Below are 143,032 nucleotides of genomic sequence, written 5' to 3' on the forward strand. Positions count from 1 at the left end.
AGGAAGGGTGGATCTGGAGGTGGTGGGTGGGTGGGGGTTACAGAGGTTACAGCAGATTGGCTGGTTTGCCGGCTTTTGCCAAGGAAAAAGCCTGTTTCCTAGAAATGGAGAGACAAACGCACAAAACACTCGTACAAACAAACACATGGGCAGCTCTCCTTGCCTAAACAAAGTGCACACTGTAAAGGGCCCACCCGCATTTTGGTTACAGTGTAATGTACACACACACACACACACACACACACACACACACACACACACACACACACACACACACACACACACACACACACACACACACACACACACACACACACACACACACACACTCACACACACATTTTCATTCTTTATTTGAGTCCACCAATCACATTACAACAGACAGGATTCAAATATTTCCAGAAATGAGATAGGACAGTGTTCAAGGGTATAAAAAACATCTCCTGCGCCACACTGCCAGGCTGCCTGTCACCGCTGATATGGAGCAGAACTTTGACACACACACACACACACAACCACACACGCACGCACGCGCACACACACACACACACACACACACACACACACACACACACACACACACACACACACACACACACACACACACACACACACACACACACACACACACACACACACACACACACACACACACACACACACACACACACACACACACAAGTTTTCACGAACAGAATGATACACAGATTTGACAAACTGCTGTGTTAAGAGGGAACTTTCCCCTGCTTGACTCTTTGACCATGTCGCGTTTCCTGCGCTCCTCTTTCCAGCCAGTCCAACAGAACTCCACACACACACACGGTAAAAATAAACCCTTTTCGAGGGCCAGTCAGCACTCGGCTGGAGCTCGCTCTGAAAACACAGGGTGCCCACATTGCCTGTTAGAAAGCACCGTTTCTATTTGTGGAGATGTGCGCGTTGGGTAACAGTCAGGCTCCAGCGGTGGGAACGGCGGCCTCAGAATGCAGGCAAAGCATTGTGGGAAAAGGGATCTTTGGGGGGTTGCGGGGTCTAACTGTTGCACCTTTGAGCACTTATTCCTAATTACTCCGTTTGTGCTCGACATTGCTAATGGTTGGCAGACGTGACACACATGTGGAGACGCAGCGCGGAGGCTGAGATGATGGAGTGGTACATGGGGACACACTACGCACCAATATCCTGCCCGCTCAAGCTCCTGAGCAAGAAAAACAGATGGAAATGAGCACCAGCACACTCCAGCAGACATGTAAATATACGTACACACACACACACACACACACACACACACACACACACACACACACACAGATGTGCACAGGTTCAGGGACGTGAACACAAAGGCACAAAGGCTTTAAGGAAAACAAACACAGACGGTAGGATTTTTTGGTAGCGTCCACACTCTCTTTAACACGCATGGATAGGCTGTCACATTCAACACACACTCAAACACACGCGCACACACACTTACATGCATGCAGGCCAAGTATGTCCTCATCGCCAGCATGCGTAGATAAGTATATGTGTGTGCGAGTGTGTCCTCTCCGGATCGACCACAATGCACAGCTGGCAAGGAGAGAGAGACCCGAGTGTGTCAGTGTGGTCAGGTCAGGGGCCCCGTCTCTCTGCACTCTCTCCGCCGTTTCCAAGTTCTCTGCTCTGCCTTTTTCTTCCTCCTGTCCTCCCTTGTTTTTGACATTGCCTTCCTCTTCTCTTGGTCACATTTTGGCATGTTTGTCCGTCTGTCTGCCCGGTTTGTCCAGACACTGGCCCTTCCCAGGTTTTCTCCCAATGCAACTATACAAACACATGCAGATGGAAAATTTAAGAGAAAGAAAAAGAGAGACAAAGATAATAAGAGAAGACTTCCTAGAACTGCAGAGACACTTGCACTTAGAAATGTGGAGACACATGCACTTTGGACAAACCTACACCCAAAAACGCAGATATTTTTCATTCGGTCTGCACTTGCAAAGTTGTTGCAGTTGTAGCCAGCTTAGTTCACACGCATCACAAACATCAACAATCCACTCTCTGCTGGACATGTCTCTCGTGTGAGTGTTGACCACATTACAAATGCTCAAACAAAACACTCACTGTGTCCTACCAAACACAGAAGACCACAAACAACCGAAAACCAACTTATCTAAATACAGTCATGGGTCAGGACAAAACGGCTTCAACAACAAAGACTTGGGGGTGTCGCTAGGAGACAAAACACAAACCCAATCCCCTGGAATATCAGTGGAAAGTCCATATTCATTCTTCTCAAGAAAACAGATCAGAGTGCGTTTAGATGAACAATAGCCCCGAAGAAAATTCTGTTTATATTTTATGGATCGGGCATAATCACTCTGGAATCTTTTGTTGCCTTTGCAGACAAAAGGCCCCCCCACAGTCATGCCTGGATGTGATTTATTCTTTAAACCTTTTTTTAAAACTTTATTGACATGACAGAGAATACTAATCAGATCAAATGTATTCAGCACCGCCAGCGGCAGTGGGAGTACGCAAAGGTCACATAAAAAACTGGTTCAATTCATCTGTCAATTTAGATTTTCGTGAGAGCGTTGGGTGTGACTGTAGCCAATAGTTACTTGCAACGGGACAGGACCAGGACACAAGCAACTGACATGACCTCTGAGTACACTATGTGTTTTGTTCCATTACTGAAAATAATCTGTTTTTTTACGGGGGTTTTCAAATTAAACCAGCTAAACAGTTTGCGGCACAAGTGATTATTGAAACCGAATATTGATATAATCATGAGAGTTCTTTTTTATAGTGGGGATTTGGTAATAAATCATTTGCCTCTTTGTAATGTAGACGTGTGCATGTGTGTACAGGCAAGCGCATGAACATGTGTGATAAAATGCTACTCTGTCTTGCATGCGTTCACATTTAATGGGCGGGTGAACGGCCTGCAGCACCTTTGCAGGCAAAGCAAACACACCTGAGCACATTCAGCTGGATGATAACAATCTTCCATTAAAGCCCTATTGACTCTTTTTCCTTTCAAGAGCCCAGAAACGTGTGATGAGGAGATCCCTGGATCAAACATAATTAGCTTGGACATTTGGTTCAAAGCTGCATGAAAGCCGCTTAAAGATTCTGACTGTCAGTGGTGTGCACTATTAGAATGATTTATTCACATCCAAGCACGTTTCTGGACTTGCCAAAAATGTCCCACATGGAAACAAAGTGTCTTCTGCAACAATTAGGGTAGATGTCACCCCTATTAGATACACACAATGACTAAATGATTTGCAGAAAGCCAATACGAGCGGGCCTACCAACTGCATCCCCTTACTGATTTTTGGCATTATGGCAAAAGAAGGAAACGTGTTAGAAATGCAGATCCGAAAGAAAGAAAAAAACTAAAAAAAAAATTGTTCTTTCCAACGTTTTGGCTGGTGTTGCCCCACGCATTCTACAAAAACAGTGCCATCAAACCCATCACCAAGACTTGTCATGACAACCAAGGTTTTGTTTCTCCCCTGATGTCGAGTGTGCCCTGCAGCTTGTTTACTGCTGGGAAGACATTCAATCTCTAATCAAATCAAATGAAAACAAGTGAAGCCAAATCTGGCTCATCCTTGTGGTTCGGCCATGGTGCTCTATACCTTTAGGGTATTTGTTTTACCTAATGAAGGATGAACATCTAAGATGTGTTGAATGTCTTTTCAAAATCCCGAAAGGCCATGAAGGACAGCCGCAGAGCCACAAGAGGGAAATTCAGAGAATCCATAATGACACATAGCTGGTGGTGATACTGGTTTTTCTCTGATGGCCCTGACTCATCTCGGCAGTGACAGCACTCCGGGCTGCTTATTCAGAAACCATAGAGAAGAAGAACACTGCAGTCATAACACACACTCAGAGCCAGTACAATCACAAATATGTTTAAGCGAAGTGAATAGTATCCCACAGGAAGCAAGGCTTTCCTCAGTGGTTGTAGTCACTGATTAATGAAGTAGGACATCTGCACAACAACCCAACTGCAGAGAAGTACAGAACTGATGACAGCTAAAGGAAGACACTGTCCAGATATTCATAATACAACTATCCTATTCAGCATTTGTGGTAAAAACAACAACAAAAATAATAGTTTGTCATTTGGAGAAATAAGCTTATTTGCATTATTGGCAAGACTTAGATCCTCCTTGTTTATTAAAAGGGGAGCCTTTTAAGAAACAATAAACTGCAATGAGAAGATTGATGCCACTCTCTTGTAGGGGAGAACGGGGTAAATTGTCACACGGGTTGGTTGTCACAATCGTTATATCTCGGAACCAGAAGGCGCTGTCTGTGAAAATTTGGTATGTAAATATCCACAATTGGGGTCAGAGGTCACCTACATAGTCTTCCTTGGAGTTAGACTGCTAAATTTGAGGTGAGAGGACTGTTTGTGTTTTTCATGTCAAATTGAAAATATTTAGCTCCTCAGTATTTTTCTTCTAGGCTTTTATACAATGGGTTTATAACAAAACACTTGTTACCCATAAAAAGTGTGAAGGGTAAACTATAGTTTAGATTGTGGTTAGCAAGCTAATTAGTTGTCAGATGGTTGTTGGCCTTGATGCTAGCAAGAAATTCAAGTTGGGGTTGGTCGTCAAATTTTTTGGGGGGTTGGTTGTCACATGTTATCCAAAGGCTGCAGCCAGAAAAGGAACACAATAACGAAATAAATTGTCAAGCTGTGTCCTCACTGACACCCCAGAGAAGGAGAGAATAGAGCAGGAAAAGGCAGCTAGCATGCAAAAGAAAAAAGGGCAACAAAATCAAAACAACCCAGTGCATCCCAAACTAGACCAGCTGCCAAGGCTACAGTAAGTTATGTAGGCCTATTTGTCAACTTGACAATGCAATTACACGTTCAAATTTAGTTCTGCTTTCTCGTCTTCTTTTTAAGATTATTCCCATTAAGATAACATTGTGACAAACAACCCCATAGTGTGTGACAACCGACCCCTTGATGGGGTTGGTTGTCACAATGTGTAAGGGTGTCTTTGACAATTAATTTCTTCTTTATTACAATAAGATAGAAAAAGTGAGGGGTACACATTTCAAGCCATCACCTTAAGCTTCAATTTAATGTAGGAATGACTATTGAAAGATGTTTAGGTGATGAGCAATTCTCACTAGAGTAAAAAGTGTGCCTACTTACCCCGTTCTCCCCTATGTACAAAACATATGAAACTAATGATAGTTAGCTTTGCTTAGCCTAGCATTAAGACAGGAAGCAGGGAAAAATAGCTAGCTTGGCACTTTTCAAATGTGACAAAATCAGCTTACATTAAAATCTGCTTCCATCAAAGTAAAGTTCACTGTATGTTATACTGTGTTATGAGGTTCAAAAACTTTGTTGTTGCCTTTTGACAGAGCCATAGCCCTTTATTGTACAAGCAGTATTTGATCAAAATATATCTTTAATAAAATATATTTAGTATTTCAGGACAAACCAGATAGTGTCAGGGCAGATGTAAATTCAGTGAAATGTCCTAAATGAATAACTAAAAAAAAACGAGTTAAGGGTAAGCATAATAAAGAGTTAGACACATGTTCATGTGATCCCTGCGACAACAAAAAAAACCTGCTGAAATGTCCCAGCCGAGCCGTACAAGCATACAAGGACTAAATGCTGAATGTAATATTGCTTATTCTAATGACGAGCTTCTGCTAAATGCATAAAACCTAAAACTGCAAATAAACCTTAATCTCTTCACATCCTTGAGTGAATCTTTAGTTTTAAGAGCCAAAATGGCACTTAGGTGAAGTCATCAAGAAGGATCATAGGGTGATAATCCTAGAGTGAAAATCACTGTTTGTTAATGAGGCCAGCGTACACTTAATACGCATGTTGGCTGGCCTGAGGGCCTTCAGCAATAGGCCAATGTGACCCAGTTTCAATCAACAGCTGACCTACTTCTTCTGCTTGACCTGCTGTAACGTGGTAAGGACGGCTGAGGGCTAAGCCCCCCGTCGCAGTGCGCTTTGTTCATTGTTTTTTTTTCTGTCCAAAGAAGTGATTAGAAGTTAATGCCAATAAGTCAGAAAAGGTTAAAATAAACACTTCAGAGGGACCACAGCAGTGACTGTGTTAATATTTATGTGAAGCCAACACATACACTGAAAGAGATAAGCAAGCTGCCTTTTCATCTCAGTGAATATGGGTTATCTCCACATTTATGGCAAAAATGTCAATCAAGAATATGTAAAATTTCATGATATGGACAGGATTGGCAAGAAGAGGTTTATATTAACCTTCAATTATGAGTATTTTACACTGATGCTTTTGTTTAAGAAAAATAACTCTATGTGCCTATCTTTAGCTAATCTATTTCGTAAAAGAGATTTTTACGTGACTTTGTTCCAGGAAATGTACTCTGCTTGACAGGGGATCAAGTTACAAAGAATAATTTATATGATTTTGTGCTAGGTTTGATGTTGAGAGAAACAAATGAGTGGACCAATAGTATGGAACACTTAATTTGAAAATTATTCAACACAAAAAAAAAACAACTATTAATCAACCTCAAAACTTTTTGCTACTTTTAAGTACCCACTGATTACCATAGCGTGAAATTCCCCTCAATCTCTTTGGTAATTTTTAAATTTAAAACTTTTCTCCTTTATTGTATGTCAAGTGTAGCTTTCTGTTTATTTCTGATTCTTAGGTGTTTTATGTGTAACCATGTCCACATACCTCCTTCATTGGTCTTTGTGGAAAAAAAGGTAAAACACATATAAAAAATTACTTTTGTTTTACATTTCCTTAAAGAAAACAGCTGCCTCATTAACCTACTACTACAAAACCTTGCTCAAGGGCACATTAGCAGCAGTAACGGAAATCAAAGTGAGTAGTTTTTATCGTTTTTCATTCTTCCCCACTAAGATTTTTTCCCCCCCAGCAGGACCCGAATTGAAACCAGCTATCCTCCAGTCGTAATCACACCCACTCCCTACAGAAAAATGAAGTAAACCTGCATGTAAAACAGCTACGGAAAGTTTGACATATTAGAGTTGATTTTTAAACTTTTTTCAGATCTGCGTGATGAATGACACGTTGTTTATACTTCTCTGCAACCCATGCTGTTAGTGTTTTAGTCAGCATGTCAGGTCCTGCTGAGTTTTACACAACATCTGGGTTCAGTTATGCAGAAATGCACGTATATCGAAAACTTTAAGTTTGATAGACAGCCGCTGGAAACCACTCCTTGCTGTGCATTGTCTGCATAACTGACAGGCAACTGAAAGTGTCTGGGCCAGGACATAACCGCCGCAGAGGTGGATATCTGGAGCCCACTGTGTGCGGCACTCTGCAGGCCTGTGTATTAACCGCAGAGTCATAAATCAGCCATGACACTACTGTTGCTGATGATGAGGTTATTGGTTTCAGCTGTTTTAGGAAGTACCAGAAGTATTAATTACCTCTAGAAGTGGCGTGATCGCTTACAGAGACATTTGTGTCAGTAAAAAACAACAATGGCCATGGCATGAAATAACATAAGAAAAACAAAAAAATTAAAAATTGAAGAGTAAATCAATTGTGCTTGAGCTTTAGAGCAACAGCCATGGGAAAAGTCTCAGGCTGTAATGGTATGGTTCTCTGACGATACGCAAACATCTGTGTGGGTCTAAGAAATGAAGGGCGTAATGCAGAGGAGCTGACACTTACAGCTCCCAAAGGAGAAAACAGAAACATTAGAGGAACGGTTTCACATTTTGGGAAATACACCTATTTGTTCTTGTGGCAAGAGTTAGATTAGAAAATTGATACCTCTCTATAGGTGCAAAGCCACAGCCAACTCTGAAGCTGGTTAGCTTAGCTAAGCGTAAAGAAAGGAAACAGAGTTTTGTACATAATCTGTACAAAACCAAAACACAACAATGAGTTCAGCTTTAAGGCCTCTTTTAGGCCTTTCACACCGCCGCAAAATCGGCGCTAGTTCTGGGCTAGTTCGGAGCTAGAGACAGTATTTTGGTTTCACACCGCCAGAGAGCCTGCTCCGGGCTGTAAAAACCGGTTCAACTCAAACACCAGGATTGAGCAGGGTTTGAGATAAGAACTGCTTGCGCCAGCGGCTGGGGGAGGGATTATCCTGACCAACCAGACCAACACAAACCTCATGCCCACCATATTTAAAAACACCGCTACTACGAGACGTAAACATAACATAATTACCGAACGTAGCGATCAAATTGACCGGCGAGAATACGCTGTATGGGTCCTGTTTGGTTAGGAAAGCAAAGCGAGAGCCAACACGTGTAAAAATAAGACGTATTCGCCGCTGTTGTTGTGCTTAAAGCTAGCGGTAGCTTTAGTGTTAGCCACAAGAGCAGCGGCGTCGGGCGACGTACACACACGTTTACAGTGACGTCATGACGTTGCTCTCTTGCAAGCTCCATGGCTGTCTCCGGTCGATGTGAAACCAACCGGTTCATAACTGGGATAAGGCTGTAACCAGTTTTGAACTGACCCCAGCACCAGGCTGGAACTGGCTCATGGTTCTTTTTGGTATGAAAGGCCTATTTGAGGTGCATTTTGTTACTTTTAGACACAAACAGGCAAGGCATTTGATAGTTTTAAGTCAGCTAAGCTAACTGGCCTCTGGTTGTAGCTTCATGTATTTACGGCATACAGTGGTATCATTTGTCTCATTTGGGCAAGAAAGCGAATAAGCGCATTTCCTAAACATATATTACTTTAATGTTTTCAACAGAGAGAGGAGAGCTTCAACATCTACTATTACACTGTTCCATTGCTGCACTGGTACATTTAACCTTGTGATCCTTATCTGTGCGGGTGTGTGTATATCTATGGTGTATATACATATTAAGTGCAGTGGCGTTTGTGTTGCCTATTTGTATGTCTCTAAATACATGACATGAATGAGTGTGTGACACGGTGACTTTCCTGGGTAGTGTGTGTTGTTGTTGTGCGTGCTGCTAAAGAGTTTATGTTATTCCGTCCCTCCTCTCTCCCTCGTTTACTGGCTATTCTGGGAAAATCCAAATTACAGTCTTTCAGCGTGTGGTCGGCTTGTGTGGCTCCAAATTTGTACTTAACCTACCACTCCTGCTCTGTCCCTCTCTCTCTCCGCCTCCCTCAACCTCTGCCACTATAGCCTACCTCCCTTTGCTCAAATGACATTAATGTTTTTGTTTCTACGCTCTGCATTCTTCATGATTTTATTTAAATATATACTTTGAATGAAATGTATTTGTTCAATATGATTCGATACAAATCCAAGTAACGCGCACAGTATCAAACTTGCCATAGTGACATTTTGAAGTCAAAGAACCCATGAGTTCTTCCAAGCTCCTCTATGTCTTTTTCTCTTTTTCTCTCACACTCCATCTCTTCTTTTTTCCTCTCCTCCCTCCACATCTCTTCTTTTCACATGGTGTTGTTTTGTCCCAGTGCCTGTTGCTGTGTGGATGGAAGTCCTGAACACATCCACGTCTCCTCCAAAAACTTATCCTCCCTGCGGCTTTACTCGCCGCTCACAGTTTCAGCGCTTCCTGTCTCCCCCTCCAGCCTGCCTGTAATTACCGTTGTAACCTATGGATCTGCAACCCCCCTTTTCATTCACAAAACGGCTATTTTTATCGAAGTCTGAACGACAGAGATCTTTAGAAAAAAAATTCTGATGATGTTTAGATGTTTATTGGTGTAAGGATTTATGCACATGCTCATTTAGTGGGTCTCTTTGCTAAGATAATTACTCAGCTCTATTCCTGATACCCATTAAATCTATTCTGGCCCGCAGAATGACCCTGCCTCCAACACACCAGATTGTGAGAAATCTGACATACGTGTATAGTCGCTGGCTAAAAGGTGCATTCAGCGATTCTCGAGAACGCCTGTTGTCAAAATAATTTTTTGTCAAAATCAGTGAATAATTCGATCCGCTACATGTCTGTACTCTGTGATTGCTGGAAAAAACAATCCAGTGTTAATACATACACAGCCTAGGCTCTGTAAACGGGCAAGTTGCTAAATACAGGGGGGCCCCCTTTGTTTACATACCAGTTTACAGAGCCTAGGATGTGTTTTAACGCAGTTATTTTTTCCAGTGTACTCACAGTACGAACAGGTAGCGGATCGTGTGGAGATACAGTATATACTGTATTTGACAAAAAGTGATTTTTGAAATCAAGCGTTTGCTGACTCCACTTTTAAAATGAAAATGAATGTAATAGGGGACACCCTGAGCTCAGTTGGTAGGGCGTGCCCCCCCGTGGGCCTCGGCCAGCAGCGGACCCGGGTTCGATTCCAGCCCGCGGTCGATCTCTGCATGTCACTCCCCTCTCTGCCCCATTTCAACTCTGTCTCTACACTATCAATAAAGCATAAAAATGCCCAAAAAATATCTTAGAATTTAAAAAAAAAAATTAATCTAATGATATAACTCTGCAGATACTGCATGAAATGGCACATTGCTTTGGCACACTTATTTGCCCCTCAGCGGCTTTTTGCAGTGCTTTGTAATCTTCTCTGAATATTTTTAACGTTCTAGTAGGTTTATTTTTTATTTTGACCATGACATACCAGGCTGCTTTAAGCTCCCACTGCTGAGGATGTGCAAAGCAATTTATTGGTTTTCTTTCACAGATGTGGTTAACATTGAAGCTTTATGAAGGCCAAATGAGAGTGCTTGAGTTGTCGAACTGAGTCACCAGCTTTCTTTACAACAGTATCTAGAGAGGCATCCTCACTTCATGTGTTGACACAGGGCCGGCTTGCTCTCAGAGGACTCTTCCACTATCCTACATTTTTACATAAAGGCTGTGTTTATAGAGCCAGACACATGAATTAATGCATGATGCTTCAGTTCAAGCCATTGCACTATGAAATGAAACATTCTGGACAGGCTCAACACAGATTATGTTATAATGACCACCTCCGCTGCAATGCGTCACGTCACGAGGCATTATCCCAAAATAGCACACTGAATCTGTTTGACACATTCTCATCGTCTAAGCGACTATTTTTAGATTATTACTTTTTCTGGGCAGATTAATGGACTTTACTCGGCAGAAGGATCTCGACGGGTGAACGATCTCATTAAATCTCAGGGGGTAAAATATGTTTTAATGTGTTCTCTCGGCTCAAGCCTGTTATTTCCTGTCTCTTGCTTTTTAGTGCGACAGAGTGAAAGGCGAGCGGTTCATTAACCATCTGAAGTGACCATATGCCTCATTCTTTCCTTGTCCTTCTATGGCCCCGTGACCCTGATCCATGTCTTCCTGCGGTACTTGGCTACTGTTTACTAAATTCTGCTTCTCTTTTGGTGCATTTTTCCCTGTGTGCACTTGTGTAGCAAGCTGGCGAAAAAGAACGCATGACCATGACCACCACGATGAGTGCTCACCACTCACCCCTTCTAATCCTGTGGAGGGGAAAAGGGGAGAGGCTGCCTCAAGGCCGGGCCCTGCTGCTCTGACCCAACACTGTGTGACATTCTCAGCAGCATCCTCTCCGGCTCTTCGTGACAGCGACAGCGGTCACTTTTTTTTTTTGCCTTTCGCTTCCTTCTCCTTGTCTGTTTCCTTCCCCGCTTTTCCGAGCAAAACAAAAACGGGGCATGTTTGGTTGGTTCAGTCGCATGGTTACACACGATAAATAAATAAATCTGCATAATTACGTAAGCGTTGTTTTGCTGAACTGCCGCCAAAGAGTGTTGTGAGTTAAGCGCCGATGTTGGCTCTTATTAAAGCTGAAGCTCTACTCAAAGTTCAGGGGGAAAAAAATGGAAAAGCAAATGGAAAAACATTCAGGGTCATGTGATCGTGTGATTTGACATGCTGGAAAGGACTGCAGGAGCTTCTGTCCGCCTGATGGCTTATCTCAGATCAGAACACATGAGGAGCCAGTGAGAGCAGCAGGGAAAACCTTTCCGCTTTTCATCCACCTTGAGATACCCAACCCCAATCCAGTTATACAGTACCTTTGTTCTTGCTTTTAACTCTGATGGTGTTTTCAGTGCAGATTCTAAAAAACTTTCCCCAGTCTTGCTCACCCTCCCAGAACACTCTCTTCCACCAGATCCCTTTCTTTCTTGCTTTTAACCCTCTCTGCTTCTCCTTGCATTTCGTCAGCCCATCTCCTTTGCCTTTCCACACTTCCATCACTGCCTTTCTCCCCATTTCCCTCCTTGTTCCCCTGCCTCAGTTTTGTGAAAGGGGGCTTTATCAGCCAGCCTGAATGGTGCAGGTCCACTGGAAATACAGACAATGGGCCCATCATCATAGGGAAGCAGAGCCCATGAAAGACGAACAAAGGACCTCTGCCCAAGAGGGGCCCCACTCTGCACCTCACACCACCGCAGCAACAGCCACCACTGGCTCTGCAGGCAGTGTGTGTGTGTGTGTGTGTGTGTGTGTGTGTGTGTGTGTGTGTGTGTGTGTGTGTGTGTGTGTGTGTGTGTGTGTGTGTGTGTGTGTGTGTGTGTGTGTGGGTGTGTGCTAGGGAAAGAAACTTGTGTGTTCTTGCCTGTATAAGTGGGCAGGTGCTACTGCTGCCCTTTGGGATTTCTGCATTACGAATTCTCTCCCCCCCCCCCCGCCCTCTAAAAATGGCATGGCTTTCAGCTATCATTCTTAAACAGGCTACATTCTCCTTCTGGCATTACACATCCATGATTGTCTACATCTATCTTTCTGCATGGCCTCCTGTGCAACCTTGCCACAGTGCATCATGCGCTTGTGTTAGCGATTCACCCGAGGAGGGTTTAGTGGGGACATGGCTTGCTGTCCTTATAGCTGTAACATGACAATACATGCACAAATCATGAATATGCATGCTCACTTGCAATTTCCTCAGGGGATCGGGGGATTTTACAAAATAAACATGTTTGTGCAAGAAAAGCTGTTTTTGCGAGCGGAGCACAAGACAAGTCCTGGCTGTTGAACAGGTTTTCCTACAGAAAGTAAGTGGACATGACGGATTAGACAAAGAGCTCATCTGTTCCTCTATTTGTCATAGCTGTTGACAAAGAGCTGTACTCCCATGTGCTAATTAACTTTTGGAAACAAACAGGGTCTGAGTTTGATCATTCAATTCTTAAGTCTAAGTTATGCTAATGCAGAATCTAATCTTCCCGAGGTCCATGAGCATACACAAACAATTTCAGAATAAGTTGACATAAACTGTAAAAAAAGAGAGAGCAATGTAAAATATAGCAAAAGTGTTAAGAGATTAACAAAAAAAAGATTGATCAGGTGTAGCCTAAGAGTCTGCAGCCTTGTGAGTGAAGCCGTACATAAGCACAACAGAGCTTTGAGCTAAATGATAATGTGTATGATGGATGGATTTTTGTCTGCCACTCCAAAGTCAAAAATGAACTTTTCTATTAGATTTTCAAGCCAACAAAGACAAATTGATATTGATTCAATTATTACAAGCACTGAACAAGCAAGAACACATCTACATTTCCATGACAACCAAGGAAAGTTGGTCAATGGATGAAAAAGGAAGATCTGGTAAGTAGGCCTTGAGCTGTGGCTGTTACAACTTTGGGAATAGATAATTGAACCTTTGTAGCATGTCAATGGTACTCCGTACACAAACAAATGAATCACTGAAAACTCTAGCTGAACCCAGTAAACTGAATCATCACTGAATCAGCAGCTGAGGAAAATTACAAGATGGCAAAATTCACAAAAACAATCATAGGTGGTTGACGTACTAAAGCAGGGCGTAAGTGGGCTAAGTTTTCTAACGGACCGATTATACTGGACAGTTTAAATCAGACAAAATAATTCAGACAGTTGATGGACCAGAATAGAAGGGAGTTCATTTTGTCCGTGTGAATGTGAAGCGGGGAATGCAGCACTAATCTAGCAGCTCCGATTTCAATTAAATGCTGTTAACTGAAGATACTATCACTGTACTATCGCGTGGATGTTATCTGTCCGAACCTCTTACATGATTTCATCCTGTGCACAAATTACATTATGAAAGAATGTGTGTCATTGAAGCAGGACATGTAATATTGGTGCAGCTTTGAACTCCAGGTAGGTACATTATACCCGTTTGGATTTCTCTGAGCTGTGGACCTGAGTCATTTTATTACGAATATATCACATAACTAATGCTGCTGCTACTATGGGTAGAGATTATTGTTTCTGGTCTGTTGATATTGTGTAATAGTATTTAATAGTTGAGGGGAATTAAAGTCATGTTCCTCTCATTTGACCCGAATAGGATGAGCTCTACTCATACATTAAAACACTCATTAATGTCCATTATGTCAGTAAAGACCTCGTATGGCCTGTTGTGAATTACACCCCATCAACCACAGGTTAAGAGTGTCACTCTTGGCCTCTCTACGTCCTCAAAATAGAGGAGTTTTGCACTGTATCCATTAGTTTATCGTTTCCGGGTTTCTGAATGTTAATTGGAGTCTGGCAGTTGTGGTGGGTCCCACAACTTGGTCCCCACTTGGACCAAGGGTCTTTCTATTTCTGAAGGCAGACAGGATACTGTGGGCATATTATGCCGCCCACAGAACAGGACACATGCAATCGACCTCTGACCTTGGGCCATTTTCGAATCATTATATTCTACTAGCTTAAGAGCAGGGGCTAATCCTTGCTGCGTTTACCACACAACTGGCACAGCAGCTGGATGGTCTGTTTACAGCCTCTCCTGGACCTCTAGGTATGCTGATACATATGGATGCTATCTGGGATGATGTGGCCTCATTTGGATTTCCACCAATGGGCTTCAATGAGGCTTTAGTGGATGTACAGTAAGCTATGTTTATCTCAAGATATAAAGGGGTCAGCCCAGTGTGGCGCTCCGAATAATCCCATTGCTATTGGGAAAATTCACCATTCTAGTGAAAAATCATTTGAGTGAAGGATTAATCAGAGTGTTCATGTTGGGCAGTGGGGTAGTAGGTGCTATGAGGCTTTGATGGACCTTCGTTGCTACTAATGGATTGGTGATCTCCCTACAGCAGTCTGTCTGGAGCAGCAGGGTAAATACATGTGAGGCAAAGGGGCAAAGGAAGATTAATTCATGTGTGCATGGGAAGTAGGTGGTGCTTGGTAATGTTCTTGCAGGTCATGGGACACATCATATATGTTAGCTTACTTCATGTTGGACTCTTCCATTACCTATAAGGTCAACAACAAAGATATATTTTCTAGTGAGTCAAAATCAAAACATCTAAATCATTTGTTAAAGTTCATCTAAATAAAGGGAATACTTTGCATTCGACATTTTGGGACAGTACAGTTTTTGCTTTCTTGCTGAAAGTTGGATTGGTAAACCAGTTAGCTTAGCTTACTTTTAAAACATGGGGGAACAGTTATAACTGTTAGCATGACACAAGCTCACACAAATACACTGAGCCACAGCATCTGAACTCAAGCAACCAAAACAAGTCTCCCTCTTGCTGAAGTGTCTTTCTTCAAGACCTTAAACGGGGAATGCTGATTTGTTGCCAAACCTGTAGTCTTAATGCCTTCAAAATGAACTTGTGAGGGTGTTTTTTTGACATTTGAAGTCAAGTTCACATTTTTCTTGGCACTTAAGTGGTTCAAGTCATGAAAATAGCTGTAGGGGAATTTCTCTTGTAAATGATTTGGTGTTCTTTGCTCTTTATCATCAGGTTTAGAAACGGCAAATACAGTAGGTAGATACGATCAAAAAGGAGGGTTAGAACAATTGAAAAACAACTTCCATTAAAATCTGATGAAATAATGAATTTGGTGCCATCAGGAAATTTCCACTTACGAAATAGTAAATACCACGACAGTGAGTGGTTCAAAGGTAATTACGTCTTTGCATTATTACAATAAACACTGCCTGACTAAAGGCATCATCTGTTCCCTCTGTGGGCGGGAGCAAAAGTATGACAATTTCCCCTCTAAACCTCTGAAAGACAAATAATCCATGACGGAGTACAATGCAAGCGGGATATTTGTTATGTAAAGCTTATGTACCACTACCAACGGTGACCCCAATTAAGTGAACTTTATATAATACGAATAAGCCTAATAACTAGTAGAAAAAATATTAGCAGAAAAGCCAGTATTCCTTTTTATTCTGTTTCACTGACGTGTATTTAACTGAGCAGGGATTGTGTAACTGCTCTAGTGGGACAGGTGAACCATGCAACCATGTTCTGACTTGTTTTCACTCTGTTGAAGAAGTACTTCCTTGAGCATGTATTCACAAGCACACACACACACAGACACACACACACACAGACACACACACACACACACACACACACACACACACACACACACACACACACACACACACACACACACACACACACACACACACACACACACACACACACACACACACACACACACACACACACACACACACACACACACACACACACACACACACACACACACACCCAGCTCACCCAAGCGAGCCACCACTGACACATCTCAAACATAATTTTTGTTTTTTACTCATCTTTCATCTACATCATTTCATCTTTCCATATCCATTTATAGATTTAATGCAGTACAAAATGCTACAGATGTGTCTGTAAGTTTTATCTCTATTAAACCCACTCAGTGAAATCAGTGGTATTTCATAACACATCCTGATAGCCTAAGACGGCTTAGCCCCATACATGTCTGGGCAGAGGTCATAACCCTTGTATAGGCTAGTTGATTACAGATAAAGATATTTTAACCACTCTCTCTCTCACATCTATGTTTTTTCATCAACAAACTGCTATCAAACTGGTGTTAATAGGGTGTAGTTGAGGATAGCAGCATTAGCAGTACAGGGATAAATCGAGGCTGTTCCTGGAAGTCATCAGTGTTTGTCAGTACTGACACTCGAGATCATTCCGGGACCTCGATGTCACAGTGGGAGTGAGCAATTCGGCCTGGATCATTTAAGAGGAAATGAAGTAGGAAGCCCCGTGCTTTCTGTTAACAATCTCTTTTATTTAAATAGCACAGAAATGTAAGAGATAAGAAATGAAAATAATTATCCTCGTTCATGAAAGTGATTTTTTTTTTTTGTGATTAAAAAAGTTGGATCCATAGAAGTTGCAAGCCAGATATTTCTAAAACTGCAAAGTAGCGTTTTAATATCAATTCATCTCTGAAATGATTTCGGAGATCATAGCTTTTCGGCATTGAAGTTAGTAATGCATTCAGATTCTCTCACAATGGCTGCTGGTGGAACAAGTGAAAGTGGTGATGAAAAGAAATTGTTCCAAAATCTTAATTGTCTTCAGTCAAAAGGGAAAGAAAAAATAACATAAGCATAAGCACGCACATCCTTTGAGACAGGAAACAAAGGCGTGTAAGGGAAGTGTTGCCTTCATTTTGACCACTTATGTAAGATACAGGCTGTTAATCATCGTCCTGCGAGGTCTAATTGGTCTTATTATATAAAGGTGTCAGACTTAATTTGACACATTTGACATGTTGATGTTATTGAACAAGACATTTCCACTGAGAAATGGTTCACAGTAACATTATTCCCCCATGAGCTATGATGTACATTTCTCCATTACTCTATTGTCGCCTCCACTTCAGCAATTGCATTTACATTTTCTTTTGGGAGGGTATTCAGTCAAAATGCTATGGAAAACCAGACCCATATCTAGAACGATAGAGGGTCTGGCCACGATCAATAGACCTTCCCAACTCAAGGGGCGGCACCTACACGTGCATTTCAAATACCACTGCACGCAATTGGATAGCACTACAACCAATCAGAGCAATGAACAAGGTGACGTAGGCTGACGTAGGCCCCATTCGTTTAGCGAACAGCAGGATTAAATGTTAAATTAAACTTTTGCCAGGGTTGGTCGGCAAAACAGAACATTCCTCTTACTTGCTCATGAAAGATTTAAGTGCTGTCTTCCAAATCTTTAACTGTCGAGGCCGAAGTCGTCTCAAACTCAAACAACGTATCAGCAGCCACCTTTGTTTATTATCACGGCTTTGGCGGCGCATGCACAGCACATATCAGATATATCCGATATAACCAATTGAAACGTAGCTCAGGATTTTCTGACATAATCCCTGCGTTCCGAATCGCATATACTTTCTACTATTTAGTATGATAGAAAAAAGATTTAGGATGACCGGATGTCTACTACATCCGGCCGAGATTTTTAGTGTTGAAAACAGCATCCTATTTGGGCGATTCTGACCCATAATCCAGTGTGCACCTGAAGTGATGTCACATCAACGGAGAATCCATATGAAAACAAACGGGGATGCGACGGATATAAAATGGATATAAAAGCAAGAGGCAAGATCAAGGTGCAATGTTAGGATGAAATAAATAAGTAAAAGTATGTCCCAATTGTAGTATACTGCATCCTAACGAGATTATTTTTATCGTCAGATGTAGTATGTAGAAAAAAGATAGAAAAAAGACAGAGTATGCGATTCGGAACGTAGGGATTTAATGAGCTTCAATGGAGAGTGTCCAGACCAACAGGCGCAGCAAATTTTATTTGCTAGCGGCAGGTCTGGATTTCCAGGCTATCAAAATGCTGCATTGATGACAAAAATCTGATATTTGTATCAATGCTCCATGATAAGGATTGATTTGAATACAGACCATTTTAGTGGTTAGTAATGCAGATATGACACTTAATCATGCTTTGACCTCTGTCGCTGCAGAGAACAAGAGCCAGGCTGGGATATAGCTTCCGTTTGGTTTGAATCATTACCATCCTGCTGGTTTTACTGATAAGCTGTCTGATCCGTGTGTGGAGTGTTTAATGTGCCAGAGAGGACTTTTCTATTAATGTTTAATATGGTGTGGTTTGTGGTATGAATACACCATAAACTAAATAAACAGGTAAAACTGCAAGGAAATTGTAAACCTATCAAAGACTGTAAAAAGTGTGTCCAAAAATAAACATATTTGCTTTAAAATGGTAATAATCTCATTTCTTTAATACTAAAGTATCCTATGTCTACCTGTAAGTGAAAATGACTTTTTGGATTGATGGATATACAAAGAATCCTGCAGTTCTGCATAGTTTTAAGAGTGTTTTAGCTTATTATTCAGTTATTTTGGACCCACAACTAAGTTTTTTGTCTCTCTCTTAACGCTCTGATAGTATCATTGTCAGTAGCTATTTGCAAAAAAATGTATTGTCGGTCAATAGTAAATCAGCAAAGTATTCCTTTATTGTCAATTTTAGATGTGTAGAAAAGCAACTGCTATTAGCAACTGCTATACATTCCATCAGACTGTTGAATAAACAGTAGGCCCCCCAGCCCGCCAAACCCAACCCATTACTCCAGGCTTCAACCTATTGAAGCCTTCTCCCTACCCACAGCTTTTAAGAATGTATTTATTCTCGTACATGATACTGACTATTTATTGTTGAAGTATGTCTTGTTTGTATGTGCATGACCACAAATGAAGTTCCCTCACGGGAAAAATAAAGTTCTTTGAATTGAATTGAATTTGTATAAACTTTACAAGTCGAAAATATGTCAGCACTGTGTTCATAGCACTTGTGCTTGGCGTTAGCAGTAAAACACAAAAGTCAATTCTAAATGATAGGGTTAAGAATGAATCTCTATGCTCAAATATATACTGTCCATGCAGTGTATTTGAAAGAGGATTAATATAGATTAATGTGACCTGCCTGACATTAATAACCTTTATGTGTCTCTATATTTTACATGCATCGGTGGAAACATTTTCAGTCACAGTGTTGACATGCACTCCAGTAACAAGATTATTAACCCTTCAAGGGTTGAGGGGAGAAATGTGTCTGAACAGCCTCCCAGACTGCAGACTGGTCGGCTGTAGCTTTGCCTCTGCTCACAAATGAAATTACATTTAAAATGGATAGCTGCAGGAGGGATTAGCAGCCTGCAGGGCGACAATCCCACCTACATAAACTCTGACTGGATAAACATTAAACATTTGTCATTATGGATGTGGCATTCAATACACCGGCCCCTTTCTATCTTCTTTAGCTTGTTAAATGTCCTGCTGAAAGAACAAGTTGGAGTTGATCCAACTCTCAAAAGCATAAATCAGTGGGATATCAGTTGAGGAGTTAGTTTTGAAGGGAGTGATACACGTTTGCGTTGATTTTATTGGTTAATTGTTTTATAAAAGCCTCCTGGTACAGCCTCCTGGTTCGGAGCGGTTTTACCCATATGAAACATACCACATGTGCCACAGTTTTACATGCAGTGTTTAAAATAAAAGTAGTTCTTCATTTTCAGTCCCAGCCTCCCTCCTCACTGCAACTCACACATGTAAAAGCAGGGATTTGATTGGGCACAGGTGCGGCTTGTAAAAGACTGGACCTCTGCTGGCTTCCAACCAACTGTCATTCTGCGTGACGGAAAAAACATTTATTTCTAAATAGCGCATGCAACACAGTCCCTGAACATTGCAAACACTATGTTGCCATTCCAAAAAACTGTTTTACCTACAGTAAAACAAACCTTTTCCTCCTACTCTTGCAGGTTTTAGCAGTGAGATGCCACTGTGTTCTTTCAGCATGTCTGTGTTAACATCTCATCTATCACTGTGCCCATTAACACTGCGGAGCCTGCTCTTGTTACGTGGCGCTCACACAAATCTTATGGGCTGTGAACGGATATTTGGCTTGGGCTTCAAAGATTATTTGTGCTGCAGAACAAGAAATAGTTTTCGGTTGAAGTCAATGCATAGCTGTCAATGAAACGCGCTGAAAAACACTGACACCCCTTCAACACAAAATTGATTGCAACATTCTGAATGTTTTCATGAAATGGATTTCCATTTTTTTGAGCGTGTATTTTTTAAGATGCTCAACATGTCAATCGAAGTTTGCATCAAAGGCTGTAAAAGAATTGGGGAAAACCGGAACTGTTTGTCAATTTGTCATTTTGGGAAAAAGTTCCCCCAGATGTGAGTCAAGTTACCTTGTGACATCTCATGCAGTCAGTTGAAGTAAGACGATCTGACACACACTCACACAAGGTACGAAATACAGTTATGAAGAGCAACACGCTACCTTTAAATGAAATGCCCCTTCATATCAGGGATTCATCGTCAGGCTGAGGAGTTTACCAGCCAAGATGTCTAAAATTGGTGATGACAAAACAAATGTGTCATTCACCCAAAATCCCCCTTTAAACACTTATTTCACATAATCTTTTTTTAAATTGAATTCATGTCTGTACACTTGTAAAGCATTATGTTTGTATGGGACGTCATGTTTTTTTTCTTCTTGTTGTTTTTACCTTGCTAGGTCATCCCACAGCCCGATGGTCCCACAGCCCGATGGTCCTGCATTGGCGATTAGGTTCAGGCATCACAGCTGGGTGCTTAGGGTAAAGTTAGAATAAGAGTGACACACACACACACACACACACACACACACACACACACACACACACACTATTCCTATTATATAGTTAGATTACTTATAAATGTGGGAACATATGGCCATGGGAACATATACCTGTGGGAAAATAGACATGCTACCATTCTGTACATCAATTTGGCCCAGAATTAAGGATCTCAACAATTTTTGTGTTGAGTTAGCCTGAAATCTTGTACATACATCCATGATGCCCAGAGGATACTGACTGATGTTTCCCTGACTTTATTTTTTATTTTTCTATGTTTGTTTTATGTGCAATACTTTGGTTCATGACCAAATACTTGCTGAACTTATGACATTCCTATCAGAATTTCAGTGCTAAATGGCTAATGTTGACACGCTAATATGTCAAACTCAGTAGTAAACATGTTAAACTTAACACTCGCTAAACATCAGCACATTAGCATTCTCATTTTAAGCGTGTTAGCAATACTAGAGTAAGCCCATAGCACCAAAGCAATATGCACAGCCTCACAGAGGTGCAAACATAACAATAGACATTTCAATCCAAATCCATAAATTCACAATACATCTGTCAACATTTTAAAATGTATTTGTAATTTGCATATACATTCTAACAAAGTTTTTTTTTAAGTGGGTGAAAAAGCTGCTGAGGTTGTATTTTGGTTCATTTGGAAGGGAGCAGTAATTGATGAAAAGTGAAAAATAATGGAATGGAATGGATTTCCTTTTCAGTATTTGTTTACAAACCAAAAAACAGTAGTATCTATTTCCTTAAAAAACGATGGGTGTCAACCTGGGACATCCTGAATCACTCAGCCTGTCACAGATACTTTATATACAACATCTTTTTTAGAGAAAAGCACAAGCTATTCCTGGGCTTTTGACCAGATGCCCAAAGTGTGGGCACATGTACTTATCTGCACACACACGCACACACTCACATATGAAGGCATGCCCACTCGCACACACACACACACACACACACACACACACACACACACACACACACACACACACACACACACACACACACACACACACACACACACACACACACACACACACACACACACACACACACACACACACACACACACACACACACACACACACACGCACACACACAGTCTATGGTTTGTGTGTGTGTCCCCAGCTGTTGAAAGCTGTGCAGATGTAGCGACCAGAAATAAGGGATTACAGCTAAATCTGGAGGAAGCGGGGAAAGTGGGAGTGATGGGGGAACAGTGAAGAGACTGAAGGGAAGGTACGACTGTCTGAGAGGAAGACAAGGGTTGGGAGCTGCTCGAGGGTGTACAACCTGATAATGAAAAGATTAAACATAAATGACTGAGAGTCCGCAGGGCAAAGTGCAGGGCGAGATGAAGCATAAATCAGAGAACATGTGGAAGCAAAAGAACACAGGAAAGAATTCCAGGAAAGTGAAAGCTAGAGGGAGGCAAAAAGGCTATTGTTAAAAAGAAATACATCCCACAGTGGGAATTTGTGGCAAAGTGTTTTTTTTTTTCATTTCAATACAAATTAATTTCTTCAACTCTCCACAATCTGCAAAGAAGGATGTGTAAATGCCAGCAAGAGCAAACTGCAGTTTAAGCATCTTAAATCTCACATCCATGAATATACACGTGGGAGATGGACGGGGTGTTTTTCTGCGAACAGGGATTCTGCAAAAGGAAAAGTGCAGCTTTCAGCAAACATCAAATGCATTTTCTATAATTCATAAGAGGCTTTATTCGGTAAAAAAAAATAAACTGGTTAACGTTTGAAAAAAGAAAGTTACATGAGTCCGACTTCACTGAAATGTTTATAAATGTAAACACACATTGAAGACCTCAACTAGGGGAATATAATCTTGTGTGGTTCTGCAGTCGGATGTCTACCAAACATTCTTACAACTCAATATTTCAGTCAATTCTTTCCCTCTTTAATATTCAAAACATTTTCACATACACGCTGTTTCTGCTAGAACTACAAGCTGCTGCAGCCGGCAAATGTGGTCTGTTTGATATTCTGCGATGACTTTGCTTCCTCTTGTCAACACATTAGTCAACTGTTCTGGAGAGGATTGGCGAGAGCCCAAATTAATGTGCGCAGCAGCAAAGCCCTCTAGGAAGCTTAATGCCGGTCCAATTAAGATGCACATTCACATTTCCTGCCTCTCTTAACAACATTGTCCAATAACGTCTGTCTCATAAAACCTTAATTAAAAGGGAATATCAAATGATAAATTCTGATTTAATTTAGGCCCATTATGACTATTCAATGAATGCATGTGTTTTGCCTGTTTCAAGGAGGCTCGCATTGTTCTTGCTTTCAGATTTAATTTGAACATGACCCCTGTTGCTCTGAGGGCCAATTATCAGCTCGAAGGTGACTATAAGTGAGATTGCATGACATGCACAGCCGATCTTCTCACCCTGAATGTTGCACATATGACATGTCAGACAGTGACACTCGTTACCTGCCGTGATATATTGCTTACGTCACCAACGGACCGACACGTCATTCTCCCCTATACACAGCCAAGTATCTTTCTCTCATAACCTGGCAACACATTTCCCTCGAGGGATTAAATGATGTCATTTCGGATCCCAAAACATCTCCTCACCTCACCTCGTCTCAGCTCAAACCCCCACCTGGGTCAGTTTCCATCCGCAGCGGAGGAGAGTTAACTTAAGCCGGGGCAGTGTCAAGTACAATCCAAAATCCTGGGAAAATTTTAGCAGGTCCCGTTTAGAATCCTTCCAGACTAGAGGACATGCATGAGAGATACCACCTGCGCCCAGGTGAACAGTTACATACTGCAGCTATGGAACAGAGATGGTTTCCCCTATGACAGTTACAGAACAGGAGGATATTTGCTTTCTTTAAGCCACTTCTATTCACCATCTGACCATCTGATCAAGTTAGTTTGAATTTAGCTGGTTCACACTTAGTACATTTACTCAAGTACTGTACTTAAAGGAATAGTTTGGGGTTTTGAAAAAAGTATTTTTTTACATTCTTGCTGTGAGTTTGGTGACAAAATGTATACCAAAAAAACAAGATAAACAGCCAGTAAGATAAGAGAAGCTATTATCTTATCATAAACAGTGGAAACGGGGAAACAGGAGCCCCCCTTCTGTCTAAAGGTACAGTAATCTGCTAACCACCTCTTGTGTAAAGATGAGAAATTGCAGTTTTACATGACCTTTAACATAAAGAGGTGGGTGGATTTCAGACAGAGCAAGTTGAACTGTTTCCCCCTGTTTTCAGTCTTTTCCATACAAAAATAATTAGTGTGTAAAATGTGACGCATTTTTAATGATTGAACCACTCCAGTATATAAAGTGGTTCACCATATTGATGAGCTACAACAGAAACAATTATATTATATAGGATAAATATGATACATAACACCATAACACCATATTCTGCATTGAAAATTGTCTTTTTTTGCTAATAATATTTTATAGGAAATAATAGCAATAGTAATTTTCCTTATATAATAGAAGTATTTAATAACACTGGTATTAAGGATCAGGATGTTTCTTCCACCACTGGAGATTTTTGAAGACTTTATTTTTTCCTTACTCAAATAGATAACTGTCGATGTATATATTTGCCTTAAACAGGGCTTTGTTTACCACCATTACATTTAGAATGTGCTGCGGGCCAATTATAACGCAGTTGGCCCGTGGGCCTACACCCCTGTGCTAATATGAAAAATAAAGTGGGTTGATCATTCTGTGCTCTAAATTGGAAAGAGTAAACAATAAACCTCCATAAACCTGTCTCTGGTATGGCCAGATTAACATAAGAGTAAACTAAAACAGAAGTAGTGACATAACATTACAGTGTTATAACATGGAGATCTAAATTTATACTCAATCTGTGCTGCTGACAAATCCCTGAACTAAATATAATCCTGAAGGGTTAAGATGAAATACTAGTACACTGGGTCAACTTATCCTTTCAACTGTTACATAAGAGACAATATTACTTTTTTTTTATGACCCATGTTACCTTTTGAATTGTTTTTCTTTCTCATTCACTGATTTGTGATGTTGAATGTAGACCGGCCGCATTAAGCATGAATCAAACATGGGCTTCAATGATGGGACTCTTGAACTGCTGATGTTAGATTTTGGTCATGGTAACATTCAACAGCTTAAAGCTGTATATTCGAATATGCTTAGATGAATAAAGTGAAATCTATTCAGGCTGCACAGGTCACGGGTAAGACATAAACCACCTCAGTGCTGTCCTCATTGTTTAGTCTGAATGCATTTTTTCATCTTATAGGCAAATGTACTTACAATAAATCAGTTGTATAATGTTTCTCAGATGTCCTATAAGAACCCCCACTGGCAGTTTCCCAGGGCAGAAACACACAATGGAAGAAAGGTTTGGCGACACCTATGGGTGGAAAGTAGATCAGGTGGTTAAAGTGTAGAATATTCCCATGATATTTGCTGTCTGCCTGAAATGAAACCTTACTAATTACAAATACAAACACTGAATGCTTTGTTGAACATATACCGTATATATCAAATGGCATAAAGAACACACAGCTATAGGCTTGGCAGCTATTGAGTGTGGATTACAAAACATCTGCATGAAAATAAATATCAGAAATGCAATCTGAGCATTAAAGAACGTAGACTCTGAAGTGAGCAGGACACGGTGTGAATAGCTGGTATTGACACGTTGATATGTTCACTCACGTACATGTTGCAAAAAAAAAGTAATCATTACAACTGCATGAATTATACATTTCCTAAGCAGCGGCAGCTCAGGTTGGTCATAAATCATGGAGTTTGTGTTCCATTCTCTCCCCTCTATTCAGAATTTAGAAATATGTGCGTAGGCCTACTGTACAGTATATGGAGGAACACATTTGATGCTTCTTTGGACAAAAGCATTTGCCAATTTTCTTTCCCGTGCTGCAAAACCAAAACACACACACACACACACACACACACACACACACACACACACACACACACACACACACACACACACACACACACACACACACACACACACACACACACACACACACACACACACACACACACACACACACACACACACACACACACACACACACACACACACACACAAATAGATTTAGTAAATTGCATGATTTTCAGGCGAGGTGCATTTGAAGGAGCCACAATTCATTTTCCTGACTCCTAAACCTTAAAGCCTGAGATTCCAGGTTGATCTTGAAGGCAGCACTACTCTCAGTGATTGTCTCGTTGATGTTCTGTAGCTGTAAGCAGTTCTCTGAGGAGGAGGAGGCATCTGTTTCATTGTCTGAGCCGGACGGTGTAGCTTGTCAGGGGAATTCTCCTTGACGGCACAGTCCTGCCCGTGCTACAGATGGCACATTTCATAGCAAATGATTCAGAAAACGATAATATGCCCACAAACGTGGAGAAGAGGTCATCTCCTCTAGCTAATGGAATGTCTTCCTTAGTTAGACTCTGGACAGACAGAGCACTCCTTACATTGTCTGTTTTAACGCTGCAAACGTGAGGCTCTGTGTGTCAGCTTCTTAGGGAAATGTAAGCACGTTTTAATCCCCTGGCAACACTCCTGATCCTCTCATTTGAATAGCAAGCAGTTCAATTAATGTTTCATTTAGGCACGGGCAAAACATAAGCTCTTCCAGACACACATTTAAGGTGTAAATATGACAGCGTAAATTCCCTTACATAACTATAGCCAGAGACAGCCTCACAGCCAAAAAAAGAAGCCGGGACGATTTCCTGCAAAATGAAGGTTTAACTTGTCAACTCAGGCCCTGCAGCACAAGCTCAAACCTTTTCCCCCTGTTACACGGTTTCAAAACACTGAAACGTTTATGTGCAAGTCCAAACCTATAAGTAGGCAAGGGACTGTAAGCCTAGACCTCTACTGTAATAGTCAACAATTATCAGTCCATCAGCCAAATGCACAAAATGTCAGACCCAATCAGAAGCTGCTCTCTGCAAACAGCTGCAAAACAGAGACACGTGATCACTTTGTTGCAACCTGCTTGGCTTTAGTATGACTCACACTTCAAGTAAATTGTCCATCAAATAAAGCAAATTACATTAACTTTTGAAAATGTCTTGGCACTGCACACATACACTCACTCTTTGACCCACCCAGGTCTGGAAAGTGAGAAGCACGAGCTGACAGCCAACAGCAGAATCTGCTCTACTTCTTTCTCCTGCTCCCTCGTGTGATATCGGGGCCTGATGTGTTAAAACATCAAAGGCAAAGTCTTATCGGCCCCTCTGTCCCTTCTCGACATGGACATTAGTGCATCTTAGACACGTGTCCCTCCCCATTGTCAGCTGCTCTCTGTTCTGCGTACAAGGATTAGAAATAGGCTGCTGGGTTGCGAAAGGGAAAGAGGGGTGCCGTGCAGAGACGGCTGGAGACAGATTTGTGGAGACATGAATGGCTTGCAGGTGTTCTCACTTTTTTTCTTTTTTCAGAGCAAGAGAGATGGATAGAGTGGGAGATGTGGAACCGTGACTCCCGCCCCCCTCCCCACGCTGTCAGTATGTTTTATAGCAGAAGAAGTGTTTTTGAAACCCAAAGCGAGGTGCTGTAAGGATGGTTCATGTGAGTAAGGGTGATGGTTTTACACACCCAAGAGTACGTGCAGCAAGAGCACTGCCTGTATACATGTCTGCTCGCTACCAACACTTCTGGAAGTGGAGTGTGAGAGAAAGAGGGGGAAGCGTTGCTTTCAAGCATCACTCAAGCAAAAACAAACAGGAGTGAGTGCATGGTGAGTGGAGGTCAAGGAGTCACTGTTAAGATAAAGCAAAGGGCAGACGGAGGCAAAGGAGAAGGCTGCATGTTATTTCATTGCAAAGAAACAGTAGGCTACAGTCACTTTGTTATGCACCTAGAAACAAAATCACCAGAGTAAATTTGCAAAAAGAGTTTAATTGGCATTTTTTTTATCATTCTTGGATCAATTTTTTTTACAGTTTTTATTTTATTTTATTCATTCTTGTCAAAGGTAAACACATTTCTCGTGGTTGTCTTCAACAGCAGTAAATGCTTTTCGCCCGAATCCCAAAACCCCGTAACGTAAACTAACATTACAGCAGAGCATGTTCTCTCATACACACTTGCATATTCAGATCCTACAAACGACTCCTTAACAGGTACGAAATGTCTAAATGCCACATACTCGAAAAGCGCGGACAAACACATTCTACATACATACGCACACATATGTGCACAAGTTTTTTTTCTTCGTACTCCCACGCACACACGCATACACACTCACACAAGCAGGCAGGCAGATAAAGCCACACATTTAAACACACTTTTTCACACGCACACACATTCCATAACCAGCATGTATTATAACTATACATTACAATACAGACTCTTTTTTTTTCTGTAAGAGCAACACTAGAGGAATGCTGCCCTTCCATCAACATCTCCTGTGCATTCACATGGTTTATGACATGCTCTTCGGCAATAAATCTGGTTAGCAGTATCAGTTACACGAGAACAGGGTAACTGAGTGTATATCCCTACTGATCAGTCATAACCAATAACTCCCTCCTTTTGTCAGGCCAAAGGACATCTGACTATTTATCTACACAAGCGAAATGCTGCAGTAAAAATCCAACTGTTTAAAAAAAAAAAAATTAATAAAAAAATTGCACCATAACTAATTGAGCAAAGGCGTAAAATTTCACACTAATAAATCAGGTAGATAAATAACATACTTTAATTTTAAAATAAATAAATTTGAAAAGGAAATAAATTAAAAAACACAACATTGTATTTTGATTAATGCCAGGCTACGTTGTCCTGTATAACAATATAAAAAAAGTGAACTTCTCTTTATTTGCACATTCATACGTGTGTATTCTTTTATTAATTTTTTGTTCTGTTTTGTTTTTTGTTTTTTAACAAAATGGCGGCAGCGTTACTTTGAGACTCAAAGCATAATTTCTCCTCAGGCACCTGCCGCACTCTGGCGACTGTATGGGGTTGTTTCCATGGTGACTGTGACTTCTGTAATGGCCATCAGCACTGATTGGCTGGGAACCTCTGGAGTGGAAAAGGACTAGACGGGGATGTCTGGGAGAGGTTTTTAAGAATTGTAAATTAGCGGTGTGCTGAATGACTCTGCTGATTGCTGCGAGGAGAAAGGTTTGACATCCGGAAAATCTATGCCGAAAGTGGTGAAGGCAAATGCATCAGAACAAAAACACACATCTACCACGTCTAAGTGCCGTCAAATTACTAGTCCGGCGTTTGTATTTTTCTGGGGTTGTAACAGTGTGAAGGCAGGAAATGCAGACAAAGGACTAGTTCTAAGATGGCACTCCCTACCGTCTAAGAAACGAAGACTTTGCATCTGTCACAAAGCCAGGCGTATTTCTGATGTCTGGAGAAAAGGATTCATGAAAGGCCAGTGGAGATCCTCCCAACGTCTTTCCCTTTTTCTTCAGAAACACCTCGGGCTCTCATTTCCACAGCTTCCTCACTCTAGTGTGAAAACATTCCTCAATGTCCAGGTCAATCGCAGCCGTTCTCATAACTGACTGATTATATAAGTGTCCTGTACAACCCAGGTAAGATCAGTACAGTTCCAGAGTCCAGCTTGCTTTTACTACATCTAAGTTGAGTTTTATCCATCAACAAACTTGGTCCTTGGTCCAAGGCCTCAAAATCCAATGCAAAGTTTGTCACCTTCTTCAGAGTTCCAAAAAGCTTGCTTTTCATTAGCTTAAGACGGGACCGGTTAAATTCCTCAGGTGATATTCATGCTACAATAAGAGTGTGTAGTCTCCATCCAACTCAATTACAAATCCGATTTCTCACTCGCCTGTTGGGTGTCAGGCATGACAGCAGCAGAGAAGCCTGATTATTGGTTGTGGTCTCCTCCATGTTGTGGCACACTTGCATGAAATGCTGTGGTACTCATATTATCGTGATGTCCCAACAAGACATCGAGTGTCAAAATACACTGGTGTGAATAGCAAAAAGGCCTCTCCTTTTATTTTAAGTCCAGTTAAGTTCAGTTACAAAGAAATTATTTTCTGTGTCCTCTCTCGATTGTGGGTTCTGTATTCCTGCCAACTTACACATCAACAACTTGGTGGGTACAAAGCCCTTTGGACAAGGCGGCCCAGCTATGCAGGAAGTGTCGCCCCATGGTGACAGTCGCTAGGACAAGAGGCCAGCGGACAGGAGCAGCATCGCCACGGTGATTAGAAGGCGGTCACGTGATGGGCTGCTGCCACTGACGCTTTTCTCCAGTTTGGGAACTTCAGGGTTAAATTCATCTGCAGGCAAAGACAAAGAGAAAATAAGGGAGGGGAGAAAAGAAAAGATTGTGAGTGTGAAAAGAGGGAGAGAGAAAGTGTTTTTTTGCACCAGGCAGAAGGAAACAAACCATTACGACATTATTAATTCATCAATCTAAGGGCAATGTTTGATGAATGCAAATAGTCCTTTCACATGTGCTGAGAAAAGACACATGATGCAATTATCAACAAACCACCAATTATCATCAGTACAACAGTGCTTCATATGGCCAATTCCCCACAGGGATGGAAAAATAAAAACACCGTTGTTTCTGACCTGAGGATTTGTTTTCACCCATTTATTCCTCTATTCACACTAATGATGTTTTTATCCTGGAGGGATTTCAATCAGACCGAATTACTTTATGGCCTCGCCAATGATTAGACACAATAAAACGATAGCTGGGGGGGAAAAGACAGAGAAAGAGCTGGGAGAACACATTTTGTAATATTCAGTAAAAGGTGGATTAAACTGAGTCATAAAGCTTGGTCTTGACATAACGTTTCCAATTATATCTAGAGGGTTATTACATACCAAAATAAAGACGAAGAGAACCAAACGGAGTCTTTATTGCTTACACATTTATCACAAGTGTAATCTAACTAAGTGCAGAAGGAAGCTTCAAGCTAATGCCCACATCAGATATAAAAGAAAGATGAAGGTGGATGAGTTTAAAGCTTTGAGCTGTGACATGGCAATGTAACATTTCGCTATACGTAAGTATAACAGCTGAAAATAAGTAAAGATATGTTTTTTGTAAGTCCCCTTAGACAACAGCAGCTGCATTGTATCAATGCAGGAATAGAAATATATGACAAATTATATAAAAAAAAAAAATAATAATTCTTGTTTTTCTAGTAAACACAACTGGTGCTTTATTCTGCTGTCATCATGATGTTCTAGTAGCCGACATATTGTCTTCCATCAAATGAAACTGCCTTTCATTTAACTTAAGGGAGATGTTTTTAGAAGGCTGTAACCGTGTCATGTGAAAGCCTTGTCTGGAGTTAGCTTAATATAATAGAGACAGTAAAGTTAAAAACACTAAGAGATAGCAGACAGACAAAAAACAATCACATGACAGCTGACGTTCGACAAATGTTAGGTATTTTGTTTTTGCTGTCTCTTTCTGAAAGGAAACCATCCAACCGCTCTGGTTTGTCCTGGTTGAGTGTGACACTTGCCCACGTCAGAGTTGTTCTTAAGGAACACGAGGCATCTGTCCGAGGCGATGACACACAAGACTGACATTTCCACTGCAGTGAACTCAAACAGAAAACAGGCATGTCAGGCAGGAGGGAGCCTATACACCGGCATTGCCACAGGTCACCACAGGACCTACACACCATCCGGTTTGTCTCGCCAAATGGTTTCATGGAAGAAGCCCCAGAAGTAAATTGTACACTCAGGGACCACAAAAAGAGACACTGTGACTGACAAGTGAGATATCCCTTACCTTTACATAAACAAGTACAAGCAGCTATAAATCCATTTCCACAGTTGCTTCGCATTTCAACTTTTTCATTTTGTGTGATCTCACAGACTTGTTTGTGGGTGCAGAGGAGCCCTGACAATCCCATAGCAGCACAGTATGCATATTCAAAAGCCTTTCTATTTAAGGTGGCCGCCCATAGAAGATGAATGTGGGGGACATCGGGTGCCTGGGGCCATAACAAGTAATCAAAAGGTCCACAGTATGACACTTAACATCATAATACAATGGCCTGATACGGCAATCAATTTCCGAGCACACAATCTGGTGTGGTCTTGTCTGTGTGGGGTATAACAACAGACAAGCGAGCAGGGTAGTTCTCCTGTCCATGATAAACCGCCCGAGGCGTTTACAGTGAGATAAGAAACATCAGCTCTAGACTGTCGATGAGTGGGAAAAGGTTGTCTGGTCTGATAAATCCTTGTGCGAACAATGGTAGGCTCGCAATGATACGCAAAGAACTTGAGGCAATGGACCCATCATGTGTGGTTTGAGCTCTATAGGTCAGTGGGGAAGGTATAATAGTGTGAAGGGCATTCAGCTACAGAGCGTACCTTAACATGGTAGCAAGTTAATGCATTAATGAATGGGGGAATGTATGGGTAAGATAAGATAATGCTCAGCGAAAGTGCTGTACTGGAACAGTTTGAGGAACACTCTGCTGAAAAGCCGATCGACTGATATGGTTCCAAATAAATGCAAATAACCAAAGAAAGGAGCATTCACTCATCAAGCCATTGTACAAAGCACTGATGTTGTTGTGGTCTCCAGTGACAAAGTTAGCATTAACGCTCATCACCGCCAACATATCAGGTATATTCAGAAATTTAAATATCTGATGTTTTTATGCTCATTTATGGCTGTTTCCACCTGTTGGAGATACAGTCGACTGATCAGAGAATTAAGAATGGGAGAACATTTTCCATCATAATGACCTAGCTACTTCCATTGAAAGAAAAGCAATAGAAAAATGGCAGCAATTGTCTTTAGTCTGAAAATGTCTTTGATTGTCAGCAAAACCTTTAACTCAACCTCTCTTGGCAATCCCTATCGCAGTGTCCATGTCAACTGAAAATGTTGTTAGCTGGATGGATACATTACCTACTAGTGATTGGTTAGAACAAAACAAGGCAAAATGTCCCCGGACAAGCAAATGGCTAACATTTCAACTGACACAGTGTCAGCCTGAATAAATGGAGTGAAACAAAATGTAATTTTAATCTGATTATCAGGCCAGGAAGCTGCATGTTGTTAAGTTGCTACTAAAGCTGCTATCCAGGGCCGACGGACTGCGGGGGAAAGTGCGACAGTCGTGGGGGGGCCCAAGGCAGAGGGGGGCCCATCAATTATTATTTTTTTTTAACAAGTTAAATGTGGGGCCCCGATCTTCGAAGGCCCTGAACAATGCCATTCCAAAAAAAGAAATAATTGACTTTTTTCTCCCCTGAACCTTGCAAGGAGATCAGGGGCCTGCGCATGACTAAGGCATGTGTGCGGGAGAATAAGCAGGAGCAAGCCGACAATGAATTGAACTGGTGGCGAAAATAAACGCAGCGATGTTTCTATGGGGATATTTAGCTGTACAGAAATAAGTGCTGGCAAAGCTAGAACAGTTTAAGACTCCACATCACCGTGGCAACACATCTATCAGCTCAGACAGCGCAGAGAAAAGTCTGATGAATGCATGAGAGTGATGGCCATGCACAACTGTAAGGTCAGTGTGTGTTGTATTTTCGCATTCAAATAAACAGTTGTTTATTTTTATAGTGCGCATTGGCATCTTTGAGCAAAATACCCCCAACATTTTTGCCTCCTGTGACACTGGCCAGTGACCACCTTCATTAAGACATTTTCTGGGACAAACACTGCTAAAAGTAGTGATTTGGTCATTCATCAAATTAAATATTGTGGAGTTGTCTGGCTCAGAGAGCCGTGTGTATTGTAAGACCGCCTTTCAGGAGGCACATCAGGACTTTTTGTATAGGGGCCCAGAATTTGGTGCTACGCCCCTGCTGCTATCCAACATGTTTCTGAACCACAGGTTTCCATTCTTCTGGTCTCACGGTGCACATACTGGATGAAGTCTGTTTTTTATTTTGTGAATAACTAGCACATACTATCCCACACAGAAAAGATGAATCAAAGGTGCCAGTGCTTATCGATCCATCTCAGAATGATCTGTTTATGGTTACATTTTCTGGTCGACCACCTACATAAGCCCTCTTCTACTGCTGCAGACACTCGTGGGAGGAAATTGTACAGGAAAGTATGTCACATATTGAAGAATGCACAGAGTATTGCTCCAGGAAAACTATAAAGTTAAGATGAATTCAAGCAGTAAGCATCAAGACGAGAGCTCAACTCGTGTCGCATATTTGTGACAGTAACTAATCTCTGCTATTCACTTAAAAGGACCATTCCCGTTTGTTACAACTTGGTTACTGTTTCCTGTACTTTATGTAGAAGGACATGCAATTCAGATGATCAGGCAGGTTGTAAAGGAACTAGCAGCATGCTATTTCACAAAAGTGATGCAAACAGATTGCAAATGGTTGCATAACTCTAAACAGCGACCAATGTTTACAGGATACAGATTGGGTAATTACTGTCAATATCCTCTGCCAAATAATTTTAGTTGACCTGGGTATTTGTTTGAACCTGTAGCCTACTGCTAATGTTTTTCTAGCAACTCTGCCATGTCTCCAGATCTCAGCAGTTAACAATTATGCCCGGAACAACAAAATAAAACCAAAGATTTTTAATAGAGGAGAATTATCCTCAAAACACCTTGTTAAATAGGGAAATTGTGACGTAGAAGACAAAGCTAATAATAAAGCAACGAGGAAGACGGAAAGTCCACAAACATGTGAGGGGAGAGGAAGAGATTTTTTGTTGATGCTAAGCCAGTCTGTGGGCTGGTCTGGTGCTGAGGGTGAGTCAGAGAGTGGGTGTCCAGCGGTCAGAAAGGCCATTGGGGCTACTGTTTTTTTTTTAAAGTGAGTGAGTCCATGTGTGTGTGTGTGTGTGTGTGTGTGTGTGTGTGTGTGTGTGTGTGTGTGTGTGTGTGTGTGCGTGCGTGCATACATCTGCGTGTCCTGATTTTGTTATTCCTCCAAATGTATTCAGCAAAATGCATCAAAGTGCTAGAGGCTATGAGTTTTTATGAATCTCTGCCAGTATGTGTGTGTATGTTTTTTTTCAATATTAAATTCGACATAAGCTAGAGCCAGAGTTACTGCTGAGCAATTCGCCCACCACTGAGCTTTTCTTTTTTCTTCATCACACTCCCCCCCACTCTGTTTTTTATCGCCTTTTCTGCTTCTCTCTCCCTCTGCCTTATCTGTCCCTCTTTCTGTCAGCCTTTCTCATGCTGCATTTCTCTTTCACTGCCTTCTTCCTCTCCTTTATCTCTACCGACTTTCTCTCTCTCACTTTGTCGTCTCCCCGTTTCCAAACTCCACCATTCCTCCCTCTCTTTCTCTCCCTTGTAATTCTCCCTTTTCTGGCTTCTCACCCTCTCGCTCTTTCAAGGTACTTGTTTGCTGATGGCTGAAGAGCTCTTTCCGCATTCTGTCTTTCTCTCCCTGTCTCTCGCTCTCTCTCTCTCTCTCCCTGTCTCTCTCTCTCCCTCTCTCGGACTGCAGTTTCCATCTCACACAGGTCACACTCTCTTAGCCCCTCGTCACAAACTGCCCACAGCTCCCAGAAACAAGCATGCTAAATGATTCCCGGCAAGAGGCTTTTGTCTGAGACCAGGATGGAGAAACGGAGAGAGAGAGAGAAAAATAGAGGGCTTTATGTAACCGCTCTGCTGCACAATCTGCTGGCTGGCTGACATGCTTTCTCCTTAGGTAAACACAGACCTTTCATTCCTTACAAGCCCTCTACTGACCTTGTGGATTTTCTGCAGAGAAAAAAGGAAGATTGTACCTGTGTGCGTGCATATGTGCTGCATAGCTGGAAGTGAAGTTTGTTTTTTTCTTATAGATTTTAAATACATGAGAGGATAATTTTGGTTTAATGCTCCTTTATTTTGGGCCATCACTTATGATATTAATCAGCTTTAACAGCTGAGACCTGAGAACGTGGCAACACAAAACACCAACCCAACTCTACATGTTCTTTTTGTTTGTTTTGTTTAGTAAAGCGCTCTGAGTGAGAGAAGAGCGCTATATAAATAAAATGTATTATTATTATTATTATTATTAAAACACACTAAAAAGCAGTCTGACAGTGTAACACAAGCCGGGTTTTCAAAGAATTCCCCAGGTTAGCCAAATTCATTTGAAAGAAAAATGAAGGTGAAGAGCAAATATTACCGAAAATGTCATATCCATCATAGATTACAGAGATCCTGAGTACATTTTTTCCCTACTTATCATAGTTGTGAGCAATTTTCAGTGTTCAACAAGGGATGATTACAGACATTTGGGGTAGTGCTTATGTTCGACTTTACCTCCAAGTAAAGTGGTTTCCATAATCTAGCTAAACTGTTGTCTTATCTACAACCTCGCTGACTATCTGACTAACGTACAACAGCATTTATCTGCAATTCCACTATGTAGGAATTCAAAAACCTGACTTATATTCTCCTGATGCCCATTCTGATAGGCCAGGGATTGCTGTGGCACTAAAAATGGAGCATCCTGTCATGACTATATTCATGAAAATATGGAAATCTTCATAGAATGTTTTAGTGATACTGACAACTGTTGCCCAGTAGACGTCATGGGTCTACTGTGGGTTCATTTGTTCACAAACATGTAGCTTTCCTACACAGATGCCGGTAAATACAGAACAAAGTAAATGGTGTAAATGCAGTATACTGTATGTTTATACCAAAATATGTAAGTGAATGTCCCTACTGCTGACTCAAGTTGTGGTGTTTCATGATTTTAACCCACATTGCTCAACTCTCAAGAGCAGAAAATAAAGGGTTTACTCATCGGTCAGCTATGACCTGGGGATTTTCTTTTGTCAACCATAGAATTAAAAAAAACTTACAAATGGCTGGGCCTTTGTCATAATGATTGCTACACATAACAAGCTTTGCAATTGCAAAAAGCAAAATATAGACCGGCATCTGGTAATTAGCTTCCATTCACTTTCAGAAGAGTGTCACTCACCGATGTTGTGTATTTTCAGGTTTGGCCTGACTGTGTAGTCGGGGGGAGTCTGACTGGAGTCATCATCCGCCTGGGAGACTGAGAAACACACCACATACAACACACACAATGACAGACAGAAAGAGGAAAGAGGGAAGAATGAGAGGGACAGGGATGGAGAGAGGGAAGAGAGAGAAAAATTCCCATTACCACTACAAGACGAGCGGTAAAATGTGCATTTTTAGCAACCACTAAAGTGTATACAGTGTATTACAGAACATGGAACAGTTGGTGTGTGACATTGCCACTGAGAAAACATGGACGGATTCTTGGAAAGGAGAATCCAGAGATTAAAGGCATTTGGAACCGGTGGACAAAAATCATTTTTAAGGTTTACTTTTGGTCTAGACACAAAATTACATTCAGTCTGCAATGCCAGATCAAATAAATTCATAAATGATATGTGGTTTTGTCGATTGGTGTGTGTGTGTATGTCTTTGTGTATCTACAGCTTTAAGCTTTCAAGCTAAATGTGCGTGTCTGTATGAGAGCCTGGGATTCCGATGCATAGTTTCGGAGGATGAAATAGCATTGGCAGAGGCGCTGCTGGCAATCAATTTGCCTCACTTCGCAGACGTAAATCTTGTGCCTCGAAAAAAATTCACATCTCTTTCTTATCTTAAAAAGTCTCCCAACGTGGACTGTGTGGGCAGCTGAGAGTGACAACTTTTTGATAGCAAGCTGTTAAAATGACCTCGCTGAGTAAAGGTTGTGAACTGTAAACTGCCTAAATGCACCAATACACACTAAGACATTCATGCACAGGCACACACATAGACACGTTAAAAAGATTTACAGCCAACGTACTACCATGTGCAAACATGAGCACACACACACACACACACACACAGAAGCAAATGGAGGCGTGGTAGACACATCAATAGATTAGCCGTGACAGTGGGATGGGGGGCTGCTAGGGGGGTGTTAAGGTGATGTGTACACAGGGGCTGACACTGGTCTGAGTGTGGGATGTATTGGTGCTGACAAGGTTAGAGGAGAGGGGGGAGGCTTTCAGTGCCAGGCTCCCTGATCAAAGGCCTACAGGCAAGAGAGCGGGCTAACAGGGTAAAAATAACACACACACACTACACAGAGCAGCAGGCATCAGAGGGCCAGAACCATAGAAGAAGAAGAAGTAGACAGCAAGGTGGAGGGAGGAGGAGAGGCAGGGGAGGGGGTGTAGTGGTCAAGAAAGGTGGGAGAGTGAGAGAGAGCTGGATCTTGCAGTAGTAACAGTTTTTTTTTTCACATCTCTTTGTACGGCTTCACAAGAGCATGTTATTCACACACAGAGAGAGAGAGAGAGAGGGAGAGAGAGAGAGAGAGAGAGAGAGAGAGAGAGAGAATTATTGTAATAAAACTGAGACTGAGAATAACATTAAGCCATCACTCTCAAAGTGCTGCTTGGGGGGGGGGGGGGGGGGGGGGGGGGGCGCATCATCAAAAACCTTGCCAAGACAACGCAAGGCACAAGACTGTTAGATATTGGTTTTTCACTCTCACTGCTTCTTTCTCTTTGTCTCTTTGTTTCTGAGTGCTTGTGTGTTTAGGAGATACAAGGGAGTGGAGAGGACAGTGGGGATGAAGTGACACAGGAAATGGTGTTAAACGTGTGGGAGAGAGAGAGAGAGCTAAGGAGGGAGGTACAGGTGGGTAGAGTAGTTGTTGGGTCTCACCAGTGGAGCAGCAGACGTAGACCCTCAGTCTCAGGCAGCTGTGGCCGTGGTGGTGGGTGGGCGTGGCTAAAAACAGAGAGCAAACACACACAACATGTCAACCTTGTGCCCCCTGCAGGCCGCACACCACCCTCAAACAATTACCCAGCCTGCATCCTCCATCCTCAACTGAACTTCCAGAATCTATTAGCAAAACACCCACACACCATCAGCATCAATACATGCGGGTGAAAGCAGCGGAGGAGAAGATATTAGAACACTGGATGTGAATTGTGAAGCAATCCTGTGGGCATTTTTTTCCCATACATCACACTTAAGAATAAGGGTGGCTGCTCTTTATAACTGGCCTGCTGACTCACAGATGTAGTAGTACTCCTGGCCCACGTTGAACTCGTAGCCCAGGGAGAAGGCGCTGTATCGCTGGAACTTCTCGGAAAACTTGATGGGTGCGTGGGGCGCGTGGGGCCGGTTGCACTCCCAGCGTTTGAAGCCAAGCTGGGGGTCGCAGGTGCGGTAGCCGCGGTAGCTGACCATGTAGAGGATGTACTGCTCGGCCACGGTGCGCTCCAGGGTCCCGCGCGGCGTGCTGTTGTAGTGCGGGCAGTAGATGTCCAGGTAGTCATTGACGCTGACCTGCACCGTGAAGCCCTCCCTCCGTAGCCTAAAAGGAAAAGTTTAAAGGACCACAGAGGAAGAGAGAGAAAGGTGGAATGAAGAAAAAAAGAGAGAAATGTGGATTAGTAACCGTGGCTGCAAAATAATTCATTGTTCTTTCAATTGTTAAAAGGAATAGTTTCACAATTGAAGTCTTGTTATGGAGGTTGCCAGGCAACAAGAAAGACTCCAGGAAATCACTTCTCTCAGGCATGAAATAGCAACCCAGTGACCCACACATAGGATATGTCCCACCCCATGAAACTGAAACAACATAGAAAATACAATTAAAATAAAGAAATAACATTTTAATTAGTGAGCTGTAATTGGATTGTGTACCCTTGGATGGAGGTGTGCTAGCTGTATACCCCCCACCCCACCAAAAAATAGCCCATCACAAGAAACCTACAGTAGCCGCTATATAGCCTATTTAAAATTACAAAGACAGAAAAGAAAGAAGCTGCTGGCAGCAATAAACATTTCAGATTTTAAGTTGATAAATAACTTTCATCAAATATGAAACTCCTTGTCAATGACTGTTCTTCCTTTTAACTGAAGAGGCCAGAGAGTTGTGGATGTTTCCTCTGTGTCCATTATCACCCTGTTTGATTAAAAAGAGAAACTATTGCACCTTTCTACCCCTGCATGTAAAAACAGACTTTTTCTCACTAAATGCCCCATGGCGAGTGCAGAGTGCGGTGCTGAGAATGATAATCTGCACTCCTGTCTGCCCCCCTGAGCCAGCTACAGGCCGGGTCATTGAGGCGTAAGGAGATTCTGTCAGTGGCGATGTATGCTCCGGCCGCAGGGGAACCGGCCAGCGCGCACTACATATGATGGACCAAGCTCCCCCGGCAACCACCGCTGATGGACGAGAAGGCTGTTAGGAGGCCACTGTGAGGTTGAGGTGTGTGTGTGTGTGTGTGTGTGTGTGTGTGTGTGTGTGTGTGTGTGTGTGTGTGTGTGTGCAATGTACAGTAACCCTTCAGTTGATTTAAGACTGCGCACTTAACGATTTAAACGATGATGTGGTGCGATTTGGCATTCAGCTGCCACGCTGCGATCTACACTGTTTATAATACTAAGTATACTTATTATGTAAATTACACAATCTGTAATTAGTAAGTAGAAGTCATTAGAAGGGCTCCTGCAGGTGAGCTGATGAGATGGGAATTGTCCTTGGCTGAAGTGATGTGTAAACCTGCAGCAACTAAAGCTGTAATGACCCATTCACACCACTAGATGGAGGTATTGTGCCGTAGTTTATTTCAAAGGGCACACCTCCCCTTTTTGTCCCCTCTTCCTCTCATTTTTGTCCCCCCCTCCTCTTTCTTGGTTGGATTACATTTCTTACACTTTTTGTGTTTCACACATAAAATAGAGCAAACACTTACACACACTCACAACCATCTTTTTCTGTGCATACATTGTATACACTCAACACACAGCACACACAGAGCTGTGGACACGCTTGCTCAAACACGCACACACTTGCATAAGTTACTAGGTCAGGCCTCCGGAGAGATTATTATTCAATTACAAAATGTGGATCAGAAATGTCATAGCACCTCTCTCCCTCTCTTTTCTGCCTCGCCATCTTTCTCCCTCTGTTAACAGCGTTCCTTTACTCCTCAATCTAGTCTTCATTCACTCTCAAACACACCCACACACACACGCGCACACACACACACACACACACACACACACACACACACACACACACACACACACACACACACACACACACACACACACACACACACACACACACACACACACACACACACACACACACACACACACACACACACACACACACACACACACACACACACACACACACACACACACACACACACACACACACACACACACACACACACACACACACACACACACACACACACACTCGCCTGCACACAGACACACACACATACTCAGGCAGATGAATATCAATTCTCTTAACCGGTGTTTCTTTTTGGGGACCATCAATCTTATCTGTGCTTTGTACCCCCGCTGCTCAGATGTGAGATGACAGACTTTTGTCTTGCAGTGCTGCGGGAAGAGACAACACAGCTATGCTTCAAAGGGACTATATTTAGAGAGGGGGGGTTTTGGTTGAGATGGTGGAGGTTGGGGGGTGTGTGTGTGGGGAGGGGGGGTGAGATAGATAAAGAGGTACAACGGGGGTGGGATAGAGAGAATGGTAAGAAGATAGACCCAAGATGAAAGTGCGAGGAAGAGGGTGTGTTGAATATGAAAACGTGCGATGGGGAGAATCCTGGATGCGAGCAGCGTGTAAAAAAGACAAGAAAAAAGACTGATGCAGTCAATGAGAAATATAGGTGAGAGGACGGCGGCGTGCCAGCAGTGTGTAGTATTTGTGGATCAAAGGCTGCTGGGTACTAATGAGACACGGTACAGAAAATGCAGTTAACCCACCAGCCATGCATTTGTTCTTATTGTTTTTTGGGGGATTTACTGGTAATGACAATAGGAACGTATTTGTTGGCGATTACAAGGGGCTTGAGTGAAGAAGCTGGGTATTAATCTGTGGCTGCAATGATTGGTTTAATTATCGATAATCCTTAAAATGAGTCTGTTATTCTGTAAATCTCACAAAGGTTACAACAATCATCACTATGATTTTTCATAAATTTTTCGGCTGTTTGACTAATCGTTTCGACACTAAATTCACGTGCAACCCTTTAAAGTTTCCGTTTACGCTACCACTTCGCTCTCACTAGACTACGCAGCAGGAGGAGTTTGGCACGTTCCAAAGTTAATGATAAAAGAAGCGGGAGAAGAAAGGAAAGAGGAGGTGGGAAGGAATGACTCTCTCTGGACGAAGAAGAGAAGGTGGAAAAAGGGAGAGTAAAAAGGGTGGAGTGAGAAGAAGAACAGGCTGGCTGGGTGATAGGAGTCCCTCTGGGTGTTTCAGCTGTTATATAAGCAGTCCACTTAGCGGCAGAAGACAGAGAGGTTGCAGGGCAGCCAGAGAGGAATGGAGGGAGGAGACAGGGGAAGAGAAACAGAGGAAAGCGGGTGAGAGAAGATTTAATAACTTTCGTGGGGGTTTGATGGGTGAGGGAAGGAAAATGCATTGAATGATGACGACAAACAGAAAGGCACGGCTAGTGAGGCGGAGGCCCAGACAGAGACATAGTGCTCCCGGGGGATGAACATATATGTGTTAAAAGTGCATAAAAAAGACTGATGGCTCTTATTCTCTCTCATTGTCTCTCTTTCCCTGCAGGCTGTTCATTCCCTCTCTCCAACACCCCGTCCTCCCTTTCTGCTGTGCATTGTCTCCGCTGTGGTTTTGCTGTCTCATCATCATTTTGCTATAAGAGTGGGAGTGCGCAGCTAGTTAGTAAAGGCTGCACAGCGCTGGCGAAGACTGCCAGGGGAGGCAAATAAGAAGGGAGGAGAAAGAGAGAGAGAGAGAGAAAGAACAAGGGGAAAGAGTGAGACAAAGATAGCACCACTGACTGTACCTTTCACATCTGCGCTTAAAAAAGAGACTTTAGAGAATACTGCTGGTATCAATAAATAACAATGGTGAGGTGGTGCTACAGCTAAAGACACTTTAAAAACACATATACAGTGGTTGACCAAACAGTGCATCTCCTACAGCCAAGGAAAAAATCAAATGATTGTTGTGAACATTGAAACAGGCAAACATCCCGAAGAATCCTTTGTCAAGTAACACAAATGAGGAGAAATATGGAACATTATCAGGAAATACTTCCCTCACTTTCCACATGATTGAAGTCAATCATTTCTTGTTTTGCTTCCCCGAGCCTGGAAACTAAAACAAATCAGTGTCATTTTTCTGTTTAGAAAATGTTTTGCCGGATCTCGTCGGAGTGAACGCAGATGCTGCTGGCTTTCAAGGAAAATAATACCAGTGCAATTGTTGGTTTTTTTCCTTCTTTTTTTTTTTGCTACCGACATGAATTGAAATGAAAAGTCTAAAACCACCAAGGTGTTCTTCACAGTCTGAAGTTACTGCCTTTTGTTCTGCTGTGGGCTCGTCCTACATCAGTGCCAGAGGCTCCGACGGTTTTCAAAATTCCATTAAAAACAGCTGGAAGAGACAAGTTGTTGCTTTTGACAAACGTAGTCAGAAGAACCTTGCCTGACTGTGAAGAAAAACAACTCTTACAGGCATAAATGCTGACGGGTGAGTATAAAGAATACAATTACACCAGTAATATCCTTTCCAAATGCACATATCACTAACTGTTAGAGGCTCGCTTTCATGAAATAAAACACAGTAGGTGCCCACTCGAAAAAGAAAATGTAACATAAAAGCAGAATAACCATTTTAAGAAAATATCTTTTATTACTTCCTACACTTACAAGGTTTCAAGCTCTTGCCTGATGTGAGATTTTCCTTCCAGATTCAGTCTGCAAAAAAACATCCAAAGATTTATTCAAAGATTTATTCCCCAACTTTTTTCAAGTGCTCGTGCATCTTCAAAGCAATTATAAACCGTGGCAAACATAGCACCATGGAGTCAGTATGATTCAATTTAAAGAATCGACTTTTGCATAAATGCTCTTGTCCCTGCACAGACAATTGCACCCTCTTCACCAACAGTAGGTAATCTATGTCTAATTAACAGTGAAAAGTTTGGGGTCTGCATTGTTTGTTTGTTTTACAAGATGGACATTGGTTCAATACACTTTTTTATTAAAGTAATTATTTATGTTGTACCTTTACAGCATCACTATCTATCAAGTGTAGAAAATGCTCTCAGTTAAGATGAGGTCAGCGTGTCATCCTCATTGAGGACCTTAGAAACACTCTCTCTGGGGTAATCAATCTCATCAGAAGGATTAACTACCGATGCGGGAAATGTCAGGACTAAAATGCCATTTGCCAATCCTCTGTTTACCACCGACAAGACTCCTCCAATGGAGTCCCCTGGCAGGGACATAGCTGGGCTCTGCTATTTTTCTCTGTACCTCAGCACCAAAACTCAATTACTCGTGCACGCACGCATGCGCACAAAAAGCCACGGACACCCATCACACAATGCATGCAGGCGTACACATGCACACAAAAGCCAACATCCCCTGTGAGTCGTCACCGATTGAGCTAACGGCGCAATTAACAGCCCCGTTTTACGACGTTTCCATCCAAAATGTCGGACTGAGGGGGAGAAACGAGTGCTGAGCCAGGAAGAAGAGGCAGACGCTGCAACTCTCTTCTTTCACTATTAGACCACTGGGAGTCATCTGCCAGTTTCCTCCACAACCTTCTGCCCACTCTGGCCTAGGAGAAATTGAGGAACATTACCTTTTCATTTTTATCCATCCTTGTAAAAAACCTCCCCACGGTTTGTTCCCCCGGCCTTACGCCTTTTTTCTTCCTTCATTGGAAAAGCTCAGCCATGCATCTATTCTTTCCTGCCTTTATTTAATATAAGAAAGCCTTAGAATAACATCTTTAGCTCTACAGACCAGCAGCAAGGATTTATCCTGTAATGCTGCATTGCCTAAACACCTTCACCATATACAGAAGTTTTGCTGAAGAAATGACAAGTGCTGCTCAAGGACACCTTGACAGCAATTACCCTTTCAAACCGATCACCTTAACAGCAATTCTGTCTGTTTGAAACAATCACAGGTCAGCCTTGTGTAAGCTGTTTCCTTTTCAGTGCAAACTGCACTAGTCAGAGGCTGAGGCTCATGCTGTTTCAAAGTTGAAAACCCTCATTGTATAAAAATGAAATGTTAGTTGTCAGACTCTACTGAGAAATGCTGAAATGTCAATGCTCTCAAATGAACTAATCACTCCTCTAGTAAATGATACGTTTGTGTTGATGTTGCCCGGTCATGACATTTAATCTGCGTGTCAACAACAATGAGGTGAAACAACTTCATCATAAGTGCAACAATAAATGCTCCATTTCTGTTGGAAGTATTGAACATGCAAGAGAATTAACGATTTCAGCTTCAAAGTGATCCTTTATTGATTTCCTATAATCGAAAACACTTTGCTTTCCCCCTCTCAGTGGGATGTCACACAGTGCAGCCTCAGCTAAACAACAGCATCCAGGCAGCTTGAGGGGCCCGATTCTTGCCGACGCAGGGGCTGAGAAATGGATCTTTCAGTTAAAAAGGGCCGCGTCTCTGCTCACTATTCCACCCTCCAGTTCAGCTGATTGGTCTCTCTGTTTTATACCAGCGTTGCTCCGGGGTGTGCCTCCAGTAAAGTGGGTTTGGGTCTGGCTCGAGGGACCCCCCGTTTATCTAAAGTATAAGCCAACTATACTGAAGCACATCCAGCTATGAATGGAGGTGTAGCATGTCACATGATAAGGAGAGACACTGCTGGCAATTTTTTTCTGAGATTTTTGTCTTCATTTACAGTAGTAGTGTAGGTAAAATGTCTAAAAAGTACATTAAGGTGTTTATTTTACTACACTGTCTCTTTGCGTCTGTATATTTCTTCTATATAACAATATTTAACAGCCTCAACGTTCTTTTTTTTTCCAATATAAAACCTAAACTTCTAAAGCACTTACAACGACTAAACTTTCAATAACCATTTGGTTTTTAAAGAGATAAAAATGTACACATAATTAGTATATTGCCAAATGTGCGTAAGTATTCATACATCTCTGAAACAAATGTAATACAAAAGACAATTGATTTATTGTAAGTAATCAACTGGCAAAGTTTGATGATGATAGCTATATGTTAAAAAAAAACTACCCTATTCAACTGCAGAGTCTGGCCTTAAGGAACAAAACATTTCATGGCAGCACCCCTGGATTTATAGCTCAAGCTGGTGGAGGAGATGATGCAGAGATGAGTCAGGGCTCCAGCCTCTGCGGGTAGTTAAACAACATCGACCACAAATACACACAAGCTGGCGGTTCGGGACGCTCCGAAGGGGGTCACAAGATGATAAACAGGATAGCTTGAGAGGTTGCGGGGAGACATTTTAAGGGAGTCATGAATCAAAAAGGTTGGTACACCCTGCCCTAACGCAAAGGGCACTTTGTGTTTGGTATTTGGCTCACTGGGGCATCCTTATTTAAATTGTGGCAGCGGCTGAAACAAACCTGATCATGATGAACATTATAAACGCCATTTCCACAGCGCCAACCTCTGATTAAATCACTTGCAAAGCATCATGGGTTGCTGCCAGCTCGTTTGGAGGAAATATACATTTCATTGATTAATCTGTGTGGCTTAAGCTGCTCTTTACTTTCTAGACATCCACAGAGGAACTTTAAATATCAAACAGAATATGGATGACACAGTTGAATATTAAAACTACTACTCCTCCAACAAGACTCTTTGCATAAAATAAATGGAACCGGGGCCACTGGGCATCTCTTCTTCCTTTTATCGCAGTGAAATGTTTCCAAGGGACCACTTGGGAATCTTTTTTCTGGCCACGATTGGCCTCTGTGCTTTGGGGCTTTTGCATTTGTGTGGCAGCTCCATATTGGCAGAAGTTCGGCTTACACTTTAATAAGCACCCAAATCCCAGCAATAAACTGCCTATTCAAACGACTGTGGTTTAGTTGAATGCAATTGGGAGGGCTTGGAGTGGCTTAAATATCAGAGCTATAGTCCAAAAAATGTGGTCCTGTAGACATTTTAAGTATAAAAACAGGATGGGCGATACACAAACCATAGAAAACAAAGTGAAATAGGAAATGAAAAAAAGATAATGGGAACCCTCGTCTCCTAACGACACGAGACAGAAAACCTTCAGAGTTTTGACGAGGGGATGTCAGAGCGTGGTCACGGCCGGTCTCGAAAAGTCATCCATCCTGCTGAGTTGTGGTGTGATTATATCCTGCGACAAGGCGCGATAACAAGGCTCCATCTCTCTCAAGGTTAAGGCCCTAATTGTACCTCACTACTAAAGGCTTTTTCTCCCATACCTGCTCTCTCACACTTCCTATTTGCCATCAAACACCCTACTACCCGTCTACTCCTGCCTCTCGTTCCCCGTTTATACCACCCGTAGAATGATGTCGCCAGATCATTAAAAGCAGAAACCATTCTCCCTCTTTTCTTCATATGATGCAGCATGTTCTCCTGTAATGGTCCTGCTTTCATACATGGATAATAGACCTCGCCTGAGGAAAATGATTGTGCGTGTGTGTGTGTTTATGTACAGTAATTGTTCAGGTAAAAGCACAGTATTTTTTAGAGCAAGACCAAAATTAATTGTGTTCTCCATTGACGTTAGTGCTGAGTACAAATCTAAAGAATTTGGAGTTTCGTGAAGAAGATATGAATACATACAGATGGAGTAAGACAATACTAGCTTTTTTGAGTTAAAGAAATGTTCAGTTACTTTTTCATCCAAAATAAGAGCCTTTAATTAAATAACAACTATAAGTATAATTTCTTTCCAAGCAGAAGATAAATGTGAATCCAACAGCACCTTTGATACATCCTGTAAATATATTCTGTTTGGTATTTGCCACACATCTGTTGAATTCCTTCATCTAATTCATCTCATTGCCCGTATGGTGTCTGCTGCATCAAGGAGAGAAAAACAGTTTTAGTCTGATTCCGTTAAATGATAAATCAAGTACAAATTAGACAAAAAAAAAAACCCAGCAAAACTATTCAAAAAAAGGAACATTTGTAAAAATTTGTAAGAAAATAAAAGTACAAATTATCAATGAAGAACATGCTCCACCTCACACATTTTATGAATCTGCTGTAATACTAAGTTGGGGTATATTAAATAACATTGAAGCTGTACAATCAACATCAACACACTATATCATTGATTCATCCTGGTGCACAACTGGTCCATTTACCACTACACAGTGGAAATGAGACTGCTGGGAAATCGACTGCAGGGTTGCACGACATATACATGACATGTGAGAAGAACACCTATTCCCATTTTGTTTGTGGTGTGCTGCCGCTTAAATCTAACGGGTGCTGCTAGACAGACGGAGAGACAGAAAGTGAGATAGCAGAGGGGCAGTGACACACAAAAGCTCTCATCAAGATGAATTCTCCACAGTGCACGCCCTCAGGGAGGGTGCCAGGCAGCTCCCGCTAGCCCGCCGTGGCCACGACAAAATATCAAAAACAAAGTGCTTATCTCGCCCATCTCCAACCGTCTGGCCGCTGAAGGAGCAGAGGACACGCTTGAGAAAAAAAAAACACTTAAGAGAGTTTGCAGACACGCGTCAGATTAGTCGTCATGCTTCTTAAGAAAACCTGACAAATTAAGCATCTGAGCCCATGGGCACGTAATCCTGAACACCACAACATGAGAAAATAAAAGGAAAATATCACAGGAGAGAAAAATCCACGTAGCTGCTCAGGAGCCACTAGAAAACTCAAGCCACTTCTATCATCTTCTATCATGCAAGCTTTGAAGTTCAGCGTGCTCAGTTGCTCTCGCAGGAAGTCAACCACAGGAGGGTGTTCACTTTCAAAAACCTCCGTCTTTAAGCCCCTACACTCTGGGCTGGCACACATTTCCCTCTCTTGGTCGAGAATGAAAGAGGGGAGAGAGAACAAAGCCGTGGGAGGGTCAGAGGGGTAGAGAGGTGGAAGGGAAGAAAGAGGGATGAAGGAAAGTAGTTTTGGGGCAGACTTAGGCCTGGACCATTTTCAGCAAGCGCCAGCCTATAATGGACGCCAAGTAGGATAATCTGGTCTATTATCTCTGTGCCATGGCAACTGTCGGGTTTTCATGTAGGTACGCAGCGCTCCCCTCTGCTCCCCATGCCAAAAATCACCAAATACACACACACACACACACACACACACACACACACACACACACACACACTATGAAAGAAAAGTCAAAGCAAAATGAACACACTCCCCAAGTGACTGAGGGCAAAACACAGCTTACTTACATGCTGCAGTTTAACTAGCAAACACCTTCACATGACGTCATTTCCAGCTTGTGTTATTCCCTTAATACACCGTACGTACAGAGTCACAAATGCGCAAACACTTTCCGAGCAGGCCTCCATAAATAATTCACCCATTTTCTTAAAATAACCCATCGGCCTTTTTAAAATATATCCACTTTTCTTTGTGCAAACAACCCTCCAGCTCTCACAGCAGAGTGGTCATGGAGTAATTATATAGACGTTCCATGAGGGAACACTGATAATATATATATAGGCAGAGGAGAAAGCTATTGTGTGCTCAGGTAGCATGTCCATTCGTGGCCCATTAGCAAGTGATGCCGGGCAGTTCAAAGCAGCTCCGAGGTACGACGGACCCTTCTCCTCTGAATAATTGACCAGCCGCGGCCTACGTTTCCTCGCTCCCCTCCGTTCTCTCTCTATCTCCTCTGCGTCACCTGTGCGCTTCCTCTCCTGCTATTGTTCTCTCCCTCCCCCGTCCGCTTCCCATATCTCCGTCTTTTGTGTCTTCTTTCAGACTTTCTTTGCCTCCCACTCTATCTATTTTCCCCTCCCTTCCATCACTCCCATCTCCCACAGCTACGAATAGTAAAGGTTTTCGGTACATATAGGCACTTATGTAACCAAAGCCGACAACAAGGGAAGCGTTTTTGAAAGCGTTTCGATGTGAGATATCCACGGAGGGGCAGGCCAGCTTCTGAGCGTGTTTACCTCTTCAGGACAATTTCAAACACCGCAGCTTGCTGTTGGGTAACACATGGAGATGAGTGAATGGAGAGGGAAACCAGGTAGGACCTGTTGAAATGCCAAGTGTTTGTGGTGTTTGCTGTTTCAAAACACTCACCAATAGATTGAGAGAAGATTTGAGTGGAACGTTGACAGCTTTGAACAGTGAGCCGGCTCAGGCGAGAACTGGAACAGATTGAGCCTCGGCAAGGGATGAGGGGGGGTGTTACACCAAACAATGATACTCCACCTGCTCTCTCAGTAACCACAATACCTCCTCCTGAATGTGGAAACCCCTTCCTGGAACAAGTTTGTGATCATCAGGCTCAATACATTATCCTGAGGAATCGAATCAAATTCAAACAGCCCCCCCACCAGTAAAATTCCCCCACCCCCCTTTGCCGCCCTTCGACATGCGGCGCAGCATCTGGCCAGAGCCCATTAATGAATGCTGCCTCATGCCATCTCCTAATGGAATTGCCTTGTCTTGGAGTTCACTGCTGTGACACTGGCTCTGCAGTGGCAAGAAAAAAAGATTACTAGAGAGATTAAAAGACAGTATAAACTAGAGGCTGTGCATGACGGGCAGCAAGGCCGCAAGATCACACATTAGATAATTGGTGCAAAAGAATCCATCGTCTCTGTCGCCCCCGTTTTCTGCTGAGGTTTGTAAATGGTGGGCAGAAGGGGGGTCCCTGTCTGGCGTGATGTCACACCGACGCAGTGAAAACTGTTTGAAGAGGTTGGAGCAAAGCCTGTGTGGTGTTATGTTATTTCTGTGTGAAAATATTGCCTTTGTCGGCCGAGTGAAGAGTCTAAATCCAATGGTATGGTTACGCAGCTGGTTAGATTTGGGAACCATGCAACGTCAATCTCACTGACATACACAGATTGCAAGACAAGCGCACGCACACACACACACACACACACACACACACACACACACACACACACACACACACACACACACACACACACACACACACACACACACACACACATTCTTCCTTGCTCCAAAACAAACAAGCTCTCACTCCACTACACATGCACGCTTTATCTCTCCCTGTTATTGTGCCAGTGCATCTTCCCCTCCTTTATTTTTTTTCCACTTCACTCACTTCACACAATCTTTCTCTCCATCTACAATGTGCAGTTATCTCTCCCTCTATCTCCTCCCCTCTCAGAGCAGCCCAGCGATGTGCCCTTTCATAATTCATGGAGTTGTTCTTAAGGCCCAGGCAGCCATGTCGGATGTGAATCTGTGCACCTCAAAGGCTCACTCACCAGCCAGAGGGGGGCTCCAGCTCGAGCTACTGCACCCAGGTAACACACAACACTAAATCCACAGCTACGTCGAAAAGCACATTCAAATGATCTGTTTATATATTTTTTATTGTTTTAAAAATGTATGAGTTTTTAGTTGTATTAGTATTCTGAGCAGGTTGTAATTAAGAACAAAAAATATTAGTTGATAAAGGAGTGTAAATGGCAATCTTTGAATTGGTGTTGGTGAATTTAATATTCACTATTGTTTTAGTCTGTTCTGGTCTGCACCAACTCCTGATTAGCAAGAAAACAATCCTAAAAGAGGGCTTCATGTGGGCACACATCGCTGCACAAGAAAAAATGAATAGACATTTTCAGAAATCATGACATAATGACATAATTAGTTTTTGAGGTACAATCACAAATTTGATTGGTCACTTGATTGGAAGGCACATTAAGCTGCAGGTGGTTTGGTTCCCACTGTGCAGACCTGTGGTCCTTTCTCTGTGAAAGGAAAACAAAGGCAGGCTAAACAGACAGCTGAATCAGTGAGTGTGTTTCATGTGCACTATTACAGTATACACACACACACACACACACACACACACACACACACACACACACATATTTGCCCGTCTACAATCCCATTAAATACAGACACCTCAACTTCTAAGCGCCCACAGCTAGCTTTTCTTTCCTCACACCCCCAGCCCAGATGAGTGACAGCTTTATGGACACGTTGTGAACACAAAAAAACACACTCAAAGGAACACATACATTAAAGCACACACTCTCTCCCGCCCCACCAACCACTCACAAGCACACACACACACACACACACACACACACACACACACACACACACACACACACACACACACACACACACACACACACACACACACACACACACACACACACACACACACACACACACACACACACACACACACACACACACACACACACACACACACACACACACACACACACACACACACACACACACACACACACACACACACACACACACACACACACACACACACACCAGCCGAATGAAAAGGAGACTCGTTAGCCACTTTAATCAATGTTAATCACTGCCTAACTGTCAAGACTGTGACAATGTCTGTCTGAGAAGGAAGGGAAGGGAAAAGAGGGACGGAGGAAAGAAGACAGTGGGAGAGAAACATAGACAGACCCCCGAGGAGCAGGGCATGGGGGGGAGTGTAAAAATGCAAAAAATAGTATCCAAAAATATACGCTGCCCATGGAGCGCTGGACCCATTGCAGTTTTGATGTACTTTATCTTCTTTTTTCAAGGTCTGTTTTCTTGGGTCCGTGTTGCCGAGCCTTGGGTGGGAGACGTGGTCGGGCCGGGCTCAAGCCAACATGGTTTCATTTCAGTGAGTGTGTGTGTGTGTGTGTGTGTGTGTGTGTGTGTGTGTGTGTGTGTGTGTGTGTGTGTGTGTGTGTGTGTGTGTGTGTGTGTGTGTGTCGGTTGGGAGGACAGGAGAAGGAAGAGGGAGGGGACAGAGAGCACAGAGAGGGAGGATGCGAGAGGTGCTAGCCTGGCAGAAAGATAGAGGAGAAGGATATAGGAAAAAGAAGAGATGGGGGAATATAGAAGGGTAGTAGATAACACTGGAGTCGGACTGGGGAAAGGTTTGCCTAGGCGTTAAGATAGCGGAGAGGTGAAAAAGCTTTAAGCGAGGCGGAAGAAAGGGATGCAGAGACGGAGGGCGGCAAAGGATGGAAAATTGAAAGATGAGAGGAGAGATTATTAAGAAAAGATGCGTAATGCATAAATAAGTCGCGACAAAGGGAAATGGATCTATCGTTGAATGTGAAAATGTAGAAAAAAGCAAATGCATTGTTTTGAAGTTGGGCTGGACCGGTGGAGGCCAAGGTGAATGGAGACGGACTGACTGGGCAGGAGGGAGGGAGGGAGATTGGGGGCAGAAAGTGACAGACAGATTGTGTTTATCGGTATGTGATACAAATGTGGGTGTTATGAAATGCGCTTTGGCCTTCACGGTTTGACAGAAACTTTGGTGCAAAGCCTAGCCGTTGTGCAGACAGCCGACAGGAGCACAGGCTGAATAGTAATGTCTGCGAGAGGTGATTAGAATTTCAGATAGAGACAGGCAGGCCGCTTCTGCTATGATTCCTGGGCCAAATGCAGCCGGCCTGTGAAGTGAGGCATACAGGAGCTCTGAATGTGACCTTATGCGCGTAAAGATAGAATCCGCTACTGGCCTAATGTACTGTGTTGTGTGTGTGTGTGTGTGTGTGTGCAACCCGATCTCACGCCGAGGCGTCACTTCCAGACGCATGGACCGGCGGCTGTATTTCACGCCTTGCCTGAGCAGGGCGGCTCTTTTACACGCGCACCTCCGTAGTCAAGATGGCGGCCGCGACAGCGGCCGCCCGTAGTCAAAATGGCGGCCGCGGTTTTCCGTCAATGTTTTATCTACAGTATCTCACAAAAGTGAGTACACCCCTAACATTTCTTCAAATATTTCATTATATCTTTCCATGCGACAACACTGAATAAATGACACTTTGATACAATGTCAAGTAGTCAGTGTACAGCTTGTATAACAGTGTAAATTTACTGTCCCCTCAAAATAACTCGACACACAGCCATTAATGTCTAAACTGTTGGCAACAAAAGTGAGTACACCCCTAAGAAAAAATGTCCAAATTGGGCCCAAAGTGTACATTTTTTGTTTTGCCATCATTATTTTCTAGCGCTGCCTTAACCCTCTTGGGCATGTAGTTCAGTAGAGCTTCCCAGGTTGCAACTGGAACCCTCTTCTACCCATTCATGACGACATCAAGGAGCTGGTGGATATTAGAGTCCTTGCGCTCCTCCATCTCCCGTTTGAGGATGCCCCAAAGATGCTCAATAGGGTTTAAGACTGGTGACATGCTTGGCCAGTCCATAACCTTTACCCTCAGCTTCTTTAGCAAGCCAGTGGTTGTTCGGAGGTGTGTTTGGGGTTGTTATCATGTTGCAGTACTGCCCTGCGGCCCAGTTTATGAAGGGAGGGGATCATGCTCTGCTTCAGTATGTCACAGTACATGTTAGAATTCAATGAACTGTAGATCCCCAGTGCTGGCAGCACTCATGCAGCCCCAGACCATGACACTCCAACCACCATGCTTGACTCTAGGCAAGACACACTTGTCTTTGTACTCCTCACCTGGTTGCCGCTCCACACTCTTAACACCATCTGAACCAAATAAATGTATCTTGGTCTCATCAGACCACAGGACATGGTTGCAGTAATCCATGTCCGTAGTCTGTTTGTCTTCAGCAAACTTTTTGTGGGGTTTCTTGTGCATCATCTTTAGAATAGGCTTCCTTCTGGGATGACAGCCATGCAGACCAGTATGATGCAGAGTGTGGCGTATGGTCTGAGCACTGACAGGTTGACCCCCCACCCCTTCAAGCCCTTCAGCAATGCTGGCAGCACTCATACGTCTATTTTCCAAAGCCAACCTCTGTGTACGACGCTGACCACGTGCACTCAACCTTCGTAAACTGGGCCGCAGGGTGGTATTGCAACATGATAACGACCCCAAACACACCTCCAAGACGACCAGTGGCTTGCTAAAAAAGCTGAGGGTAAAGGTTATGGCTTGGCCAAGCATGTCTCCAGACCTAACCCCTATTGAGCATCTTTGGGGCATCCTCAAACAGAAGGTGGAGGAGCGCAAGGTCTTTAATATCCACCAGCTCTGTGATGCTGTCATAAATGGGTGGAAGAGGGTTCCAGTTGCAACCTGTGAAGCTCTAGTGAACTACATGCCCAAGAGGGTTAAGGCAGTGCTGGAAAATAATGGTGGCCACACAAAATATTTACACTTTGGGCCCAATTTGTAAATTTTTTCTAAGGGGTGTACTCACTTTTGTTGCCAGCAGTTTAGACATTAATGGCTGCGTGTCGAGTTATTTTGAGGGAACAGTAAATTTACACTGTTATACAAGCTGTACACTGACTACTTTAGTATCAAAGTGTCATTTCTTCAGTGTTGTCCCATGGAAAGATATAAAGAAAAATGTGAAGAAATGTGAGGGGTGTACTCACTTTTGTGAGATACTGTATATTATAACCTCTCCCTGTCCCCTTGCCCTAACCCTAACCACCGAGGGGGCTGCAGCTAGATAGTACGTGCTATGCTATTCCTGGGAAAACATGTCGGCCCCTGTTGGTGCTATTCCTCCGTTAATTTAGACTATTCCTCCGTTCATTTGGACGGCGGGAGGTGCGCGTGTGTAATAGAGCCGCCCTGGTCAGGCAAGGCGTGAGATAGAGCCGCCGGTCCATGCGTCTGGAAGTGACGCCTCGGCGTGATACCAGGTTGGTGTGTGTGTGTGTGTGTGTGTGTGTGTGTGTGTGTGTGCGTGTGCGTGTGTTTGCCTTCGCTTGTGCTGAAGCATGACAGAGCAAGGTGATCTCACCGTATTTAGCGTGCCCATAGCAAACTGTAAACACATGCTGTTTCAGAGCCAGGCTAAAGCAAACACAGGGTTAAGTGATAACCTGGAGCATGGGCCACGCTTCACGTCCTATTAGGCACAAACACACTAATAACCGCACACCACTTCACATGCTGCTTCTGTAGGAGTGTGGCCGTCCGGCTGAAAGTGACGGCTGTCAGTACACACAGATCAGCGTGAGGAGAGGAGGGAGGGGAGAGGTGAGGGGTCTCAGGGGAGAGATGACAGGCCCAAGCAGATGGACAGGCCAGAGATCAGGGAGAATGAAAGAAAGAAGTAAAGAAGAGGAAGCAGGGAGAGAAAGAGAGAGAGAAAGGGATGCAGAGATGGAGAAAGAGAGAGAGAGGGGGGAAAAGAGAGAGAGATGAATAGATAACCCCCGTCATCCCTCCCTGTCAGTCTTTATGATCGTCTATTCCTCGTCTTCTCTCTATCAGCGATTCGGTAACCTTCAGCACAAGACCCAAGTAGAGATGATGAATTGAGACGGAGAGCAGAGAAAGGACGGAGATTAGCAAACACGGACAGATGATGAAAAATGACAAATAAAGACAGAGAGAGGGAGAGGGAGAGAAAAGGGAGAAGGCATTAGTGGAGGAGAAAGTAAAATGTGGCGAGAGGAAAGGTGACATTGGGGGAGGAGTGTGGAGGAGAGCAAGGCGCTGGCTTTTAGCTGGAGGACAGCCACAGGATGACATTAGAGGAACGCACTTTGGCTGCTCCTGCTGGGAGATTCTGCAGACACACACACACACACACACACACACACACACACACACACACACACACACACACACACACACACACACACACACACACACACACACACACACACACACACACACACACACACACACACACACTCAAATAAGCACCTAAGTGGTGCTGCATACTTATGCCTCCTAACCTGTGGGGAGCCCACCCCGCCCTCCCTCCACCTCTAGTTTGTGCGCTGGCCTGATAACCTTCATGGCAACTGGGCTAAACACACACTCAGGGTGACAGGTCTGCCTCCCTGCAAAAACAATGATAACTTTGTCTGAGGAGGCTTTTGAGGCTGCTGCCAGTTTGTTACAATATTGATTCAAATATTAGCACCAAAAAAGACAAGTTGTGATTTAGGCCAAATTAACTCTATCACATTTAAACAGAGACATATTTTAGTGTTGGCTTTACGACAGGGCGGATATTACTTATTGCTCGGGTTAGACGGGTTGGACTGATAAATCAGCTAGCTAATATATTTGACTGATTCTGGCCTTTAATTAAACATCAGATTTCAGCCAGGCGGTGTTATAAAATAAAGTAATGGGGTTTCGTCCCTCCACTGATACTTAAAAACAGACCATAAAACGGGAAATGACATTTATTCTATTTTATCCATTCACTTAGTTGTTTGATGTGCCTTCTGTGAATACATTCTTAAAAGCACAAATGTATCCCATACTTCTTTCCAAGCTTTTGTATGAGCATGCGGAGTCCTGTTGATTCTAAATGAATTTAATTAGTCAATGATTGTGAGTGAGCAGCAGGGGTCGGAAGGGATTAATTGCAATTACCATAATTACTGTGTGCACACCTGAATCAAAAAAACTAAACAATATTACTTTCACTTAAGTAAAACTCTTTTCAACTCTTTCCATCCCTATTTTAGTGCAAGCACATGATGTTTCAAAATACTTGAGTTGTTGAAACAGCGTGACATTGGAATGAATACATGAATAAATTAATCAATAAAAGCCAATTATAGAGACAAAATATCGACTATCAACTGACTCAATTAGAACATAACATTTAAGCTTTAATTAGTTCAACTCTATGCGCTAGTTTTAATTTCAACATAATAAAAGTGTAGGGACGCGGGCATCATTAAAGCTCCCATATTATACACTTTTCGGTACTATTATACACCATATTATATGGTCTTAGTGGTCCCTAATACGTTTTTCTTTAATTGTTTGCTGAAAAAAACTTTCAGATAATTTATTGTACTATGCTGATGTTCAGCTAATCTCACAATCAATGGCCTATTTTTTTTAAAGAGCTGCAGCTCCCCTCGTAAATATACAATCTTTGAGCTCCCCCAGCCCCCTGTCCGGAAGCGAAGCCAGATACGCCTCGCCCTCTGTCTGTCAGGGCCGTGGACCAATAAGAAATAGGGGTGTGGGCTGCACAGTGGAAGCTTCTGGCTTTCCAGTTTTTGAGGTCAGAAACGAGGAGAATTCTGACTGGAGTATATTGGGGGGGAGGGGTGGGGGTTTCAGAAAGGGGGAGAGTGAGAAAAGGAGAGATTGTTATTTTTTAAAATATTTTGGCAGTCTCTAACACATTTAAAAAGTGCATTTAGCATAATATGTGACCTTTAAATTACATCTAAGCTGCTTAAACTTCCATGTTCACTACCTCTGCGTTTCAACATCAATGTTCGCTTTGGTTTAGGTCAAAATTTGTAGAAACAAAGACAGCAACCAGTGCTGGAAAAATGTATTCTATTGATGAATAGAGTTCTACTGGATAGGAAATTATTTGAACACAGTTATGATAATCAGAGTATTTTATCAAAGCAAAAAAGCAGTGAAAGTTTCACGAGTTCCAGCTTCTCAAATCTGGAAATGAAATATTTTGGAGTTTTGGACTTTTGTCAACAGATTATTATACCTCAAATAATGCAGCATCAAACCAAACGGCCAGCTGTCGTCCAAACCTGTCACCAAACAACAGGATATGAAGGTGTATGTTCAGAAAAACACAAGATGATAAGCAATAAGCAGCAAGCGGGCAGTGATACAGTAGGACAACCTGTATTTGTGGGAAGAAAAAACAACCTAACGAAAGGAAGGGTGACTCATTCGGTTGTGAAAAGTGCATTACCCTCGTTTCTCATATCTCCCCCATTCTCACATGAGCCACCTAGAACACGAACACACACACACACACACACACACACACACACACACACACACACACACACACACACACACACACACACACACACACACACACACACACACACACACACACACACACACACACACACACACACACACACACACACACACACACACACACACACACACACACACACACACACACACACACACACACACACACACACACACACACACACACACGACTCAGCGTCCTTTCCCTCTCCCTCGCAGTGAGGCATAAACGAGTGGAGTGACAGACATAGAGAGCCGATGGTCCCCTCCCTAGAGAGGGGGAACGCACTCATCCGTACTGATCTTAAAACAACATCCTCACCTCTTTCGCTAGCTCGCTTTTTTCCCTCTCTCCGTCCCTCCCTCCCTCCATCTCTCGTCACCCTGACTCTCAACCTCCCTGCGACCTCTCTCCTATCCTCAATTAATTTTTCTCACTACCCCATTCATTCAGTTTTGTCCATTGGATTGCTCAGTGTTTGATAGTTTGCGGTCTAAAACAGCAACCTCAACCTCAGTTCTCAGACCCTCGTCAGTAATCGTTGCTCTTTCAAACATTCCTCTCTCACTCTCTCTCATCCCTTTGATCACATTTTCATGTCACTCTTTATGTCTCATAAATAACCAAGAAGGAGCCCTGACCCTAGCTGCTCTAGTTTCGAGTGTAATCAGCTTCTCTTTTCTCCTCGTTCCTTTTTCTTATTCACTCCCTACAAGAGCTACTTATCTAATTGCAAAGCATACAGGAGCAACATTGCAAATGGAAAATGTAAATGATGTTCCTTATGTTACACTCCAGGCCTGTGTTTTGTTCAAGTATAGACGAAGGACAAGACATTTGCATCGAACATAATCACAAAGCACTCTGTATCTTTACTTGAATAGAATCAGGTAAATAATTCAGTTAGTATAGCCCTAGTAGAAGTATATTAGAGTGTAGAGTACATCTAATTATGCACCTACAAACAATGGTTGAGCATCAAAAATAGGTTTTCTCGATTATTATATTTTTTTTTAAACTATTTAGCCAACATTTATTTAGGTATAACATTATTTTAAGACTTGACATCAATGAACTATAATCAATATTGGTGTTCTTAACAGTATAATAGCTACAAGGTTGGCCACTTAAGGTAATAATGTGAAGCTGCTCTTCAGTTAATAGTCTGATAATGTTTTGATACTGTGTCAGACCGACGACTCCTAATTGCACCATTTGACAGCTCGGTACTGTCGCTGCTTCAGTTAATGTTAGCTTCTGAGACTGAGAGGAAGAGCTGCTTCACACTGCTGAATCCTGGAGGTCAGCTTGAAGGTACGGCTTTTACTGTAACGAGATCTCCTATTAAACTTGAATGATCTGGATCTAGACCTGGTTGCAACAATGATACGGATTGGAATAACCTTTTGGATCGAGCACAATCCAACAGTATCACACAGATCAGCATAACACCTCTTACGTTCCAGAAGTTCACATTATTATCTCACCTGTGTGACACAATCTGAAAAATCAAAGTAAAAAGTGCATTAAAAAACGTACATTATTTACTCAAAATGTTGGGTATGCATTTGAGACATATTTTACTCATTATCTGACTGACTGTACTGGACATATTATTTCAACCAGAATGTATTTTTTCCGCAGCAGACATTTTGGCTTGTTATTATTTATAACACCTGTGCTTTCCCTTGCTAACATTACTGAGGGCGCCGCTCTATTCTAGTGTCCCAGCGAGCCATGGCAGTGTGACAGTGAGCCAGCATGCACAACGCCAGGACCCTTAAAACTGAGGCAGCTAAATGGAATTCAGCCCTCGTTAATTTAATTGCTTACACCTGTGCTGTTTCAGACTCTGGCATGTCAAAATATCTTCTGTGAAAAAGTTCTACAAAAAGAGTTGTGACAAAAATAAGCTTAATTGGGAAATTCCACAACACTGCATGCAGCTGTCAATCATTCACACTCGTTTACTTACGATCTCACAGCTAGCTTCCTGTCCTGCTTACATGAGCCCATGAGCGAGAATTTAGTATTTAGACGAGATTTGAGCCACCTCTGGTCTTTGGACACCAGTAGGCTACACCAGCATGCACAGTGAAGGTAAACCAAGCAACACTGTAAATTAGCTACAGCTGATTATATTTGCCATCAGCAGTTGTCATTATGGTTTGGAAAATCAATGGTTGACAAGTCAAACTTTTGCCTCCTTATTGCCAGTCATTAATGTGAGGTCATTTAGCAATTTAAGAATTCTAAATCTCTTCATCAAAATATCAATTTCAATTCAAGAACAATTACTATGTCCGCTCTGCTCCGTACAGTAGGTTGGAATCTTATTTCTTTCTTTTTCTACCTTCTCCCTCCTCTGTGCTTAGTCTGCCCTATTCCACTTAAGAATCAATTTTGGACAGAGGTGCACTGCCAGTGCCCTTATTTTTCATTGTTTTCCAGTTCCCCATTTTAAATGGTACACGGGCAATCTCCACAAAGCCCGATTCCCATCTACGCTCCAGCTGAGAGAGAGAAAGAGCTTTTCTCCGCTCCATGACACCGCCGAGATGCCACTGACGCAGTCCAGCGTTTGACAAATGAGCCAACAAATTGACTTCTCAGAGCGTTCCAAACAACAGAGGCAAAACAAAACAAATCTCGCTTAACTAAATGCTGGATGAAATGGCGCGATAGAGCGCACAGGCTATTACAAACCATTCCCATCTCATCGCTCCCACCTTTTTCTCTTTCCTCTTAATTTCCTCTTCTCTGTTTCCCCCCTCTCTCCTCCCCCTTTTCCCTGTTTCTATCGGCTTGTGCCCTAGACACACATTGACCCACACACTCTGGACCCAGTAGGGGGCCTTGTTCCTCTGTGTCGCTCCACTGCACATGACTGACGTTCTCCTTAAGGGAGGAGGACGAGGAGGAGGTGTGAGGTGGGATAGAGAGAGAGAAAGAGAGAGAGAGAGAGTCATTCAGTGGAAAAAGTAGCAGGCCCTGGGTCCAGGGAGGCAGGAGAGGGAGCTGAATGTGATTCATGATCAATGGTGCTTCTCCAATTACATTCCAATTAATGGCGAGTCTCAAGCAGGCTAGTACACCGCACCGCAGAAGAGCTTCTGACAGGCTTTGCACTGGGTACGCCGTCCACATAACAATGACCATTTATGCAAGCACCGGCTCTCTCTCTCCCTCACACACATCTATCGCCCAAATATTCATTTATGTGGGTGTATATGTGTGTGGAGGAAAGGAAAGGCCTCTGCCAACAAAATAAATGTGAGTTTATTACAGTAAGATTAAGGACAGTTCAAAGGGCTAATGCCCGCTATTACATCGATGCTGGTTTTACACCGCCTTACACTCAACAGTCAATATAGAAGCAAGGGAGATGGAGGGGAAGCAGTGGACCAAAACCACTGGGGATAGGAAGTGAGAGAGAGAGAGAGAGAGAGAGAGAGAGAGAGAGAGAGAAAGAGAGAGGAAATACAAAGGAAGGAGGGTGGAGGGAAAAAAGCCCTGTTAGAAGGGACTAAAGCATGGCTAACATGGATTGGAGCATAAAGTTTCAAGTGATTCCAATTACACATAAGTGATCAATTAGACTGTTACATTGGTTTGATTAGAGCTGGCAGAATGCAAACCTGAATCAGTAGATTTGTAAAGTGATGCCCAATGTAACGTTGATTGTTGGTGGAGATTTTTACACTCAGTAGAAGACAACACTGAAGTACAAGAATGTAGACACAACTGAGTAATTGTTTCTAATGGGGAAAAGGCACGCTATGGTATGAGGTAGTACCACGTACCAAACCTAAAGAATAAAGAGAGTAGAAGTATCGCCCGAAATGTGCTAGTAACAGTATCAAAAACTGTCAACAGCTGAAAAAAGCATTTTTTTTTCAACTCAGTAGAGCCTGAGTTGTGATTTTTAAAATGATTAAACTGCTATTTCCAGAATGATCTTTTGCAATTTATAACTTTTTCTATCAAGGATTAATGTCTTGGTTATGAATTGGTTGGTTGAATTAGTTAATATATCAAATGTCACAAAATGGTTTAACAGTTTAACATTTTGTTCAACAAAAAACTAAAATAACATCCATAAAGTAGTTAACATTTTTGACTTGTTTACATCTAGATACATCGACACCTGGTCTGGCATCTTGTAGTTCCTTGTTTGAAATGACACCCAGTCCCATGTGGAGGGATGGTTGTAATGGTACTCACATTATAATTTAGACTGAATATTGTTGGATTCATGAAATACAGAAAGTTCTATCTGGCTCACTACTGAGCAGCTTAATAATATCCTGATCGTTGCACTTCTTGTTGACATGATGAAACAAAAGCCTATAGTGCAAAGCCTATAATCATTCACAACAAAGATGGATGGCTTAGTCATATACGCTTTCATTCTCTCTGCAACCTGCACCCTGGCAGAGTGGCACTGTGGACTGAGCGTATTTAGCAGCTGGGTTAATTATCCCGTGCTACATGCTACAATGCATTATTAATGTGTGTGAACAACACAAATTACTGTTCTCGGGCCCACAGGGCATTTGGTTCAATTCAAACTGCTCAGTCATTACTGATGAGAAAGGTGGACCGGCCCCGAGTTGGAAGGAAACTGTGGCCAGTTTCAGCCGGTTGGCTGCAGTTTAGGTCAGGTATTGATTTGTGAGGAAGTTGAGGGACCTCTGACAACCCCGACATAAAACCAGTTCGATCAGGCTCCTGTCTGGCTGGCCCTGGACACCGCTGCATGCTGGGCAAAGGGCCCTGAACCGCCCAACTCTGCAGCTGAGAGCGAGCTGGACACGTTCCAGTCTGTGGACCGTCACACTTCACCTAACAGGTACCAATCTCTGCTACACCGAGCAAACAGCAGCCGATAACCTGGCCTGTTTTCCAATCTTGTGCTCGATAGTTGGAAATGACTAAGCAAGACATTTTTAATTGAACAGTAGATCATAAATGGCTCCAGCGGGACTAGCTCCAACAGTAGTGACTTTAATCACGAAATTACTGTAGTGACATGTCTGTGAAAAATCCCTTCCGCAAAATTCTTTATTTCCAACAAATGTAATATACATATCAAGTAATTAAATGTTTTGGCTGACAAAATGACTAATATATCTTCTGTTTGGAACAGAGAAATACTGGGGTGTAGCTGTAAAGAATAGGAGATCCTATCAGGGATTACTGGATCCTGAAGCGCGATCTGAATAGATAAGTGTATAGCATCGACCTGGGATTATCAAGCACATCTCTTAGGGCATAGACATAGGAAGCCAAAAGCAATAGGACTGCTTTGTTGTTACAGAATTGTATCACCTTGTGAATAGGCACCACATAAGGAAGCTTGATTCATATTTTAAAAAACGGCCTACTTATTATGGTAATTGTGTCCTTTTTAAAATGGATAATCCATCATTTTCTGTCGGGTATGTTGGTTAAAACAGTGTTCATGTAGCCTGCCTGAAAGAAGGACTAAGACAGGCATGATTTTGCCTCCCCTACTCTGTGTTAACGTCTGCAGGTGCTTCTTCTTCCCTTCCTATGCCTGCTCTTTCTGTGTTCTCATTTTGAAATTCAATTAAATTGCCTTTCACACAAATCACTTGGTTGGCATGACGGAAGAACATTTGTGTTGCCAAAGTGTGAACACAAACAAACAAATTGAGCAAGGAAACAAGAAATAGGAACAATGAGCAGTGATTATGAAGAAGAATTAAACCGGTAATCCTGTGAATGTACGTGGAACAATTAAGAGAGAGAAAAGCGTTTTGACAGGCAGGTGTTTTTTTCCAGTCCTACCTGCTGTTTTGAGGGTTATGACAGGTGGCGACAGGCTTTCTGCACACCTCGGCGTTGCTCTCAAGAGGGGTTCAGAATTATGTCTGAACTCATGTTCCCATTTACCGGCACTTTGTGCACAGCCAGTGTTCTCCAGCGAGGGGCAAATCATTCTCTTTGACGGAGACAAACAAAATACACCCACGTCCTAAGAGGTGCATGTAAATACAGTGACCCCTGTAATTCACTACGGAGGACAATGGATGAGGTGCGCAAAAAAGCTAAAATGGCTACCTCTTCAATTGACATCTTTCCATCCCGCGGAGCCATCTCACGATGCAATTTGCACCCCACGCAATTTCATCCATTCTTTTCAAATAATGACCTGCTGTTGTACTGATGGCTGCCTGTTTGTTTCATACCACACACATGCAATTCCAGAAGTGGTCCTTGCGCAGAGGCAGACATATTGAGGCACCCCTGGAGCAGTTTGTGGTTAAATGTATCGCTCAAGTACACAATGGTTGAGATAGTGGGCACTGTAGACATAATACCAGCCACTACTAGTTTTACAAATAACACCCTCCTGTCCTGTGCCAAGGATCCAACCAGCGACCTTATGGTTACTGATCGTCCCGTAGTGTGTTTGTTTAAGTATCATACCTTTCCCTGCATGTTCATGTGCAAAAAAAAGTATTTCTTAAAAAAAACAGTCCCCAGCAGCACAGAAAAATGTATGAGCACATCCCAAGCATAATGCTGAAAGCAGCAAAAAAAGAAAGAAAGAAAGAAAGAAAGAAAGAAAGAAAGAAAGAAAGAAAGAAAGAAAGAAAGAAAGAAAGAAAGAAAGAAAGAAAGAAAGAAAGAAAGAAAGAAAGAAAGAAAGAAAGAAAGAAAGAAAGAAAGAAAGAAAGAAAGAAAAGAGGGGGGATTACACTGCACACATAATGGGGGCAGATGGACATTTTGAGTCATCTGCTATACTGCAATCTGTTCCACTTGCTAGCAGTCTGCAAAACAGTCAGTCTCCACAGACGAAGCTTCTTAGCACATGATTGCATTGTAGTGACTTCTTACTAACTAGGAGTGGATCGTTTTCTTACAGTTATGGCTGAAGCTTCCAAAACTACAGAGAGCTGGACACAGTTGGGTATTTCATTCAAGTAACTGCTACAGACTATCGATTTATTTTTGTCCAAGTGGTGTTTCCCTGTGTGCCTCCAATTTATCTGTGTGCAGATTAAGTGGAGGCACTAGTTTGTGGCGGTGCTCCACTCCATCGCTCATGTGTGCAGGCCTTAGTGTTCTCTCCAGCATGAGCACATATCTTCATATCTTACCAGTGACACAACCTACAGTTTCCATGCACAAGCTCTTTGATCAGAGAGACACTCAATATGGGTTTAAAGTATATGCCACAGCTGGTGCATTTCTCTCTGTATTATTTAACCTTATTGCCGGACAGAACATTTATCATAGGGAGACTCTGCAAAATGCCAGATAACATTCACTGTCAAATAATTAAATTATTGATTTTTTTTCCACCTCATTCAGTTGCTTACGTCAAAAGAAACCTAAATATTTTTTCTAATTAGAGGCAATTGTGGGGTTCAGTGTTCTGCCCAAGGACACTTCAACATACAGACAGGAGGAGCTGGGGATAAAGCCGCCAACTCTTATGATTAATGGCCCGCCCCTTCTTCCACCCGCGTGGTGTGTGTGCTTGGCCACTAAAGTAATGTTAGTAATTTTCACACGTGAAGAACCGTTTGCTCTTCATGGTTGGAAACGTGTTTTATTACCCTGCGAAAACATTGGAATAATGTCACCTGCAGTTCTGGGAGGAAGTTTTTAAAGCCTGAATTCTTTACCCTAATGGAGTCATAAAAGTGATGTCATCAGGATTAAATCGGAGTGATGCGAGCTGAGCTGAGCTGAGCAGGGAGTGTCGTTGCCAGTTCTTTGATTGAAAACAAAGTGTTAAAGAATAATCTTTTTGTGGTGCAAATTCAACCAACAACTTCATGAATCATGCAAACTAATGTATTTGTCTAGTCTGAGTAATGTTTTATTATTGAGTATCAAACAAACTCAATTCAGTTTCAGCAGCACTTCAATTCAACACATACATACATACATACATACATACATACATACATACATACATACATACATACATACATACATACATACATACATACATACATACATACATACATACATACATACATACATACATACATACATACATACATACATACATACATACATACATATTTTTTTTCCAGTACTTACATTGTGTCAATATTTTAGTATAATGTTCAAATTTATTTACTTATTCTTATATTAATATTGTTAGATTTTATTGTTAGGCTATGTTGCATTAAGCACATATTATTAGACTTTTTTTTTCTTTCTTTCACAAATCGGAGCAACCAAATTTTCCCCCGCGGATCAATAAAGTATTTCTGATTCTGAATAGATGCTCAAATACGGAGAGCTTTATGAAGGACCAAACTGGGCTTGTAGACAACCAATTTATAACAGAAAGTCTGTGTTACAAACTGGGAGGTTGATGTTTTTGGAAAATGTGGACATTTACCAGGTTGGTCTAATGAAAGTTACACAACCTAGCAAGAATTATGGGAAATGTAGGATCCAGTGTTTTTTCTGTTTTAAGATAAGATCTATGATATTTCAGTACTATATTAGGTTTATTCATACAAACAGATACAACTAAAACCATTTGGTTATGAACTAATTTGGTAGCACTTCTTAAGAAGGCTTGGAACATAAAGGAACTGCTTTGCTGTCTGACATTGCTACTGTACAGCGGATGGCCTACAAATTATGCTCTTCTTAGATACATAATTTAAATTTAGTAAATTACCGTGGAGTTGCATCACATACAAATTTAGGATTCTGTGTTTTTGACTCTGCAGCTCAAATTTTTACTTTTCAAAACCTTTCTTTCTCTCTCTCATATCCCTAAGCCACTATATCACTGGAACACCCTTTCAAGGTTAAGGAAAGCCTGGACAACAATTGATAGACCGTGACAGGATGTAAACTTCAATCTCCAGTGTGTAAGATGTGCTACACACCCATCAACCCATACCACCCTGGTACTTGTCTCTTATCCGTTTCTGCACAGGGTCTGAAAGTTGTACAGAATCCATCCATATAAACATAACTCCAACACACACTTGGCTGCTTTATTTAATTTCCTTCACGGTTTGCCTCCACGCCAACAGGCCAGCCTGAGCGCCTTCCACCATTAAAGATTTAGCAAGTACCCAGACAGTTTATCATAATTTACACCCCAAAAGACAGCAGTGAATACAGATGACATGTCTGAACATCTTCATTTGCTGAAATGTACTTAGTTAGTAAGTATCTCTGTAAATCAATCAGGTCATTGTATGGTAAGTAGACACACATGCACTGCTGTCAAATGTTTCTTTCTGTTGAGGGTGCTTTCATAAAATCCGAGGATGCAACATGTCTGTCTGACAGGTTATGTACCGTACCCAGCTTGTATTCATGCACGGTACAGATCGGCCTATAAGCTGTCAACTTGTGGCAGAGCGCCGCGTGAGGCCGACAACATGTTCTGTTGCTTTTTTTCCCCAGCCACCTTCAACTTCCCGAGGCACGGAACATTTTTTGACGGCGGGGCTGAAAGAGGGCAGAGAAATGCAATTACTGGTAAATAGAGACTCCCTGCAACTGCAAATTTATCCAGGGTCCAGGAATCATTCCTCCCAAGCCTGCAAGAGGTGTGCGCGTGTGTGTGTGTGTGTCTCACATGGTGTGAATCATTGTGGCGGTGCCATTAAAGCTTATCAGACTCCAGTGGAGCTGCCAAGCTGCGGCCAGCTTCCCCCCTCCTCCTCCCCCTCCAGGGTGCGCCTGAGTGGCTGTGACTGCCGGTTGTTGCCCACTCACGCGCTCCATCTGACCCTTGCTGGCTCCCAGGCAGAAAGGCTTTAGCAGCTAGATTTCTAAGAGCCTTTGAAGAAAAGTCAGGCTAATTCAAATCTCCCCAATTCAGCGTTAATAACAGGTGGGTAGGGTGTCCGAGTTAGGAGGGCTCTGATAATAGCGCTGGTAGGTTTTGTGCCACGTTCCTCCGCGACCTCCTTTAACCTTGTGTCTTCTTTTCTTCTTCTACCAACTATTTTCCTGAAGTCTCCCACATACGGCAGGTTTCTTTCCCGACCAAGTTGTTTCACACACTCGCAAGACAATGAAGAGTAATGACTTGAGGCAATAGTGACAGCCTTCCCCCATCTCAGGGAAATGTACACCGCTGACTATATTGTGCTCTGTGACAGTTCATTCAAGGGCCGAACAATCGTGAGGGAATTGAAAAAGCGGAGAGGCACACAAGATGCCAACAGATTCAATAGTTACCAATGGATGTTAAAGCACAGTTGAGGTTTGTCTTCTGGGGAATATTAATCGGCTGTCACTTGCTCTGTCTCGTGATTGATTAAAGCTGCCTCTTATTTTCTGCATGCATTTCCTTAAATGTCTCTCACTGCCTATGCCAGGGAAACCAGATATAGATGTATTCTATGGCAGAGTGTCCTTAACTCAAAATCCTTAGAGTACAACCCATACACATCATCAATTTGCATTCTAGCCTGATAATTAGTAGCTAGAATGTTTGGTATATAGTCTGCAAGCTCATTCTGAAACACTATCTTCTCTACTTTCCCCTCTCAGATTCACCTTGTCCACTCAGTTCGATATTTGTACTCGAAGGTGTCTCCTTTGCGCTGGTGCAGAAAAATATCAACGACTCTCATTACGAAGCAGAACGTACAGTCACACAGCAGGCCCTCTGAAATAATGCGAGGACAGTGCAGCACGAAACATGACTAAGCATTCTATATTTGCTCTAATTACCCTGAATTTGAATCCATTGCATGTCTGTTCAAGTTGTTATTCAAATGACCAGTAACAAATATATGGACTAGGATAGGATAGGATAGGATAGGACATTAATCATAATGCAGCCGTCCACAAAATGTTAAAGATATTTTTTATTTCTCAGCTTTTCAGAGCAGAGTGTACAAAAGCACTTCACAAACTGTCACAACGCCGCAGCCCAATGCAGATCATATTTTCCATGTGACATCTTTCTACGCGTACAGATTTCAGGAGGGTGTCTGACATGACAACAAACAGCGGTGAGGGATTTTGTGTCCTCTTCGCAATCGGAGTGATGTGAGCTGAGCAGGGAGCGCGGTTGCCAGTTCTGCTAATGGAAAAAGAAATCTGCTTGGTGCTCTTCTACGAAAGTTGAACAATTATTGTGTTCAGGCGCAAAAGAATCATTTGTTTCTTTATACATTTCACATTGATTTTTCCAACAATGAGGGAAGAAAAAAACAATTGCATGAAATGGACAAACCCAATTACTTTGAATAAATATTAATCTTATATGTTATTGTTTTCTCATTGTATTGCCAAATTGACCAAATTTAGTGTTAGCATCACTTCAATACATAATAATAATAATAATTGATTGGATTTATATAGCGCTTTATTTCGCTGTTGACTCAAAGCGCTTTACAGGGTTCCAGGTTCAATTCGTTCACACACAGTCATACCAGTGGTGGTAAACTACAATAGTAGCCACAGTTGCCCTGGGGCAGACTGACAGAAGCGAGGCTGCCATTCCACGCCATCGGCCCCTCCGACCACCACCTCAAACATACAGCAGTCACACACATTCACACAAGGCAAGGTGGGTGAAGTGTCTTGCCCAGGGACACAAAGACCATGACACAAGTGGCCGGGCGGGGATCGAACCGCCAACCCTGGGATCGTTGGCCAACCAGCTTAACCACCTGAGCCACAGTCGCCCACATGCACAATCAACACAAGAAGATTGTTAAACAGTATGAATGTCTAATGTGTTTTATTCAATATGCGGTTACTTTATTTTTTTCTTTCAAGGCAGGTTCACAACAGAAAGCATTTAAATATACATATATATAGTTTTACTTCTAGGTTAAGAAGTTCTCCGATTGTTTATATTATGCAACCATGAGTTAGACAAAGGTGATAAATGTTATATTTTTCAACTGAGTAAAGCTATATAGTAGAATTTTCTAGCAAACTATAGAGGACAATTCCTCTTTGAGATAACATTACTGATTGCATGCCTGTCTATATGTCAGTCATTTATTTGAGCCTGTCAGGCATCAGCCCCTACCTGGTTAGATCCTGTACCACCTCCAAAGAATGTAACCAGCTTTAAAGTCTTTGAGGAGACACAAAAGCCAAATTCCCCCTTTCATTAGCAAAACCTGGCAACTGAGCACTCAGCCGCCGTCACTCTCTGACTGGAGAGTCAAAAATGATGTGTCCCCCTTGGCTCATCACATAGACACATCAGATGCCTGCCAAAACTCTGCATGTGTACAAGATGTGCTCCGTGCATTTTTAATTAGTGAATGGCACTGTGTGTGTGTGTGTGTGTGTGTGTGTGTGTGTGTGTGTGTGTGTGTGTGTGTGTGTGTGTGTGTGCGCACGCGTTTGTGTGCATTGGGAGGGGGTGTATGTGTTTCTCCTTTCTTCATTTCATATGTGGATGTTCTTCCTGCATCTGCGACTCCTTTGTGAAAACGAGGTTAGATTATTTTTTTATGGGTTTTGTTTAGTTATATTTGTCTTGCAAATAGTTTTCAGTGTATCCTACGTACAACTGATTAACTAGGACAGGCTAAAAGGTAAGTCTTGAACTATTTGTGGAAAAATTATGACGATGAATAACCTTAGCAGTAAAGTGAAACACAAGAAAAAAAGATCACCACCACAGTAACAGCAGGCCTATAATATTTAATACTTCCAATAAAAGTGTTTTATCACTTCTTTGTTATGGCGTTTCTATAGATCCAGGCTGAAACAATTAAAAAAATGTAAAATCCTGATAAAAAAAAAACCTGGAAGCATGTCACATCTGTGGCTTTTGCTATCTCTTAAACTTGGCAGTCTGGAAAACGAGAGCGTCATTTTGATCAGAACATCTATTGATCCATCAGCCTCTCTGATTAATTAACAACCTCCTTCTGCTACCCTTGAGTAGTTTCAAATGACAAAAATACAGGCTGAGCTGTTGTAATTTTCCATAGTATTTCTGCAAAACAAAGACACCTAAAAAGGGCAGAATTCTAGCTACTGTAACCATCTACTATTCAATAATACTACCAGGTATTTAATCAATGCAACCAACACTTTGAACATCTGAATTATGTTATTGCTTGATCAGCAACATTATGACAAAGACAAGGCCCTTCGTGCATAGTCCCCTTTGAGACGCAGATCTGTAGGTGCTAATTTTTCACATTACCTTGACTGTCAGCATCAGGCCATACGTGCCACACGTTATTGACGGGGTCATGCATTTTTCATAAGGTTGTACATGTATTTTAATGAGCGGGGCTGATGAGGCACGGTGGACGGCCTTCACCACTCCCTCTCATTTAACATGTTTGTCCCAACCTGCCAGTCAACCACTCCAAGGCCCTCCTCGCGTCTGTCTCTCGTAGTATTCTTGAATATCAATCACACACAAATCTTTGCATATTTTGGTGGGATAATTAAGAGGAGATTGCAACGTGGTGAAGACGATCAATCTGCAAATCAGTGGACCAGATTAAATCCCAACTCCGACGCAGATGGCAAACTCAACAGCCTAAACTGACAGAGATGCGTTTGGATGGCAAGTCGGGTACCCCCCCCTGCCGGGCGGAAGAGCCCATGTCAGTGCCTGTGTGTAATTTGGAATTAATGGGACGGTAAAACTTTTAATTCAAAATCCCAGCCTTGGGGACAAACACATTTGCATACAAATTAACACAATTTCCTGTTTGTTCGGTATGCAAATGCCAAAAGAAGGAAGTTGCAGAGGGGCTGCCAGAGTTGAACAAGCGCCACGACTCTAGCCCGATCGTGGAAAAGCGGAGGCACCCAACCGAGCACTTCAAACACATCTATGTTTGAGATACCAGACTAAGGCAGGGGTGAGCCGAAACCACCCTGAAGGACTGCACAGTCTTGTTGTGCTAGGGGTAACCTTTTCCTTCTCATCTCATTTACACCTGAAAATAGCAAGTGGCGAGTCGTCCTCCAAACACAAGAGGCAATTAAAGACTACTGATCTGAGGTGGAAGGAGAGGGAAAGATGTCCATCCCCGGGGGGCGAACTGTGGCTGAAATGCACACTTTTTGGAATTGGAATCATTTCACAGTGTAATTAAGAAAATAATACCTCTTTAGACCTTTCACTGCGTAACACTATGAGACCTCCTAAAGTAATTTTTGTATTAATTGCAGGTTTTTATCCAAACAATAGACTGAGATAAGCTTTTCTGAATAATGCAAAGAACTCAAGGCATCTGTCCTCTGAGCTTTTTCAATAAAGGCTGCATGGATGCCTTGAATGTCAATGAGAATCAGGATATGAGGCGTTGATCTGATAACGCGCAATTCATCACTGTAAACATTTAAGAGACAGAAACTGAGGGAACTTGTTTTGCATTAACATAAATGACTGGCATGATGAGGGACAAACCCCCAAGCTTGTTAAATTCGCCAGCCATGGACATTCTGTTTGCCAGGTTGGATTTGGTTCAGACACTAAACAGTGCACTTAATGCCACAATTTGTTATGTTTGCATTGTGTGGGACGTGGCTAACTGAGGCAGCCGCTACTCATTTGCAGCTTCACATTTGACTGTCAGCCAGAATGGGTATTTTCCTAAACAACATCTAGTCACAGACTGACAGTCACACACACACACACACACACACACACACACACACACACACACACACACACACACACACACACACACACACACACACACACACACACACACACACACACACACACACACACACACACACACACACACACACACACACACACACACACACACACACACACACACACACACACACACACACACACACACACACACACAACCGTGTACTAAACAGCCAGATTTGTAATTAAGTCTAGGGTCGTAACTGAAATGACCCTGGACATTGGGCTATGTTAAAAAGCAACCCATTTCCCAATGACTTCTCATTAGTAGGCTCCGCAGCCGCTCCCCATGTACAATCCTCCCTTGGAACTGTGAAGGTGACACAGCATTTACAGTGGACTTTGATGGGGCACTGGGGAGCTGTACTTCATATCACAGGACTGCTTCCTCTGCAGAGTAAAAGGTTTTCGACAATCAGCAGCTGCAGCCATTTGGTATGGAAGGAGGGAGAATCTTCCTTCTCAGGGCAAGGAGGGAAGGTGTTTTTCTCCCTGCTTTCTACACAGCGGCTGGTAAGACAGGCTCCACTTCCTCTGCCCAGTAAACTGAAAATTAACCTCCTCTGTACAGTTCCCGCCTGCCAGAGATATAACCCAGTCCCTAAATCATGAAATAATTGAGTGTTTGCATCAACAGTAAATCTTGCAGATCTTCCCACAGGAGCCTTGCGCCTCCTCATTATCTCACAACACTAAATCAGTGGGTTAGGGGGTCATCAGAGCACAGGGGTTAGTGGACAACACAGAGAAGTTAGGTTCAACGTGCCATCAAGGTTAGTCAAGAGAATAATACCAAACCCTGTCTGCACATATGAGGATGGGCTCAATTGACAGCTAGGTCGGAAGGGGATCAAGGTGTCTACCCCACCCTCGAAGACAATCCTCCGGCCCCCATGAAGGAAACCGAAGGCCCACGCTGCTGGGCCTCCAGCAAGCACCGGCCTCCAGATCAGATTGTGTATTCACTCGCCGACTGAGAGCCTGATTAAATCTGTATTTAATTGGATCAGATCTAGTCGTGATGGAGCACTCCCCCCGGCGTTTAACCCGCGGTCCTCTGTCAAGTGAGAGAGGGGGAAAATACTGTTGGGGAATTAGGAGCGGGAAATGAATACCAATGATAGGCTGTGCTAATAGCAAGCTCAGGAGGAGTGGACCACACCTGCAGGGCTTTTTCGAACAGGAATCAGAGTTACCAGCTGTGTGTGTGTCTGTGCGTGCGTGCGTGTGTGTGTGTGTGTGTTTAGCCTTATCTTCTTTGATTAATCAGACATTATGTTATTCAGGTTGGACAAATACTTTTTTGGTTGATTAACTGTTTTGTAAAAGGCCCGTCACTGATAACTCAACAGCATTCAGAAAATCTCCCTTAATCAAAAACTTTAATAATTTATATCTGGCATATACATTCAAAGTGCATGAGGCAAGGAGTCTTGCACAAAGAAAGTGAGTGATCATATGTAACATGTAGAGTGAATTTGAGTGCAATTCCTCCCTATACGGTTTCCGACCTATCATATAAACTGCCAAAGGAAATGCTCTTAACTCAGTGGAATCTATAGTTGTTTATACAGGATGCACTCATTTTTACAGCAGTGGCCTGAAGTCACAGGGGAGGAGGGTTGCACACACAGTAAAAACTCTCCTGTACCACTGACCATTAAACAGCCTTACTTGAGCAATTCAAAGTTTATTGCCTTGCTCAAGGACACCTTGACTCTCTAAGTGTCGAAAAAGGGTAAGGCATCTCTCTTTCAGGGGCTCACATCCAGATATTTCAAGTCTATCCATATACAAGAATGTCAGTGCAGTCATCTGCATGAAAGTGAAATGCACAGTGTAAGTAAACTACCTCCACAATAAAAGGGAACAATTCTACCAGTATCAGCACTGAATGTTGGTAATGGACGTAGATCGTGAGACAAAGAAAAGTAGAAACCTGCTAAATTTTTGGAGAAGCGCAGCCCTACGTCACACTGCGGCAGCCAATCACAGTGTGGGAGTGTCTTTCAGCAACCAACCATACGACACAAAGAGGTGTTGAGCTGTACTGTTTATTAAGTGGAACTCCGACCGTCGCACAACACTGCTGCGAAATGCTGCACCTGGTTAATATATTTCAGACATCAAACCTATTTCTGTTGTTGATACAATACTTTGTTGTTAAATGTTTTGCTATTAGTTTCCATACTTTGAATTGCCTCATTAGTGCTAATGATAATGTAGGTGATCTTATTTTGTGACAAACATCACAATGTGCGCTCTAACTTTTTTTGTCGTGAAATGTTGCTTGACCTGAGGTCGTTTCTGTTACACCTGGTTGAGTATTTTCCTGCCTGTAGAAAGAAGCTAGTTGGTGAGTCAATCAACAGGTTAGGTTAGGGCTTACTTATTTAAGATGCAAAAAAGTACCATTCTCTGGCAAATAATGTTTCATGATTACCGAGCATTCAGTGCGATTATACCACCATCAGTAGTTCCTCATTTACTTTTAACAACGTCTTACGTGTCTTCAGAAGCCATGTACACTGAGTGGTGGTTAGTTATGAAAAGGTGTGATTACGCCAGGTGACCTTGCAGGTCAAAGGAATTCTGGGTAAATTACCTTGCAGGAGGCAAGACCTATATCGAACGCCTTAGAATGAACCGCAAGGTTGATTGGAAAAATTATATTTGCATACAAGGAACTGAGCGGTGGCTGGCATAGCAGCAAACCCCTGGCTCTCTGCTCGGTTGGAAGTGGCAACGCTGGGAGGGAACGAGTCCTAATTAAGCAGAAAAGCATCATTTTGGGAAGATTAGAGTGCTCTCTCTCTCTCTGTATATACACCACAATGGGGCTGACAGTTTGGAAATATAACCGAAGCCTAAATAAGTAAAGGACTTTAGCTGTGTTTCTAAAATGAACTGGGCTCTGCTCATAAATAATACATATGATGATAGATTGCTGATGAACTGTCTAATGAAGGGGAGGCAGAGGGGGAGGGGGAAAGGGAAGGGAACAGCATTTTTTGCTGACGAACAGCAATTTATTTTTTTATAGATTCAAAAACGGAGACCTCGCAAACGCAGCACGATGCAGGAATGCTAATGTCCATGGCATTTTTGAAACTGCCGTTATCTTCCTGGCACTGCACATTAGCTAGAGATATGGTTTCCTTGGCACTAATTTACCCTTATACGGCAAGCGCTGGAGGTTAGAATCAAAACTTAATGGAACCTCTAATTTGACCAAAAGTTCATTCCCGTTAGGGAAATTAAGGCCTGCTAATTAAGGATTACATCCTGCTTTTTGAATAGCAAATTCCAAGTCAGACGCTGTTAGAGATATAAGGGAATTGTGACAATGCCACAAGTAGACTCTCTTTCGTCAGACAGGATTCATGTTGACAGAAAGCAGAAGTGGAGGGCCTGATGTTCCCATTTACATCACTCCAGATCAAATGAAGAAATATAACCGCCAGAGATGTGAATCTGATTATCTACAGTCTCTGTCTTTTTTTTCAATCATGGCCCACAATGGTTTTAACGGCAGCCGGAGCGCCCAGGGAATAAACCTCCTGGTATTAGACCAATTTCCACACGGGGAATCCATCTTCTGCGGTCGCCGTGTGCCACATTGGTTTTCCCATCACAAACAACGACCTCAGGCTGTACAGTATTATGTTATGCTCCTCACTACATCATTTAGCTCTTAACAATGTGCTCAGCTGTTGTTCCCCCTGTCACCATATCTCCCTTTGCTTTCCTTCTGCCATTTGCTATATGATGAATCCAATATTCATCTGCAGAGCTTCCTCCTGCTGTCTTTGGTTCCTGCCTCTCTGACAGCCCTGTTCCTGGTCCTGTCATTGACTGTCACCTGTGACACAGGCTTCCAAGAGAGACAGCGTGTTTCTTCCTTGCATCATGTGCTAAATGAGCATCTCCACCCTCTCTCTCTCACACACACACACTCTCTCTCTCTCTCTCTCTCCAATACAAACACACATACACACCGTTGTAAACCCCACCATTGACAGGTGCTGGGAAAGATTTCAGAGCACTGACAACTGCAACTCAAAAATTGGTGAGGGTTTTTCCAGTATAATAATACAGGAAGAAAGAATTGAGTGAATGAGACAGACAGACAGACAGACAGACAGACAGACAGACAGACAGATAGATAGACAGACAGATAGACAGATAGACAGATAGACAGATAGACAGATAGACAGATAGACAGATAGACAGATAGACAGATAGACAGATAGACAGATAGACAGATAGACAGATAGACAGATAGACAGATAGACAGATAGACAGATAGACAGATAGACAGATAGACAGATAGACAGATAGACAGACAGACAGACAGACAGATAGACAGACAGATAGACAGATAGACAGATAGACAGATAGACAGATAGATAGATAGATAGATAGATAGATAGATAGATAGATAGATAGATAGATAGATAGATAGATAGATAGATAGATAGATAGATAGATAGATAGATAGATAGATAGATAGATAGAGAGTAAATGTTTGCTGTATCTAAGTCAGCGATGGAGCAGGTGTTGCGCACCGTATCTCTGCCTCCAGGCAAACTGATTTTGATAATGAGTGAAAAACAAACAAGTCACCTCTAATAAACATGTGTTATGGAGCCAAAAAGGGGCTCTCAAACACTGGAGAAAAGGGCTGGGGGAAAATATACACTAAGTGTGATATTGGTTGTCCAGCTTTCTCAGTTATATTTCTTTTCCAGTATAGTTGCTGCTGTTACAATGTGTTCCCATTGAACACAACTCCAGCAAATGAATGCACTGTATGTAAGATTCTGCCATTGATGCAGTTCCCTTTTTCAGCTCCCTCTTTTTCTCCCCCTTGGTTTTACAGCAGTGCCTCCAAGCTGCTTGTTCCGATACAGTACGCATGAGCACCAAAAGAAAAGGTTGAGGTCTTTAAAGATACTCCACTTCCTGACACACGATGAATATTCTCCATACACACTCTTCCCCTCCTACACATACAAATACACCCTCCACCCTCCTCCTCTATCCCCACTTCCCCTCACTGCCTTTACATCTCTGCACTGCCTCATATCTCCCTCCTCCATCTCCCTGGATTTTTTTAACGCCTCCCTCCCCCAACTTTATTTTCTTCCTCTTCCTTATTTTTTTTTTGTGTCATAACTTTTCCTACCACTTTCTCTTCCTCTTGGGAAGTGGCACAGAATCGCTGTAAGTGCTGCAAAAGCAAATCTATTTATCATAACCATCTATTTCTCAGTGTACGTATATCTTATATGCTACACTGAAAGACACACTTACACACACGGGCTGTAGAGGAAAAAGGAAAAACAAACAGCTTCTCTTAACACCATGCTACAAGGAACATGTGCATGAGCAGTAAGCGATGGGGACTTGTAAATAATGATACAATATATGTGATTCACTCTCCCAATAGCGACGGTGCACTAAATTAAAAGTGGGAGGTATACGGGCGGTAGTGCCCACTCTCCTCCCACGCACAGCAATGCGGTGGAGCGAAGCGGTCTTCGGGGACTTCCCATTGACTCCACACAAGGTGAGAACGGAGCGGGAACAGAAGGCTGAGCAAAAAAACACTTCAAACCACACGGCAGGAAGACAGAGAGGAAACACAGTGGCGAGGGTAGGGACAGCTATAGGGCCAAGACACAGCCATTACTCGGCTCTCACCCACAATCAATCAAACAAGCACACATCTACACAAATGACCCACACAGACAATTAGACATGAACACACCTTAAAAGGCCACCTAATAGAAGCAAGACACTCTCTCTAAGGTTACACACACACACACACCCACACACTGTGGGAGAGCGCGACAGGACATTGATATTCTATACACCCACACACAGCATGCTGAGGATCTGGTCTGTGTGTCTCCCAGTTTTTACACACTACGCCTGTGAAGGCACAGTCCCATGCAGCATTACACAGTTCCCTATACCATGAGATGAAAAAAAATCATAATCCAAGCCATTTTCTGACACATACTGTACACGCAAAAGTACATGTTGTGTATGAAATGTGGCTTTAGCATTTTTACAGTCATGAGAACACCACACACGCACAGAAGCCTGCTGTGCCAAAGCCCGTAGCTAGCTACCGAAGAGCAGCTGAACCATCCAAATAAACACCTTAGCAAACAAAGCATGGCAGCTGATTAGTACATAGCCAGAGGAGAATTTGCACAGTTTTAAAAATGGAGTATGGTGATCAGGTAGGGTAATCTGCTACACATATCCTCTATAATCTAGTCATTAATAGTGCCTGCATTAAAAATATAGTGTTAACAGCAGGCCATCCCTTCTCATCCAGCCCGCCAGTTGTAACAAATGCAAATAACAGACTGCACCGTACCAGTGTTACTCTTAACATCACTGCACACTGATCCAGAGAGAGACGGCAGCGCAAAGGAGGTTTCCAGTAGTAGGCTACGAGATGAGTCACGTATTGTCTTTATAAATCAATGGGTGAGAACACACCGGGAAAAGGCATGTGTGTGAGTACAGAGACATGATTATGCGTGTGCCGTGGCTCATGTATTAACCATAGCTGCTGAATTTACACATCAAGGCGGCAAATGAATTCCAAATAGATTTTTGATGCAGACCAACACGAGACCTGATTAAATGATGAGAGTTGAAGATACAGAAAACATGGAAGGAAAATAAAGGAGTGAAGAATGGTTGTACTCTAATCCGCCGACTCGGTGTTCAGCGTTCAGCGTTTGAGCCAGAGCATGGCATTGCGACAATGAAACACCCTTCCCTGTAAGCTTCCTTACAGGGAGAATCAAAGCTGTTAGCAGGCTTCTAATTATTTTTTCTTTTTTTTTAAGCTGGATCATCATCTGGTAAACATAAATCGCAAGCCAGTCAGTTTCCAGCTCTGCACGTCGTAGCTATGCAGCAGACAAACCCTGACCAACAAGTTAGCAACACATAGAAGATAGTGAACAATAGTCATAATCCCTCAAGTACATCACCTTTACATTTAATTGGGACGTCAGGACATTCAGAGCTGAGCAGCTAGCTTGTTCTGTCAGTCGGTGAAACGCAAGGTTAATAGTTAGCTCAGCATCACAAGGGGAAGCTGAGAGCTTTCAATAGGATATATTGAACTTCAATCATCAGGTCTGATTCATGAATTTTGTATACGGTCTACAACAACAGTTAATGTTTTCCCTAAAAAGCATTTATTTTAAGACTCTGTACCTACTTCCCCAGGCAAAGTATTGAAATATCTGAACTGTAAAAAATACGAGTAGCACATTCCTCCATCCAAGGATATAACTCTCTTATATTTTTGCCAGTAGGTTGCTTCCCGTCCAATCCACTTACATCACACTTTCAAGCTCTAAAGACTTTTGCTATCATATTTGTAATAGAACAGTTTCGCTTGAAGATGTACCGATTTAAATGTTCCCTCTAACAATAGAAAAGAGATACATTAAGCCACTGGAGGTGGCGGCTGCTGCTGCTGAAGGGTCAAAATTACTTTCATTCTGGATGCACAGAGCACTAGAGAGAGATTTCAATTTTCTTCAAATATTCTCATTACAGAGATGACGGCTGCCAAAGGGTCTCAGACCTTCATATAATTACATCTTCAATAGGAAAAAATCTCAATTATAACAGAATACCTAATTATCACGCTGCCCATATTTGAAATTGCCCTCAGATGAAAGGAAAACTAGAGCCATATCATCCACTAAGCTGTGAGGACAGTTTCCACTTCTTGTAACACCGCTGTTGTTAAGGACCCGGGAGCATTAGAGGGAAGACCTGTCACGGCTCAACACCTGAAGGGAATGAACAGAGAACAAGATATGACAGAGCACAAACCTGTGTCCTCACTCGCTGCCTTTTTTATGAAGGGACACTGATAACTCTGAGGGCGCCGCGCGGTGCAAAATACCACCTCTATCGCCAGACCTCAGACTAGGCCTTCTGCTTCAATAACAAAACAAATTAATTTGACCAAGTGCTCTGGCTGCCATATCGTTTTCCGGGTGATGTGGCGTAACAAGGCCCATTTCCCAAATAATCAAACTCCAGCCAGTGACCATCCAACTATCAACAGCTTTGATCTTTTTCCAACATTGCAGCCATTTCCATCATTGCGGCAATGTAATTTCCCAGTGGGTAACCGGCACCGGCGGTGCCGACTCCCTGTGTAATGTACTATGGAGCCACCATTCGGAAGTTGGAAAGCCCTCTTTGTGGAAAGCATTTGCATTCAAATCATTGAGTCTGAAATTGGTTCTACCTGTCTGAGATCAGGACTATCTCCTGTGGTTTCCCACTGCCAGTTAAGTGCAATTTTTATAACCTTGGAGCGCAAGAAATGCTAATGGCTATGTGTATGAATAACTATGTTTTTCTGAGCACTCCTCCTAAGAAAGTAGTCTCCTCCCCCTTACCTGGGATAGCACTAGACGAGTCCCATGGCATTTTCCCATTGGAGCTCATGAACAGATTATAATGGCCTACCATTCCTCAAAATAATGAAGGAGACTTGGTGTGCCTCAGACCTCTAGATGGACCAGAGAGGATAAAGAAGTAGAAATAAGCGAAATGGGAGACTTTAGTGCGACAGAGAAGTCAAAGTTTTCACAATTTTCCCTTCGGTTCATATACTTCAAATCCCAGGTTGATTAAGTGCCTCTTCTTGAGGTTTTATCTGTTTCCCCATGCACCTTTTAATTTAACTCAGGTTCACTACACTGTAGATTAAAATTAGTGTGCATCAAGACCAGCAGCCAAGAAAGAGCATTAATATGTTTGGGCTCTTCTGTTTTCTTCAAGAATTGAACTTGCTTAACGGTGTTATACAGATGAGCAGTGAGACAAATTGTATACTGACGTTCTAACCTAACCTTTGAATCTGTTAAACTGGCTGAATCTAAATATAATTTAATAATTTCTATCTTTGCGTGAAAATAACCTGGCTCAAACTCATGCTTTTTCATCCTCTGTCTTCCCTGGAGTGGCTGCTCCACCAAGCCCTTGTTCAGCAAAGATAGTTAAGGCCTCAGAGGACCCTGGACCCTGAAGCAGTGACTGCCAAGCCTGTAACAATCAATTCTAAAGCATGCTGTTGCAGAAGCAATACTTGATCTGAGCTTTCAGGGCTGAGCTCTGACTACTTCACTGCAATTTTCTGACACCATGAAATCAAATTAAAAATGCATTTGGACATTGATCAGCTGATTGATCGCGGCTCAGAAAGCAACCTTGTTGCGTTTTTGTTCAGCCAGGGTCCACTCACCTTCCCATACCATATAAATGTATTGATCCGCATGCCCACTCTTGGATCCATATGAACCATTAACTATCCTTTCAGGGTTTCTCCATCCATTTGTGTGACTCATAGCAGATTCCACTGAGCTAAAAATGTCCAGCACAATGCTTAGCAAACCCATAAGCTTTTAGACACCACTACACATCGACGGCATAATGAAGCCAGGTGAAAATATCAAGTTATCCATCCATTTAGATGCCCTGTTCACCAAAATAATCTTATGAATGTCTAAGAGGGATAAACAATATCATGCATTCAAATGTTCACAAACAACTTGAATAGTTGGAGAGAGGAATACCTCAATAGAGATGGAAGGACATGCTTAATTCAAAAACGAATAAGAGGACAAATTGCATATTTCAATCAGTGTTATTCACACATTTTCATTTAGCAAAATTGCAACCAGGGGGGAAAATTACATGATATCTTGTGCTTTTTGAGGCGCTTGTGTTGCACAATGAATGAAAGAATAAATTGAATGGCAGTGAATAAGGTGCATTTGTATGCAAAATTGCAGAGACAGCCCAGAGACGGCGCTTCAGGCAGATGGACGTGCATGTAATCAGGTATCGAATCCGCCTGTCTGGTGTATGCTCCGCCTGGGCCGTGTTGCGAGGGGCAGAGGGGCAGGTGAATGGCGGCCTGCTATTGTCTCTGAGCATTGGTCCACATGAATGACCCAGCCTGCGTCCACATTAGCACGGATCAACTCCCGTGGGTTATCATCTCCTCAGAAAACAGCGGCTACAACACATTTGGGCAAATAACCGTACGCCCATATCCGGAAAAACCCTCGCTTTCGTTCAACCTTCCTGACTTTTATTCAACTCAATCAATCTTCTCTGCGCTTTCTTCTGCTGAAAGGCCGCTCCACTTTCCACCTCTGAAGCGTGTTGCTCCTTCCATTCCACACACCTCTTCCCTACAGTAATACTCTTCACATTTTGCATCCCTCCCTTTCCCTTGATCTATTTTCTCATTTCTTCATCCATCTCCTTCATCACTCGCTCTTTTCTTTTCTTCACAGCATCTCAGAAAACAATTCCCTTTGCTGCAGCTAAATATGTGCAAACTTTCCCCCGTAGAGTATCAGGGTTCTTCTCGGCCCCGCAGCAATCCACCTCCGGCTCTGGCTGGGTCTGCACACGCCCACACGGACCGACCTAGCGGTTAATGAGCCCGTTGAGTGAGACAGCACCTCGACTCAACATTGATCACCAGGCCTCTCTGTACCTCGAACTCTCAGGGAAGCTATTTGTCAAGGTGATAATTTATTTTGTCGCACCAGATACAGTGTGCCTGGAGATTGGGTTGTTTTTCTTTCCTGTGGTCTAGGGGCCTGGCATACAGCATTTCAGGTCCAAATCAGGGTCATAATGTGTAGCATGAAACACACAAGAGCTGTAACTCATTGAGGATCATCCACAAACAGAAAAGGGAGACTTTCATCTCGCTCAGAAAGCTAAAGAATGGCGATTTAGCAAAGAGATGTGTGGCCCAATTTCAAACTATATTCCTTCCCACGCCTGGGCAAATACTTTTTGCTCTGGTATCCTGCTAAGTTATAAGCATTATTAGAGAAACTGTGTGACTAAGGGAAAGAGTGGGAGAGTGAAAGAAAGCTGTACGGTTGTTTTGATCATGCTGACATGGGGTGCCTAATTATGGAAATGCGGACTGTCTAACCAGTGAGGCCAAACACCTGATGAAGGGGAGGTGGCAGTAGCACGGGACGCTGCTTGTGGGTAGGCGAGGCTACCGCAGTGCACCGCTGCTCCCGCGTGCTCTCAAGATGTTCCACATCTCCCCCCTAATTGGCAGATGGCCTCAGATGCGAGATGATTTAATGGCTTGTGTGTGTGTTTTTTCCTGCCTCAGTCAGCCATTAGCAGGGACATCTGTAACGAGTTGGCCTGGCGCACTGCTGTGAGCGGAAGCTGAGACCAACACTTTCTAATGGGGGGTAGTGCGATCGTGACGAACTCGGGCAGTAATCAAAGCACTATTTTACACACTATTTCTGTGGGTGATGATAATCGAGACATCTCCTTTCAAATTGTTCACTGCGGAGGAAAAGGCCACAACAAATCGTCTGATGTTGTTTACTTCAGAAAAAGCTGTAAAATAATCAAACAGCACAGTGGAACTGGATACCAACTGTGTGACAGTCACCCTTTGACTTTCAATACACCAGAGCGAGATGTATCTCGCTGTGCGTTATCATGAAAAGCCATTTTCATGGTTTTGGCATAAACAGCTTGGCTCCCAAGTGATCCCATTTCTTGCAGCGCTGAATGTGGCGCTCAAGGGTAAACATTAAGGTCTCAACCAGAGTTTGGTCCTAAAGGCCTCTGGTCTGCCACTGCCGTCATTTCTTGGCACTCCCTCCAGAGCCTGCCTCTACAGTATAACCAGAGCTGGATCAGCGATGGAGTTGCATCACTGGACAAGTAAGGCCTTCAGCTGGTTCTCTTTCCATGTAGACAGACAGAGTGATGGAGAAGTAGCCCCTAGCCCAAGGCCTTCTAAAGCTTGATGACAATCAGTATTCATGCCATAGCCTCCCAGGATTTGTCTGCAACCTGCAAACTGGGTCAATTTTTGCATTATTTTAGAGATTTGTATCTCAGTGTGAAGTTTTGCACACGCAGGCATGTAGACCCACACCTGCACTTTGTCTCTCTCTCTCTGTTATTCCTCCCCCTCTGCCTCTCTCTCTCTTTCTCTCTGCACCCACACAATATTCTGAATCCTTTATTATGAGCACATTTGTCATTTTAACACTTGAATGCCGATTTAAAGCAACAAAATGTGCTAACGCTATAATGAACGATCACGGTGAGCAACCACACTTGTGTTGTAAAAATCATTTTGGACGCTGCACAAGCCTAAGGACTAATTAAAATTGATAGATAGGACTTATGCTGATTATGAGATTTAAAACTAAATGCAAGCACACTCAGTTAATATACCCCCTTCCCTATTCATGTCACACTGACAGGATTAACTCTAGTCATAAATCTAAAATAGTTCTGAATGTGACTCTGCCATTCACACATTAACATTAATGAGGAAGTGACAGTGCTGCAGCCCCACCTTGCCAGTTCCCATCAGGTTTATGAACAGTTTTTCTCACAGTTTGACTTGAGGGATCCTTCAAATATGTGATTATCTCACACGCACATACAATCAAATGTCTACTTCTAATTATGGACTGTATGTGTACTCTCCTCTGCTGAGTGCCTCGGAGGTGGATGAGGGACCAGGAGCAGATGGGAGTAATGAGATGCAGGGAAAAAATTGAATTGAGGGGGACAGGCCGGCTGGTGAAAGAAACAGCATCTAGAAAAATAACCAAATATGAGATAGAGATAGGAGAAGAGAAGCCTGAGGTGAATACAAATGGACAGGGGAGAAACACAGATAGAGGGGGTTGGGGTCTGGTGGTGGGAGTTTGTGTGAGGAGAGGAGATAAAAGAATGTGAGAAAGATGGATTCACTGTTGGCTAATGAGAAGACAAAGGCAGTAGGATCCGCATCGATCTCTGCCCCACAGCAAGCTGGCTTTATAGCTCACAGGTAGGTAGAGAGAGAGAGAGAGAGAGAGAGAGAGAGAGAGAGAGAGAGAGAGAGAGAGAGAGAGAGAGAGAGAGAGAGAGAGAGAGAGAGAGAGAGAGAGAGAGAGGAGAGAGGGGGGGGGGAAGCCTGGGGAAGCTTACCAGAGGTAAGCAACCCTACTGTTGTAGGAGGAATTGGAGACCAATGATATAGTCTCAGAAAGGGTGTATGTCTATGCGTGTGGGCTGTGAATGCATTAATGTGTGTCTGGCACCAGGCGTACTTATTTTATAGCCAGGCCAGCCTTCACACTCAAGTTTGAGCCCTGTGTGTGTGAATAGTGTATTTGTGCTTCATGGGGGGCAGGCAGGATGATGGACGACAAACAAGCAAAGGCAGGGTCAATGAAAATATGACAGCTTCAATTAGACATTACAGTGATGCAGAAGAGAGGACTGAATGTGAGATAGAAATCAAATATTTATATAGTAGCCACTCTGCATGCAGGGCAGAAAGAAGGAACAGTGCACAAACAGTTTCCCTCTGGAGATGCATCACGGTACTCTTTGATTAAATGACTGATTAAATGACAGTGAAATGGATTCTGAGATGTCGAAATTATTGTAGAGATGAAAACAAGTGTGTAATGAGTGACTAGAAAGGACAGTTGATGTAGTATCTTGAACCTGGAAAATAATTGGCTTATTGCTGTTGTGTAATATATATCAGTGGTGTTCTACATGGTTCAATGCTGCAGAGGTTGTCCACAGTCTAGAGAGCAAGTTCTCAGCACAGGTATAGGTTCGCATCAACAAAGAGGAACACAAGTTAATTTGCCATTATCACGGACGGGGCTGCAGATAAGGTTGCAGAAAGCCACTTACTGGAGGTTTGAGCTGTTCCAGTAGACCGCATGCCGGTCGTTGGCTCTCGACAGGTGCAAGTTAGTAAGCACCAGCGTGATGAGGCTGAGAGAAAACGTTGCGAGAGCCATAATCCCTCCGGTGCTCGTCCAGCCCTGGTTCCCCTTTCTCTCTCTCTCTCTCTTCCTGCTGCGTCCTCGCTCCTTCTGTCCCAGGCGGCGTGTCGTTCACAACATCCCAGCTGTCAAAAAAACACCTTTTCAAGTTCCCAGTTACCTTAACAGCGGGTAAAATCAGGTTGACTTGTGGTTTACGTGTTCTTCAACTCAAATCCCATCGCGATGAGACCCATTTGGAGATCTTCACTTTGTGCCAAAATATGTTTTGGACTTATTTCTCTTACCCGCGATGTGCACTTTAAAGTCACTCCTTCGTGTGTTTGGGCAATTCTCCTTTCATTAACGAGAAACAAATGCAGGTGATGATAAGGCAAGATAGGTTTTCACATTCACAACCGGCCGAGCTGAGGTCGCTGTTTGTTGTTCTTTGCGCTGCCGCTGGATCTCCGGTGAAATGTTTTGTGTACCTGCCGCTCCTCTCATCATCATCATCATGAGCAGCAGCAGCCACACGCTGCGCACACAACGCTACAAGCCCGCCCTCTGATGGAGAAGAAGCGCTCACATGTCCGTCTGTTCCGTCGCCCCGCCCCTCCTCCCTCAAACCATGCACACTATGTGCGTGTGCGCGTGCCCATGTGTGGAAGAAATGCTTTCCTTTTAATTAAAACAGTAGGGGGGGAATCCGTGATACTTTTTTGACTTGAGGGATCAATTATATTTTAGGCTATAAGCGTTTAGTGTTTAAGATTAAATATGAATAATTAGAAACATTGGGTTAGGGATAAAGATTGGCGAATAGGCTATAGGTTGATTTAATGGACGTTAGCTGTCACAAACTAAAGATGAAGCACAGCACAGGTGACATCTAGAAAGTTCTAGGGCAGGTTAGTTTCAGGTGTTACTTATTATGGATGGATTATGCTGCTGGGAACACACCAAAAGACCAACATCCTCACCAGCTGTGAATTGACTCATTTATCAAATATTTAATAATATCTTAGTCCATATAGCATGCTGTTTAAAAATGTCTGCCAACTAACAGATGCAATGGATGCTGTTTGATATAGGCCTACAATCGAGACAAATTAAGGACAGAAAACAACATGATGGTGGTAGATCAGACTATATGATAACCTGGGAGGCTATTTGCCTAATTTGAGTTTCTGAAAGACAGCAAGCTGTGACTGGACAGGGTTCTTCTCGTAGTCTAGTAAGTCTACCATGTCTCAAGGCCAAATCACAGCAACAAGACTTTATAATTGCCTAATCTGACACCAAAATAGAGTGTATTACATCATTCAGGGACAGTCTCAAAGTTACACATTGGTTCCTAACCAACTATGATCTAGTCAGTAGTCTTCTTGTGTTATTCCTATGGTTTGATAGCTTTTATTATAGAACGATATCAGGATTTACGTCTTTGAAGTAAAGGATTTTGGAGAAATGAGGTTATTTCTGCCTCACCTTCAGGGTATAAGGATAGATTAAGGATTTAGTTTAATATTATAAATATGAATACAGCCGGTGGAAGGCTATCGCAAGTATAGTAATGACACGTATTTGAGTTTGAATAACGTGTGTGCATGCATGTGTGTCTAACAGTGAAATATAGACCGAGGGGGAGGGTATAAAAATTTGGAGACTTTAATTAACCTGTTTAATTTGGCCGGTGGTGGTTTAACCACTCTATCTAGCCTAACAGCGGCCCACAGTATTAATGGCTCAGTTAATTCCAAATATTAAGCATTAGCCTCGGTTTGATTAACTCTGCCAATTTCATATCTCATAATAGTGTTCCTTTTCAGAAGGGATATCAGTGATATCCACACCCCTAAAACGTGCTCATGGACACTGTTAGTGAAACGTTCGCAGGGCGATCCAAACATTAATCCCAATGACCTCCAGTGATGAAGGAGTGTTCATTACACTTTTTGAAGGTCAAAATTACACTTATTTCGAGTGGGGAGAAGTTGGCTGTTGATCTGCTGCCTACTTTCCCCCCTCTCTCTCGGCTCCTACATACACACTGCCTGTCTAGTTTGCTTTGGTTTGCCCTCACTCACTCTTGCCTGCCTCTGTGTTGTTTTTGTCAGTGATGACGCCTCTCTTGAGTGCCCTCCAGGCATGTTGCCGTGGCGACTGGGGTAAAGGGGTGTTTGAAGGAGCAAGTACCATCGCTTTTTTACTCCCAACTCTCCCCCTGTCTGTCCCACCGCCTATCTGTGCGGCTCCACTTGATCACGCGCCTCCACCCATGCCAACATTTGTCATCCTTTTTGTCGCCTCGCACTCAGGAGGAAAGTGCCGGCCATAACGAGCCTCTTCTTCCATTTCTTCATAAACTGATGATCTCTCGCTTCCTGTTGCGCCTGTCGAACTCACAGCACCAATGAAAGTGAGATGGAAATACAGAGAGTGACATTTAATATGTTTCCTGGACCCGTCTCTCCGCCAGCAGAGGCACAGATGCATATTTATGATGTGCTTTGTGTGCACCAGTGTGTATTTTTGAGCATGTGACTGAGTGAAGCTTCCCAGTGTCATAAGTTATTGAACACATTTGTTTTTTTCCGACTTTGTACCATGTGATGCACCGCTTATGGATGCCTGCTGCCTCCTGCAGCTGCACACTTTGTGTTCTGCCATAGGCATCGGCACACACTATAGTAACAGCAGTAACCACGGCTTGTTACCTTGACTCTAGTCTGGCATGACCACTTCCGCCAGCGTCTATTCGCTTGCGTCGAAAAGCAACGCAGCCCTGACGCAGCCCCCTCCTTTTCCGGTTGCTGGCTTTCCCCTATTGTGATCCCCCTCAAATTCGGAAACAATTCGCTCACAGTCAACCCGTGTGCTTATGTGCAGCGCTCTCTCACACACACACACACACACACACACACACACACACACACACACACACAGGGTGTGAGAAGTCACATTACTGTAGACAGAAATAAAGTGTGGCTATACTTTGGGATAATAATATTGGCGGCGGCGGTCCGGGACGCAGCCTAGCTTAGCCTAGCCTAGCTGTCCAACTTCATTGTACAACTACCCCCGGGCAGAAATACCCTCATAAACTCTGGAAAATGAAGCGTGGGGGTTTGAATTGAGCACCGGACCTTATAACCAGCTAGATCAAGATCCGCCGTTCCCTTTCTTTGGTGAGGGACTAAGCAGCGGTGTTTTAGCGACGGGGAAAGATTCCAACGGCTTCCACTATCACCTAGCAACTCTTACGGCTACTTGCTGCAGTTGGTGTAGCGCTCACAACGTCAAAACCCTGTTCTGCCTGTAAACAGACGGACTACGGCTCTGACTACAGCGATAGGAGGTGGTGACATAAGTTCTCGAATGCTAAAAATTCTACTCGACCACCGTAGCCGTCCTCTCAACCGCCGATGATAATGTTACCAGAGATAACACTACGTGGCTAGTTAACTCCGGTTAAGTTATCCCGTGAGCTCCTCGGGGGCTAAAGTGTATGGTGTCTTGACATGCTGGTTAGAAAGCAACACACTATGTATATTCCTTTTGTCTTTAATAGTTTTTGTGTGGCGTTTGCGGGTTTAGCCATTTCTCTGACAGTCTCTGGACGTGAAGACGTTCCATCAAAATAAGTCCCCCCCCGGCACTATTTTGCAGGACACCGCTGCTGCTTCCCGGGGTTAGCCCCGCCCTAGATGATTGTGATTGGTTTAAACAAATACAAACAGGCTAGTCCAGTTTCCCCCGGTTTCCCCACCCGAATAGACGGCTCTAAACAGAGTGCTTCCAGACCATACTACGTGCTGTAGTTTGGTCTGGCTTTGCGAGACTACCTTGACTCTGACTCAGTTCGTGATTCAATTATGAACTGCAGCTATGGGTATATTGATTATTCACATAATTTGTTATCATCAATCAGCCTCCACACTTTCATATATCCTTGCTGGCTTGTTATTGATTTCCTACCTACTTCATTTCTGGTTAAAACCCAATATTCCGCTAGAAAATGTGTCAGTTTTCTTCCTCAGCGGGTTCTTTATTCTTCCCCCTGGCTCCTATCTGTGCTATCTGCAATTTCCTACACCCATCCCTTCTTATTTTCTCTGTGTCTCATTTTGGAGGGATCTCAGCTTTAACGTTAATGGATTAAAATGATGTTGTCAGTAAACAACACACTTTTTGATTAATCAGTTAATATGGGGAAATGTCAAACTTTGAATATAAAGAGACTCCGGCAAAAATAACTACACCAGCTTTGAACTCTGAGACACGGGTGAATACCCATCCCTGTGTGAGTGTTAGAGTGTGTGAAAATGTATCTCTGGCCTGCCGTCTGTGCTTAGCATTGTGTCAGCAAACTGTGCTGACTCGGTCACCCTCCCTCATCCTCCTTTCTGTACATCTTTCATTTGGTGTGAATCTGTATTTTGCAGTATCTTACCCTTAGCTATGACCACACAAGTGAGAGATGGATAAAAAAAATGTCAGGGAACAAAAAATATTCAAAGAAATAGAGAAGTACTAAATTTGACCCTATAGAACTAGGGACACATTGAGGATGGAGCTAGAAAGAAATTACAGTTCAGGTTATCAAGGGAGAGTTATAAAGGGTTGAAGAGGGGCAAAGGTTTATAGGGTTAGGAAGGATAGGGAGACAGGAAGGCATTAGTTTAATGGAAGTAAGGCCAACAGTGTTTTTGGTAATGGTTTGGTGCCGAGGAGAGTCCTGGCCTGAGCTCCAGGTGGGGCCTCCATCGTCTTGTCCCCTCGAGTGTGGTGCTTAACCTGCCTCGCTTCACTAAGTACCCAGCTGTGCAAATGGCTAATGTGATTGTAAAGATATAAGCCCAGGATAACAGCATCTGCCAAGCAATCAAGAACAATGTTGCTCTGAGTCGGGGCAGTGATGAAAAGGGAGCTCCGGGAAATGGATGCTAGGATGAGGGCTGGGCCTTTGGGGAAGGAGGTGATGTGCTTGTAAACGGTCGTAGAGGACAGAGGGTGGGAAAGCAAAGAGATGCACTGTGAGGACAATGTGTAGACAGTGGGAACTAAATGGAAAAGAAATGTGTGAGTATATTGGCATTGCATTTTTGTTATAATAGGCCATACAAAGACATCACATGAGTTGAGTTGTCTAAAAGACTTAATTTGAAAATGTCCACGTCTCCTTCTATTAAGGTTTAAGGCTGATGTGTCTTGAAACAAAATAGTTAATTGACGAGTTGTCTGACCACATGAACTCAAAAGGGGAGCTGTTTGCTTGAAGCCTGCCATCATACATAAATACAAAAAGTGACGGAACTAATGGTGTGCGAAATGAACAACCAGAGCTTGAAAGAGAGATGAAAACCCTTCTTGCTTCCTTACCTCGCACACCTGGCCAATATCTGTGTTAAACTGGGTGTGCTGGTCAGATAGTCAGTTTTTGGAAAGTTACATTACAGAGATTCAGAAATTGCCATTTCCAGTAACATAATGGTTTGAGGGCAAAGACGTTTCAGACTGATCAACCATAAAATAAACAAATTGGTAGAATTACACTGATGCCTGCATGGTGCCCTTGGATGGAATATTCTTTAACTTAAAGCCTTACTGCCCCATAAGAAGCATTTCTCACTTTTTGAAATTTGACGCAGTCTCAAATACATTTCAAACAGAAGCTGAATTAACAATCTGTTAGATGTTTAATTCTATATGGACCACTCATAGCCTCAATATTTAGCACATGAGCAATCCAAAACAAATGTAATGTATAATACGTGGACCTGGACCAAGTGTATCAAATGTCATCCAATTTAATTTTATTGATTTGGCCTTTGCTTCGCTGAGCGAGTGATGCCGCAATTTGAACAAAAGTCGAGTTATGTGTAAGTCCACAGGATTCGCTTCAAGCTTTAACTCAATAAAACACCTGAACTTGAATAAACCTTAATAAGGCTCAGAATTGAGAAAAAAAAATGATTTTAGTACAACCAAGGTCAGCCTAATGCCAATTCTTGTCTCTACTGGGAAGACAGAGAGGGACCGAGAGAGTTAAGAAGGCGGAGGGGTGTCGAATGATAGAAAATTATGTTTTGACAGTCAGTAAGTGGTTGGGCATGGGGAACGCCGAGAATAGATGCACTTCCAATGGCATGAAATATTGAGGAGAGGAGAGGAGAAACCAAGAACGGAGCAGCATGTGTCTGATGAGCAAACAAAAAAAGAGGAGAAAAATTATTAGCATGACTGTGAAAGGGTGAGGAAGGGTTTTTCCACCCCACAGAACCTTCAGGAAACTGAAACAGAGCGGTGCACAACACCAGCATTTTCAGCGCAACTCTATTGTACAGCTGTGCTAGCACCGGTTGACGCTGTATTACAACAAGGTAAATATCCTGTTTGATTGAATATTATGTAAACCCAAGAGGGGAATAGACGCTGCTATGAAAGACACATGATCAAAACTGAGAATTTAGCTGCAGTTCTTTCTAACAGACAAAAATCAAAAAGCTTCGGAAAAATATGGAGCTAGAGTAATGTTGAATTGCTGATAGAAACAGGTGCAATTCAGTGAACTAGTCTTAGGCAATATGGTTTGATCTGTTGCAAAGAAATAGTCTTTATTTACTGCAAACATAAAGTACAGACTGCCTTATTTACATGGATTTTTGCATTTGAGTTCAATAATACAGAAATAAGGCTATAGTGATTGAGGAAGACGGAAATGGATAGATAGATAGATAGATAGATAGATAGATAGATAGATAGATAGATAGATAGATAGATAGATAGATAGATAGATAGATAGATAGATAGATAGATAGATAGATAGATAGATAGATAGATAGATAGATAGATAGATAGATAGATAGATAGATAGATAGATAGATAGATAGATAGATAGATAGATAGATAGATAGATAGAAACAAATGGGGTAAAATCTATCACCTTTTACGTGTTTGACTCCAAATCAATACAGATAATGGAAAATGTTGTTGCAGAGTATTTTTCTTCACCCGTCTGTGTGTTGGATATTACTGGATGCACGTTTTTATAGAACACAAAGCTTTTAAAATGACTCCATAAGCATTGTGTGATAACATAAAACAAGCATGAACAAGTATTGACGAACCCGGTGGCAAGACGAGAGCTATACAGAGAGTCACAAAAAAAAGATGATGAGAAAATCAGGAAGACAGGAGTCGATGTTTATGGTGCACAATTTTCTATCTGGTTATAGGTTGTGTTTTTTTCCCCTCACTTGTGTGTGTTTCTTAGTAAATCTCATAGGAAAGGTATTGCACGAGTCAATAACCAGGCTCAAATCAGCAGCCCTGGACTGACTGCTGCACAAGCATTGATTGAGGAAGCCATTAAGTGAGCATTTCACTGTAGGCCTATTTATAAAGGATTGATTTCTTCGTTGTCCCCTCTTTCTTCCCATCTCTCCGTCCGCATTGCTGTCTGTTGGTACATACGGTACAGTAGCATTACTGAAATCCTTCAATGATTAGTAATTGGCTGGAGGGAGCTCATCGCCGGTAAACACAGCCTTCCTCCCATTGTCTCCCCGCTGACCTAATGACACCCCCTGAATGGTAAACATTCACTTTACATATATTCACTGTGCCTACCCACAGCTCCTAATGAGAAGCTATATGGAGGCAGAGCTGCGCGGGCACAAAGCGCTGACTGGCAGTGTGAATCAGAGTCAAAAGCCAGCGTTAGTCATTGCCATCACAGCCTCGGGGGTTGGCTGTGTCCTGCATGTACAGTACAGATCCCATAACGTGCAATGAGAACAGTTATTATTAGCATAGAAACGACTCCCAATATGCCATGATAGCCTGTGATGTACTGTACGTGCAGCAGGAACACTCACTGATCAATGTGCGACCACTTAGAACACTCTCGGCCCTGTTATCCCTTGTAACTATATTGAGACTATATGTGTTTGTTTTGGCAAACAATGATGATCCTTACACCTCGCCTCCATTCACCTATCCTTCATCTAAAAATATACAGCCCTACTAAAAACCTGCTGCGTCTTCACCTCGACAGCTATTTTTGCCTCCTCCGTAAATGTTAAGGTCGAAAGTTCGCTTTAAAATAATGGAGCGTGTGACCTTTTTCTCTCCGAGCAGAAGACATTGCTCCGGAGGAATTGGAGCATTTTGGATGAGAGGGTGTAGGGAAGGAGTGGGAGGGGGGGGGGGGGGGGACAAAAGCCCCAAGGGAGAAGGAGAAATGTCACAATCACCACTGGAGCAAGGCCTGGCACGGCCGTCAACCTTTATTCTAGGTGTACATTCTAAAAAAAAGTATACAAAAGTCTACAAAAAGAAAAAAACACAATGGCTGGATTATGGCGTTACATTAGGGAATGGGAACACAGATTTTGAATGAGAGGAGGAGAAAGACAAGCTGATTATACCGTGGCTGATGACACAGTGGGTTCAATATTCATTTAGCGGATAACTAATGGTTTAATTATTTATATAATGTCGGGCAGAGTGTCATTTACAGTGTACAAACAAGCCTGTCATAGACTATTACTCAATGTCATGGCTCTGCTATAAATTGCTGTATTCACCAAATGGTCTGTCTGCAACAAGTAACTGTGGCTCAGCCAGAATTACTATAAGGGCATCCTATAATACTCCAACACCACCAATGTAGTTTTCAATTAACCTACAAAAATGCCAGATAAGGCAGAATATAAATCTAAGTTGTCATGAGAAGATTATAGGGAATGTCCAGTATTTTTCAACCTAGAACTTATTCTCGTTGTGGTCATGCTAACTTTGCATTTGCCACATCTGTTGTAGAGCTTTTGAAAACCAGAAGCCAGCAAAACCACACACATCGGTTGAAGCAGTGCAGTGCATCTGTCCAAATACACTCAAGAAAATTAAATTTTAAAAGAAACCAAACAGTTCTTTCTGAAACCAATTAAAAGTACACAAATAAATATCCCCCTTAGTATTAGCTTCTGTAGCACACAGCATTTAGGTGTCTATCTGCATGTTCGAGGACATTTCAGCCTCACGGAATAAGACGTTTTTTTTGTTTGTTTTGTTTTTTTGAAGATTTTGCTCAGCTCAAACTGTGTATGCTAAAACTTTCCATTATTCTGAGTAAACATTCACAGTACATCCTTCAGTGTAATCCTTCAGTCTCTGTCATAGCCATATTTCCCCATGCTGCAAACTCCATCTGGCACTTCATGCAGGTTCAAGCTAAAGCTAGGAATTGTTTGCGAATGCGATCCAACCAATCCTAGACAGATGTATGTGAATAATTTGTGTATGTGTGTTGTGTGAATCAGTTCAGCTGTTAATTAAATGGTTTGTCTACTGGGAGGAAAAAGAAACTGTCCAACTGTTCAAAAGGATTCTAGTCCTTCTTATATCGGTAGAGCACAGTATCACACAGCGACACATGGCAGGATGCCCAGAAGGCCTGTCCTCCATGCTCAGGATTTCAATCACTGATGCTCGGGTCACTCATCTCTTTGGCTTTGAACCAATCCCAGCTAGTGATGCCAAGACAAGCCACCGCGAGGTCACTATGTCAGGTCTGACCATCTTGCCTGTGGGGCCGAAGGAGCTGACTGACCTAATTAGCCATTCGAATAATTGCCGTACTGTCTGGCATGTGGCTGATTTGTATGTGAGTGTGTGTGTGTGTGTGTGTGTGTGTGTGTGTGTGTGTGTGTGTGTGTGTGTGTGTGTGTGTGTGTGTGTGTGTGTGTGTGTGTGTGTGTGTGTGTGTGTGTGTGTGTGTTCCTGACACACAGGAGGCTTGAAACCAGTTGTTGGGGACGGTTTGTGCAATTGGGGACAAAGACGTTTCTCCAATTGGTAAAACACTGATTTAGTTTGTAGGTTGGTAGGTACTGGTTCTGGTTATGGTGAGTCTCCAAACAATATATGTAAGTCCATGTAAAGTCCCCATGAGAGATCTAAGAATTTTCTAAGCTCTTTTACCTGGAAATGTGTGAAAGAGATCTTGTAAGAACTTGTTACATGTTGAAAATAAAGTCAAGAATGGCACTAAAGGGCAACTTAAGACCAAGCTTTCTGCTCACACGGGGCTAATGATTAGCCGCATCCTGCACAGCATTTTCTATGAACTTGGTACCATCCATTGTGGCGTAAATATTTTTTTATCTTTTGCGTTATAAGTGAGTAGCGGATATCTTTACCAATGTTTCCATGTGTTTCAGGTGGCACCGTGCGCAACCCAAGGAGTTTGAGTGCCGTACAACTGGAACGCACCGTCAGAAGCCGGCTCATGACATACGTCACAACCAACGTTGGCTGATCCAGAGTGGCACTGGACAGATCCAATAGTTTTAAACTTCAACAGACACCCGCCTCCAAGTGAGTGAACGTTTGCCAAATAGAGCAGTTCCAGACCTTCTGTACAAATGAAATTAAGTACGATGGTCTGGTTGGACCAGGCTACTGAATCATAGCAAGTGTCTGAAAAGTTATCTGAGACTCACTTTCACATTCACACACTACCTTCAACCTCAACAACATCTCTTGTTCAACTGTCAGTATAAATGAGGATACCTATCACATAAATCAATTTCCGGAATCGTCTTCTCAGACAACGAAAAGAACACACTCATTGTCCACAAGTAAAAAAGTCTCCCGCCTTTCTCCTCACCAACCCTGCTGACACCATCCCCAATGGTTTGTCACTGCGTCTAAATCTCCTTGTTCTGGCTGATCTCCCCCTCTTTGTCTTTGTCTTTTTCTTTTTTTTTTGGAAACATGAGTATGAGTCACAGGCGGATGGGATGATGCTCAGAGAGCTCTTACAGCAAGCCTCACGGTCCACTCTGCTGTAAGCACTTGAACAAAGGCCAAGTGCAATGCCTCAGTGGGGAACTGTTAGTCAGTAGTCCGGTGAGGGGGGGTAATGAACCAAGCAATCAGCACTACTTGTTCGTAGCCCAGTAACTGACAGCTGACTTGGAGAGGGAGTTATACAAGCCTCACAATGGACTTTGTGTGGAGCTAAATATATTTTTTAAGATGAATAAACCCTGATGTGTGGTGGCCATGTTGGAGGAATACTTTGTCCTTGTTTCTTTGAGCTGAGAATCAAAAAGTGCGACACTTGTGCTGAGATGGTCCTCATTTTCTATTGTTCTATTTTCCATCATCATTCTGCTGCCCTGCCAGGCAGAGTTTTTTTATGACGTGATGATTTTTCCAATGTTAATTAATCTTCTGAAAAACGCCACTCAGACTTCAAGAGAAGGGACGAGAAAGGCAGAACGTGAATGATTGAGTAGAATTCAAAACCCCGGAGAGGTTGGACGAGAAACTTGTTTAGCCACATTAGTGTTGCTAAGAGATAGAGAGAGAGAGAGAGAGAGAGAGAGAGAGAGAGAGAGAGAGAGAGAGAGAGAGAGAGAGAGAGAGAGAGAGGAGGGAGGGAGGGAGGGAGGGAGTGGGAGATGGAAAAGGTAATAGCATTCTCTCGATTGAGGATGCCTCATTATTTGTGGTGATGTGGATCGCATCAAAGGCAGCTTATTATGATTATCAGCGCTCGATAGTGGAGATGGAGGTGATCCACTCCCGGGCTGAGGGCACAGCCGTAGTGTGCTATTGATTTGGCTGTTAAGAGGTGCTTGTGTTACAAAGGGCATGCATCTCAGTCTTCCATTACGATAATTATCCTTTCTATTGCCTTTTGCACACATCTCTGGCCCGATGAAAAAATCTAAATCTCCAATAATTAAGTTGCTCTGTATGTGTTTTGTTTTAATAGAGCTCAAATAACTAAGCAGGTACGTGCCATGTATAAAGTTGGCCATGCATGTGCAAGAAGGACAGAAAATAATGCTATCCCAGCTGAGAAAGGAGACTGACTTTATCATAAACTGCAGCCTTATGTTGATTTCATAACAGATCCATAAAACTCCATAAATTGCCCTTCAGAATGTTGACATTTTGAGAGAGCAATTCGGTTTTGTTTTGCACATGAACTTAATTGGGTGTTTGGAGTTACTCAGATGTTGCTGAAAAGTTGTTCTGCCATTAAAAAACAACAACAAAACACACACTCTATAACGAATGCAGCAAGTTTCACATTTCACAGGGCTTTAACCCCAGAACTTGACACAGTGCCCTCTGAACACACACTGCTTGTGGTCTTCTTCCACCCTTTTATTCGACACGCCAAGGGCCTTCTCGGAGGACCCATTTTGTAGGGAACCATTTGGTATTAGCATTTTCAAAAGGGCAATCGAGTCAGCGCGTCAGAAAAACAGGGAAAGGTCACCAGGTTTCCCGCCGTTTAAAACCTCCACACTCTATCAAGTTCTTGCCTTGCTGCCACGGACCTGCTCATGCCAAATTGAGAGATTGCCCATTTTTCTCCCCGGTGACATTAGGAGGGTCCTTTAGCAGTTCAGCTCCGAAAACCCCGATTGGTCCGAACAAGTCCCCTTTCCACGGGAACTACAGCGGACAGCAGTAAGTGGAATTTGGTGGCAAGATCTCAGAGCCCCAGACGATTTACGGGCTTGGCTGTGACATGACTGGCACTGAACCTCTGGGGTAAAGGCAGCATGCTGGGATGGGAAAGGGCTGAGGGAACAGGAGGGTGGTTGGGGGGGGATTTCTCCATGAGCGTCTGTCTGGCTCCCAGTGAAACTGGTGGTGTGTGCCCATGGTGCGTGCTGTGTGGCGAAGCAAGCGCGGGGGCCCCCACGGAGGCTGGTTCCACCGTGCTCACACGGTTGAGTTAGCTAAGCCTGCAGATCCAGAGGGGACCGAGAGGGTGGCATGGGGAGGAGAGGCTGAGCTCCAGGGAGCAGCGTGAGCCTTGGCTGTGGATAAAAGTGCTGCCTCGCAGGCGCTGATATCTGAGTACCCCAGGGTTGACCTTGGCAGGAATGCACTCACTGCCAGCCCATCTGCTCATTATAGAGATGTAATGGCTCGTATGGGAGGCACCTTATTACAAGTGTGTCATTAGAAATCAGTTAAAAATGTTGCATGCACCAAACTGACATGAACAGATTCATAGATTTATTTTTTTGTAAGCGTTTTTTTCACTTATGGCACTGAAGTGGCCGTTGCTCGTGGGAAAAGGGTGATGCCACGTGAGTCCATGCACCAATCAGGCTTAAGCATCATTTGAATTCTGATGACAATTGGTGGGTTGTTCGGCTTATTAAATCTGATCAAACAGCACCCACACAGTCCTGATGTAGTAGATTAGCTGAGCTTTTCATAGATGATGACTAAAGATGTTTTCTTTCCCAGCTTTAACAGGATTGTTGCTTAACAAGTTGTGGATATTTATTGTTGTAGAAAAACACTGGCGATTTCTCATCGGTTTATTCAAGGCTCTAATTACCAAATATATCCCTAAGGCTCAATTATTTCTTATGTGCAATTGAGGTTGATTAAGATCCAGAACTGAAGCTTTTTTTTGTAAATGAGATTTTTTTTTAGTCCATCATCGAAAATGTATGACAATTTTAGACAAATAGTTTTAAAAAGTGACTTATTTCTGTGCCTTTTTTAATGCCTTTGTAAACTGGAAATGTTCTCTCATGTAAGTGTGTCTACTATACTAGACACTAGTCTAAGTTTCAATACAACCACTTTTATTGTAATACCTTTGTATCCCACCAACTGCAGTCCTCAGCTGCCGGCTATGTCTTCTTGTGAATCACAGGGTCCAGACTAATGTGAAGTGGCTTTATTCTGGTTCGCTTGGAATATAATTTGTCATTTATTTTTCAAACCAAATCTCCTGATAAGAATTGAGAGTGCCGCAGAGAGCACAACCAGTGTCTCAGTCATCATGTTGTTTTCATTTTCTCCTCCATCCTGCTCCTGCCTCTCGCTCCCTCATTGGCTCTGTCAGTCTCCTAAACAACGACTGAATGTGTCTTTTCCACCTGCTCCTCTCATCATCAGCATGTTATCATCGCGTGGATGTTCTCTCTTACTCATTGTCCTCTCCCCTGTCCTCCATCTCTCTTCACCTGTCCCCAACCAGTCCCTCCCTCCCTCCCTCCTTCTTCCCCTCTTTCTCTTTCTCATCACTTTCTCTTCCTTTCTTCCACTCGTCCTTTTTGCCTGAGCGGCATGTGGTGAGCAGGTAAATAAATCACTGAGCAGCTCTGTGGAAGATAACGAGGCAATGGGGGATACTGTGCACCGTGCAGATGTGTGCAGATGCCTCGCCTAGAGCCACACAGAGGACGACCATGCCACTTGATACATACACCAGATAGAAAAACACATGGAGCCTCATCAGAAGCTCCCAATAACCACCGTTTGGAATTCATGAAGTGCAATGTTTTGCCCGTATTAGGCCAGAGAAAAACATTTGGAGGGGCAGTGAAGGGGAAGGGAAAGGGAGTGATTTTTGGAATGTGCCCATATTCGACCTTTTCTTTTTCATGGTCTCTGAATTCACCACTCTCCTAAAATTATTCATCGTCTCCCAACAGGAGTCCAAAAGGAAGCCGTGAGGGAGGTTAAAAGACGGTGAAAACATGCCCAGGGTGAAAATTTCACTCTCTGTGATTTTACATGCAGCGGATACAGGGACAATCACCACCAACACGGAAAAAAAGCCCCAATTACATTTTGCGGAAAGAAGAAGACAGACACAAAATTGTGACATTAGGGTAATGAAGGGAAAACTTTGCTAATGAGAAAGAGAAACGCGGGGGGAGGGGGGGTTTACTTCCATGCTGGTTTGGTGACAGACGAAGGAGCATAGTTCAAGAGCAGTGAAAGACTCGGAAGAGAACTTTTAAATTGCAATTAAAACTCTGCTTTGGAAGAAATGATTATTCCATCCCTAAGAGAAAGAAAGCTAGCTTTCATTTAGAGTGTGTGTGTGTGTGTGTGGGGGGGGGGGGGGTACAGCAAAGTAGGCCGACGAGGTGGGTAAAACGGGGAGCAAAGAGGGGAGTAGAGGCTGCCATCCCTTGGATATCTTCTTACCAAATTACACTAATAGGCAACACAGGCAGTTGAAGAGCACAGGGACAAATAGATCGATTGTCCAACCCCCAACTGATGTTGGAAGAGGAAAAAGAAAAATGATCACACACATGGTTTGCTATGATTGCATTATACTGATATAATTAATTTTGGGGTGGGTCTCCAAAATGAAAAAGATGTAACTATTGCAGCAAACGGTGTGTGTATGTGTGTGCGTTTGTGTGTACATATGTGTAGCCTAAGCATGCATAAGCATGTGTACATGCACAAGTTTGTATATGATGCTGCATAGAAGTTTGTGACATTGAGTTTTCTTCCTGCTGATTAGGCAGGTGAAGTGCTACAGTATATTAGGATTTGCTCAGCTAAATGCTTCATGGCATTTAGACAATGGCTTATTTATTAACACTTCTGCCAACCATTGGCAAAGCAAATGGAATCTTAATTAAGGCAAATAAATTAGGATTAACGCAGAAATGCAGCGCATTTTAATTTTAATTAAATGTGTTTATTATTTATTTCCAGAGGCGTCGCAGGGGGGCTACAGACGCCTCACTGCTCCCAGGATAACACAGGATGGAGCAGAGAGTTACCCAGGTAGAGTTCTCTGTGATCAAAGTGGCTGCTGGATGACACACATTGTGCCCTTGCACATTTTATGACAAAATGATATGGTTGTCATTAATACTGATAGAAATTCACAGAAACTCCTCATCCCACAGCCCACAGATTCGAGATGCATTTACGATCCCTGCAATGCGACAGAGGGATCCAAATCAACACGGGCCTTCCATTTCATTCTTTTAAAGTTACGCTTGGCAAGGTTTTATGAGCTCCAACACAAATCATATTAGATGAGTTGCCACCGAGTCATTTCTTATATATTACTGCACGTCATCAAATCCCCAGGAGAGAAGGCAAGGATGGGAATAAAGTGAGAGGGCCCCCACACAGTGTGCCACATCGCTAAATGGCGGAGAGATGGCAGAGGGGTGACACACGTCGTGTCATCGATGTCATGGCAGAGCATCCCGCCTGTCTTGTATGGTATAATCTAACCAGCCTGGGGGTTAGACAGACTGTTTTTCAAGACAGGACGAACTAAATCATAGAAATGATGTAAGCAGATGCACAACCAGACAAACACCATCAGACATGCACTCTATATCCAGCCACATCAAATGGATCGCTGTTGATTTGGTTCCCATTACTGGAATGCCATGCCTATTAAGTAGTTTGGTGTGTTCTTTAATGCATGAATAAATAAATATATATTTGCAAATATTAGGCCAAGCACTATTGGTATAAAATCACATTGAGATAATTTTCAGTTCTGCCACACTTGAGTTTGATTCCAGAAATGTTTTAAATTTCACTAACACTTGGCAACCTTCATTAGGTTTTGATAACAGCCGTGTATAAGCCCTGAAAGAATGAAACAGCCAGTCTCCTTTCAATGTTGGTGTCAATGTCAATCAACAGGGGGAAAAAACAGTATGAAAAACCCAGTAAAATGTTCCAACAATTATGTGAATAAACCACAATACGATGCACTAACACAATATGCTGGATTTGATTGAGACTTTCTTTTTAAATACCTTGTTTCACTTTCAAAATTGCTTTCCCCCCAGCTACACATATCGCAAAACCTGACATAATGGGAAGGAGATTAGGGGTAAATGTGCCACTAAATGGAGGCATGTTCACGAAACAGAGAAATCCAATCCGTAAATTAGAAGTGAAGAAAGGCTTGTGGGATGAAAGCAGATACCTCATTGAGGTAATTCATTATGTTTAATCTAAAAACAATTCTTGAACACATCAAAACCTGCAGTACCATAAAGAAGTATGGTGATTTTTTCTTAAAGCTGTCTTCACACATTTCTTTGCTTTTGAAGGAGCACAAGGCTCACATTGCTTTCTCTTCTAAACATAACAGACCCAGGTTGGCATGCTGTATTACAACCAGAATGGTATTACAGCTGGACAGACGAGCAACAGAAGGAGGCATCTGCGTGTGCTCTGTTGCAAACTCCCCAAGCTGCGGAGAAGGGCGACATTTTACTGAAATGACCAGAGCATAGCCAATCACTATAGCCGAGGAAAATCTGTCCATCTCTGCAACATTCATAGACGTGCATGCTCCAGGATTCGCACTAAATTGAAAGCTTATCGTCCGAGTTCAGTTTAGTTTGGGCCAATTTTCCTTTTTTTTGTTAAATTTGAAACAAGAGATTTTAAAACTACATGACAGCTTATATTATAGCTGTCTCACTACTATACTATTACATGTGTTATTAGACAAACTCTCAGAATGTGTGGGAAAATCAAACTGCAGATAAATGTTTTGCTTGGAGCCTGTGGAGGTAGGCTGGTTATTACATAATTACCTTCAGAGCATAAGCCTTTGTTGTGCATTAGCCCCCATCTACACCTGAACCCAGTAGGAGTAAAACTGTATCCTCAGCAGCACTTTGCTTTGAGTGGTATAAATACGCCTATACATCCATTGTCTTCTTAGGTAGATGCTGGCATGAATCAGCTCTCCATTAGACTTTCATGAGGGAGCAAAAAGACAGTCCACACCTTGTGTTTCCTTTACATTACCTTTCTGGTCACAAATGTGGAAGGGTGCTTTGCAAACAATGATTTATGGCACATACCCACACAAGTGCATTATCATAAAGAAGAGCCCTACAGTTATTCATCAGAGGAGAAAATAAGTTTAAAGCCCCAAGCAAGGCAAAGATGGATGCCCTGTGGTATTGTAAACACCTAGATTGGGAGGCTGTTTGAATGGAAGCCCATTTGAGTTTAGCAGTAAATTAGGTAATAATTCTGTGCATTGAGACGTCACATTGTTGGCGGCTGGCAAAGACAAAATTAACAAAATAATGAGATTTCGACAAGGAGAAAGGAGAGAAAAGGCAATAGAACTGGGTGGAAGGGATAGATGAAGAAGGAAGCAGTGATATACACAGACAGACAGACAGACAGACAGACAGACAGACACACACACACACACACACACACACACACACACACACACACACACACACACACACACACACACACACACACACACACACACACACACACACACACACACACACACACACACACAAAAAACAGAAAGAAAAAAGTAAAGATCATTTCTGAGGGGAAGGAATGGTGTGGAAAATGAGGAGGTAAATGCAGGGAGGGAATGGGCAGAAAGGGAGTCATAAACTGCATTTATAAACACGTCGCTATAGTAACCAACCAGTAATTTCACTAGAGGAGCACACTGGAAGGTGGGGGGGGGGGGGGGGGGGGGGGGTACAAACTGGGCCACCATTTACCAGCATCAATAGAATCAGGCTATATAACAGTAAAGAGACACTGAGAGGAAAGAACACTGGGGGTGAGCTGGCCATTAGAATCGAAAACAAATAAAACTGACCCAAAGGTTGTTTGGAACTAAAAAAAATATATCTTAGACTTAGATAGAGGGAGAAAAAAAACATGGCACGGTCACACTCGTCGCTTTTCTTTTAACACAAGCAGAAAACTGTGCTCCCTGGGGCTCCATGATTCTGTGATTGGTCTGTCGTTTTGCCCTACTGGGGGAGTGATTCCAACCTTTCTATTTTTTACTGTGAGCAAGCTTCCAGGGCGCTCTGAGCCCGGCTGCGTAAAATCACAAGCAGTTACAGCCCACCTTTACAAGAGCAGGCAGGTGATAATGTCGGCAGAGTGAAGACAAAAAAGGTGAGACTGAACATGGAACGTAGAGGTCATATATCTGGTATCAGTACGTGCTCCACATAATGTACAGAGCTGCAGCCCTTTCCTCCTATGTGCTGTGCAATTACCCTTAAGCTGTGTGATTGCACGCAGTGATTACTAGACGTGTGTGTGTGTGTGTGTGTGTGTGTGTGTGTGTGTGTGTGTGTGTGTGTGTGTGTGTGTGTGTGTGTGTGTGTGTGTGTGTGTGTGTGTGTGTGTGTGTGTGTGTGTGTGTGTGTGTGTGCGTGTGTGTGTGTGTGTGTAAGAGAGAGAGAGAGAATGTGAGAATGTGCAAGTGTGCATGTCTTTTGCTGTTGTTGTTCTTTTCCACCTCCGCTAGCCGAGCCATAATGTTTCTAATGTACTGTAACAAACAGCCATTCTCCATGACACTATATGTCTCTTTTCTCCTCCCCTGCGACTCTTTGTCTTTGTCTTACTCAATCACACACGCAAGCACAAATACTGCACACGTGAGATACTGATCCTGTAATACAGCGGGAAGGCATGGGTGGGGGGAGTGTATGCAAGATCAGCCTTGACATCCACTTCAACGGGTACATCTCGATAATTTGTCTGTGTGGAATTTACATACACTGCCCATGACACGCATACAGCATGGTGTTGTTACATCTCAAGTGTGCGATATATACTGTTTCATCAAGTTGTCATCCAAGATACTCTGGCAGCCGGAGAAAATCTTTAATCTACATTCAAATTTATGACAGTTTCCATTGACAGGGAGAATTTGAGTCGCGGGTTGAGGCATTGCTCCTTTACTTTCAATCTCCCTTTGCAAAGCTGGAGTAAAGAAGACAATCAGAGTAAAGCTCTGCCCCTCGTTGCCCCTTTCCCTCACGTACCCCCCCCCCCCCCTCTCTCTCTCTCTTCCCTCTCTTTCCTGACTAGACTACAGATAAGACGGCAGTGAACAACAACAAGGCTGTTTCTCCTGCATCCAACATAGTCACCAGTGGGGAGCCCTCCCAGGGACTAACCAGGGAGCAGATAAATAACAATGCGTGCTTGACTCCTTGGACGCCATGCAGTCTGGAGAATGAATCATGGGCAGAGAAGCCACTACTCGAGCCCCGCAGACCAGCTGAGGCCATGCTCGAGGAGCGGCTCCTTTGTACTACAGCTCTGGTCCCCGACATGTGGTGCATTAATTCACATGCACACACATTCATACACATATTGAAACCGGCCCAGACGAAGAGGAATACACACCCGACAACACACAAACTGGTGCACAGCTGCACAAAAGCATGTGTGTGTACAGTGGTAACAGTGGGCACGGCAGCATTAGTCTCTCCACATGACCTGTCCTTGTGAGTGAAGGCAGCGGCACACAGCCTCAGGTGAGTTATCTCTGCACTTTACAAACTCTGTGGCTCTGTAATTTGACACGGCATGGCTAATAACATGAAAATACCCTGCCTCCTCCAGTTCCTCTGTCTCACATTCCCACTTTATCTCACTAATTGCTCCATCTTTTCACTGCCCTCTTTCTTTTTGCTCCCTCCCTTTCTTTCTCTTCGCTATTCTCTGTTTTGTTTTGTTTTGTTTTGCCTTTTCTTTCCTTCGCTCTCTTCTGTAAATTCTGTTAAACATACAGTGCAGGGAATCTATTCTGCGGAAACCCTCGAGGCAACATGCAGAGAAATGAACGCCAAAGCCATATCACACAAGATGCATACATAGATACTGTATACAGCAGGTTGAGCAGTGTGCAGCACACATGAGGATTTATGGGGATTATGCCAGCAACAAAGCCTCTGCACTGTGAAATCCTGTGTAAAAATATACATAAAGAATAGCGAAGACTAAAAAAGGAAAATGTAATGCCCTGCCAGGGAAACATGGTGTTAAATCAGAGGAGCACAGGGTGCAAAGAAGGTGTATTAGTCTCACAAGGCCAATCCAACAAATATATGACTGGTTAATGTTAAAACCACCTCCCATTTTTATTCATTTATTATTCATGTTTGCCTACATTTCCTCTAATTCAGTGATAAATAGCAGTGTTTCCTCTCAATATCTGGACCGCCCGTAGAGAATCACATTATGCAACGCAAATTCATAACCCTTTACCAGCGAGACCCGTGAAGCACTGATGCAGAAAACAGGAAATCCTCTGAAGTGGAGGAGGTGAAACACCTACTTATGGACCCAAACTAGAATACATTGCACCTGACAGCAAAAGCGTGTCCATTTTTTTATCATGGATAAATAAACAAGAGGAAGGAAGGACGGTTGGGAGAAATAGTAGCTGTGGGCTTCTCTGTGCCTGAGCCCAGTCCCGAGTGATGTTCTACTGAGACAATGCTGGGCCCCTGTTCATCTGGCCCGTTCAGCTGCCAGCGTTAGAACTGGGCCCTCCTATCACTGATGCGTTTGGGCTAATCCAGCTAATCCTGCCTTTCTCCACGGACATCTGAGGGCCTCTTGGCTCCCCTCCTTTGATCTGAAGTTGCAGGCAAAAGAAGAAAAAAAAACTCCTGTCTTGTCTTTTGCTCTACTCCGCCACACACAAGTCCAATTGAAGAAAGAAAAGGGAGAGGAGGTAGAGGAAACTTGGCAGTGCAGCACCTCTCTCCCTCTCTCTCAATTACAAAAATATCCTGTTCCCTATTTCGGCTGGAGATGATGGGAACAGAGCAGGTTGCCTTCCAAGGTGGGAATATTGGATTTTGCCTGTTGCCCATGCATCTCCATCCTGCAGGGACCAACTTTGTGTGATGACTAATCAAGACCTAGCAGACCAGAGAAGAGGATATTCCCTGCTTTCTGTAAGCACCACGCAGTTAACACTACAATGTGAAACAATGACACTATGGCTGTGTTACTAAAATAGAAGTCATGTAAGCCTGCTTGTTATCAACAATCTGTGAATGTTTTTCTCCCCTACAATAAAAAATAACTCTCCTTGAAGACTAAACGTTGAGGCAACTGATTGCTGACTGGAGACGCAAAGAAAATGTTTTATTTCTTGAATAAACACCACAGAAATGTGTCAGCCACTGAAGTAATTGCTTGTTTGTTTTACTCTGTGCATACTCGGTTCACCTATTTTTTCCCCCCCAGATCAATGCATACAAATATAGATCAGGCAAGCTCACAATTGCGATCCATTTTGACAGAGGAATATAATGAGGAGCATTTCAAGGATTAAAGGGCAAATTCTATTTATATTCAGAACTCAAAAAACAACAAATCCAATCAATAGTATTTTGTTTTTGTGGTATTGTGTTGTTGATGTTTAACGTTTGCATAAATGAATGTCCCTGGCGTTTGTGTGTGTGTGTGTGTGTGTGTGTGTGTGTGTGTGTGTGTTTGCAGACACTGTTGAATGTGTGCATAAAGGTATATTTGTGGGTGTACACATGCTGGCTTTGTGGAGGGACAGTGTCTGTGTTTGTGTGTATGGGAACTGGGGAAGTGTCATTCAAATAGCGCGCTGTGAGTGCTGCGGGGCTGCGATAAGCGTAAAGATCTGATTTCACTTCTCAGTTTGCCTACCGCTTTGGCTAATTTTCATAATTAATTAAAAAGCGGGTAAACATTACATCATGCGGCTGATAAGGTTCCCTGTTGTTCTTCTTGCTTCCCATTAACTGAATTATCAGTGCGCGATGCATTCTCTCCCCTCTGTACTTCATTATTGAACTTCAGTGGAGGGATAGTATGGGCTTAATGTTCGGCACCACATTGAACTCACACAGTGTGGCCTCTGTCAACCTGCCAATCAATGTGATGAAACTGAAGTTGGCACTAAGAACTTAAAGAAAATGACTGTTAGGTGGTAAATATATGCCCACCACCCACATGCAGATAGCTCACTTTGATTTTCCATTAGCAGCTTGATGTTCCTTAACATTAACTTACAAAATGGTGAGAAATATATTCACAAATCATTGTGTGTTAATATCGGCTCCCTTCACATCTTTTCATTAATGAGCAGGAGGCGGAGGCTTCCATTTACACCCTGTACATTTACTGCCAGCCTACAGATGGAGAGGGAAAGAAAGAGGAGGAGGAGAGATTGTTTTTATGTTGCCTTTTTTATTTTATTTAATCAACCTTTTTTATCGTATCCAAGTTACTCCCACAACAATCTAGGATCAAATTTTCAAGCCAAGACACAAGCTTAACATTATGCTGCTTAAGAACAGTAAAATGAATAGCATAAACAATTCAGGTACAATCTAAGCAAAAAGAAGCAGGAGAGCAGGAAAGACATGTGGAAGAGGGATGTGAGAGAGGTTTCAAAATGATGTGCTCGCAGCTGCCTGGTGTGAACAAGCCTTCTCAGCATCCTGGTCCTCATTGGTTAGGATGACTTAGAGTGGCGCCACGGGCCCTTCACTCCACTTCAACCCCATGCTCCATCTCCGTCTTCTCCCTATTAATCTTTCAATCGTATTCACTCACTCTTCTTCCCCTTCCTCCTTCTTCTCTCTCTCTCTCTTTATTTGGATGTTCTCTTCAACTTCCTCTTCTGAGCCTTTTCTTCTCGCTCTCCATTCCCCCCCCCCCCCCTCGTCAGCCAAGCATCCTCTTCACATCTTCCCCTTTTCTCTATCCATCTATCTATCTATCTATCTATCTACAGCCGCAGAAAAAATTAAGCGACCAGTCTGGATTTTTCTTCAATCTTCATCTCTACATTACTTCATGGAAATGCTCTTAATGACAATATTTTTATTGTGAATTTGGTAGAAATTTTGTCAGTAGTTTATTTTGTAGTGTTTACACTGAACATTTGGAGTGGTCTCTTAATTTTTTCCACGGCTGTAGTATATGTGTGCCATCCATAACACCGGATACTAATCTATATTGCCCCACTGCTTGCCATGCTTGTGTACAGGTCCACATTAACGTATCCCACACTTCTCACTCTCTCTATCCACCAAACACCATGTTCTAGCTGTCAGCATCACCCGAACCGTGGCAGCTGTAGTGTTTGCTTTGGGCTTTGGGCGAAAAACAAGCAGGTCTCCTGTTGTCCGTCCGTCTCCTCGCTGCCCTGCGTGTGGAGTGTCGCTGTCAGGATTAAGGCCTGGTAATGAAGAGCGGAGGGAGAGCCACAGACCCAGAGGTTGCGTTAGAACAGTACCCCAATGGATTAACGCAGCACATAAGTGTTTGGTTGCGCCAACGTTCGTGATTTGACAAACTTGTTCCCAGGGAATTGCTCTCGGCGGGTTGCTTGCAAAGGCAGCAATGAGCAACAGTGAGCCACAGCAGGACTGGCACATCAAGAAAAACAGATCAATGCCATTACAGAGAACAACATCTCAAATGTGTACATGGTGATATGGTGTCTTATTTCAACACTAAACCAGGCTGTAAAGCAATTCAGTGGGGTTTATTCTAATTGTGTACAGGCCATATGCTCACAACACTCTTTCATCCATTAGTTGGGTAGTACGGGGAAAAAAAAGATTAGGGAAATTAAATTTGCCAATTCCCGTAAAATGACCTTCACACATACCCTAGAGGCGACTGGAAAGATGGCATGGAGCACCAACAGTCTCCAGAGCCCCTGAAATCAGGTGTTACCCTGATAAATAAGGAGCCACGCAGCAAAGAATAACCCTCCTCTTTAATTGCACATTTTCCCACAGTAATTGACAGAATAATTAAGACTCTGAGGGGAGTCACGGAAACCATCTGTGCAGGTAAAAAAGGAAAAAAGAGGAGGTCCAAGAGGGGCAAGAGAGAAGAGGAGAAAAAATATAAACAGAGAGACAGAAAGAGACAGAGGGCATGACTACGGAGGGAACGAAATAAAGAACATCAGTGCAAATTTGGAGCAAAAGGGACACAGAGGGAAAAGAGGAGTGGAAGAGATGAACTCATTAGTTGCAGTGATGTCCGCAGTGGAGGAACCGTTCTGCCAAATTCAACTTATACTAACAAACAGAGTTGCCCAAGATACAGAGAGCTGAGTAAAGTTTCCCTGTAGGTGCACTGTTGGTGTGTGTGTGTGTGTGTGTGTGTGTGTGTGTGTGTGTGTGTGTGTGTGTGTGTGTGTGTGTGTGTGTGTGTGTGTGTGTGTGTGTGTGTGTGTGTGTGTGTGTGTGTGTGTGTGAGTGTGTGTGCATTCTTCACATCTGTCATGAGTTTGTGAATGTACAGCATGAATGTGTGTATGCTCAAGTGTTTGTGCTGCCTCTGTACATGTATGTGTTTGCGTCTGGAGTACAGTTAATCATGAGCGGCACTGTGATCACTCAATTTAGAGGACAAACATAGGGACACGGCAGACTGCAGTAGAGCACAAACAGAGATACAAAGAAAGTAAAGGAAGAAAAAAAGACTCCGCCATTATTCTTCTGATGCCTCATCTACTGTGCAAACATTTATTCTTTGTTTAAAGTGGATGCACAGAGGCCATCTGGGTGCTGGCACGCTACAGCTAGCAGTGAAAAATGCACACAAAAAAACATTATTTGTGCATGCTAGTATTACAAATAGTTGACAGTGGCAGCTCATTGTGTCACAGTGAAGGCATGTCTAACATGAAGACTGGCTGACAAAAAAGATGAAACAGATTTGCCTTAGAGACTCTCCACTGCTACGATGTTTGTTTTCTGTTTTGTTTTTCCTCCTAGGCTCACCCCCGTGCTTCTGTGGCTACATTCATACCGTCAGCGTCTGAGATTGACAAGCTATTCGCTAATGAGAGCGGATTTCAATTTGTGGTGCACAACAGAGCACAATGCAACGAGAGCTTTGTGTGTGAACAGGTAAACTAAGTTCGCTCCCTTAACCAATGAATAATGCCTCAGCTGTTTTTAAGGTAAGTAACCATAGCAACTTTTGCTACAGACAAAAGATTGTGACCATAGCAGCTATTGTATTTTTACCTCACCTGAGCAGCCAAACAACCAGAGGTGTGTGTTAGTTCCTCAGGTTATGTGACAAACTGCCACTGTTAAAAAAATAAATGCTTTTGGTCCAATGAATTCTACATTTTCAAGTGCAGAATCCAAAAACCGACCAGCATCTGCAACTTTGAGATGTCTAGTACAATCTGATGTCAACCGAGGAACCTGCACTCCGATTTGACAGCGACTACCTGAACATTTCGGGTACGATGGAGTTGTCACTCTTTTCCTAAAGTCCAAACTCTGTGGGAACTGGATTTAACACAACCTGACTGGTCTCCTGAAATTTCCTGAAAGGAACATGATGATGTGTTTAAAAGAATGTGTGAGTTTGGCACAGAAAAAGCAGGTTAAAAGACAGGAAACGGACAGCAGTTCGACACTGAAACAGGGAAGGGAAGGGTGAAGAGGTTTGACTGGCAGATGGGTGGGAACCAAGATCTCATTCACAGTGAGTTTTCCATATCTATTTTTTGTAGTTTTCTAAGCCCAAACACATTTGAGTTTGCTGCTTTTTCTTGCCTTAACCTAACATTATAAGTGCTTTTCGTGGGGCACACTGATATAAAAAAAAAGGCTCATCCAATTTGTGCCACGTTGACATAATCCAAATCATGCTATTGTGACATAATCCAATATTTGAAGGAAGGAATGTAATCTCAGCATTATCCGGGTCCATCGTACATAATCTGCAATTGAGTTTTTATGAGGCATTATTGCACTATATCCTCTCTCTCTCCCTCTCTCTCTCTCTCTCTGCCTCAAGGTTTCCGTCAAGGAGGGGAGATATTAACCCATAATAAAAGGCAGGAAGATGGAATCAACAGGGGAGGAAACACATTATAAGGGGATGGGTGGGGGGGTAAGAGAGGCCTCCGCTCCCACAACATCAAGGAAGTCCCAGGAGGAAGAGGAGAGGAAGGGAGCCAGGTCCACGCAGGCCTTCGGGGAGGGCCCGAATACATTACTGTCATCGATGGCACTGTTCCCCAGACTCACAGGGCTAAAAAGGTAGTCTTGAGTGCGAGGCGAACGCAGAACACAACCAATTCTATGGAACTACAAAGTGTTGTAGCTGTGAATGATGTAGGGCAGGGGTGTCAAACTCATTTTCACAAAGGGCCACTCTACGCTATGATAATCACACTAAGGGCCAGACTGACATACCTTCTTTTTAATCGAAAAATAAAAAGAACATATCTAAGTAAGTATATAAACTGCGTACAATGGCTAGTTTTCGCTTCAACATTTTCGGGGGACAAATTATAGGTGGGGGGGGGTATGTGGGTGCTCCCCCCGAAATTTTTGAATGTCAAACACTTGATTTCCTGCATTCTGGTGGATTTTTATCCACCAATCTGTGCCTTTTCGGCATCAATTTATGGTGGAAATGTCTTAATTTTTGTAAAGGAAAAGACAACATTCAGGTTCCTGGTGAAACAATTATAAAGGACTGTAATGCAGTAAGGCTCTCAGGCATTCTGGATTGAACCACAATATTTATTCTCCTGGATTTTTCAAAACTTTCTGCACATTCAAAACATATCACATGTTTTGTTTTTTTAGGAATCGAACCGAATTGATTCGCGGGCCAGATCAAAACACATGTGATGTAGGGGATGGCCTTAAGGGGTTTAAGTGTGTGTGTGTGTGTGTGTGTGTGTGTGTGTGTGTGTGTGTGTGTGTGTGTGTGTGTGTGTGTGTGTGTGTGTGTGTGGTTATGAAGTACAGCCACATACTGTAGACACTTGTGACGTACAGTTGCAAATTTGATCGCACAGATGAATGAATGGTTGAATATTTGAGTAGTTTTAATTTTTTTCTGCCTCATTTTTAAAGCATGAGTGGATATGATGTAACCTACAGACAGACATGATAAACAACCTCCGTCCTGCTGAAAAGTCTTTGTGCAAAACCTCTGCAAAGCAGATGGTGCAGTTTGAAGCAATAGTTATCTGGGAATTTGTTTTCTTGGTGAAACTTTTAGATGAGAAGATCAATACCACTCCGTCTGTTACAGCAAATAGGCAGTTAGCAAAGTAGCCTACACAAATTGGTTGGAAATGGGGGGAAATGGCAAGCCTATCATTTGTTTAATCTGTTAAAAAAGATTGGACAGAGCCAGGCTGGGTAGCTATTTCTTATCGCTGTGCTATGTTAAGTTAAGAGGTTGTTGGCTCCAGCTTCATATTGAACAGTCACATAAGAAAGTTGTAGACTATCAAACTTTTCATCTAACTCTTGGCAAGAAACCAATTGAGTCCCAAACTGTTGCTTTAGGAGAACTCCGCTGTTGAAGCCTTGCACTCCTATAGGCCTAAAATTCACAATGGATAGTTATAAATATGGATAGGGTAAAAAATGATACTAATCAATGCAGAAGAGGTGTTGCAATTTTATTCCACAAATTCTTCCTCCTTGTCAAAACCTAGTAATTAAATTACCCACAAAGCAAATAGCAAAGTCAACGATTAACAGACTGGTTGCTGATTTGGGTCTGTTAATACTAATGTAGCCTTCAGCTGCTAGCTAGCCACCCTCTGAAGCTGCAAAAGGCTATAACTCCTTTCGCATAGGCTACGTAGTCGTACTCCCTGAGACCTGTAAACAGATTTATATATGTAAAACTGGTGGATTTCTCCTTTAAGCGCACACTCTGACTATTAAAGATTGTCACATTATTGTTAATGGTGTGGAGTAGATTAAATTTGCATGTTGCCTGCCTATCCGTCCAGCTTCATGCTAACCTGCATATGAAGGTGTCGGGCTGCAACACTGAGAATTTCTTAAAATTGTTATTACCCTGGGCAGGTATTTGAGATATATGATAACTACAATTTCATTACAAACTCATTTTAAAACTAAAAAGGTAAAAGAGACCGGGCAGCTGAAGTACTCGCGTTTCCTTGCGCAGCTATTATTAACACGGAAAAATGAATATAAAACTCGAGATGAATGGGATTAGTGTCTTAACGCTGCTCTTTTCAAACATTAGCTAGATCCGACAGTCGCTGCCCTCTCCAGGTTATTAAATTGCCCGTCGAGGGCATCCATCTCTTCTGATAATTACGAGCTGCCTGGAAAGATCTTCTTTTTATTTAACTATTACTTGTCTCTGAGATAGTCTAAGTGCAAAGATATATTTCCTCCTGCCTGTGCCTTTTTCTGTCTGGCCCAGTTTCTTCTTGTCTCACATCTAAAAAGCTCCAGCAGCAGCAGAGGGGGGGCCGCCAAGTCTTTTAAAGCAACTCTGAATCTCAGAATGTCTAAAGAAAGCATGGAGCACCAGGAGGAAGGGTGAAAGGAGAGATGGATAGTACGAAGGAGAAGTGTACAGGCATAAAAAAAAGGATCTGAGAGCGGGGGTATACAGAGATACACAGAGACACAAATACAAAGTGTGTCCGTGAGAGATGGAGAGAGGGAGGGTGGACCGTTCGACACAGTCTTCGGAGCAGGGTGCAGTGACTGTGAAACTGCTTAAATAAACACTGCAAGGGAGCCAGAGGGGTGGAGGGAGGGGGAGGAAGTGAGCGACCAGGCCCCTCCGAGGGAGAGAGAGAAAGCAAAAGAAAAAAGGGAAGAGGATAGGCGCAGGCTATTGTTTTAAGTATATAAGCAAGAAGAGAGGCAGTAAAGGAGACGGACAGAGGGGCGAAGAAAGTGAGGTAGATGGTGAGTGTCAACAGAAAAAGAGAGGTAAAGAGCCTGATTACGAACCAGACCGTGGAATGGGACTCGGAGGACGTGGAGTGTTTTAGAAGATTGAGGTAATGAAAGGTTGGTATAAAAAAAAGGTGGCAAAACAAAGGTGGAAAATAGTAAGTGGCTGAGGAGAGTAAATCGATGGAAACAGAAGCAATAAGTGCCAGAAGGGGGGACAAAATGCCTCAGGGACAGATTCAGCTTTAACTCGCATAACGTGGCTGCGATATAATAAAACATTATTTTTTACCTTCAATCCTAATTTCCATATTCGACTCAGTCAGTGTTGGCACAGCCTGTCACGTCAGAAGCCAGTGTCATGGCTCTGCAGGGATTATCCAACCTATTTAACTAAGTGACATTTACAAAAACAAATGGTAGTTTAACACAAAGTGCTCTAGTTAAGTCGTGAGCTTTTTTTCAACCGGCACCTCTTAGATCTCTTCCTAATGCTGTGAGTCTAATGTATTTATCTGTTGGGACATTCTGTGGAGTTTTCAGGGCAGATAGCATTTCTGCATTGCCGCTCCCAGATACAGAAAAATGGCGTATGTGTTTAAGAAACTAAAGAGCTCCATTTCATCCACAGAACATGGATTATTAATGTGCATTAGACTGTGTATATGCATGGGTTCATTGTTAATTCAGGATGCACTGTGTGAAGTAAGTCGATTATGCTATGCAACTTTCAAGTCTTGAATATAATGTGAATGTTTGACTAACTTTTTCCAAATCCCAAATTGAATTGTATTACTACTATGGCCTATTTCCAGATTTTTTAATGCCAACCGCCTTTAAAATGTATACAGCCATTTATATAAGTTGGTATTGGTCTCACTCAGTGAAGCCCGCTTTTCAGCAGTTAGGGTCAGGCAACATGGCAACATTCACAAAGACGTAGCAGTAGAAAATGGCTCGTATTGATTTACTCAGAACACAATATTGGTAAATAAGCTAATTTGCTTTCTTGCTGAGAGTTAGAGGAAAATAATAATACCAATGACCACTACTGACGAGATGGAGTGCTTCATTGTGATTCTTCTCATACCTCTTAATCATGCACTAAATTCCTCACCAAGAAGAATCTCATCTATTTTTGTGTGATGATTTTTAAATGTGTTTCCTTTTCTGCTCTCAGAAGCGGGGTCGAAACAGTGCACAATTAAAACTGACTTACTCACTGTGCAGTTATTGCTTCTACAACACTAATTAAAAGCACAAAGGGAGGAGGTCTTTCACATTGGCTTGATTTGAAATGCTATTATTCAAGTACATCGAATGCTCAAACACATTAATTTCACACTACGCCTTGAGCGCCTATACCCTAAGCCTAAGCCATCATCTATTACAAAAGCATATGGTACTGCTACATCTAACGGAATTGTACACACACGCACACACAGGTACATGAGTGTGTGTGTGTGTGTGTGTGTGTGTGTGTGTGTGTGTGTGTGTGTGTGTGTGTGTGACTTTGGTTGAGTTTCTGTATGTATGTATGAGGTACCCATGTGTGCAGGGGCGTTGCTGCTCCAGCTGCTGGTTCTATGTCTGTCATATCCGAACCAAAGGTCAACGGCTCAACTGTCACATTTAGTCCGTCACAGGATCTTGCTCTGTCTTTACAACAAGTGCGGTTTGTGGTTCAAGCTCCACTGGCGACACTCGGCCCTCCAGTGTGGAGCCCAGGAGCAGAGTGACAGGGCCGGGCTGAGAAATGGCAGCCGACACAGGGGTCACGGAGCCAAAGGGCCATGAAGAGAGTCACAGGCATGGAGACAAACACAAGGCAGGGTGACGGAGGATAACCAGAGGAGAGGACAACCTCTGAGCAGCATTCGCGTCCCTCTCATGCTCTCTTGCTCCGTCTGTCTGTATTTCTCTCCTCCACACCTGACTCTGCCTTCCTCCAACCCGACCGCCTTTGTTTAGTGTTTCTCTCTCTCTCTCTCTCTCTCTGCTGCTCGCTCCACTGCTCTGTTGGCTTCAGGCAGTACTGTCCGTTCCCCCTCTCTCGCTCCTTGATGGAGGGATGGCTTGTGGAGTGAAGGGGCGGTGAAGCGATGGAGGCCTTTCAGCACAGGGAAACACACACATCCCTCACTTCATTGTCATCTTTTGCTGCCTCTAAACATCATCCTGATAAAGTATTTACCGATTGTTTGTCAACCTGAAAAACATCACAGGGGACTTCTTGTTACATTAAAGGGTCAGTTCACCAGAATTATTAAAAAACTTTTTTTTATTTCTCACTTCCAGTGGTATTTAGCCATTGACATTTTTTATCTTAGTTGTCCCGGTTTGAGATATTTGTCTCGGAACTTAAAACTACTACTACTACTAATACTACTGAAGGAAAAAGGATTCTTGACACACTTGCGTTATGAATAAAGTGCAGCGGTTAATTCTGTGGTACGGTATAGACAGCATAGGCACTTTGGTAAGTTTCCCCCCCCCCCCTAAACACAACCATAAACAAAGCTGTATCGTGCTTTTAGGAAAGAAATATTAAATAATATGGTTTAGTATAAACATTTTATGACTTGCCAGTGGCGTTTTTTCAAAACATTTCCTAATTATGTTGTGTAGTCCAGGTGGCATTACGTCGCTGACATATACATATTCTCTACATTAGGAGAAGGGGCTAAATGGCGATAACTGCTTTGATAGAAGAAAAATCCAAATAGTTTTTTGTAGATGTGGTGAACTTTGGCTCTTTGTATTTCACATGGTGTTTGCATGTTATTGATACGTTTCTCCTGAACCCTGACGCAGCATGCTTCGTTATCTCTGCTCACACACCTTAATGAGCCAGTTCTTCAGGATCGGACCAATTAGTCTCAGTAATCTGGTCAATTTAGCCATTCTGCTTTCTCCTTGGGGGTTTTCAACTCCTGCAAAATCCATCCATGGCTCTCCCATTCGATGCCTCAGCATTGAACGTGGTGGGAGCTATCTGACGTTCGATATCATAATGGTGCATTACAGCTCTGAGAGCTCCCTGTGCGGCGCGGCTTGCTACACCCGAGGTCAGACAGAGCATCATTTAGCCGTGATAGAAGCATCTGTGCTTGGAGCAGTGGGCCTCGATTAGCTCTCTCTCTCTCCCATAGGCATTATCGTTTAATTGCAGGTGTAGCGGGTACACAGGGTTAGCAAGGGTTATCCATAATGCGACGCAGCGTGGTTATGGCCATGCATCACCGTCACTCTTCTCTCCATTAGGCTAAACCGAGCGTCTCGGTATCGATCTTCAAGCCCCTCATTTACATCCAATAGGCTGCACAATCATCAGTGCTTAAATGAAGATTTTTAAATGTGGGTCTGCATCCCGGTGTGACCTCTGCATCAAGAAGTATGGTCCATTGCCTTCCTTGTGCACCCCTCATCGTGACCCTTGCTCCACTTTGTCTCATTATATGTTGACATCTGTGCAGCAAGCGTAACTTCAATCTAGAATAATTAGCTCCCACCTATAATTAAGGCGCCTCTTGTGTGGCTCTTCACTATCTGATTGCTTTGCTTTGGTGTGTTATTAACTTTGCACAGGGAAAAGAAAACTCTCCCTTGTTCCCATTTATCTGCCGATTGTCCCTTCAGTAAGGTGATCACTGTAACGGAAATGTAACCGATGTATATGTTTTGTAAGCTCCATTACACTTGTTCCTCATAATTGACTTTAATCCCCTTTGCACATGAGAAACAAAGCCTATAAAAATGATAAAATGGTGAGGTAAAGGTATACACTATTTGTTGATGTTAATAATAAAGTAACTGCTTGAATGGCCAGCGTCGTGCTCCGGCATATCATCTTTCACTCTGCGGCTATTTAAAGTGTGCATAAATGACTCTCTTGATCAAAGCATACAGTGGCAAAATGAGAAGTTAATTGAGATACAGAGTGTTTGTCTTGGACTGAATACACTAACATCCTATCGATCGCGAGGCCTTGTTTATGTCACATTTGACTGAGCATGATCAATTCTGTCCTGGCACCTTGATTGATCACCAATATGCTGTCACAAGTATTGATCAGGGCTATGGTTAGAATAATGCCACCGTCTTAAATGGGCCTGAATGAAGAAGAATGTGCTGAGCTGGCCTGATTTGTTTTTTTGCAGACGATCCCTTCTCCCAACAGAGTCTCAGCCGGTTTTCCTTTTCCTTCTCTGTCACACAGTTATTCCCTGAATCTGTTTATTTTTTTATGCATCTCCCTGCACACATCTCCTCCTCTCCTCAGATTCCCTCTTCATAAACTTCCCTTTTTGATCCATGTCTCCCTTTTGGCCTCGGTCTCTCTCAATCTATCTCTCTCCCTCTCTCACAAACACACACTACTTCCTCTCTGTCTTTGCTCATTATCCCTCCTTGCCCACATTCTTGACTTGTCATTTTTCCAAAGCCTCACCCAGATCTCCTCTGTGCATCTGTGAATTGTCTCTTTCTCCGTGGCTGTGCCCCTGTACAGCCCGACTCCTCACTCCATCCATCTCTGTCTCTCTCCTGCCTCTCCTTACTCCCCCCATCCATCTCTCCCGCTCCCTTATTCATATCCTCTGTGCTTTCTCTCTTGTTGTGTGTCATGGCAACCAAGTTTGTCCTTGACCCTGTGCAGTGAAGGCACACACACACACACACACACACATACATTAGCACCACCTACTACTATCTACTGTACCTATACCACCTACTGCTATCTAACTATACCAAGGAAAGTGATGGAGATCCTTTATGGAGAAAGCTTGTTGTCAAAATCCATTTTTAGTCAGAATCAGTGTTTGGCTTTAACATCTATTTAAACTTTGACAGGCTTATTGTCACACTTGCTGTACTGCTAAAAACACATGCTACACATGTTTTTGTTGCGATCCATCTTAACCTATATCGATTGAATTGTTCCCAGCTACGGTGGGTCGGTCTGAGCCGCTTTGACATACAGAACCTGGTCACAGAGCCTGGGCTGTGTATTAACACCGGATTTTATTTTAAACGCACACACAGTACGGACAGGTAGTGGATCGTGAGGAGATATTCACTGAATCTTTCTCCAGAATCGCTGACTCCACCTTTAAATGCAATACATATAGCAGCACTAATAAAGTTGTGATTTATGAATTCATACTTTGGATTTGATAACAAATCTTTAAATATAAGATAAATGTAGTGGAATCAATCAAGCTAACACAACATAATTGACCACAGTGTATAGTACAGGTCAACCACACAACATAAATGAGTAAAGGTAAACGTAAGCAAGATGACAGGAGTGCAGTAGGCTATCTAAAGTTGCGTATCTCTGTGGAAAAAAATCACTGCTAGTTCATTTACACATGCAGCCATTCCTCCTCCTTTTTTCTTCTCCTCCCTCTTGCGCCTGTCTCTTCTCTTCCTTGCTTTTCCTCCTTCCCTCCCTCCCTCTCCACGGAGCAGGGCCAATTAGGGAACATCCCATGTTCCTTCTTGGCTCAACCAAGACACTCTCCTGGGCCGCTAATTAAACACAAGCCTTCCCCCTTTTCCTGTCTTTGTTTCTCTCTCTCTCTCCATGCACTGTCACAACTCTGCATCTGCCTCTCATCCTAGTGCTCCATCTCTCTCTCTCCCTCTCTCTTTCCATCCTCCCATCAACCTCTTTCCATTAATTCCATCCATTTCCACTTTTTCACAACTCTCGCCCGGCCCTTCATCCAGCGCCATCTTTGCCTATTTGTCACGGTGGAGGTTTGATATTCACATCAGGGACAATCTTCAGAGTCAATCTGTACAAAGTGCCAGACTTGTTATTCTCTTTTGCTGGTGTTAACCATGTGCCCTGTGACCTCAGCCGTGCACACTTTAGGAGAATGTCCAGATCTGACAGCGCTGCTCCTTTTTAACAATGTTCCTCTGCAAATACTGTTGCCCACTGTCCACAGCTGAGCCCTGCTGACACTGACAACCAGCCCAGTTAATGGGCCAAGTCATAGTTACCCGCTGTACTGCTTCCTCTCCGTCTCCCCTTTTTCTTGTCTTTTCTCCCCCCATCACTTACTGTCAGGGCACAGCAGGAAGAAAATGTATGCAACGCCACATAAATATTCACCTGGCTTTGGCAGTGTACCAGTCAGTTCTCACTACATGTAAATCATGACACCGAGAAACAAAAGATGTCTGTCGTCGCCATATTCTCACAGAATGGTTTTCATCCAAGAAACATGATTAGCCAGAGATGTGATTCAGCATGGCTGTTTGTTCTTTTCCTGGCTGCTATGCAAAGTCTCTCATAGCCAGGGATCTAGTTAGCAATCACTCTAGGTATCTAATTTTCTTCTTATAACTATTCGACTTTTCACCCCATGTGTGTTGTTACTGCATAATTTTCAATTGTTCTATCACAGGAAAGAACACCCACGCGTCAAACACTTTTGTTTATGTTAAACGCTTCCCCGATGGCCTCAAGAAAAAAAAGGGAAAAAAAAAATATCTCACAAGCAGATCTTTCATTTCCAAGGCAACATGGGGGCAACAAGAGACTCCTGCCAACCGAAAAAAGGAACAGCTGTAGATGCTCATTCTGATTCATGTGCTGCAAACTAATTTGTTATTTTGGACTGATGGAGGTCATTAGTGGGGATTTTCAGGGATAAACTACTTACAGAAAACAAGATGAAATATGAATCTCCCAATGAAGTGGAATGATCCGTCTTCTGGTCAGTCATAATCTGTTTGCCCACTGTTTTGAATGCAGACACGCAATTCATGTATAAAGTCTTTCTCAGCCAGGAGGTGAAAAAAACAAAAAAACAAATATCTGTTACATAAAATGGATATGGTTTTCAGAGATTTCTCTTATCTCTGGATAGTTTTTACCATTTAAGTTTTTCTGAGAAGATAAAAATTGCTCCTTACTCTCTACCATTGATGTATACGATACATGAAAACAGATTAAGAAACAAAAGTAATAGTCAACGACAACATGGAGTCGGAGATATGATTTTCTGCAGTATTTCTTATGACGGTCCCTGACCGCAGTTCACCACTTTTTGTTTGTACCACACTGCATCATTAGTTATAAAAGTGTGTTGCCAGTGATGTCTGGTAAATAAACACATCCCGAGGGCTGGGAGTGAAAGGTGACTGAGGGGAAGAAAGAGATTGTTCGGGGTCTCACTTTGTCATCAATTGATTGATAAGAGGTTTTGTCTTCATGATGCCCCACCACCTCCAACTCCCTCGTTCAATCCCCAGTCCCTGAAGCAAAACTAATCCTGACTAAACTCCCAGGATTCCTCCCATCTCCAATCCCACTCCTATCCTTTTTTTTGGCTCTCACTCACTCCCACATGTTCTGTCATTCCTGAAGTGGCACTAATCCTTCCCCCTTCTCCTCTTTCCTCCCCTTCGTGTTTTTTATGATCTGTCGTTACCAGAGCAAAACTAATCTCTTCCTCCCTCTCTCCAGTCCTCATTTGCCCCCTTTCAACTCCGGCTCCCAATTTTTCTTCTGACACCCTACTTTTACTCACCGCAGCCCATAACTGTATTTACCTCCCTCCCCCTCCATGGCACATGCCTCCATGGGTAAACTTATATTGACAACCAAGGCCTTGAGAGAAAAGGCTTGGGTGAAAGGTGCCCGCCATGTATGTGATGTTTCCCAACAAAAAAAAGCATCTCACACAAATAGACTTCATCTGACACTTTGTATCAAAGAGCTTTACCAAAGGGAAAAAGATGTACCGTGTAATAGCACTCTTCCACCTTTCAAATAGGAGACAGCGGCAGTGCAGAAGGAATAAAAGCACAGACAAAGGTTTTTTTACCCAGACATACCTGCTGCAGCCTAGCATGATTCATACACACTCTGACATCTCACTCATACACCCAGATACAGTCATGAGTCCGGACAACACACACACACACACACACACACACACACACACACACACACACACACACACACACACACACACACACACACACACACACACACACACACACACACACACACACACACACACACACACACACACACACACACACACACACACACACACACACACACACACACACACACACACACACACACACACACAAAAACTTGTGTATTCATATTGAAAGGAGGCCTGTAATGTTAGCTGTATCTGGGAGTCCATGGAGGGTGAGTGGACGTGGAGAGAGAGCGTGAGGCTGTCAGTTCATTCTTCACAGCTCCGCCACAAATGGCGTATATCTGCGGCAGCCGCATAATTACGGAGTTATCAGAGCCTTTCTCAGGTCCTCAGCTACCGACAGCATATGAAAAGACCCCAATTAAGTAATTATCTTTAAAGGTAGAGCCTTATTCAGTCATTAGAGCTCCAAAGAAGCATTGAGAAGGAGAACACAGTAGCTGACAGCTAATTTTGAAAGTGGGGCTAAAAGCGTTAAGGCTCAGATAAAAAAAAATTAAAAAAACTTTGAGGGCTTGTCATCATGTAAGGGACTGAAAAATGCAGACGTGCCGAAAATGTCAGACTCTTGTCAGAAAAGATTATAGTATTGTATGCATGCTGTGGACATGCATGCCACTTTATCATACATGTCCATTCTACCCCTTGCTTTTCATAATAGTGCAGCTCTTACTCGTTGAGTTAATTTCCTTTTCCCTTCCTAGATAAGCCATTAACAGTACAACATTTGACAATCGAGTGTGGCCTTTTATTGTATTGCTCTCTAATGCCTCAATAGAGCGGTAATTTCTGCAACATGCCACCTCAAACAGTGGCTAAATGCTGTTGTCGTTTTCACAATTAGTTTCTCACACATACAAATTGTCTTTTCATCTCTTTTTTATGCATATTTTCTCATTTCCACTCCTTCACCACTTGAGCCCAGTTGTATGTAACTATTGTGTGTGTAACAGTGTTGCTGCTGTGTTCTACTTTGTTATGACCATAGATTTCTGTGTGTCTCTGCAGCCATATAAATCTCAATTGTGTGTGTTATGCTGTTTTTCAAAGTGTCTACACTGCTTGGGCAAAGTGAAGTGATAGACAACAGCTTGACCATGCTCTAGCCTCTTGAGCTTACAATATATTGGGAAGGAACTGACAATTGCGGCTCTGGCTTTTTATAACTTTCTGGTATCTTGCTGCGGGATATTCTAACTGTATGTCAGAGAGATACTGACAATGTATGTTTTGCTGTTGGTTGTAGAGAAAGCTGTGCAGAATGGCTTTTCATTGCAACAAAAGTGCTCTGGCTCCTTCAGATGATAATCAACACAATGATGACCAGCCATATTGTGATGCATTATTCATTTTTGGCTGTGTCTGATTACCCACTACACTCAAATGTGTTTGGATTACAAGCAGTGAGAAGTGAAAATTGGGAAACAGCTCATATATTGCCTATCTGTCATACAAAGAGGGTCTGTTGCTGCAGCAAGGGAACAGAAGTAAATATCCACTGACACACAGGGAGTATAGTTCATAAACACGAAGCCCCAGTGTGACACAATGTCTCTCCTGGGGGAGGAAAAGTAGCCTCACGAGTGGTCAATAAGTCAGACAGTGCTGCATAATCCGCAAAGATAGATCCACTGTGCCAAGGCAATTCATAACGTTTGAGTTGTGCAGGGTCATTTAACCATTCTCATTGATTACTGTCATTTTGGAAGTGTGTAGCCATCAAGGGGCCCTAAATGGAGAGGCTACTTAAGGCTCGCCATGCTGATCAATAGTGCAGTCTCCAGGTCCAGACGGCATCTCACACATCAAGGCCATGTGGAAGTCCTCCTCCTACTAGCTCTCCGCCAGCTAGATCAATACGCTGTGCATACACACAATTGCGCACACACTCCATTTGCTCCCAACATCCAGTCAACAGGTGCAGTTTAATATGCCTCGTTTATACGAGTGAGTCATTGGATCGGCCCCGATTGAGTCGCCTTGTTCTACATAAAGAGAGCAGTCAGACGCTTCGACCGCCACTCGCCAGTGCAAGAAATACACTAATGTTTAAAAGACCACTAAAGGATCTGCCAAGGTTGAAAATCAAGATAGAGCGCTCGCTCGATTCCTAAAATTGATTTATAGCCTACCTCTCCGCAAAGAGCTCTTGAAAATACATGAGCCATAGTGCCACAGTGTGTAAGTCTGATTTAATTTTGAGTCTTATTCCCTGTGAATGGAGTCTTGGGACGTAATCCAAAAATATGGTTGGATAATATTTCTGTCAGCCTTAAAGCTACCTCCAGGGAATGATGGAAAGGAAACTAAGAGACCCTGAATGGCTGTGTACTGTGTTTACAGTGCAGCATTATAAGGACAGGCAGCTTGACCCCTGCTGCTCTTATCGACAGACATTACTGATTTTCTCTGCTGTAGGACTCACCGTGTCGCTAGCAATTCCACACAGGCCACCTCATGAAAGAACTCTCACTGACTATTTCAATACCCTTTTTCAATAGGCCAAAACTTATGGAACAACTCTTACACAAACATGGCATGTAGTTCAATGAGCATAGTCTGCGAGGCTAGATCAATACAGCTATCCAACACTGTGCCTGTGACCAAATATCCTAAAATTGGTATCACCAGAGCCAGAGTCGCCCCTCAGACCAGATCAATGGCTGACCGGTTGACTCCATTAGAGGACCTTTTAATCAACAGGAGGGATTGGTGGAGGTGGAGGAGTTACAACTGGCGCATACACTGGCTGGCTCCGGCTTTGACATCTGGCAGTAGATTTCAGTTGTACTGAAGTGGATAAACTCATTTGAGATCTTGGCTAAACATTTAACTCCTGTTTGTTTACTGACTAAGCTTTGGTGTTCTGTGGAAAGGCAAAACGGCAAGGAAATGACACTGCACGGATTAGGCCCAATTTTCTACCCTAATTGGTCGCCCCCAATTAACTTTTGAGTCAAAACTTTCTGCCAGATTGTTTGCCATGGCATGTAGTTTGGGAAGGAGGGTTTTAAATTGACTGAAAAATTACCTGGACAATCAAATGTCTGGAACTTGGAAGATCAGATGGACAAAATACTTTTTGTTGGCTGTCTTGCAGTCTGAGGATTTTCATGGTCCGATATGCCACAAGGGCTGCTTTAGATCTGTTATAAAGTGTGGCGAGCTTCTTGGGATATTATTGGAGAAGTGTTTTATTCTTGACTGAGACTGTGGGGTATTATCAAAGTAAACTTTGTTGCAGAACAGACAGAATTGCACAAAGTAACGCTATGGAATTGTCACTGGACAAAACCAAAAGGGTGAGCTTACCCTCAGAATGAGCTCCACATCCTGGTCGATCGATTGATCCGTACAGATTCTGGCTGTGCAGACAGTCATTAAAACGTGTACTGCAAGTTAACACACCACACAAGATCAATAAAATCAGCATCTCTCCTTACTAGCACACTAGAAAAAATCAATTGCCGTTTATCAATCCACACCACAGTTGTTCTTATCAAATTTTATCATTTGTATATTAAGATCTGATAAACTGTCTCTAGACAACCAATAGCAGACTGACAAAGTTAGCCCCAAGCTGTTGAACAACTCCAAAAAATGTATGCACATCGATTTCTCAGTTACACATTAGAAGATGTCAAAGCTTAGTTAAACCAGCTGAATAATATCTTGATACTTTGGGCTAAACATTGTCTTTTGTCAGATTCCAGCAGCTCCTGCTTGACTACATTCAAAAAGATCAATCTTATTTGGAGTCAAATTCATTAGGGAATCGCATATACTGTATGTGTGATACGTTTCTGTTGTGCAACGCAATTTGCCGGTCACAGAGGAGGTTTTTTTGTCTTAGCTGGAGGTGAGGTAATAATTACTGTGAAAACTTGGAAACAAAGTAGTAAAGTTGGTCCCCAATACTGCCATGGTAGGATTTAATGTTTCAGATGAAATGCTGAACGACTTCAAAATGAAGAAAAACCTTATAGATATTATTAGATAGCATTTGCCTGTACAAAGTGTCATTGGCATTGCTTAGAGGTCTCCGCTTTTGCAATGTGGTTATCACTTTCACTAACGTTTTACAATCTTGCCAACAACATTAATTTGGTATTATCCACAGCTCCTTGGACGTTTAATATATGTCCTCATTGAGTATATAGCAGCTCTAATTCTCTGATAAACACTTGACCGGATCTATCATTATTTTAATTTATCTTATTTGAGAAACCTGTTATGACAGAAACTTGTGTCTAAAATGCCATTTTATTGAAATGTGTGCATTCATTTCTTGATTCAGGTAGATTAGAAAATTGATTTATTATGTTGATTTAAAACTATTGCCACAATTACTGACTTACACCGTAGATAGCGTGCTCTGTTGTTTTATTTATTGAAACGTGTCTTATGCTATGCGACATTTGGATAATGTTTAATTTACTGCGTATGATTCATTTTAAATATGCCTATGTACATTATAGTCTACCAAATCCACACCTTATTTAAGGCCCCTTTGAAAAATCCAAAGCAATTTGTGTCAAGGTTATGTAAACCTTTGCGGGGAAGCCAGCAAGCTGTTATAGTGTCTGACTTTTGAGTAAGGAAAAGAAACATGCCATGTAAGAGGTTCACATTGTGGATTTTTCATCTATTGTTTTAAGACTTGAAAAAAGTTATTTTCCATTTCCTTTTGTCTTCTATAATGTGCACAGCAGTGTGCCTTTGCCTCTGGACAGATCCCACCAGGAGCTTTAATTTAATGGCACTCATTTTAGCCGGAATTGCCCTTCTGGCCCCAAGCTCTCAGTTGGTGGCCAATCATTTAATATTTTCATTTTTACCTTGACAGTAGGGGAGAACGGGGTAATTTGTCACATGGGTTGGATGTCACATTCGTTATATCTCGCCACCAGAGCGCGCTAGCTCTGAAATGTTGATATAAAAAAGGTCCAGAATTGGGATCAGAGGTCACATACATAGACTTCCTTGGAGTTAGACTGCTGCATTTCAGGTGAGAGGATGTTTTGTGTTTTTCATGTCAAATTCAAAATATTTTGCTTCTCAGTATTTTTCTTCTAGGCTTTTACACAATGGGTTTATAACAAAACACTTGTTACCCTCAGAAAGTGTGAAGGGTAAACTATAGTTTAGATTGTGGTTAGCAAGCTAATTAGTTGTCAGATGGTTGTTGGCCTTGATGCTAGCAAGAAATTCAAGTTGGGGTTGGTCGTCAAATTTTTTGGGGGGTTGGTTGTCACATGTTATCTCAAGGCTGCAGCCAGAAAAGGAACCCAATAACGAAAGAAATTGTCAAGCTGTATCCTCACTGACACCCCAGAGAAGGAAAGAATAGAGCAGGAAAAGGCAGCTAGCAAGCAAAAGAAAAAAGGGCAACAAAATCAAAACAACCCAGTGCATCCCAAACTAGACCAGCTGCCAAGGCTACAGAACGTTATGTAGGCCTATTTGTCAACTTGACAATGCAATTAAACATTCAAATTTGGTTCTGCCTCCTTGCCTTCTTTTTAAGATTTTTCCCATTAAGATAACATTGTGACAAACAACCCCATAGTGTGTGACAACCGACCCCTTGATGGGGTTGGTTGTCACAATGTGTCAGAGTGTCTTTGATGGTAAATTACTTCTTCATTACAATAAGTTGGAAAAAAAGAGAGACGCACATTTCTAGCCAACACCTTAAGCTTCAATTTAATGTAGGAATGGCTATTGACAGATGTTTTGGTGATGAGCAATTCTCACTAGAGTAAAAAGTGTGCCTACTTACCCCGTTCTCCCCTATCAGTCCGACGCAAAATCGGTATATCACATTAACTAAATTATACATTTTGTCAAATGTTTTATTCAAAGATTAATTTGTCTTAGACAGTTTGTTGTTATACAGAATATTAACCTTGGAATGAATTGTCGGTTTTTTTGTGTATACTTTCTTTGACACATTAGACTTATTTGTGCATTATTTTGTGCTATTCTAAAATTCATTTTTCGAATATGATTCTCTGCACAGTCTAATGGAGCAATTTTGGGCTCTTTGTTCCATCAGCCGCCCTTCAAACAGCAGCCATTTCCACTTGTGCACGCTGCATCAAACTTTGCTTCCTTTTAGAGGGCGGCACCCCACTGTGCCCAAGACACCCAGACATAAATACCACTTCTCGCCCGAGCACTTTCCATCCTCCTGTATGACCTTCGTTCTCTCTTCGTTTTTGTATTTTGTTTCCATTCACATCTCTCTCTGCTCCTGTAAAGACCAAATCTTCTGCCCGGTTTGGCTCCGTCTCTTTGTGTCTCACCTTCTTTTGTCGATGTCAAATTTCCCTTTGTCGTTTCTCTACTCTGGTTCTTTAACAGAGCACATCTTCACACCCAGTTATCCTCAGTCACACTTTCCTCTCCCCGCTTTTCATTTAACTTTTAAATTATTCATACACCTGGCTAAATCTAATAACTATACCAACCTCTTTATTGAAAGGAGGTGCAATCTCAATTCCCAATACCAAAATAGATCAGCAGTGCAGATGCCATGATTCTTTGTCTAGAACATTTGATCGTGCTGTACAAGTAATGTAAATTCTGCGATCTGTGAATACTATAAGTTCTCAGTTTTTCTGGCTTTTTATGGCCTTTAAAATATAAAGTAAAACATCAGTCAAGCTTGAAGCTTTATTGTTTAAAGTCAAGTTAGAATTTATGAGAGCATGTCTTCTTCAATAGTAAAGGGTATCTAAGCACTAGGCTAAAAATGGTTGTTTCATGGGGCGCTCCAGTGGCGCCGTAGTTGATAGAGAACGTACCATATTGGCTCCAGCATTCATTGCAGTTCTCGCGGGTTCAAATCCGACCCATGGAGCTTTACTGCAGGTCATCCCCCCTCTCTCTCTGTCTCCCCATTTAAACTCTGTACTATCTAATAAAGCTTGAAAATGCCAAAACATAATCTTAAAAAAAATAAAAAATTGTTTCATTGGCATTGCCCTCTCTGATTGAAAGTTTTAAGCCTGCTCCACCTTCAACCCCATGTCACTCACGGGTGTGGTTGGGTAGGGTCAAAATGGTGCTCTGTTACCCTGGAAGCCACTCCCAACAACAATTTCACAGACTTCCGGAGTACACCTATACATCACTGAAACCAGGTGAACAGGTAAACCACTTAAAAAGGGTCAGCAAAGGGTTAAGTTACTCACTAAATTCACTGTGTTGAAATTGAGCCAGTTTGTTTAAACAAGTAGCAATTAGTTGTTTTACCCTGTGCTATTATCACTGTTGGGTTATGTAACATACTAAAATGTAGTCTTATCAAATGTGAGACAGCAATCTCATGTTTCATTTTAAAACTGTCACCGATTTATTCTTGTACAAATCAATATGCATATTGCAAAACAGCAAAGGACACACAAAGTAGTGACAGTCAAGTAAGTTTAAAAAGTAACTTCAAATGCATTAAAACAGTTCAAAACCTATTTTGAATACACTCACCAGCCACTTTATTAGGTACAGCGGTTCATTTTCTTGTTAACACATATAACTAATCAGCCAATCACATGTCAGCAACTCAATGCATTAGACATGTGGACCTGGAGAGGACGACTTATTGAGGTTGAAACCGAGCAACAGAATGGGGAAGAAAGGGGTTTAAGTGACTTTGAACATGGCAATGTTGAGGGTGCCAGGAGGGCTGGTATGAGTATTTCAGAAACTGTTGATCTACAGGGATTTTCACTCTAAACCATCTCTAGGGTTTAAAGAGAATGGCCCAAAAAAGAAAAAATATCCAGTGAGCGGCATTTTTGTGGACGTAAAATGCCTTGTTGAAGTCAGAGGTCAGTGGAGGATGGGCATACTGGTTTGAAATGATAGAAAGGCCACAGTAACTCAAATAACCACCCCTTAAACCAGGGTATGCAGAATACCATCTCTGAACGCAAAACACGACCAACCTTGAAGCAGATGGGCTACAGCAACAGAAGACCCCACCAGGTGCCACTCCTGTCAGCTAAAAACAGGAAAATGAGGCTACAATTCTCACAGGATCACCAATATTGGACAATAGAAGATTGAAAAATCGTGCCTGGTCTGATGAGTCTCGATTTCAGTTGCGACATTCAGATGGCAGGTTCCGAATGGCGTTAAAAACTTGAAAGTATGGATCCATCCTGCCGTGCACCATCAACCATGCCATGTTCGAAGTCACCTTAACCCCCTTTCTTCCCCATTCTGATGCTCGGTTTGACTTCAGTACATTGTCTTGACCACGTCTAAATGCCTAAATGCATAAAATTGCTGCCATGTGATAGGCTGATTAACTTTTAGTTTTTATAAGCCATTGAACAGGTGTACCTAATAAAGTGGCCGGTGAGTGTATTTTAGTTTGGGTGAGTAACCCAACTGTAATGTGGATAACACTAGGCCAAAACAACTTGGTCATTTGGACTGTATCTTTAAGTGAATAATTCTATTTCAATGACAATAACCAAATAAGAAAGCATTGTTGCTGCAAGACTATCAGGACTCAGGTTGGCAAGGTTTCTTCAGACAGCACAACAACATGGAACAACACAGACAGGGACGGAAGAATAACGAGACATCGTTTAGATTCACAAAGTTTCAAGGGCAACATGTCATTCTGAGCTATTGTGACCTTTTTGTTTGTGAAAACTTTGGGACATCTATAAGTTGTGTTTTCAGTTGCACAAATAAAGCTAAGAAGAAACATGCATTAAAAGACAAATGGTTCATAATCAGCTTGCAAATGTATATGAGGGAACTCAAACTGACTGGGAAATGAAGAATCTCCTACTCAAATCGTTTCATTTGAAAGATTTTTGAAGGCATGAAGTGGTAGACGTCTACAGTATTTCACATGAGAGAAAGGATAGGAGAATCAATTAAAAGCTGTTGATCATTAGGGAGACCCAGAAACCAATGATTTTGACGTTATTATAAAAATGAGGCTACACTTTGCACTTTTTGTTTGCTTCCCCAGTTGTGTTAAGTTGATTTGTTTTTTTAAATAGTGTGATTCGATTCAACAAAACACACAATTTATTTGGTTGACTGGAGTTTAGAAAACTCCTAGAATTTTTATGCAGTTGTCTGAAGGCCTTAAAATATTTTCTTTGAAAATTAGCACATTAATATGAGAAAAAAATTAATAAGGGAAAAATGCAGTACATTTTCAATACAAAGGTCATTGGGCTTGATGAAATGGTTCATTATTACAGTAACAAATTTAGGTCATCAACAATTCTGGGGAATGTTGTTAAAATCATTGAATATCTCCTCATGATCCAGTACCTTTACATACTGTGTGTGTGCTGGAAGAAATAAAATGCTGTGATAATACACAGCCTAGGGTCTGTAAACAGGCATGTTACTAGATACTGTGGGCCCCCTTTGTTTACATACCAGTTTACAGAACCTAGGCTGTCTTTGACACTGGATCATTTTTCAGCACACACACACACACACAGTACCTAGACGTAGCGAATCTAAGGAGATATTAACTGATATTGTCAATGAGTGATTTTCACAAGCATTCTTCAGAATTGTTGACTCCACCTTTAAAGCCACAAATGAAACCAATTTTCAGCGTGAATCATAGATACCGCTGGCAGACGCACAAGCTTTTTCCTCCATCTTAAGGCAACGAAACATCATATTCAGCCCAGCGCACATCTCTGGATCTCAGCAGGAGGCTCAGATTGCTGACCATTACATAGCCATTACCTCGGCAACATTTTCCAGAAATTGTCAAAAAAATATGCCTGTGATTCTCAAAACATTTATTTTCCTCCATTACCCGCATCTTCCTAAAGTTGTGCAGTTACTACCCACTGCGTCTGACTCCTGCCACGAGCTGTTTGCACCCACCGCTGCTCTGTGTGCGTCGTGATGAACACAAATTTGCTTTTGTTAGATCGGCGCAGCATGACATTATACAAATGGTTTTACAAATGAGATGTAGACAAATAGAAAATGTGTCGATTTTAGCCTAAACATAAGCCCGAGTCATAACGTTTTGTTTACATTTGGTGTTCAATGCAGCATGTATGCAAAAACAAATGGCAACTGAATTCATAGCTTCTCCATTTTTGGTGTTGTGTTGTACTGCCCTCCGCAGGTGAAAGGGTGAAGCTTAAAGGGAAAAATAAATAAGTAGAGTGTCACAGCAGACACGTCTTTTTCTGATGTCCTGCTGTTTTTGAAAGGGGGATTTCAATTTTACATTGAGCTGTTTTGTGAATGGATTATATAGTCTCACTTTGATCGTTACAGTCTAGCAGCATTAAGTCTGAGGCAGCTGCTGGACTTGATGACAAATAGAATTATTTTTTGTTTTATAATGTTGTTTGTGATTAATGTTTGACATTAACCGTTTGGCTTTCACCCCAGTGTTTTGGTCGGACTGCCTGATCTGAAGTAAATACTGTTTTCAACTGCTATACCCTGCTATATAAAAGTTGTTCAAAGATTTCATACATTGGACTGTAGGAAAAGATAGGGAGACAGCCTTTGATTTAGGTTTTAGTTACTCTACATAATTTTACACAAATGTAAGTCACATACCAACTGTAACTGGACAAGAAACTATGAGTTGACTATAATAGGAAAAATCATTTGTAATTTTAAGAAAATTATTGGTTCTGGCTTTTCAAACGTGAATATTTTCTTTAGTCCTTAATGAATATCTTTAGGGATGGTTTAGCAGCTGGTCAGATAAATTGAGATATACATGTGCAAAGTTGGGTTCTAGGATATTGTACATTTCTGGCTATTTTCTTTCATTATGTAGACCAAACCATTTACACATAATTTAGGGGTACCTTTTTGCAGCCTTGACAGTAATATTACATCCCAAATTATTATACTTTAGTCAAATTAGTCTCCTATCAGTGGTTTTGGAAGCGATGTAATTTCATAAACTGTTTTCTGTCTCTACATTTGTGTGAATCAGTGTGTCTGGGGACTTGGACCTCTTACTAAGCAACTGTTGCAGTCAGTTGATATTACTTGCGGGGTTAAAATACTTAAATTAGGGTATACAGCCTGTATTTATTAAATAAGTCACATAGGAATACTGAGCTTAAGTCGTTAGACTTTGTGGTCGTTTACACCGTTTACATTTTTAAATGTGGGCCGATGCTGTGCCTTCCCACTCCCTTTACGCACGTTCACCATCATAATGACTGAGTCAGTAAGACATTAACTTGTAGACGAGACCCCATATTACACATGAAACAGAAGACAGTGGAATTGTTAGATTGGCACCATTACAGGCATCTAATAGGAAAAACAAGAGTCCAGTCACGGTGCCAGACAACAGATGCAGTATGACTGTGCCACTGGAAGAACACCAACTGTGGACCATAATATCACACATCTGTGAGGTGTGCTGTCTAGCATACATCCCTGCATATTTTGTCAGATTACAACTTTGTCCCAGCAGGGCTCGGCACATTACGCTTTGACAGAAAAGGTGATGCGCCCGCACACCTAATTATCATGCACATGGTAATTGTACAGCCCGCTCTGGCTCACACAACAGGAAGCAGTGCAGTAATCACTTGTCGTTTCTGGGGTCATTGAGTAAAGTATTTAGAGTAAAAAAAAGAGTTGTATGAATGGCTATGATCTGATGTTGTGAAGAGAGATCAAGCATCTCTGCAGTTTTAATATTTCCCTGAATGGCAAAAATCAGCGATTGGTACCAATTGGGACTAGCCAAAAAAACATTGATAAGCAATGTTCTCCAGGGCAAATACTTAGCAGAGTTAAAATTAAATTGTCAATTGTTGCTGGTTGAATTTCTTGTGCTCATGCAATGAAAAATGGGTAATTGATTTGCATGATAAAGTTAGATGACATGCATTACAAGATTGACTGGTGTGGTTGCATCATGCAATACAGCTCATGAATTAATTATTTTGTTATTGTAGTCTAGCCGCTTAAAAACAAACTGCTGGCTGTAAGGAAGGATTCCAAATCGCATGAGAAAATGTACCTTTATTATACAGTTGACATTCAGGAAAAATGTGTAGGAGCACATTTGATTCCACATTCTGGTGGCTTTATTTTTCAATGGGGAGAAAAACTAAAGAGATGGAATACACCATATGTGAATGTAAATAGCTGTATAATGGTGAGAAATAGTTCAGTAGATTTTCTATTTTGATGTGGCCACATTATTTTTTTGAATTGAATATTCTAGTGTTATTCTCAGGTTTACCAAACAAGGTTAATATCCATCACATGCACAGTAATTCTAAGGGTATAGCAATTTCTTCAAAAAACCACTTCATTAAAGACTAAATGCATCAAAAACATGTCCATATTTATTTTGAGTTATTCTGAAATACAGCTTCATACCTACAAAACTAATTCTGTCAAAGAGAACGAACAAAAGAAAACCTTACACCCAAAAAAACGAAACGGAAAAAAAAGGCACAAGTTCCCAGAACTATTCAAGACAAAATGTTCGCCTCATCGACGGAGCAGCTCAGTATGTAAGAGTAAAGAGGGACAGAAGGTGAACACACAAGTCAGAGTGGGTGCACATATTCGGAATGTTTCTACAATGAAACTCAGTGCCTTAATGTAAATGTATTCATATCCCAAATAAATGCAATTGGCTTTCCAACATGTCATTCAAGGATCTGGATTTTTTCCTATAAGAGCAATTTTAGGAAGTGTCTGCCATCAGCCCTTTTTTTTTTCTTCCTTCTTCCATACATGCATTTTCATGTGTCAAGTGGTTGCGTGTAATAGTACAGTAGTTCTGTCAAACCACTTGTCCACACTAATGGGATTTAAAAGTTTACATTTATTTCATTAAGGGCAACACATTCATAAATACTGGAGTAGCTAACTGGTACAATCAGACCCATCATACAGTTTTTTTGTTTTTTTTAAGAGAGCCAGAGCTAATATAATGTGCTTTTATGGAAAGGGATTAAAAAACTAATTTACAACTCTTAGAGGCAGCTTTTCATGCACATGACAAAACAATTTTTAAATGCCAATTTTGGGTGTCATTTAAACTAAGCGGCAACATGTCACTTAAAACCGCAGTTTGACGTTTCAGAGTCGACCTCAACTTAGGATCCAACTTCTCTATCTGGCTTGTGTTCTGACCCGAACTCGATCCAGAATGCAATCTGTTAGATTAATTCATACGTTTGAACAAGTGTCACTCGCCACACCGTATTTCGGTTGTTCTGAAGAAGCTGGAATATCCCAGCGTGATCAGCAAGCTGGACAGATAGGTTAAGTCGAAAAGACAGTGTGAGCCGATTTGAAGGTTTCTGGCAGACGCTGTGTCGCTGTCAACACATGAAGTCTTTTCCCTAAGAGAAGGGTGATGATTTTTTTTTTGTTTTTCCTTCAACGCATACTCCATTCCACAACCATTGTTCAGAAATGTGAAGTCCTTTTCCAGGTCCGACATGATCAGCCCAAATGACAAGTCACCTACCACACAAGAGCTTGGTAAGCTGGCAGCATGATCCCTATATTGATGAGTTGATCTGTGGCACATAAAGTGAGACTGATCATCCAAGGACCCAAAGATTGTCTCCCTTATGACTTTGTGCCAGGAACAGGGCGCCGGAACAGCAAGATGTGTGGCTCTGAAGGAAGAAAGAACAAAGTATACATTATATTAGCAGTAGGATATATACTTGCTTTGATCACTTAAAGGCCTACTTCACCGGTTTGAAGGTTTATTGAATTCTGAGATCCTATGTAGTATAAATGTGCAAAAAAAATTAAAATCGGTTCATCCTAGCCTGAGAAAAGGCAGAAAGAGTGTTTTTTTTAACCCTATATTTCTCTTTCTCGTGACATCACAGAAAGAGAAATATAGGGTTAAAAAAAAACATACTTTGTAAATATTACTGTGATGTCACAGTAAAAGACATCACAGTAATATTTACAAAGTAAGTTTTTTTTTTAACCCTATATTTCTCTTTCTGTGATGTCACCAGAAAGAAATATAGGGTTAAAAAAAAACACTGCCTTTTCTCAGGCTAGGATGAACCGATTTCAATTTTTTTTCGCACATTTATACTACATAGGATCTCAGAATTCAATACACCTTCATATTCAAACCGGTGAAGTAGGCCTTTAAGTCTTGTGACTCCTATTCCATGAATAATAAATGAGGGGTGTGACACCTGGTGAACATCTGCTTGTAGTGGCCAAATCGGTTGACATTTTTACCACTAATCTGTAAACCTTAAAAAAAATATATAAGATGTACTATTTTAACATCAGATGTAGTATCTTTCATATCCTTGATGGATAAAACAAATCAGTGATATTACCTATTGAAATCGCAACACACACGCTTTAGTTTATATGTGATTGTAAGCATGAGTGTCAACTACTTTATTTGTAAAAAGATCTGTGAAAGTACAGTAACAATAGAGAATATATTTGTTGCCCACATTACAATAACATATCTAGCCCAGTAATTAGGAATGATTGGTTTCTTGCTGGTATACATGTAATATATGGAAACATTAGCCATGGCTTTGCAACAAGAAGAGATACCTGGTTGGTGGATCATGTAATGAACCCATCCTTGGCTCTGTTGGACCCCCAGGTTCCTCCACTCTGTTTCAGACATCAAATGAGTCTTGGGTACACGCTTTGCAATGTCTTTGGGGAGCATGACATGCCTGTGGAAAATAAGGGCGAGTTTCAACAGAAAATAAATTCACCGCATAAATATGATCAAGTATAGAAAGATGTTAAGAAACTAGTAAAAAACACAAACAGTACACACAACTATTAAAATGGACACATCCAGAAAATCGGGAGCATTCAAATTAAACAATTTTACAAAGACTTAAAACTGCCTAGGTTAAAAAAAGATCTGGCCTGATTTGAGTGTTTAAGTTTATTCCAGCTGTGAGGAGCATGGCATCTCAATGGAGTTTGACCTAGTTCAGTGTGCATGTGGTATGTCCAGGGGTGACGTAGTTTTGTGAAGCAGTGTGTTGTCCCATAATTCTAACTTCTACTTTAAAGTGATGATAAATAACATGCTAGCTTATTAAGTATGGCTTTGAAAAAAAAATAGTGTTGTTCCTTTATTACTGAACAACGTTGACACTTTGACAGACACTGGCTGTTACAAAAACGTGAGACATACACACCTGTACTCGTATTTTTCGTCGTCGTATTTATCCGAGTAGTAGATCTGTTTGTGAGACATGACCAATACCTAGAGGAGAGGTTGTTAACATTAGTAAACCACCAGAATTAGAAACACAAGACATTTTAGTTAACTACTCTCGCTAAGTGATGCTAACAGTTAGGCTAACAGTTGGAGCTAACGTTGCTCAAGTTAGCCGAGAACGAGGTCTATTTTTCATCAACTTACGTCTATGTTAACACCAAGTTATGTTTCTGCTGTCCTGCTACGCAACACATGTTGTTTTAAAGTTACCTTGTATGATTGCCAAACTATGCTGATGAAAAAGAAAGTGAATTAATCCAGTTTTTTTCGCGTCCAACAGTCGCGAGGTCCTCACTCGTCTTTGTTTCCCTCTCGAATGTTTGATGACCCGCTTTCAGCCGTTCAAATAGACCTCCTCTCATTCCATTGGTCGAGCGATCTGAAGAACTCTTTTGCTATTGGTCACTTCTGTCTGTCGATGGAAATCATCGAGCCTCCTCATTGGTCAGCACAGAAGACTTTAATCTAATTTACAGGAAGTCAGCGATTCAAAACATGGAATAGCCTACTTTAATATCATTGCATATTCACTGACCCAGGCACTTTCACTGTAGGCCCATCATTATATAAGTTTCAATGGATTCATTAGAAACACTAGAAGTTCCTGGTTCTTACTCTCGATAGATAGATAGATAGATAGATAGATAGATAGATAGATAGATAGATAGATAGATAGATAGATAGATAGATAGATAGATAGATAGATAGATAGATAGATAGATAGATAGATAGATAGATAGATAGATAGATAGATAGATAGATAGATAGATAGATAGATAGATAGATAGATAGATAGATAGATAGATGTATTTATGACATCCTACTTCCAGGGCCCCCTCAGATGGCCTTCCAGAATAACAACTTTGTCATAAGAAAGCTGGGATTTCTTCCATATCTGCCACAATCCTCACGTTTCTAAACTCTGAATTGAATTATTCTACACTTTTCTTGACAGAAGTGCAAGCCCAACGCATTTCCTTTAGGGGCCTCTGATCATGAAAACAAGTAAAGATCAAGGTTAAGAAGGTATCGTAGTCTACAGTTATTTGAGGTATTTTTTCCCCAAACAACATCACTTTGAAGCATGAGTAATAATAAAACAAGGATCAGATTTAACATGAGGAACGTTTACACATGCAAGGACTTTGCCTTGATCTTATGGTGCACACAATAAACATACAATCAACATAGAGATAAGTTAAAATGAGTCAAAGAATGTTCATAAAAATGTATAATAAAATATTATAAAAAAGAGGGAAAAGTGCAATCGTATATTTAAAAAGAAGAGTTGTACAATTTGAGTGAGAGGAATGGTAAACAATGTTGTATCAATGATAGCAGTTTGCATACAGACTTGTTAATGTAACACGCTGAGGATATGGCACATCAATATAACGTGTTGAGGCTATTGGAGGGTATGAAAGTATGAGTCAGTCGGGCAACAGAGCCTTGTTAATAAGGCCGTCTGCAGCCTCAAGAGAATTTCCAAAATAATGACCTCTGTTCAAGATTTTCTTATTTTATGAAAAGTGCATAAAATGTTATAAAAAAGTAATTGTATAGAAAGCAGATTGTCAGGACTTCTGCATGTTTATTAACAGCAATATAAGAAGTGGCTTCTCCTCTAAGGGACTCTGATCATGAAAACAAGTAAATATCGAAGAAAAGTAAACCTATATATTTCATGTCACTGATTAGCTTTTCAAAGCCAATACAAATTATGTAATCTATTTACTCAAATCAGGTACTGAGACAAAGCAGTAGGCCTACTGTACTTGAGGGCGTTATTTTTTATGGTAGGCTACTTTATACCTTTTGCGGTTTCATTTCATAAGGAAATAGTGATTTAAAAAAAACAAGATCTATTTGACAGTTAGGGGAGAACGGGGTAATTTGTCACACGGGTTGGTTGTCACAATCGTTATATCTCGGAACCAGAAGGCGCTGTCTGTGGTATGTAGATATCCAGAATTGGGATCAGAGGTCACCTACATAGTCTTCCTTGGAGTTAGACTGCTGAATTTGAGGTGAGACGACTGTTTGTGTTTTTCATGTCAAATTGAAAATATTTAGCTCCTCAGTATTTTTCTTCTAGGCTTTTACACAATGGGTTTATGACAAAACACTTGTTACCCATACAAAGTGTGAAGGGTAAGCTATAGTTTAGATAGTGGTTAGCAAGCTAATTAGTTGTCAGATGGTTGTTGGCCTTGATGCTAGCAAGAAATTCAAGTTGGGGTTGGTCGTCACATTTTTTGGGGGGTTGGTTGTCACATGTTATCTCAAGGCTGCAGCCAGAAAAGGAACCCAATAACGAAAGAAATTGTCAAGCTGTATCCTCACTGACACCCCAGAGAAGGAAAGAATAGAGAAGGAAAAGGCAGCTAGCATGCAAAAGAAAAAAGGGCAACAAAATCAAAACAGCCCAGTGCATCCCAAACTAGACCAGCTGCCAAGGCTACAGTAAGTTATGTAGGCCTATTTGTCAACTTGACAATGCAATTAAACTTTAAAATTTAGTTCAACTTGCTTGCCTTCTTTTTAAGATTATTCCCATTAAGATAACATTGTGACAAACAACCCCATAGTGTTTCGGTTATGGGGTCGGTTGTCACAATGTGTAAGGGTGTCTTTGATGATTAATTTCTTCTTTATTACAATAAGATAGAAAAAGTGAGGGGTACACATTTCAAGCCAACACCTTAAGCTTCAATTTAATGTAGGAATTACTATTGAAAGATGTTTAGGTGATGAGCAATTATCACTAGAGTAAAAAGTGTGCCTACTTACCCCGTTCTCCCCTACTATAATTTGAAGATGCATAATGAAACGATATGAAGTTATAGGCTATACACTATAACACAACACTGTTGTATGAATGTACTTTTAAGCAGTTTGACTTTGTGATTAGCAAAAGGCTAAGTAAAGGGCCTGAGCCCCTCTTTCACCACTACCATCTCCTAAAAAAATAGGCTATTAGTCTATCTGG

At 42.3% G+C, this 143,032-nt stretch overlaps 2 protein-coding genes across 2 annotated transcripts; both read right to left on the reverse strand.

Moving 5' to 3' along the window:
- Positions 1-30,530: 30,530 nt before the first annotated feature.
- efna3a (ephrin-A3a) lies at positions 30,531-87,555 on the reverse strand (the record flags this gene model as incomplete). Its single annotated transcript, XM_080045962.1, has 5 exons — positions 87,414-87,555; positions 39,364-39,665; positions 39,005-39,070; positions 37,290-37,367; positions 30,531-30,649 (listed from the first exon to the last, which is right to left on the reverse strand). Exons 1-5 carry the CDS (start codon positions 87,521-87,523, stop codon positions 30,531-30,533), a joined length of 675 nt encoding a protein of 224 aa, XP_079902088.1. The 5' UTR covers positions 87,524-87,555.
- A 49,557-nt stretch (positions 87,556-137,112) lies between these two features.
- On the reverse strand, positions 137,113-140,355 carry cks1b (CDC28 protein kinase regulatory subunit 1B). Its single transcript, XM_080045421.1, has 4 exons — positions 140,254-140,355; positions 139,961-140,028; positions 139,353-139,480; positions 137,113-138,427 (listed from the first exon to the last, which is right to left on the reverse strand). The coding sequence occupies exons 2-4, from the start codon at positions 140,017-140,019 to the stop codon at positions 138,378-138,380; spliced, it is 237 nt and encodes a 78-aa protein (XP_079901547.1). The 5' UTR covers positions 140,020-140,028; positions 140,254-140,355; the 3' UTR covers positions 137,113-138,377.
- Positions 140,356-143,032: the final 2,677 nt, after the last annotated feature.

Source organism: Ammodytes marinus (genome assembly GCF_949987685.1).
Source record: "Ammodytes marinus genome assembly, chromosome: 17".
NCBI classification, from domain to species: domain Eukaryota; kingdom Metazoa; phylum Chordata; class Actinopteri; order Uranoscopiformes; family Ammodytidae; genus Ammodytes; species Ammodytes marinus.

What these genes read in the sequence shown, in the direction of transcription:
- cks1b (XM_080045421.1), bottom strand. Translation starts at nt 140,019, where the DNA reads ATGTCTCACAAACAGATCTACTACTCGGATAAATACGACGACGAAAAA. An exon ending in GACGAAAAATACGAGTACAG is followed by an intron (nt 139,481 to 139,960) that starts GTGTGTATGTCT and finishes TATTTTCCACAG; the next exon opens with GCATGTCATGCTCCCCAAAG. An exon ending in TTACATGATCCACCAACCAG is followed by an intron (nt 138,428 to 139,352) that starts GTATCTCTTCTT and finishes TTCTTCCTTCAG; the next exon opens with AGCCACACATCTTGCTGTTC.